The sequence below is a fragment of the Pinus tabuliformis genome, chromosome 5_2 (genome assembly GCF_031772625.1).
Source record: "Pinus tabuliformis cultivar Carrire ecotype Pingquan chromosome 5_2, CPIR1, whole genome shotgun sequence".
In the NCBI taxonomy this organism is placed as follows: domain Eukaryota; kingdom Viridiplantae; phylum Streptophyta; class Pinopsida; order Pinales; family Pinaceae; genus Pinus; species Pinus tabuliformis.
Window position 1 is genome coordinate 255,971,948 of NC_142306.1, and position 144,179 is coordinate 256,116,126.

The window sequence follows — 144,179 nt, forward strand, 5'->3', positions numbered from 1 at the left end:
TGAGTCAATTTCTTGGTTACTCTAGTTTTGTAAATAAGTCAGAGTCTTGTGCTGTTTATCAAAATGATGACTCCATAGGCCAATGGATTAAGAGGCACTATCTAGCTCCTCCAGAGATCTGCTCTTCTTGGCACCTCCAAGGAGTTACCATCCCCCATTGGAGCCAATGTTAGAGTCGGTCTGGTCAGCCCTCCGTTAGAGATCAAAGCTCTTTGTGAATTTCAATTTTAGGTGTCTGGCTCCATCCACTCAACTGCATTTCGCTAGGGACATGCCATGATCTAATAGAGATAGTCATGCTGGTCATTTTCTCTCATCTCTGGCCCCTGCTGGTTCAGGCCTTGGTCCATAATCACTGAAGTTCATCATAGTCAAGGTCTGGTCATATTACAAGACAAAGTCATTTTTATGGTTGGGTCTAGGAAATCATTAATGTGGTCCTTGAAAAACATGTCCAGAACAAGCCATGCAGGCCAGAGGCAGACCTTATATAGCTAGTTCAAGAAGCTTCATCATCACCGAAAGGGACATCGACTCTTCTTCAAAAGTCTGTTTTGAAGAAAAGTCAAACAAGGTCAATTATGACAAAATTTTCCAAAAATTAACAGTTGACATTTTCAGATGCAGTCATGGATTTCAAAGCCAGATGCCCCAGTCACCACAAAGAAATGCCGAAAATTTTATCATGAGAGCCAAAATTTCAAAGAAAAGGGGAAAAAGCAGAGTGTTTTAAAGTCAATAAAAAGTGCAAAACATAAACATTATAAAGTGGGTTTTCAAAGAGGAAAAAATTAAACCCAACTCTCTAAAAGCCTATATATATTTGTTTTAACCCAAGACTAATTCATTGTGTTATGAAAAAGCTTGAGAGAGGCATTGTTGAAGAAAAGAAAGCTAAGGAGGAGGAATTCGAGTAACGAGGGCAGATTTCTAGGTGGCGCGGCGCACACACCAGGGCGCGTGATGCACACGGAGGGCGCGACGCATCGGTAGCAAACCCACAGTGGAAAATTGACAAGGGCACGATGCACTCAGGGCGTGTAGCACACCATGCTTGGCGCGTGACGCACAGGGCTAGGGAGCTCAAAAACACTTGGAAATCTGTTCTATATCCCGGTTGAAGGCTAGCAAGCAAGAGGTAGGATCTAATGAAACCCCTTCTCTGTAAATTTGGTCAATGGTTGGTGTTACTAAGATGTTGAAGGGTATCTGAAGCACGCTTGACCATCCATGAAAATACTCATCAAAGCAAAAGACAAATGGGGTTGCAAACTCGAAGACACCACCAAGGTTCTGTTTCCCCTCCCCCTTGTCCCCTCACTCCTTGTCATAGTCACCTCCATTCCACCTCATCTCCTAAAGAAACCACCCTAAATCACCCTAAAACCCTCTCCCCTATTTTTCCAAGAAAATGAGTGGCATTTGAAAGCGCGTGGCGCACACACAAGGTGGCGTGGCGCACTCAGGGCGCGTGGCACACACACAAGGTGGCGTGGCGCAATCAGGGCATGCAGCGCACTGGGAGCCCGGCCGCAGTGTTAACAATGCACTAGTGCGGCACATACCCAGCGCGCGGCGCACTGGGAAAAACGCGCGGTGCATAGGCCTGTGAGCCTAAAAAAGCACCGAAGTCACCCAAATTTTTGTAATTGGCTCTCATCATTGAAAAAGTGGCCCTAGATCTTTTAATCATTGATCCTTAACTCAAGGAAAAATATATTTTGGTGGCCATGAAATCAAAGGAAAATTTTTATTAAGAAAACACAAAATTGACACAAAGAGGGACAAAGAGCTATGGTTTTGCTATAGTAACATGATAACTAGATATGCTCTTATCCTATCTCTATATGCTAAATTCTCCTGGAGCAAGTTTTCCTAATAGTTACCCTAGCTACATTGTAAACATATCCCTTTGTCCCCTTTACTCCTATAGCTCAAATGTGCTTAACCCTACCCCATTAAAACCATACCCCAAACACTCCCAAATCCCTGATAAATTTCTCCTTTAAAACTCCTATTCCCCTTTTCATCATTCCCCTCGTAACACTCCCCTGTTTTATTGTCCCCTTGGTAACAGATTTTCAAAGCATTCATTAGTGTCATTGGATTCAAAGGGCAGCATTAAACTCAAGGTACAAGCAGCAGTGATGACATCAGAAAATTCATCAGATTATGAGGGGGATACACACAATGACACATCTTCAGGAGAGAGGGCCGATAGGAGACATCACCAGAGTGGCAGACATCTCAGGGATGAGCCCAACACCCTCACAGAGCTACAGGCATGCCCACTTGCCATGTCTTGTTTCAGCACTTGGCATGTTATGAATTTTTCCAAAGGGTGGAAAATGTGAGAGTACATCATGAGTTGGCCCACCTTTTCGCACTTCATCTACAGGGAGGCCAATCTATCCTGGCTGGGGTCACTTTCACCTTGACACTGGAGGCTATATCAGTGGAAACAGGGATACCTAACGTTGGGGAGCAGTGGCATAAGAAAAAGAAGGTGGAGAGGCATCACTATGAGCCCTACATCAAGAACAGTTGTTTGAGCCAACTCACCAGAGTTTTTCCATTCAGGTTTTTGAGGGAGGAGTATGCCCCACTCATGAGGTTGATCATGAAATATTTCAGTTGGGAGGGGAGGTTTTCCCACCTTTATGCCTATCACATCCGCCTACTCATGCACTTCACCAGGGTGAGGATGATGATCCTCCCATTTTTCATCTGCAACAACAATGAGAAGATGAAAAACTTCATGCAACACAAGACCCCACGACAGCAGCTAAAGAGTGTCTATCATTTTGCTCTCATCTGGATTTTAGTGGACCATCAGTTGGGATTGTAGGGTATTGCTTGGGAAGACTTCATCTCCCGTGATTTCTTCAGCACCCCACCGTTGATATCAGAGGTAGAGCATGAGATAGGAGGTCCATCACATCAGGCTGAGCATGAGCTGGGAGGTCCTTCATATCAGTTTGAGCCTGAGATGGGTAGTCCTTCACATCAGTTTGAGAGTCATGAGATTGCCACCACGCCAATTTTCATCACATATCAGAGAGGCTATCCTAAAGGCACCAGACCATCGTTTGTAGCAGCAAAGCGAGTGTTATCTCCACCCGGGGTGGAATGGACCTCGCTTCCGACATCAGCACCCCAGGAGTAGGGTAAGGGTGAGGATTCAGTGTAGGAGGAAGGGCCATCAGGTGAGCAAGAGACTGAGTTTGTTCTCCTCCAGGATGATGAGACCGATGCGGAACCCACCAATGAGGAGCTTATAGGGATCATCAAGGAGCAGAAATTAGAGATTGAAGACTTGACTATTGATCTAAAAAGGGCCAACTAGAACATGAACTACCTAGAGTGGAGAAACAAATAGCTTGAGGACTAACAGACGATCATGGAGCTGCAGAACATCCATGAGCGGCGCCAAGCTGCTCAAAGAAGAAGGGTTCCGCTCACCTCTTTGTAGCAAGAAATCAATGAAGACCGGGAGTCCAACCTTAAGAGGGTCAAAATGCATTTGGATAGGTTGTTGGACAAATCAAACAGGGAGGAAGACATGCTGAGATGCTTGACTCATCACTAACAGGCCCGCAACATGAGTTCCAAGGCGAGAATCAGGAGCCTAACGACAAAATTGAGCAAAGCGAGAAAAGAGGAAAAGGAGCAAGATCAGCTTCGAATCTTGGCTAAGGCTTTGTTAGCACAACAAAGCACTTCATAGGGAACCTCCAGCCAAAATTCCAAAAAAATTGGGCAAATTTTGGTCACATGAAAAATTGTTGGGCACAAAACAGGAAATTCCTCCCTGTGCACCACGCCACTGGCGCGACGCTAAAATTCTAGCACTCCAATCAAGGAATGGCTTGTATATTTGGATTCAACATTGAAAAATACGCCTACTAGTGTCAGGGCCATAAATTTTGACAATTTTTCGCTCTCCTAAAGGTCAAAAAACACACAAAAATAGCCTCTCTGCCACTTTTTGGACACACAGAAAGCAGCCTTGGGAGAATGAATTTTTGGAGGGGAAAATGAGCTTCAAATTCAGAAATTCCAGTTGGGTTGGAAAGTAGATAGGCCGGGATTTCCAACAAGCCCACTTGGGCACATTTTGGACAGCTACAAGTGCCAAAAAATAGGCTCCAAAGTAGCGCAACGCACAGGGAATTTGGCGTGGCGCATAGGGGAAAAAACTGCCAAATTGCTCCTGTTTCACGAAATTTCGGGTCGCGACTTCTCCAAGTGGGCCCAGTAATTTACTCTTCAGTTTTTTGGCACCAAGGGCACCTTTTAAAGAATTTTCTCTCTAGGTGGGCATCTATCTAAGTGGCAAAAGAATGCAAAGGGTCACCCCAGCCAAATGTCATGCTTGAGAGCACTACACCTGTAGCTGATGGTTGGCTCTCCATCTCCTTTTCGAAATGATTTGAGTAACTTCCCAACCCCTGGGCATTCCAACTCTTCTCTACACTTTCTATATATTGTAAGCAGTTTATTTGAAAAGGGTTGGCTGGCTTGTAACTTCTGGGAGACTGTGGGAAAGAAACTCTATTTCTGCACTGTGTATTTTTGACAGAGAGTTTAATGAAAGGCAGTGGCTCTATTTCATGAGATTCTTGTGGTTGTGAGTGTAGAAAATGTGTTCTTATGTTCCATATGTATATTGATATGTTTCATAATTCATTTCATGTTTCATTTCAGTGAAATTTTCTAAGTGAGATTAGGTAGAATTCAATTTATATTACTTTGCCTGTGGGAAAATTTCATGTGCAATGTTATTCTTCTGTTCAAAAGGATTCATGTGACCATGCCCTTTTCACTATCTTCGGCAATATTTCCATTCCGCGTCACCTTAAATTGAAATTTTTGCGCTTCCCGCCTACCTTGCCTCATGGAATAATCTGTGCCTTCATTGTCAATTCTCTGCTCTTTGCTAAGTGTCAGTCCCATATACATCGCAGAAACTCGGTCACTTCATAAAATATTTTCTAAAATCCTTTTTCACTTACGAGCCTAAGGTAAATATTGCATTGCAAGCTATCTCAGACCATTTTGCCTATCCATTCGCTGAGTGTGACTCGGAGAGAGCCCTCTCCTGCTCTAGTAGGGCTAGCTACCAGACTGAGCATGGTTTGTGGTTACCCTAATTTTTTCCTTCCTTTAGCCTAAGGTAGACTTAGGTGCTAACAGAAGGCATTCATGTTAGCAAGAAAAATGGAAAGCAAATTTATGGCAACTAGGAAGCATACCACTCACAACTATAGAGATGGAATTGTTTTTGCCCCTAGTCTTCCACAACCTATAAGGTTGACACCACAACAATTGGAAGAAAAAAGAGCAAAAGGACTTTGTTATAGTTGTGATAGCAAATACACTAAAGGTCATAAGTGTGCTGAGAAGAAATTATTCTACATAGATTGTGAAGAGGAAGAAGAAAAGGAGCAAGAAAGGTCAAAAGAAGAGGATATACTCCAGGAACAAAGCCTAGATAAAGAATAAATGAATCTGACCATATCTTGTAGTGTATTGGCTGGAATTACCACTCCTCAAACCATCAAGATAGAAGGAAAAATCAAGAAGAAAAAGGTAATTGTGTTTATTGATTCAGGAAGTACCCACAATTTTATTCATTGTAGGATAGCAAAAGAATTGAATTGCTTCCTATATCCAGCACCAAAGTGTCAATTGATGGATGAAAATGAAGGAACGATAAATTTCTCTAGAAAGTGCCATATTATCAAGCTATCCATGGGAGAATATGTATTGACTAGCCCAATGCTTTCCATTCCAATGGGAGGTGCGGATGTTGTAATAGGAGTCCAATAGCTACAATAGCTTTTAATTTTCAAAAAAATTTCATGAAATTTTTTGTGGAAGCAAAGGAAGTTGAATTAAGGGGTATTGTACGGAAGCAAAGAAAAATAATCAGCTCTAACGGCATGGAAAAGCTTCTAAAAAAGGAACAAAGAGGTGTAATTACACAATTATGTTCGCTAGATGTTTCCACATCGGAATCATCTATTTCTCCATATCTCCAAAGGTCTTGGACAATCATTCCAAGGTATTTGAGACTCCCAAAGGTCTCCCAACTATTCATGATCATGATCATGCTATTCATTTGATTCGAGGAAGTGTTCCTCCAAACATCAGGCCGTATAGATATCCCTATGCCCAAAAGAGTGAAATTGAACATATGGTTGCAAAAATTATAGAGGCTGGTATAATTCAACCTAGTCAAAGTTCTTTCTCTGCTCCAGTAGTATTGGTGCACAAGAAGGATGGATCATGGCGCATGTGTCTGGATTATAGGGAGCTCAACAAGCTCACTATTAAAGATAAGTTTCCCATTCCTATAATTGATGAATTAATGAATGAATTGCATGGATCAATTTACTTCACCAAGTTGGATCTTTGTTCAGGATATCATCAAATCAGAATGAAGACTGAAGACATTCCGAAAACAACATTTAGAACTCATGAGGGTCATTATGAATTTTTGGTCATGCCTTTTGGCCTTACTAATGCACCTTCTACATTTCAAGGGTTGATGAATTCCATTTTCAAACCCTTCCTTAGAAAATTTGTGTTAGTATTTTTTGATGATATACTAATCTACAACAAGTATTGGAAGGATCATGTTGAACATGTTGGCAGGGTGCTACAACTATTGGAGGAGAAATAATTATATGCAAAAAGACCCAAATGTTTCTTTTGAGTACAAGAGGTGGAATATCTGGGTCATATTGTATCTCATGAAGGAGTTAAGGTAGACCCTAGCAAAATTAAAGCCATTAAGGAATGGAAAATCCCCACATCCATAAAGCATCTGCGAGGATTTCTCAGGTTGACAGGGTATTAACACAAGTTTATTAAGAATTATGGGAGAATAGAAGCACCTCTAACAACATTATTGAAGAAAGATGCATTTTCATGGACTCCAGAAGTAACAAAGGCCTTCGAACATCTTAAAGAGGCAATGTGCCAAGCACCAGTCTTAGCTACACCGGACTTCACAAAAACCTTTATTATGGAATGTGATGCTTCAGGAAATGGAATTGGTGTGGTTTTAATGCAATATGAAAGACCCATTGCTTTTGAAAGTCGTACAATCAAGGGAAAGTTTTTACACAAAGCTATCTATGAGAAGGAAATGTTGGCAATATTACATGCACTTAAGAAATGGTGACCCTACCTAATGGGAAGACACTTCAAGGTAAAAACAGATCATGATAGCCTTAAATACTTTTTATAACAAAGATTATCCTTTGAATAGCAACAAAATTGGGTCACAAAGATGTTGGGTTATGATTTTGAAATCATCTACAAACAAGGGAAGCAAAATGTGGGGGCAGATGCACTCTCAAGAAAGGATGAGGATGTGGAAGCATTGTTGTGCACCATTTCTATTATCCAACTAGATTGAATAAACGAAGCAAGGGATTAATGGAAGAATGATGAAGAGGTGTGGGCACTTATTTGAAAGTTACAACAAGATTCCAGTACATCTGATACATTTAGCTGGAAAAATGATTCATTATGGTACAAAGATCGCTTATACCTCTGTAAGAATTCCCAACTCAAACGAAAGATTCTTATGGAATTTCACACTTCTCCCTTAGGAGGGCACTCAGGATTTTTAAAAACTTACCACAAGGTTAAGAAGGAATTTTTTTGGGATGGCCTTATATCAGATATTCAAATTTTTGTGGCGGAATGTTTTGTTTGCCAAAAAAATAAAGTTGAAACAGTTAAGACCCCGGGTCTATTACAAACTTTATCCATTCCAAGCTAATGTTGGGAGGAGGTTTCAATGGATTTTATCATAGTTTTACCCATGTCTGAGGGAAAGAGTGTCATCATGGTGGTAGTTGACTGACTTACCAACTATGCACACTTTTGTGCATTATCACATCCATTTAAACCCAGTACAGTTTCTACTACATTTATGGAAACAATTCAAAAGCTACATGGAAACCTAAAGATTATTGTAAGTGACAGAGATCCCATTTTCACTGGAAATTTTTGGACATAATTATTTTCTTGTCTTGGTACTCAGTTAAATCATAGCTCATCTTATCATCATCAATCTGATGGGCAAACTGAGATAGTAAACAAATGTTTGGAAGGATATCTTCATTGTTTTTTATCTAATAAACAGACACAATGGGTCAAATGGTTGCCTCTGGCTGAATGGAGGTATAACACTTCCTTCCATACAGCAACAAAAATGACCCCATTTATGGCACTTTATGGATATCAACCACAATCCATCACATCATATTTAAGAGAAAATTCTAAGGTTCAAGCAGTGGAACATCACATCGAACATCAACAACAAGTCCTCCAACTCTTAAAGGATAACCTCGTGTTGGCACAGAATAGAACGAAACAACAGGCAAATCAACATCGTAGAGAAAGAAGCTTTGATGTAGGTGATTGGGTATTCCTATGGCTACAACCATATAAACAAATGTCCCTTAAGCAATCTAAGAAGGATAATAAATTATCACCAATGTATTATGGTGTTGTTGGGAAAAGTGTCTACTCAGAACGCCCCTATCCCACTAAGGTGTGATAGTGCCTTAGCAACAAACAAGGAAAACTACTTTCGTATTCTTCTTTATGAATTGTAAACGAAGAGGAATATGATGAACCAACCTGTGTCTTTCGCTAGTCCTTTTATCTAGTCTCTCTTCTCTTTGACAGCTTCCAGCTACCTGCTCCCTTACTTGCCCAGCTTCAGCAAGTTCCTGCAAGATCACAGAAGAGGAAAACTACACAAAGACAAAGATTTACATTCATAAATAGCTTAGGATCAGATTTAAGCTAAACATGCAAATATAACAAAACATCATTGATACACAAGCATGTAGGAGAAACTCAAATAGTTTTACTGATATAACAAGAAGATTCAGGAGGAGATACAACCAAGTGAGTCCCGATCCAGCATCTACCTCCCAGCAAAGGAATCCCTTATTCACCTCCAACAAAGCATAAATCACCCAATGCACTAATCTCAATCTCAAAATAAACAACAATTCTCTGCAAAGTACAAAATTCTAGCCTCCTGGATCTCTGCGATGAGGGATCCATATATAGATGTATGCAAAGAGGATGAGTCAGCTTATGATTTGACTTGTGGCTTCTCTCTGTCAGTTCTTGCTTCCACTTGGAGACTGAGAGCCGCTTACTCATCCTTGGTCAAACTCAGTGAGGCAAGTGTCATTGGGGAAGATTCTGGAAGCTTCCATTGTTTGTCCACCTCCCGGAATGACACTACCATTTGTCATTTCCCGCTCAGTGCACCCTGGTAGTGCATTTAGGTGCATTGCAATGCACCTAGCTAGTGTACTAGGGTGCTATACAACGCAGGTAGCTAGTGGAGCAGCTGAAATGATCTTGATTTGACTGATTCTGAGTAGTTTCTGGTGGAGAACTTCTGGGAGAAGCTGTAATTGGTTGACCTTGTTCCTTTAGGGGCAGGAACAACACTTTTAGGGACTTAGGATCCCTTGGTTTATGGACATTTCATGCTTAGAGCTGTAAGGCACAAAAATGTCTATAACAGTTTCCCCCTAAAGTATGAGGCCATTTATTGGGTGAAATGCTTTATTAGGAGGATCCAAAGTTCTTTCAGTGCTGGGAGGAGACCTGTAATAAGATACAATACAATACATTATCTTCATACTATTTTCATGATCTAGCGAAGGCGGGCATTCCCATGCTCAGCTTTATAAATTCATTTTTATGTACATAGGATAGACAATCGTCTGATGGTATACTGATGATTCTGATGAAGTCATCATCCTTTTGGTAGGATGATTATCTGTGCTGCAATGCTATACATGTCAATGTTTTTATTTTTTCTGAATATATATCGCAGCCCGGATGGATGAAACTAGATCCGGGGTCTTCAATCTCGTCCGATCTTCACTCGAAGTACAAGTCGATCCAAGTGAGAAATGTTTTGAAGTCGAACATGGAAAGACATCGCTTGATTACCAGTCGATGATGTAAACTGTTAACAAGCGCGAGAGCAATCACCGATAAGGATGATGACCCTCAAGGTACCGCAGTACAATTCACGTGGTGTGAATAAAGGACTTGGCGTCGAACACCATGCAAAATCTTTCGGTCGAAGGTCATTGATGTATACCCGTCGCCGAAAGTGAGAAACTTGCCATTAAGGCATGCAAGCTTCAAAGTACTGAATGGGGTGTTCCTAGATCAACTTCTCGGATAATGAGCTGATGTCGACAAGAAGTGATCCATCAAAGGATGGCCTTGATGAATCCCACATCAATGACACGGAACGGAGAAAATGATTTTGATGGAGGTGAAAACGATCTGATGATATATGGTTCAGGATGGCGGTCATGAAGGAATGAAGTATAATGTATGGTAGTGGATGGAACACGGGTGACTTCTCTGGATGACTTCTCTTGAACATGTCGGCGACACTTATGTGATGGATTGGTAGCATTTACCCCAAATGTGGATGGTATGGCGTGACCATGGTGATGTGACCGGTGAATGAAACAACCCAACCCGACTCAGGCACGGAGTGGAAGTGTCATGTTCAAGAGCGACTTGCTACCAATAAAGATTCTTTGAGTTTCTTCCCAATTTTTCCCCAGTCATTGCTGACCAGTACCTCATTATTTTTGTCAAGCTTGAGGAGGATAACATATGCTTGTTCTATAATTTGCCCTTCGGGCAAACCCATCGCTATGTTTTAACAAGCCTAGCGATAGTGAAACTCGTTCTCGTCTAAAGACAAGTTTGTCGCTATTAATGTTTTTAACGAGTTTAACGACAAAGATAACTCGGTACTTTTCATTTTTAGAGAGCCTGAAAAGGTACGTAAAGTTAACTCCGGAATTCCTTTTTCGTCATCTAAACCCTTAAGTCCGAAAAAGTATAAAACAATACAGAAGGGATGAATTTTCGATAGTTTTAACGAGCCGAACAACACAAGCGCTCGATCTTTTTGTGCAATAATCCCTCAGGTCTGAAAAGATTAAAATCTAGAGGAGCGATAGCACTTCCGGTCGCTTTACCGAGCTGGAAGGCCAAAACTCGGCAATCTTTTCATGTTTTACGAGTCAGATGAAAAGAGCTTAAAGAAGACTCATCTTTTGAGGAACGAGTGATAAAATGGGTAGCAGCTGATTCCAGGTAAGGGTTGGAATTTTCCAAGCACGGCAGTGTCACAAGGATGGCTGGTGAAATCACTCTTCGCAACTGTTCCTCAAAATGGGTAAACAATCAAATGGAGGCGAATGATCGGCCAATGAAAAGTGGAGGTGACGGTGCAAACACGACCAAGGCTTTAATGGGTGATAATGCTACATTCACGGTGGTTATTTACTGGAGGATAGTTCATTTTTTCAACGAGCTTAAACACGGATTGAAACACTTGCTCGTCTTATGTTTATTTTTTAACGAGCTTGAACTATGTGCTAAAACTGCTCGATGCGGGTTTATTTTTTAACGAGCTTGAACCCTGCAGCAACACTGCTCGTGATAAGTTTGTATGCCCCTAGCATAATAACACAAATCGAGGTGCATGCCCCCAAGCTTCATTGCATTCAACTTGGTGGTTGGAATGAAGGTTTACCTTTGAGATTTGGAAAGGGGATTGTTTCATTTTTTAATGAGGTTGACACAGTAAAAGAACCATCCTCATGACTCCTTGTTTCATTTTTTAACGAGGTTGACACGAGATAAGAACCGTCCTCGGAGTCCAAATCCATTAGATATATAAGATTTCATATTCCACTGTGGCCACTTCCGCCAGATTATTCAGAGGCAGTAGGGAAAAAGTACCCATTAAGGCAGGGTCTTTTAGGAGACCTACTCCGATATTTTGGAGCGAATGATTGCTTCCATGGATCATTGGAATGCTTCTAGTAACTTGAGAACCATTGGGGAGGAAGTTTTGCTGATCGACGATTGTAATCCCTCCTTGAAAGGGAAATGTAATCTTTTTGAAATAGGTCGACACAACAGCTGCCATGGCATATATCCATGGTCTTCCTAGTAGGATGTTGTAATCAAGATTCTCATCGATGACTTCAACATCTATTTCTACTGTTTTTCCCCCTAGTTCAACTTTCAAGTTATTTAGGATACCATATGGGGTATATGTCCTTCCGTCGAATGCTTTTAATGTTGTCAAGGACCGCAACAAGGTTGGAGATCCTAGAGTTTTCCAGAAACTCATCGACATAATACATGTAGATGCCCCCTCATCAATAATTGTTCGATGAACAGTTTTGTTGAGGGCTTTCACTTGAGCAAGGAAAGCTAGTTGAGCTGGTAACTGAGGATCGTATCCTTTGTTGTCGAAGGATACAAGATTGGAATCCTTAGGATCTATCCCATCAATGGCTGATAACAAAGGCTGCCTTTGGGATGGGAAATTTTGTAGTACTTCAAGAGTCGACATAGTGGACGGCGATTGGGCCAGGTCCTCTATTATATTATAATTCTGTGCTATTTTTGCACGAGGATTAAATGTCGATTTGTGCACTACTCCCTTTGGCCACTTTATCATTTGTTCAGGAATGATGGGTGGCACAACTTTGGTCAAAGTTGTTGTCGAACTACTAGGTTGTTCATTAGCCTTGTTATTCGACGCCTATGGATTCCCGTAATCTTTATTCCTTGCCAAAGCATCATTTTGCTACTTTGAGATAGACAACATAAGCACTTGGGATCGGGAAGCATTTTGATTAGCAACCAGCTTGGTTCCCGGGCTTAGAAACGGATCAGTCAATACTGCTGAGGTTTTTGAACTCTTAAAGAGTTTCTTAACTTCAGCTATATGCAGACAATCTCTCGTCCAATGATCCTCATCGCATATATGACACCCCGCAGGGGGTTTCCTTTTTCTCCCTTTCTTTTTCTTCTTGCCCCCTGGTTGCTTCAGTTCTTTGCCCTTGTCGGTCGACACGACATTTACTTCTGAGGCAAGAAGTTCCTCATTTGCATTTTGACTGGAAATCTTACGAGCCTTTTTAGATGTAGCCTTTGTCGATTTCATGTCTGTCACGCCAATTACGCCATCGATGGTATGAGAGTCATTGTTTGATTTAGGAGGAGGGGGAACTGAGAATTCCGTTCTAGGGGCGTCAGGTATTTTATCGTAGAGCATGCCGGACTGAGTGTAAATCAAGTCCAAATATTGTGCACGAGCGATAACTTGGTCTTCCGTGACAACTCCCCCTTTTGCCACATCTTCCGTGATGGAAGGCAGTAATGACTTAATAAACCATTAAGCTAAAATCTGATCGGGAACATACGTTTTCACCATCCTACGACGACGTCGCCATTCATGTATATGATCAGATATGTGAGTGGCCATCGTTTGTTTGAAGTTGGTAAGAAGTTCAGTTCCCGTTTCGTATCGGTAACTGAAAATGGGTTAAAAAAGGTGTGGCTAAGGTACTGAAGTTGTTGAATGAAGCTCTAGGCAATTCGATATACCATTTTGCTGCCAGACCAATTAACGTCCTCTGAAAAAGGTGAAGCCTAATTGAATCATCATTTAGGGTGTTTGATGAACACCACAGATGAAATGTCATCACATGATTCGACGGGTCTTCACCCAGATTTACATTAAATTTAGGAATATCAGACGAAAGTTTATGCAGAATCGCTGGCCACCAAGGGGCATAAGAAATTGGATCATTCATCAGCCGATTTAGATCTGGTAATTCTAGAGTTGCTACAAAGGGCAACTGTTGACTCAGGTTAGGCGAAGCATACCCAGGATAAGATGGAATCACCTGAGCAATGGGTCTTTGCATACCAGTATAATGTATTTGATGCTGGCAGCTTTGACAAGGTTGATGGGCATAACCATTATAGTATGGTTGTTGATAACCGCTTTGGAAATGCAGTTGCCCATTACTTACAAAGACTTGTTGCTTAGGTCCTTGATATGATTGCTGGAATTGCGGTTGTTGAGATTGAACCAGCCCCGGTTGTTGGACCATTTGTTGTTGTTCAATACTTAATGATTGACCAAGATGAGGAGTCACAGTACTTGTTTGAGCTTGAGTCGCTCCAGATAAGGGGGCACTAACCTGAGGTTGTGATTGAGTTGTTGAGACAAGAGGCTGTTGTATTTCAACCTAAGAAACTTGGGGTTGACATACAACAGGTAGCGCTTGTACTTGCGATGAAGTCACCATAGCAGGTATAGTGGGAATATTCGACACAGGGTGGACTGGTTGCATTGAATATACAACCCTTGGTTGTTGAGGTAGTATTGGTACCCAACCACTGGATGTAATTCCAGTTTGACCTGAACTTTGTTCTAAACTCTCATATGGCTGTTCTCTGGGAGGGAACAATGAAAAGGTATACTACCCTCCATATGGTGGCAATCCAGTACTTAAAGGGTAGATTGGCCTTTGAAGACACATTGGATCAATTTGTTGAGTTTCAACATAAGAAATACCAGATGATAATCCGGATGAAGAAATAGGAAATAACCATGTCGTCGAAGCAGTCCCTGATGGGACTCCGACTTGTTGTGAGCTAGTCGGGATAGATGGTATGCCGGCGAACATTGTCGGAATGATAGCAGGGAGTTGTGCCGTCGCTGTGTCGGAAGACACAGTCCTAGATGTTGACGGTTGTTCAGACATTTGTATTCTATCCAAAAGATTACCTAGCAATTCTACAGGAACTTCCGCTGGTGGTAGACTAACTTCTAATGTCGAAGGAAATAGAGTGATCCCGACTCCAAAATGCGTTGGAGTACTTGCTTGAGGATCTTCTATAATTTCTTCTATTGCAATCAGACTAGCTGGAAGGGGAAGACCGTCAGGTCTGTAAAATATTTCTGGTGCCGAAGAGGCAGCGACAGATGTTTGAAGAGTAAGACTCTCTAAACCGGTTATGGATGGAACTGGTTCAGTAACAGAAGTGTTTGTTCTCAAACTAGGATCAGTACCACTGTCCTTCTGCGGCTGTTGAACTTCTTCTGTTGAGGCAGGGATTCCAGAAATGTTTGGAGTAACTGGAGTCTCTAATGTCGTTGGAACACTTGTTCTAACTTTGATAGGAGACTTGGATCCAGTTAAATGAGTTCGCTTTGTCCGTACTGGTTTCGCTTCCGGAGACAAAGACGGTTGACTCGTAAGCCTATGCGAACGACGGGGTTTCAATTGACTTTCTTCCACGACTGCGGATTACTCGATCAACTAAAATAAAAGGGAAAGTATGTTTCCGTATTAAATGAATTTTAGATGCTTTTGACACAACTTGTTTTTTCAGTTTTAAAGAGTCGAGAAAAAACAAAAGATGACTCTAGTCTCCTTCGATTTTTAATGAGCCTGAAGTGACAAGTGCTCAGATGGACCTTTTCCATTAAGGAGTCTGAAAAGGAAAGAAAGGGACTGCTCTGGAGATCTAGGTAGAGGGTGTACCAAACCAATCACAAAACTGCAGAATACGTTTTACGGTACGACAGTCAATCTTCCCGAATGTTGTGTTCGGTGCATTGCGATCAGTAGGGCGGCTGACACGGCTTCCTATGGATAAAAGTTTTTAAGCCTATAGGGGTCTCCCAATATATACTCGATGGTACGTGGGAGCACAAGTCTGTACTAGCACTTATCGTTTCACAGTGGAGGAATCACCCAACCATCAGTGAGGACAAGTGTTACCAGGCTTTACGACGCCAGAACACGTCTCTAGCCTAGACCTCTATGTTGTGCGTTAAGTTCCAAAGCGTTGTTAGATTCATTCAATTTATTTTAAGTTGATATTTCTTAGAAGTTTTCCTTTTTGGATCACCACGAGATGTAGATGTAATTCCTAAATGCAATCTAAAGATGATAAGCAAGCTTTTATCTCTTTTCAACAATGAAAATCCTAGCTACAAGGGGAAAAGAAAGACACAATCTTTTCTCAAAGAGCAAAGAGCACACTGTAAATGCACTTTTCCTAAATCAAGCCATACAAACTATCAATATGCCAATGCACATATGCATGTATTTTTTTTCACTTTCTTAATATTGATGCCTAAAAAGAAAGTTAATGTACAAATCTAAATTTGCTTTCAAGTGAAAAACACAAACAAGCTTCTTTTCGAAATCAAAAAGGTAGAGAAGATTACAACACTTTATGATTTTGAAATAAACACTCGTTTCGACACTAGAAAGTGACAAATTCGAACCAAAGGTAAAAGTAAAAGTATAATCAACTGTCAACAGCAAACAAACTTTCTCCTAAGATCAAAATCGACACTTACGACAGATCTAAATCCAAGGACGACAATATGACTATTTTACTCTTTCAATGGAAAACTGTAAATGATGTAACAAACACACAAAGAACATATACAGTCTTTTTGTACAAAGGAGGTGGAATTAAGGCAAAGAAAAGGATTTTTCAGACAGGTACACACACTGATAACAGGCTGCAAAAATCAGAGACAAAACTGGACAAAGTGAAGCAAAGAACCTCAGTTGCACAGGGCAAAGGCTGATTAGCGCACCTGTTGCACAGAGAAACTGAATTGCAGCGGAGGTAGCCCTCTTGGGACCTGCGTTGAAATGTAGAACCTCTTCACAGAGCCTGCGCTGGGGTAGAAACGAGACTTCTTTCCGGGTTCTAGGTCATGGTTTGCAGTTTAATCTATGGTTTTTAGCTGAGTAAAAGCAATCAGTACGGTACAATCAGAGGGATGATTTAAAGGAGGACTAAGAGCTATCAAAAAGGGTAATCAGATCATTTGCGAATCAGCTGTTCAAATCATAAACAAATCCAATGAATGGATTGAAGTAGCAGGTGTCTACTTTGCATTTGATAATGGCAAATGCAGTTCGGTTGCTACTTCTGTGTTTATGAAACAAACAACAAGAGAAACACAAACAAACTAACTAGACACGCTCCCTAGTGGAGTCGCCATTTTGTTGTTGGGAAAAGTGTCTACTCAGAACGCCCCTATCCCACTAAGGTGTGATAGTGGCTTAGCAACAAACAAGGAAAACTACTTTCATATTCTTCTTTATGAATTGTAAACGAAGAGGAATAGGATGAACCAACCTGTGTCTTTCACTAGTCCTTTGATCCAGTCTCTCTTCTCTTTGAAAGCTTCCAGCTACCTGCTCCCTTACTTGCCCAGCTTCACCAAGTTCCTGCAAGATCACAGAAGAGGAAAACTACACAAAGACAAAGATTTACATTCATAAATAGCTTAGGATCAGATTTAAGCTAAACATGCAAATATAACAAAACATCATTGATACACAAGCATGTAGGAGAAACTCAAATAGTTTTATTGATATAACAAGAAGATCCAGGAGGAGATACAACCAAGTGAGTCCCGATCCAGCATCTACCTCCCAGCAAAGGAATCCCTTCTTCACCTCCAACAAAGCATAAATCACCCAATGCACTAATCTCAATCTCAAAACCAACAGCAATTCTCTGTAAAGTACAAAATTCCAGCCTCCTGGATCTCTGGGATGAGGGATCCATATATAGATGTATGTAAAGAGGATGAGTCAGCTTATGATTTGACTTGTGGCTTCTCTCTGTCAGTTCTTGCTTCCACTTGGAGACTGAGAGCCTCTTACTCATCCTTGGTCGAACTCAGTGAGGCAAGTGCCATTGGGGAAGATTCTGGAAGCTTCCATTGCCTGTCCACCTCGCGGAATGACATTGCCATTTGTCATTTCCCACTCAGCGCACCCTGGTAGTGCATTTAGGTGTGTTTCAATGCACCTAGCTAGTGTACTGGGGTGCTATGCAACGCAGGTAGCTAGTGGAGCAGCTGAAATGATCTTGATTTGGCTGATTCTGAGTAGTTTCTGGTGGAGAACTTCTGGGAGAAGCTGTAATTGGTTGACCTTGTTCCTTTAGGGGCAGGAACAACACTTTTAGGGACTTAGGATCCCTTGGTTTATGGACATTTCATGCTTAGAGCTGTAAGGCACAAAAATGTCTATAACATATGGTCCGTACAAGGTGTTGCAAAAGATTGGTACTATGACATACAAATTGGAGCTTCCTGCAGCTTCTTGAGTGCACCCAGTTTTCCATGTTTCCTGTTTAAAGAAGGTTATAGGTTACAAGCTCCCAGTTCAAACAATATTGCCAAAACTTGATGAGGAAAGAAAAATTATATTGGAACCAGAAGCAGTCAAAGAAACAAGAACTCGACAACTATGAAATCAATCAATTTCGGAGTATCTCAGCAAGTGGAAGAACTTATGCGTTGAGGATTCCACATGGGAGGATGGGAATTTTATACAGAAGCATCCAGAACTATTCAAGCGTTGAGGACAACACTTTTTTGAAGGAGAGGGGCATGTTAGGTCCCTATAACCCTAGTGATTGCCCCATTACTATTGTAGTTGTATCCTCTATAATATTGTTGTGCCCCTATTGTCCCCATATTTTTATTACTGTGCCCCATAAAATCCCTCTATTGTTATTTTTGTGGCTATAAATTATTATTGTTAGGTCGGTTGGGTTATATTGTGACTCCTTAGACTCCTATATATATAAAGGAGGTTTTATCATTTGAATCATCCAAGAATTGTTCATTCATGTAACGTAAAGGAGGTTGCCCCCTCGAAGAGGCTGAATTCTAAGGCGTTGATCTATCATTTCTATCTTTTGTGAGCTGGCTTCATAACCAACCCTTAAGAAGTGGCATTTCATACACCACAAATAAAATTTAAAAACTATTTTTCTTCATTATTATCATATATGATGAAATTTACAGTGACTTGGTTAATCGTATATAATAGCAAATCATACATAATTCTATATGAAACCTAAAAAGGGAAATTAAAATAAATTTGTAGGGTCTCCTTAAGAAACTTTTAAAATACTTTACAAATTCATAGTACAGACTCTAAGTCATTTGGGGCTAATATAACCCACAAATATATAAGTAGAATAACATTACAAAACCCTTCATGGAAGATGAAGAAGAGGCAATGACAGAACATTGAAGCATGAGCCAAGTTGTAACAAGAAAAACCCTAGTTCATTTGCTACGAATATGAAAACCCTCCACCCTCGAAAAACCTTACTTGCAATGGAAGTAAATTCAAAAAAGGGCATAGAGAATTTCATCATAATCCTCATGAGGAAAGAATCATAAAAGATATGTTTAACTAAACTAAATAACAAATATTTTTCGTAGATTATTGTCAAATGATATTCAAAACCTATGCATTATGTACAACAAAATACAACGATCAGTATATGAATTTCAAGGAATAAGTTACTTAAGTAGTAGAAACCAGATGGAAAGAAACCCTTTGTTACCTACTAACTGAAAGGCACACCAGGGGATGAAAAACTATACGGAATGGTCACACCTTAGCACAATACCCCTCCTAAATGTACAACAAGAACATTCGTAGTTGGTACACTAAAAACAAAATATTAAAAATTGAGTTACCTATTGCCTCTGTGGCGACAACCAACACGGCTCTACCAATTCAGGATTAGGGTTTGAAGATGGTAGCAGAGCTTGAGCCCGATGGAATGAGGGTTGCAAATTTGCTAGAGAGTCACAAGGGGCTGTGGGATAGTTATCGCAAAGTAACTCTCAACACATACAAATCGTTAGATCTTGCCCTAGAATTCCAATGGTGGATCAAAGGAAATTTCTCACCATCGAGTAATGCTAAATAATCTCAGAAAAATCTAGATCTTGGTCTTGAGCTAGATTAATGTGGAAAAATAAACTAAGGGTTAGCAAATTTTTATATGTGAAGTCATGCGTAAGATTAATACGTAATAAACACAATGACTATAACAAATAAATTATGGTCAATCCAAAACCAAATGCACATTGGTTGAAACATCAATGTTTTGAGATAAAGAATCTAATAAACATAATTCAACCACCAAATATTAACCAATATATATAGTTCCATAAAGTCTATGTAGTAAGAAATATAAGGAATTAACATTATTATGATGGTTAAAATAAGATAATTTTTAGGGTGAACAAATTTTACAAGTCTTATCACAATTGAAGGGTTAAGCATTGTGCCATATTTGAGGGCAACAATAATAAACTATGTTTTGTTCCATAGTACAGAAGAACTGGAAATATGACAACTCCACCTATAGGACCAATTTTTTACCCTTACCTAAATCAAATCTTGGAAGATGGGTATCAAAAAAATATCTGTGTCATAAATCCAAGGTAGTAAGAAGTGAAGAAACATGTCATCAATACCAAAAAAAAATTGTTACAAAATTGAATTATTGTTGGGGAACCCTTAATTATAATAACTGATAGGTTGGGTATCTAGGAGAGAAGATAGATGTATGGATCACCTAAGTATTAACACATCTTAATTAGTAAATATAGGGAAAATTTTAGGCACAAAATTTCAGAATTAGACTATTTTTTGTACATTTTCTAAAAAGAAATATTCACGAATTTGGTTCGCCTATTTTTTACATATATATGATTAAGTGGATGATATTCACCAAAACTTTAACAATTTTAATAGTAAATTACATCTTTTTAATTGAATATTTTCCTACATTCTATACTTATGATTTTTCAAACCAAAAGAGTTGCCTTCAATACTATATATAGGAAAAATATTAAATCCTTAAAAAATGATGTGAGTAAATCATATTTTGTAATTGTGGGATAGTGAATAAAGTAATATTTATGACAGTGAGGAAGAATATGGGTAAATAAAGGAGACATACGTGTGTAAATCAAGTAAAATATCAAGCCTCATACGGTTAAACAATTATGAAATGACTATGTTAAGAGAGAAGGTGGGTTGTTGCATATAAAATCACCCTGAAAAGTTTAAATTTATCTACATGGTGATTACTTATTTCTAGTTGCAAAAATCTTTCGTTAAATTACAAAAATTATGTTTTGACACATAAATTATAAGATTAATAATTATAAAGATGTTTTAAATTAAACATTTAATATGGATTGTTGAAGAAGATGACATGTACAAAAAGGGCTAAAGATCCTATTCGTAATAAGACTTAAATGTACGTTAGATATAGTTGGGATGTAATCATCTTACTGGAATAAACCATCTCATCCTATATATATTGGATGTTAACCAAGAACCTAACTGAGAGAGTGAATGCGAAAAGACTTTGTAGTAAAAATATTTTTTTAAACCGTAACAAAAGAGTAATCTTACTTGTGTATGGGAAGAAAGATAGAAAAGGGAATATTAGATAAGTATCAAAATAATATGTTTCCTGTTGGTAGTGTTCAAAACTAACCATTCAATGGAAGTTGTTAATGTTGAAACTATTGTGCAACCTATAATTTTTGTCTAACTAGTTGTAAAATGTTTTGATTTGAAAAACTTCTGACAAGACACTGTCGACATGAGGAATTCTTGAGTTGGTTGGCTAGTGGAATCCCAATTGAAGCATGTGTGCTCAGATTGAGAACCCCATACTAAGCTTGGTTGGGATAAGATATCCTTTGGGATTGAATTTTGCAGGTCACTATTTTGAACTATCCTCAATGTGAAGTTGACACAGGGGGAGACTCAGTGGTGTGATAGGACTCATAGGTTGAGTGGAGCACCCTTCCCCCTGTGAATTTGTGTCTAATTGGAAAATAAAGAAGAAGAAGAAGAAGAAGAAGAAGAAGAAAGAGACTAGAGAAACATTATGAAATACTCACAATAAGAGGCACATTAGAAGATATTGGAAACCCTGTAATACATAAGCTCAAAATATATGGTGTATTGAGGAAGTCATTTGGATATATTAATGATAACTTTCACCAAATATTGAATGGGGATATAGAACACTTATGATTACAAAATGTATGAGTTAACTCGAATTATCTTGAGCGATTGGTGGGAATGGTTGGAATCCTTTGAACCAAATTAGGATTTAGAAATTAATATGGTGAAAACCGACATTGACGACAAAAAAAAAAAAACATAACTTAGGTATAAATAAGACTAATACAATAATAATCAGCTAGTACAAATCAGTTAAATTTCACGACTGATGAAAACAAACTGTTAAGCGAATTAATAAAATTTTGACTGAAAAGCCTCTTCATGGAAGGAGTCACAAAAATAATGGTCACAACAATGGAATAAATGGCACAAAAGTTAAATAATTGAGATTTTTTTCTTGTTTAAAACTAGCGGATTGGAGGCAAGAAGTGATAAACTATCATAATAACTTGCGATGGAAGGAGACTAGTCTAGGTAATAATGAAGTGGACAATGTATTTGAGATTTTTTTAAGTTAAAAGAAACACAATAATAGTATTTAGGTCACTCCAAGACACCGAATAAACATGGAAGCACTTTGAATAGTGTTGCTAACACCTAAAACATATCAACTTTATACTAAATTTTGTAAGTATTAAGTGAGGATAGTTAGAGTCAATTATAGAATAAGGAGATTTTATAAGAAGGAAATACAATGGCCCAAAATATAGAAAATGCATCTAGATGGTTTTTGAAATTCCTTTACTGGATAGACACACGACACTCAATATTTTTGTGAGTTGTAGACTCATCATCTCAAATCATGGAATGACTCACCAATTGGTCTAATTTATAACCACTCACAATTGGAAAGGTTGAGTCTGATTGAAACAAAATGATTGGTGACTTTTGATTTATTGAAATGATTGTTAATTGTAATCTTGATATCTAATGATTTGATATGAAGTGCAATAACAAGATAACGAATAATGAATGGATGCTGGGCTCTATGAGCAATCTAGCAAAGCTGTGAAAGAAAAAGAAGAAAATATATATATATATATATATATATATATATATATATATATATATATATCTGTGTGTGTGTGTGTGTGTGTGTGTGTGTAAAGATTAAATTATACAAATGCCAACTACAGGGGAAATTTTTTAACTTGGTCATTATTGGTCTCATGCTTTTCTTTAAGTTTTGGAAAATATCATAAGAAGAAAAGGGCAACATAAGAAAATATGTATATGTATATGTATATGTATATATTTTTTAGGTACATAGGACAATGAACACGTATATTAAATAATTATAATAATATGTTGTCTTAACATGGATTGAAGAATGGATAGTAGGTGCAGGTAGAATGTGGTCAGAAACGGTGAGTAATCGAGTAAGGTAACCAAGTAAAATGTGACACATGCTTTTACGGAAATTAAAGTTGTGGTAAAGAGAACATTGGTATCATATTGGCATAAGCATACCTATGCTTGTTGTTAGGTGATATGCTGACATGGAAGGTGTAGTGTGCCACTAGTCAATGTTATTCTAGATAAGTATCTTCAGGAAAACCATCCAAAAAATACCTTGAAAATAGTTCATAATCAAGTAAATGACATATTTACTTTCAACCATAATTTAATCAAGTATTTTAATAAAAATAAATATGGATAAGATGTAAATAAATATACTTAGTAGGAGTTACTTTCCAAAATTATTTATGTTTATAAAATTGTAAATGTGTAGACTTACTAGTGGTTACCATCCTCCAAAATTTGCCTATTGACCACTATTAATTTAGCGTTGACCAATGAAGTTTATAATTTTTTATGCAATTTGTCCTGAAGAACAATTTCTAACTTGAGTGGCATGTACTCATTTTTCTTACAAAACTTGTTAAAATACCAATTTGCATTATCTAAATTGTAGTTTTCAATATACTAGCATAGCCACATTAATAAAGTGGTGAATACATGCAAAGGTCATTTTCCACCTTTCATGTTTTTATTGGTTAAATTAGTTTTAAAAGGTGGAAGATGAAGCCAAACCACATATAGCAACCATTATTATTGTAGTTGTGCTTTTATGGTGGTCACTGTGTGAGACACCATCATATAATGGCTAACAATGATTGACATTATTTGATTATGGTTAAAAAATGTTGAAAAGGATTGAAGAAATTGACAATGATTGAGGAGAGTTGACCATAATTACTATTACTTAAATATTAAATATTATAAAAATTATATTAAATACAAAAATAAAGTTATACAATATTTTTATAATATATATAATTTTCTTATACAAAATAACTTAATAATATAAAACTATTGTTGCCATTATGCCTAATTTGTTGTCCTTAATGAAATCCTACTTGATAAATATGTTAACATTTTGATAACAGAGTTTTTATGTAGAATGATACAGATGCTATAGGTGATATGGACAAAGGAATGTTAGTTCAAAGGCAGATGGATGGTAAAGGTAAAGTTTGAGAAAGTACAAGCAGGTCCTAAGAAGCAAAGTCGTGTACATACGTAGGTATTCTGAAGAAAATCCACGCACAAAATTTGCACCCTGGTAATCTCAATACCAGCGGTATTTACCATGGTATTGGACCATAGTAATGGTAGCGAAACAATTATTTGATCCCGTCAAAGAATACTAATGACATTACCAATGGATTTTCCTAAGTTATCGACTAAAGCTAAATATATATAAGGAGATGGAGATCAAGGTGTTATGTGTGCAAGTTATGGTTTATTCATGTGTAATATGATCTAAAATAGGAATGAACTAGGAAGTAAGAAGATGGCTCAAATTTGAAAGATCTGAAAATATAGTGAATACTAATGAATACACTTGCTTGATATGTTTATGATTGTGGCTAGCAATGATAGATATGTGGTGATAATGAAACTCTGATATGAATGTCTGACAGTGAAATTTGCACAGTATGTGGTGTGGTTGCGGTGAAAGTGTGTTTCAATAATTTCATATCTATATGAAAGTTTGTTGTTGTATAGACACATACATACATGAGTCTCATTCCATATAGCCGTGTATAAATTATGTGAATTTATTCTATATGTTGAGATTTCTATGTTGGTGTTATGCATGGTGGTCACATACATACGTTAATATGCCTCATGGAAGTTATGTGCATATACTAAGGTTATGAAGTATGGCTTTTTGATGACATTTGATCAGTTATGTTTTTTTTGTTGTTGTTTGTCGATGATGTCTCTATCATGATAATTTTTTTTTGATAATATTGGTTGGGTTGAATTGGTTATGGAATGGAATGTTGATTAGTGATGATGCTACAGTATGTTGATTTGTACTTGGTTCAATGATCTGTGATCGATTCAGTACATGATCGAGTGGTTATTTCATTATTACAGTGATTCAGAGTTAGTTGTCAATGATCTGAGATCTGTATCTAGGTATGATACAGAGGAAGCGTGTATATACACGGGTGTATTTTAGAACAATAGCGTATGAATTTTAATGTATGTTTGGCCATGGTTTGCATGAACAACACTGTGTTTTTGTGATGATGAGAAGTGTATGGTTTATTTTATTAATGGTTGCTATGATTTCATTGCTTATATATCTGTTATGGATTTTTTTGTTGTTGTAATAGTTGGATGAGGTTCAGTGATTGGATTGTTGATGTTTTAGTGATTTAGTTGGTTTTGTTATTAATGATTAGATTCGTTATTCAATTTGGTATTGGGCTTAATGATGGAAGTGGTTGCATTCTAAAAATATGATGAAAGTTGGCCTATAGGTTTTATGTTTTGAGTCATGTAGGTCTAGTATGAAAAACTGTGAAATGTGTTCCATAAGCGGTGTTGATGGTTGGAGCCTTCAGTGAGGGATTCAGAGTTTCCTTCTAGTGGTAGCTCGCAAATTTGCATAGGGGGTAGGTCCTCCCTTCCACTAGAATCTAGTAAATGAGATCAGGGGGTTGTACCTCCCTTCTAGTGGGTGCTGGAGAAAATTATTATATTTAGGTGTGTTAGTTTTAATGGTTGAATATTATGACTTTTTTGGTTCACTACTCGTAAATATTGTAATAATCACTCGATATTCTTTCTAAATCAGTATATATATATATATATATATATATATATATATATATATATATATATATATATATATATATATATAGTAGCATAATTCAATTAGTACACAAAAAGTCATTTTGTGGGAATTTTCCACTCATTTTTGCTAAAATTCAACAGATATTTTTTAGAATCATATTTTTTTTTTTAATTCTATAGAGTTTGAGAGCCATTATGGTTTCCCAGTGACCTGAATTCATTTATACATTCAAAATTGCATTTTAAACAACAAGGAATTACATTTTTTTCCCAAAATGTATCCCCCAAATCGAGGTGAAAAAATCCATTTAATCGATTAGTTAGAATGCACCCTAAATAATAACAATTAATAAATTCTACCTAAAATTATAAAAGTAATTTAAATAATTATTAAAAGGCGTAGTCTAGCTTATACAAAATGACTTTTTGGTTAGAATCTAATAGTATAATTTCTAGTGGGATTGTGATTTCTTGTTGTTTAAAATATACACCATGAAAAACCCATGAGGCACTGAATATTTGAAAATTTAACAACTTAAAATTATCGTTTTCAAAAATATATATTGGATTTTGAACAAAATTGCCCATAAAAGATGCTCAAAAAAGTGTCGTTTTGTCTATCACTTAGATATCATGATATTAGTCCCTGCCAAAGCAAGACATAGGACTCTAGTATTTGATTTGTCTATTGATAACTATTAGTTTACAATGGAGAGATGAAACTTATAATGTTTAACTTTGAAAGATAAATATTTATTTCTTAATGTTATTAAAAAAACTAATGTTCAAACATTTGATTGAACCATAACTTGAATGTCTTGTTGTAGTGTTTGCACAATATAATGCCACGTGGATAATTACTTAGTTTAACTAATAGACAAAATGGTTTTTTGGCTGGAATCGAGTTCTAATAGCCCCTAGTTGATTTTCTATGTAAATAAAATAAGACCAAGGTCAAGTGACACATATTCCAAGTTGAATGTTGGGAAAAACATTATAGGGAGAATCACTTGTGGATTAATAATGGCTATGGGAATTAACAAAGGAATTGGTAAGGCAAAGAGGCAATAACTGGAATTTTAATTAGAAAATAAGAGAAAAGTAAGGTGAAGATACACAAAATTAAATGCAAGGGAAATTAGAAGAAAAATTAAGGGAAATGAAGAAAGTAGAGACCTCAATAATAAAACAGCATCAGAGGACCAGTTCACAGTTTTTGTCAGTCTAGCTTTTGTTAGTTCAGTTTTTGGATCTCTCATTCTCTCATACTCTTGCACACTTAGATCATTCTTAGAGAATGCTTGGAGCACTCTAACATTCACCTGAATTTGGAGAAAGAAAGCAAAGGAAAGGTAGGAAACACAAGGATATTTTTGAATCACAAGCTACAACTGGATTGATTTGCAGGTAGGAGGTTCCATGTGTGATTTCCTTGCTGATTTTTGGATGCATGGTATATGCATGTAATTCATTAGTTGTGTGTTGTCATTAGCATAGATATTTTCCTAGATTGATAATTGTTCCATTGTTTCCATGCCATTCCCTAGATAGTCATGGTGTTGTGGGTTTCCCACTTGCTTTTTCTGATTGGTTCTTAGGTTCCTTATGGTTGTGGGTTGGAAAAAATGTTCTATAAGCCCTTGAACAATTTGGGTTGAACTACTAGTTCTTAGAGCCATAGGTTGGGACAAATGGTTTGAAGCCCTTGGTGGGTTGAGTTACTAGTCCTTGGAGTCATAACTGGAACAAACACTATGGAGCCATGCGAAGCTATGGGTTGAGTTATTAGTTCTTAGAGCCCTAGATAGCTTCGGTAGAGACCGATCTGGTTGATGTTAGTGATTTCTGAACCGTGCAGGTGGAATCACCATGGTTGAGGATTGAGGTGGAATCATTGAGGGTTGAGGTTTGGATTATAGCGCGAGGATGATTAGCTGAAAGAGAGATTTGGATCAACCTAATCCATGGTCCCATGGTACATGAAATTCATTGACTTGGTTGGCATTTTTATATGTTAATAAGAGTTATTTTTCCTATGGTGATATATGAGCACTTGTATGAGTTATCATGTTGACATTATGACTGATTTGCCATTATTTTTATTTGGTTATTTTCTAGTTATATGTTAGTTATATGATGTATTCTATATATGGATCTTGACATGTTTTGATCAGTTATTGAATGGTTGATGAATGCATTGGCTAACATGTGTTATTATAGCCATCTAGAGAGGGATTGGAACCTGCTTTCTGATTCTCAGATGAAAGACGTAATTTTATGATCAGATATGAATTCATGACCTATAGCTCACAATTTTATCATATGTTTGACGAAATGTTTGATGTTGATCAAGCATGTCTGGGTCAAGTTCTTTCTTGAGTTTGAATGGTTATCATTTTTATTCTCTCTTTTATGATTCTGGAAAGTTATAGGAAGTTATGGGTAGTGTTTTGGAGGCTAGCCTGGAAAGGTGGCTCAGATCTCAGGATCCCTGGCACCGAGCTAGAGTATTTAGGTCATAACTACATGGAATCCATATTGTGCATATGGTTTGGGCCTCATAACCATAAATTTTTCCTCATTGTGCATGCAGTTTGGGTGTTAGGTCAATGAAAAAGGGTTGTAGCTCAGGGAGTGATAACCTCAAGCAGTTGTTCAACTCTTGAGTGATCTGTAGTCCTTGTAGGATTTCAGTAAGAGTTTGGTTTATATGCCCCACTTCCTTAACTGAAAATTCGAGGGCGAGTCATGTCATGAAAACACTTGTCACATGTTTACCCTAGCGAGCATGTAAATTTGGTTAAATGTGGGTGTAGCAGTCACAGGGTGGTATCAGAGCGAGGTTTCAACAATGGACCTAGAGGTAGATGAGATTGTTATGAATGCATGTCAATCATATGTAAGCATTGCAGTGGCTGTGGTTGTCATGCATGTAGTTGGTGTTATAGTTTGTGTTATCATGCATGATATCGTAAGTTGATAAATTGATGTCACTAGCTATATATATATATATATATATATATATATATATATATATATCGTGTTAATCAAGATTGATTTGTGTAGATGAGATATCCTCCCCTAAGATACAATGAGGTATGATTTTGATTATGTCTATGTTTGGTTTTTCTATCATGGTATGTTTGCAGGAAGAAGAAGGTCAGATATGACAAGCATAATTGTGGACTACATATCATGTGGCTCTCCTTACTGATTAACTAAGAAACTAGGAGATTAGTACTCTCATGATTTAACAGATACACTTAGAATTATGAACGAAGAAATAAGAAGTTGCAAGGAAGATAATGAAAGGATAATTGAGCCATAGGAAAGACTTTCAAGAGCTCAGGAAAAACATGCAAAGGTCAATGATCCTTCAGAGCTTATTATATTTTTAGAGATAGGCATAGCCAATAATATTTCATGAATAGGAGGAAAGGACTAATGGGGCATATGGCAGTAGGTCTTAATTAGGATATAGGTTGGACAAGGATGAAAAAGTTAGAGGTGGGAGATGGTTGGATACACCTGACGGGAGAGGCAATGTTTATGGAGTTTATTCTGGTTCTAGCTTAGAGAGACATCATGGTAATCACTGCAATCATCTTTATAGGAGGAGTGAGAAGCAGTACTTGGTAGATGAGTTCAAGAAGGCCAAACTTCCTACTTTTGATGGAAATGTGAAGAAACTCAAAGGTGCATAACAACGGTTGCTTGGGATGAAGAATTATTTTGAATTGCGTGATTATAAAGATAATATGAAAGCCGTGATAGTTTTTTCAGTCTCAAGGGAAGATCATATATCTGGTGGGAAGATGTGAAGCATTTCAAAGGCATCAAACTAGAAGAGTGGATTTTGCATGAGTTTAAAAGACTCTTTCGAAAGAAGTACTTGTGTAAGAGATATTATGATGGAAAGGGAAAGGAGTTATATGAGTTGAAGATGGTATCTATTATAGATGAATTGCATAAAACTATGTTTCTGGAGATGTTTAGGTGTGTTCGATATCTTGAGGATGATAACAAAAAGGTCCAAAGTTTCATTAGTGGACTATCATTAGCATTTAAATATCAGATTGAGTATGATGAACCCTGGTCATTGGAAGAAGTCATCGAGAAATTGAAGCATTTTTATGAGAATTCTAAGAGTAATTTTTAGCCTAAATGAGATTGGAAATGTAATGAGAAGAATAAAGGAAAGTGGGTTAAGAAGTGAGGAAGACCTCAGGATGCATGTGATAAGGAGAACGTAGAACATTATAAGACGTTCGATGTAGTTGAAAGAGGACATGGATTTCAGTATTAGAAGTAGAACAAGGGTGATGGTAGGAATCCTTTGTAGGGTTGGACTTGTGGAGGACAACATTGCATGAGATATTGTTCACAGCATCAGGGTGGCAGACCTCATATTTATAGTGCTAAGGAGGAACATACAATTGGGGATGTTCGTAAGAGTATTCCTCATATCTATGCAACAATTGATATTAGGAAGGTGGACCATAAATCATCCATTACTGAGATAGAAGGTAAGTTATGTGATCAAGTTGTTTCCATTTTGATTGATCCTAGATCTAATTATATTTATGTTAGTCCTATCTTGGTGAAAAAGTGTGGCTTCAATAAAGAAGTGCATGTAGAGTCTTGTTTGTTGCACTTGGCTATAGGGACCAAGAAAAGAGTGGTGAGATCTTCTGCATTCTAGTTGAATGGTATGCCTACATCAACACATCTAAATGTGCTTCCTTTGAGATCATACAACATGATTTTGGGCATGAATTGGTTGTTTATTCACAAGACTAAGGTACATTGCTATGACTAGGCTATTGTGTGCCTAGATGATGATGGAGAGGAGAATATTGCAAGGGAAGAAGAATCCTACATCAGTAAGAATGGTTACAACCATGAAATATAAGCGTCATTGTCGTGAAAGATGTGTATTATTTGCAGTTCATATTTCTAGTTAAAAAGGGAAGGATGTTGAGGATGATGAAGTCTTGAAGAGATATCATGTTTTGCAGTAGTTTTAGGAAGTGTTTCCAGTGGATATTTCATGTTTTTCGCCTCATAGGGAAGAGTGCTTTTCTATTGAGTTGATTTTGGAAGAAACACCAACATCTAAGGCACCATATAGGATGAGTACTCCAGAGTTGATGAAAATGAACTTGCAACTTAAGGAAATTATTGATAAGGGATATATAAGGCCAAGTGTATCACCTTGGGATGCACCAATATTGTTTGTAAAGAAGAAAGATGGTACTCTCATATTGTGCATTGATTACAGGAAGTTGAAGAAGGTGACTATCAAGAATAGGTATCCATTACCACATATTGATGACTTGTCTCATCAGTTGAAGGGAGAAATAATGTTCTCAAAGATTGACTTGAGATCAGGATATCATCAGGTTTGCATCAAAGAAGAATACATTTATAAGACTGCATTTTTTCCTTGGTATGGGAATTATGAGTTTTTTGTGGTTCCTTTTTGTCTTACTAATGCTCCAGCTACTTTCATGTGTTTGAAAAGCAATGAATTACATCCTTATTTGGAAACATTTGTGATAATATTCATTGATGACATATTGATATATTCTAAAAATGAGGAAGAGTATGTAGAACACCTAGCAGCAGTGTTAAGATTGTTAAGAGAGCATGAGTTGTATTCCAAGCTCAACAAATGCAGTTTATTTCAGACTCAGATTCACTACTTGGGACATGTTGTTTCCAAGAATGGTATAGTAGTGGACTTGGAAAATATTAAAACTATCATAGAGTGGCCAACTCCTAGGAATGTGGAGGAGGTCAAATCATTCATTGGACAAACGAGTTATTATAAGAGCTTCATCAAGGACTTCTCATGGATTTCCTTTCTTATAACATCTTTGTAGAGAAAACTGAATAAGTTTTAATGGATAAAGGAGTGTGCAACTATTTTTGAGCAGTTAAAGCATTTTCTTACAAATGCTCCATTCTTGAAGATTGCAAATCTCAATAAGGAGTTCATGGTATATATAGATGCTTGCAAGGAAGAACTTGGTGGATTCTTGATACAGGAAGGATAGGTGGTATGCTATGAGTCAAGGAAGTTGAATGAGCATGAGAAGAACTATGTGACTCGTGATCTCAAGTTGGCATCTATCTCTCATGCTTTTGAGATATGGAGACATTATCTTCTTAGAAAGATGTTTACTTTGATAAGTGATTATAGTGGATTGAGGCACTTGTTTAAACAACATAATATGAATCATAGGAAAGCTAGATGGTTGGCTACTCTCGTGATTTTGACTTTGAGATCAAGTACATCAAGTGCATGAAGAACAAGGTTGCAGATGCTATTAGTAGAAGAGTGCAGGTGAATCACATTGCATAATTGAGTTCATATGGGATAGATTTATAGGAGTGGATATTGCATGTAGGGTATTAGAATGACAGGTATCAGTAGTTGAAACATAAAATTACAATAGCAAGGTGAAGGTGCTAGGGATGAGGAGTATCACTTCATGACATATTTGTTGGTTAAGTTCAGGAACACGATTTATGTGCCAGATAACAGTGAGCTCAAGAATCTTATCTTAAGGGAGTTTCATGTCAAGTTGTATTTAGGCTACCTGGGATATCAGAAGACTTTCACAAAAATTAAGAAGTTCTATCACTGGCCAAATCTAAAGAAAGAAGTGGTTGAGTTTGTTGCTAGATGTCTTAACTATTAGCAGGTAAAAGTAGAGAGTAAGCACCCAACTTGTTTATTGTAGCCTATTCCCATTCTAGAATGGAAATAGGGGTCCATTTCCATGGACTTCATTACATTTTTCTGAGGATATCGAAGCAGCATGATTATATCATGGTTATGGTTGACATGTTGAGTAAGGTAACTCACTTCATTACAGTTAAGTCTACTAATTCAACTTGTGAGGTAGCTCAGATCTCCATCACGTAGATAGTGATATTGCATGGTGTTCCTGAGTAGATCATATCATATAGAGATGCCAAGTTCACTTTCAGGTTTTGGAAGTATAGGCTTGGGGACAAAGTTATATTTCATCAAATTTTATCATCCTTAGACAGATGAACATATAGAGAGGGTTAACAGGATCCTTGAGGATATGTTGAGGATCATGTATCTCTTGCATTAACAGAGGAAGTGGGAGGAGTATCTTCCACTGCTAGAGTTTTCATATAAAAATGGGTATCAAGAATCCTTAAATTTGAGTCCATTTGAGGCTCTCTATGGGTGGATTTGTAATACTCCTATCAGCTTGAGTGATTTAGTGAATAGGGTACTGATTGGACTAGATATGTTGGTTGAGATGGAGTAGGAAATGAAATTTATGAAAAGGAATTTGGAGGAAGCATAGGAAAGGTAAAAGATTTATTCGTATCAGCATAGTGAATTCAAGGCATTTCAAGTTGGAGAACATGTGTACTTGCGCATCAAGCCCAAGAGGAGCTCCTTGAGGACTGGGTCATGTGCCAAGCTAGCGCTTTAGAATTGTGGTCCATTTGAGACCCTTGAGAGGATTGGACTAGTGGCCTACCGACTTGAACTGCCGCCAATAGCAAAATTCCATGATGTTTTCCATGTTTCATTTCTTGAGAGATATGTGCAGGATGTTGATCATGTGTTTAATTGGTTTGTATTACAAGTGGAACTAGAGGGAGAATTCCAGCTAGAGCCACAATGCATATTGAAACAGAAACTATTCATACTCTAAAATAGATCAATCAAGCAAGTTAAAGTGTAGTGGAAGAACTTTGGGCCCGATGAAGCTACATGGGAGATGGTTGATCGAACATGGGCTATGTATCCTTCCTTATTTACTGGTTAAGCAGATGTGTTTGGTATATGTGTTTTTTTTTATGTTTATATATACATATGTGTATTGTAGATACTACAAAGAGTTGTGTTATAAAGTTCCATGGGTAGCATGTTTTTCTAGTTATAATTGTCATTGAACACTGAGGATGGTGTTCCCCCAAGGAGGAGGGGTTTGTAACATCCACTGGTTGATTTTCTATGTAAATAAAATAAGACCAAGGTCATGGGACACGTATTCCAAGCTAAATGTTAGGAAAAACATTATAGTGTTCATCACTCATGGATTAATAACGTGTTGGGTTGTGTTATATTATTTCCACGACTAGCCCACCTAGTTAACCAGGGGTTTAGAGGGGGGGCGGAGCCCCCCCTTCGTTGAGTCGACTGCATAGCACGAGGGTCACAGGGGGTTTGAAGGGGGTGGTTAGCCCCCCTCTACGAGAACCGTGGAAGCACCCCGGGGAAATTTTTTTTGGACCCTATGTTAGGTTGGGTGAACCTACATATGGTTTTGTGCATGGTTTTTACACATGGTTTTGGACGCGATGGTCTTCAGTCCATGGTATTGGATGCTTTGGCATGTATAAATATTTATTGTAAAATTGAAAGGAACATAATGAAAATTCAATTTGGTAGTCCCGGTTTTGGGATCCAGGGGAAAATATTTGTGTATATGTGTTTTATGAGTTATGCTCTCACATTGCTTATTTTTTGTTGTTAGAATTTGTATGCAGGTAATTTATGTACGAGGTTAAAACCTACATTTGGTATCAGAGTTGTTTTTGCTTTAAAGGGATGCCTTTGTTGTTGAAGGGTTTCTCTCGGGCCTATGGTAGACACTGTTTAGTGGGACATCTATGAGATCGATTCTAGTGGTGAAAGATGATGGCGAGCAATGGAAAGATAAAGATCTAGAAATTTAATGGTCAGAGTTTTGAGTTATGGAAACTCAAGATGGAGGATTTATTGTGGATAAATATTAGTGTATCATGGTAGATCTGGGTACTGAACCAACGAGAGTTTCTGACGAAGAATGGAAGAAGTTGGATCGGAAGGAAAAGAGCACAATACGATTGTGTGTCTCAAATTCAGTATTGTTGAATGTATCAGGGGAAGCTATGACTAAGGCTTTATGGGACAAGTTAGGGACTTTGTACCAATCTAAGTCTCTGGTGAATTAACTGTTCCTACGGAAAAAGTTATATAACCTGAGGATGAAATATGGAGACTCGGTGACAGAGCATCTGAATGCATTTAATACTATGGTAAGTTAGTTATTATCTATTGATATTAAAATTTCAAATGAAGATAAGTGCATTCATTTGTTGTGTTCTCTACCAAATTCGTGGGATAGTCTGGTTATTACAATAGATAGCAATGCAATTGCCTTGTAGTTTGATGAAATAGTGTCATCCTTGATGACGGAGGAGATGAGACAAAAAAATATGGAGAGCCACAATGGTGATCCTTTGTCTGTACTAGGACGGTCCCAGAACAGAAACAAAAATAAGTCATCGAGTGGGAGATCTAAATCTAGAGGGAAATCTAAATCTCCATGAAAACCTGTAAAGGTGGTGTGATGGAAATGAAGAAACGAAGGGCACTGCAAAAGGGACTATAAATCTAAATCTCTTGACAAAGGAAAGGGATCTAATGATGCTCCTTCTGTAGAGGCAAAAACGACCTCAAATGAAGGTGGGGATGTCTACTTGGCTTCTTCGAGTACACATGTAGATCATGAGGCATGGTTGATTGAATTAGGTGCATCCTTTCACTTCACTCCCCATAGAGAGTGGTTTTGCGAGTATGAGAAATATGATGGTGGTGATGTCTTCTTGGCGGATGACAGGAAGGTTATAATCCTTCATTGTGGAAAATTAAAGTTGAAGTTGTAAGGTGGAAGGGTTAGAACACTTCCGGGTGTTCTGCATATTCCTACATTGGATAGAAATCTGATTTTCGTAAGCAAGGTGGATGATGTAAGTGAAAAAACAGTGTTTGAGAAGGATACCTACAAGATGGTTTGGGGAGAACTCCTATTGATCTAGGGAGTTCGGATTGGGACTCTATACAACCTACAATGTAGCACTATTATTGATGGGTGCAACAGTTCAATGGTCCCTTAAAGTGAAGAAGAAAATCTAGTGGTCTGTGGAGATAAGACCATGTTGTGGCATTGAAGACTTGAACATATTGGAGAGAAGGGATGTCAAATGCTCATGGTAAAGGTATGGTAGAAGGTATGAGTAATAACTCTCTAGATTTTAATTTCTATGAAAATTGTGTATATGGGAAGCAAAATCGGGTGAGTTTCCCCTCTGGTGGTAAGAGGGTGAAACAGATATTAGAGCTTGTGCACAATGATGTGTTTGGACTTGTGAAGGTTCCATCACTGGGTAATTTTGTGTACTATGTATCATTTATAGATGACTTCTCAAGGAATACATGGATATATTTCCTTAAGAAGAAATTTCAATTCTTTCATAGGTTTAAAGAATTTAAGGCTCTGGTGGAAAGCCAAATAGAGAAGAAGATAAGGGTGTTAAGGACATATAACAGTACAAAGTTTTGCAGTAAGGAATTTGAAGTAGCACGGCAGAAGACTACTCCATACACACCTGAGAAAAATGGAGTTGCAGAAAGAATGAACAAGACATTGATGGAAAGGGCAAGAAGCATGCTAAGTGGGGCCGGGTTAGGATAGGAATTTTGGGCAGAGGCAGTGGAGATAACATGTTACCTAGTCAACAAATCACCTTCATCATCGTTGGAGGATAAGACTGCATAAGAGGTATGGACTGGTAAGAAACCCTCTCTTTCACATATGAGGGTATTTGGATGTGATTCATATGTACATGTTCCAAAGGAGAAAAGAACCAAGTTGGATAGTAAATATGAAAAGTGCATCTTTATTGGGTATAACAATGGCTTAAAGGGTTATAAGCTTTGGAACCCATTAACAAGGAAGGTTGTGTACAACCGAGATGTGGTGTCCAAAGAGGTGAAAGATGTTATTAAACATGAAGTCCAACCAAAGGAACCTGAGAAGATAGAGTTTGAGCTTATGGAGGAAGAGTCGGACTCTACAGTAGAGGAGGAATCAGAAGATGAAGAGCAACAACCTCTGGGTGTGAGAAGAACAGTTCGAGAAAGAAGGCAACCAGAAAGCTATAGTCCATCTGCTTTTTATTCAAAATTTTATTTATATGTTAGTGATGATGATCCAAAAACTATGAAGGAAGGAGTAGATTCAGAGGGTGACAAACTTTGGAAAGAGGACATGGTTGATGAAATGGCATCTTTGCACAAAAATGAGGCTTGGGATTTGGTGGAGTTGCCGACTGGAAGGAAATCCATTGGAAAAAAGTGGGTGTTCAAGAAGAAGACAAATGCAGAAGGAAAGGTGGAGAAATACAAAGCTCGGTTGGTAGCAAAAGGTTATTCCCAGGTGCCACGAATTGATTTTGGTAATATTTTTTCTCCTGTTTCCAGGGTAGATTCTATTAGATTACTTTTATCTGTTTCTGCTACTTTTGATATTGAGGTAGAACACATGGATGTGAAGACAACATTTCTTCATGGGGATCTGGAAGAGGAGATCTACATGAAGAAACCTGAAGGTTTTTTGGTGAAGGGTAAGAAAGAACTAGTATGCAAGTTAAATAAGTCTCTGTATGGATTAAAATAGTGACCAAGGATGTGGTATCAGAAATTTGATACATTTATACGGGGACTTGGCTTCACGAGAAGCAAAGCAGATCACTGTGTGTCTTTTAAATTGACTGGTGACTATGTTATTTATCTGGTATTGTATGTGGATGATATGTTGTTGGTTGGAAATGAAAAAGAAATTATTTGGGATTTGAAGACCCAATTGTCCTCCAAATTCGACATGAAAGATCTTGGTGCTACAAACTATATTTTGGGCATGGAAATTAAAAGAGATTGGGCAAAGAGGAAACTCTAGTTAAACCAGAGGAAGTATGTCGAGGCAATACTGTAAAGGTTTAATATGCAGGATAGTAAATCAGTGAAGGTTCCTATTCTTGTAGGTGTAAAGTTATCTGTTGAATAGTGTCCCAAGACACAAGAAGAGGAAGAGGACATGTCACGTGTTCCATATGCAAGTGTAGTCGGTAGCCTGATGTATGCAATGGTTTGTACTAGACTAGACATTGCACATGTAATGGGAGTATTGATTAGGTTTATGTCAAAACCAGGGAAGGAGCACTAGACAACAATGAAGCAGGTTTTCAAATATTTGCGTGGCACTAGTGATTATGGTTTGTGCTACCAATGAAGACTAGGATTGGACGAAGTGTTGGATATTCATGGCTTTGTTCATGTAGACTAGGCTAAATATCTCGATTAGAGAAGATCTACAAGTGGGTATGTGTTTAACCTATTTGGAGGTGTAGTCAGTTGGATGAGTAAGAAACAATCTATAGTGGCACTATCAACTATAGAGGCAGAATACATGGTAGCCACTCATGCAAGCAAGGAATCAGTTTGGTTGCAGAGATTGTGTTCAAGTATGGGGTTAGTACAGGGAGCTATAAGAATAGATTGTGAAGCCAAAGTGCAATTTTCTTGGCAAAGAACCCTGCTTACCATTCAAAGACAAAGCACATTGATGTTTAGTATCACTTTGTGAGGGGTATGATAGAAGACAAAAAGGTGTTGCTGGTAAAGGTGGACACTTTGAAGAATACTGCAGGTGCATTGAAAAAATATGTAAGCTCTGAGAATTTCTATTGCTGTAGAGAAATAATGGGCCTTTCATGGCTGGATAAATGACTAAGCTCTCTTGTGGAAAAAAAACAACAAGTGGGAAAATGATGGGTTGTGTTATATTCTTTCCACGACTAGCCCACCTAGTTAAGCGGGGGGTTAGATGGGGGGCAGAGCCCCCCTTCATTGCGCTGACTACGCTGCGGGGGACTCACAAGGGGTTTGAGGGGGGCGGTTAGCCCCACTCTACGAGGTTCAGGGTAGCACCCAGTGGAAATTTTTTTTTTCGACCCTATATTAGGTTAGGCAGTCCTACCTATCATTTTTTGCATGGTTTTCGGACATGGTTTTGGACATGATGGTTTTTGGTCCATGGTATTGGATGCTTTGACATGTATAAGTATGTATTGTAACACTGAAAGGAACATAATGAAAAATCAATCTAGTAGTCTCATTTTTGGGATCCAGGGGAAAATCTCTACGTATATGTGTTTTATGTGTTATGTTATCGCATTGTTTATTTTCTGTTGTTAGAATTCATATGCGGGTATTTTTTGTATGGGATTAAAACCTACATAATGGCTATGGAACTTGGAAAAGGAATTGGTAAAGGAAAAGAGGCAATAATTGGAATTTTAATTATGAAAATAATGGAAAATAGGAGAAAAGGAAGGCGAAGAGACACATATTTGCATGCAAGGGAAATTAGAGGAAAAATGAAGAAAATAGAAGCCTCAGAAATAAAAAGGAATTAGAGGATAAGTTCAAATATTTTTCTAGTCTAGCTTCGGTCAGTTTAGGTTTTGGCTCTCTCATTTCACTCTCTCATTCTCTCATACTCTCGCACACTTAGAGAATGCTTGGAGCACTATAGCATTCACTTGGATAAGGAGAAAGAAAGCGAAGGAAATAAGGGAAACACAAGGAGATTATTGGATCAGTGGCTATAGCTAGATTTCTTTGTAGGTAACAGGTCTAATGTGTGATTTCCTTTTTGATTTTTGGATGCATGGTATGTGCATGTGATTCATTGGTTATGTGATATCAATGGCATGGATATTTTCCTAGATTGACAGTAGTTTCAGTCTTTGCTTAACATTTTTTGGATATTCATGGTGTTGTGGGTTTCCCAATTGTTTTTTTATTCTTGTTGAGGTTACCTATCGCTATGGGTTGGAACAAATGCTCTGGAATCCCTAGAACAATTTGGGTTGAGTTACTAGTTCCTAGATTCATAGGTTGAGACAAATGCTCTGGATCCCTTGGTGGGTTGGGTTACTAGTCCTTGGAGCGATGGCTGGAACAAACGCTTTCGAGCCCTAGGAGGTTGTGGGTTGAGTTACTAGTTCCTAGAGCCTAGATAACTTGGGTAGAGAGTGATTTGGTTGATGTTTGTGATTTTCAGACCATAGAGGTAGAATCATAGTGGTTGAGGCTTGAGGTGGTTTAGCTTCTAGAAACCTTGGTTTGGTTTTGTTTTTGGACTAACCCATGAGATCCCACATTCATGGTTGGAATATGGTGTGGGGGTGATTGGATGATCCAAATTGGATCCATAGAAAGGCTATCGAGAACCATGACTGAATCAGGTCGAACAAATCTCTAAAGAAATCTAAAATAGTATCAAAACCACCCTAAACCAGTGGCAATGGCAGCCGACGTGGAATGAAGAGGACCTCGGTCAAAGCACGTTGATTGAGGCCCGCGGAGACCATGCAGGAGGCCAAAGTAGCCCCTGGGAGCTCCAGAATGGGAAAAGGATGAGGTTTTTGATGCACGACTAGGCGAACAGGGCCCTGAAGGGGAAGACCAAGCACTCGGTCACATCGAGAGCTAGGAAGCCATGGGAAGAAAAAATGAAAAATGCTAAAGTACAAAGGTGGGACCCGTTCACTAGAAAACCTGTGGTATTGATCGGATCACCCATGAACGGTAAGAGGTTTTGGACATGAGCAGAGTGATTCCATACACCGATTGATGCGTAGAAGGTGGAGGTGAGAGAAAACTGCCATTTATCGTGCGCTATCGGTCGAGCAAGTCAACCGCGTGAAACGTGCATATAGCATCAGATCTGGAGGGCTCAGATCGGACAGCTCAGATTGCACCCGATGGAAAGAAGCAGAATTGACAGGGAATTAAGCTGCGTTTGAAGAGATTTGAAATCCATTTGAATGCCATGGTGGAGGAAGAACTCATCCACGACATAACTGAGGAATTGAACCGACGAAGCATGCTGGTGCCATTTAGAGGAGGACAAGTTGCCAACCCCTGAGTGTTCATGATGACGCTGAACACAGGGAACTCCAAGTGCAGCTACAGAAGGCGAGTCGACACGTGGAAGAGGAACTGAATAGGCATAGGGATCAGATGGCTAAAAGCCATGAACGGAGATAGTTGAATCAGGTTGGAGTTGGAGTCAGAGTTGAGAAGGGTCCAACTGACCAAGAGAGACAGTGAACAATGAACCCCAAGAGGATGACTAAACATATAGAACAGTAAAGCCAAGCATAAGAGACAGAGGGCCGAGCTAACCATAGGCGGCGTCGGGCACCAGAGAGCTTGAAGATTAGATCCTTCCCATAGAGGAGTCTGTCCGGACTGAGCATCACATTTGGCTCTTTCCACTGTAGACCAAAAGGTCATAGAGCTGGTAGGAAGAAGAAGAGTCTATGCACTCCAAGTGGCTTGGGGAATCCAAGAACCACCCTGCCAACCAAAATCTGCTTCAGGAGAACTCATATTGAGTCCCTGTATTGTAATTTATCTTCTTGAAGACACAATAAAACAACACCACCACTGAAAGCTGGATCAGAGACGTAGCCCTGTAAAATAGGATGAACTCCTTATTAAAATTGTTTGTATCTTTGTGTTGCTTAATGTATTTCTCTGCTGTCTTTCCATTTTATTGTCTGTGTATTGGCAATCTGATTGATCCGTTGTTTCAGTAACATAGAACACACACCAGCACATGAGTCTGTAATACCTTATTTTAATAAATCTTTAACTGATGTCACTCATAGAGTGAATATCAGATCAGGTGGTATCAGAGCTCAAGGTTGTAAGGTTAGACAAGCTTGTGTTGATATAGCTGTGAATGCTCACAAGATCAAAGCTCAAATTAGGAGAAGGAGAGTTGGTGGAAACTAATCCTAAAATGGGAGAGTCTATCCTCAAAAGACCATGTCAGAAGAAGGTTCTATGGGGCCAGACCATCAATTCGTAGAGAGTTTCCTAGCTATAAAGTCTATGGTTGAAGAAATGTACAGAGACTATATAAAGCAAAAGGTGGAAGATGCATCAGGATCTGAGCAAGAGAAAGAAGAAGGTGAGTCTCACTTCCATGACAACTCCAAAGGAAAGGGGAAAGAGGAACACTTTCTCACACTTCCTAATAGCCCTGTACATAATAAGAAAGCATATTTGATTAAGTTAGATGTTAAATTTGACTTGCCTATATATGATGGAGAGCTAAATGCTGAAAAATTGGACAATTGGATTAGACAAATTAATGTGTATTGTAGGGTACAGAACATAAACTCAGAAAAGAGTAAGATTCAACTGGCAAGCCTACGCCTAGGAGGCACTACCTTGGTTTAGTGGGAAGGTAGAACCCAAGCTGACATGAAACGACATGGCAAGGCCATCTCTGTCTGGAGTGAATTTGCTGCTAAAATCAAAAAGCAGTTCTATCCATTGGCCTACATGCAGCAACCCATGATGAGTTGGCAAACTCTTCGGCAGTTGAGAGGGAAAAGTGTGCAAGGGTATACTCAAGATTTCAGAAAGAGAGCATTGATTTTGGGTATCTCATTAGGCTCACCAGAGACTCTTTTGAAGTACATTGGTGTTCTACACAGCTACATGAGGCATACCATCCTCATGTTTAATCCCACTAGCATAGATGAGGTATCTGTACAAGCTACTCATCTAGAGGCTAGAGGAAAGAATGGCAATCCAAAAGTTGGGGGATCATCCCAACTCTCTGTAAGCAAGAGCAAGGAGAAAGAAAAATAGAAATGGAAGACAAGGAAAGCTAACACTACACAGAAAGCCAAAGCTTCATGCACTCACTGTAAAAAGGAGGGGCATGATGATGAGCATTGTTGGATTCTGTTGGAAAAAATACTGAGAGGGGGGGGGGGGTGAATTAGTATTATCAAGTTAAATAATTTTTCATTTCCATACTCAGATTCATATATGCTACTTCCGTGAAGGGAACCTGCGTGTGCACGCAACTATGTCTAATGCAACTAGCGTATATCCAGTAAACTTATGATTCAGTTAATCCATTAAATGTTGATCTTTAGTTAGTGCATTAGATTCTTTATTAACCATATGAATAGTCAACAGGTGCAGAAAAATAGAACAGATCATCACACACAAGGAGCACACATGAACACCATGATGTAAGGTGGAAACCCAATGTGGGTGAAAACCACCTGCTGCAAGTCCTCTCTATCTTCTTTTTATAAGAAACTTCTTTTTACAATATTTCTGTACTGGTACAGTCTTATACCAGTACACAGGCTTCTACCTGTAGAAGACTACAACCTTCTCTCATTCTCCAGCTTCTCCTAGAAGGGAGCTACAACCCCCTTATCTCTTGTACTAGCCGATCCTTTTACTAGTATGTAGGTTCTAGCCTATTGAATGCTCCAACCTTCACTCGCTTTCCAGCTGCTACTGGAAGGGAGCTACAACCCCTTTAGCTCTTGTACTAGTTGATGTACTAGTACGTAGGTGTCGACCTAGAGAAGGCTACAAACTTCTCTTTCTTCCTCCAAGTACCACGTTTCATAAATTTTCAGAATGGATACTCCTGAAGCACAACACCATAATCTGAAAGGCCACACTTCATCCAATTTTCATACTGGACCCATCAATATCATCGAAGCACAAAATCAATCAACACTAGCATCATCAATCTCTAAATCACCCAATACTGAATCACTAAAACCTAGTCAACAAAATGCAATCACCAGAACACAGAACAGAACACAGAATTCTGCAACAATATTCAAAACCAACTGTATCATCAGAAATCATGCATATGCTACTTGGAAGAGCCGAACCAGCGTGTATACGCAACTTCACCAAAGTGAACCAACGTATATGTCAACAGTTACTTACTGATAACTTCGCTACACTTCCTGACTTCAGACATACCCAGATGATTACTTATACAAGGATAATACATATGTTAGCAACCAGATCTAGTCCATCAGATCACATAAATATGATTCATTATGATCCTGATCCATTATAGATCTCATCCATCAACACTGAAGCTAAACACAATCAACCAAACTAAATATGCAGAATACTGACACCAGTAAATAGTCACCAGAACTCAGACTTTGCATCAACAACCAGAATCACGTGTAACTTCAAACATCATAGTCTATATGGTATACGCTACTTAGATGTATATAACTTGTGTATGTATGTGCTTTTATCAAAGTCAACCAGTGTATACATCTATAGATATTCATTCATGAGTTGCAGCTATTTCAAACTTAACTTATACCCAGATTAAAACATTACATGCATCAATATACAGATCTAGACTTATCAAGATCAAACCGTATAGAGGTGATTAATTCCAAGCCATTAGATCTCGATCTATCCTTAGATCTTGTTCTCCATCAATTGCTGAGATTCCTCCTTAGCTCAGACCAAGCAAAGCATCATGAACCCATAACCTGCATACTGGATCTCATACTTCATCAAATATTCAAGATTTTCTGAATTGCATTTGCCTAATGATCTAATTCTCCTTTTATAGTCTTAGGCCTTACTCAATACCATGGTCCAAAACCATTTAGAACCAATATTAGGGACCCAATACCTAGGTTCAACACTTCGGACACAATACCAAGGTCCAAAACCATAGGTCTAAATACCACGGACCCAAAAAAAAAATTCCCACATGTATGCGCTTTTCCTTGTATGAAAGTGCGTGCATACGCATACACGACTTTTGATCAACAATCTTGCATGTATACTCACCTTTTTATATAGTGAACATGCATATATACTTTTCTTTCTTCATTCTTTGTAGTTTGATCATCAATTCTTTGCTACTGACCTGTTGTACTATGATCTGTCATCTGTGTGGGTTGCCATCAAGGGCAACACTTGTGTCATAATGCCAACAATCTCCCCCTTTGGACTTGATGGCAAAGCTAACTTGCCATACTCAGAACTGTCATCTTAATGAGTTGTCATTGTTCATTACATCTGAATTGATTCCTTTGAGTTTCCCTGCATCCCATGTGTTCTATCACATCTGATCTCTCTTCTGTAGATTCATTTAGTTATGTATAAGTGAGATGTTCTGCTACAAGTGGGCTGTAATCAAGTACAACACATGCATCATATTGCCAATAATCTCCCCCTTTGGACTTGATGGCAACAACCATACCAAGTCACTCTCCCCCTTTGACATCAAGGGCAAAGGGCAGACCAAGATATTCTATTCCTTGATATACATTCTGATGTCCATACTCCCCTTGAGTACCTGCTTAAATCTCTGATTGAGCTCCCCCTTTGTATATGCCAAGTTGTACCAATCTGTCCATGCTCCCTCTGAGTACATCCTGAAATCTTTGCTCTGCTAAAGGGTGTTGTTCATGCTCTGCCTAACTGTAAGCAAGGTCTGCAAAAAGATGTTCTACAAGAAGAACATGACTCTATCATAAATTACCTTCCTATCACCAAAGACTCATACATACATCCATCTCCCAACGAAATGGGGATATATAAATATTGACTCATCCACCCAACCAAGTGGGGATACACTAGATACCAATTGTTTATACATTACTGAAATATTACATAATCCTTCCCATGCATAGTGGGGGCACAAATTACATCATATGACCAAAAGAGATTCATCAAATGACTACAATAGATAGATACAACCTATTACATCATGAGTCCTGATATGACCTTTACATGACATTTATAACAAAGACCAAATATCTAAATAAGACCATCACAATGTATGATCTGTTGCATAAGCATCTGTCAACAACATCTAGACCGGCGACAAAATCATTCACATTATATCATATGTGAAAAACACCATAGCCGTCTTATCAAGATCTGCATGATCCAAGTATCATCACTTTGGGAACATCTGCATCAATCGACATATGTAAGTATCAACCTATCATCATATAGGTAAGAACTCATCATCATCATGTCTCCAACAATGCAACTTTGAGTAATCATTCATGTATCTAGCACTATGTATCCTGAGCTCAAGATCATTTTTCAAGACTTCTTGATATCATCAACAACATCAATCCTCATCCACATGAGCGCCAAGAACTAGAGGAATCCTGCATCATAACTGTATTATATGGTCTTTATGCATATGGTGACAACAGCATATGAGTGACTCATCATCAAGTAATGAAGATGTGTATTCAATCTTTGCACTTCTCCTTATCCTTACAAAGATCACCATGTAAGCACCATATATGCATCATCAGAGAATCAACCACAAATCTGATCTGAACATCAACTATGTAACCCCAAGCATCATCTGATATTTTTTCATGGATAACTCATAACAATGTCATACCAATATATATCATTTAGCCATATAAGCATCATTACCAAGGACTACTAACCATAATGCCAACAATGCATTATTAAAAGCATATTCTCCCCCTAAACCTGTGCCATCTGTTCACTGTCAGATCTGATCATGCATATAAAAGCAAGAAGTATCAAGGCATCATCATCATTAATTTAGGATCAAAACACTTTAAAACATATTACAAGTGTCAAGACATTTTCACACATCATCAGCAGATTGTAACCATTATCAAACAGAGGAAATAATGGATTGAATCATATCAGACCCCTTTTCTAAGCCTATCCCTACTGCCTTTCCTTAAACTAACATATACGCGACTGTGCAGTAACCAACTTGTGTATATACGCGACTTCCCTTTATGAAACTTGCGTATGAGATTTAGGACACTAAAGTTTTACACTTTTAGCTCCCTCTGAGTCTGTTATGTCTATATATTGTGCTGTGCCACATCTTTCTGAATGTACTTCCTTCTTCTTCCATATCTTCAAGTGTGATGATGTTTTCTCCTTTTGGTATGGTGCCCATACTTTGTGTCTACAATCCTTAGCTATATGTCCAAGCTTGTTACGTGCATAACATCTCACATGTTTCATATTCCTTCTGTAGCAATCAGCAACTCTATGACCAAACATATTGCAAGAAAAGAAATATCCCTTAAAGTACCTGGAACGTGATGATGTTTCTGTGTGATGATCTTGAACCATTCTACTTCTGCATCTGGCTGCAACATGTCCAAGATTATGACATACATAACATTCAACATTATTCATCTGAGGAGTAAAAGATTTTCTTTGAAGAATTTCTTTCCTTGGTTGTTGATGGGATTGACCTCTCATCTCCTTGTTGAGTATTTCAGATTGTGAATTAGAGTTCCTTCTCTTATTTTGTGAACTAGATTCACCTTCAATAGATTCATGAAAACCAAGACCAGTTTTGATAGTAGGAGACATTTGACTACTAAGAATATCATCCAAGATCTTAGTACTATCTTGAAATCGTAAGAGCTTATCCTTTTCTTCTAAGTTATCTTTGAGAATATTTACCTCAAACTGAAGCTGCTTTTCCTTTTCACGATACTGCTTCTTCATTTTTTCTTCAGCTTTTCTTCCTTCTTCCAACTGCTGTCTTAATTCAAGAACTTCGTTTTCTTGTTTTTCAAGATCTTGGAGTAGTTCTTTATTCTACTTATTTGATTCTTCAAGATCTTCTTTTAGTGAGGATCGTAGCTTCAAGAATTTCATGGTAACTGGATCTTTCTCTGAGTTTCTTGATTGTTGTGCTCCTTTCATTTACTTCACTTCTTAATGATGTCACTTCATCTTGCAACTTTTGACATTGATATTCCTTTTCATTGAATAGCTTCCTTACCTTGTTTCCTTCCTCTAGTTGAGCTTTTAGTTTGGTAGCTTCTTCTTTAGAGATACATTCCCTTTTGTGCAATAGATCTTGTTGATCTATAATTTTGTCTGTAAGCCTTTTAAATTTTTCCTCTATTTGATATCTTTCTTTCTCACCCATAAGAACAAATTCAGTTGATTCGTTATCACTTCCATCATCTTCAAATGGATAGATAAATGTATCACCAGAGGATAACAAATTCATACCTAATAGTTCTTTTGCTTGTTCATCTTCATTCTGAAGTGATTCTGAATCTAAAGTACTTCTTCCACATATTCCCCAATCGATTCTCCCATTGTCATAGCTCTTCTGAGATGTCTTTTTCTTCTTAGGCACTTTCTTCTTAAGCTTCTTTCCCATTGTTCTATGGATTTCCTTAAAGCGATCATGCTTCTACCAAAGGACCTACTCTGATACCAATAGTTGGAAATAATACTGAGAGGGGGTGGGTGAATCAGTATTATCAAGTCAAACAATTTTTCATTTCCATACTCAGATTCATATACGCTACTTCAGTGAAGGGAACCTGTGTGTACACGCAACTGTGTCTAATGAAACTAGCGTATATCCAGTAAACTTATGATTCAGTTAATCCATTAAATGTCGATCTTTGGTTAGTGCATCATAACTTTTATTAACCATATGAATAGTAAACAGGTGCAGTAAAACAGAATAGATCATCACACACAAGGAGCACACATGAACACCATGATGTAAGGTGGAAACCCAATGTGTGTGAAAACCACCTGCTGCAAGTCGTCCCTATCTTCTTTTTAATAAGAAAACTTTTTTTAGAATATTTCTATACTAGTGCAGTCTTATACCAGTACACAGGCTTCTACATGCAGAAGGCTACAACCTTCTCTCATTCTGCAACTTCTCCTAGAAGGGAGCTACAACCCCCTTAGCTCTTGTAATAGCTGATCATTTTACTAGTACGTAGGTGATGGCCTACTGAATGCTCCAACCTTCACTCGTTTCCCAGCTACTACTGGAAGGGAGCTACAACCCCCTTAGCTCTTGTACTAGCTGATGTATTAGTACATAGGTGCCGAACTACAAAAGGCTACAACCTTCTCTTTCTTCCTCTGGGTAACACGTTTCATAAATTTTCAGACTAGATACTCTTGAAACACAACACCATAATCTGAAAGGCCACGCTTCATCCATTTTTGATACTGGACCCATCAATATCATTGAAGCACAAAATCAATCAACATTAGCATCATCAATCTCTGAATCACTAAAACCCAGTAAACAAACTGCAATCACCGGAACACAGAGCAGAACACAGAACTCTGCAACAATATTTAGAACCAACTGCGTCATCAGAAATCATGCATACGCTACTTGGAAGAGCCGAACTAGCGTGTATACGCAACTTGACCAAAGTGAACAAGTGTATATGTCAACAATTACTTACTGATAACTTCGCTGCACTTCTTGACTTCAGACATACCCATATGATTACTTATACAAGGATAATACATATGTTAGCAACCAGATCTAGTCCATCAGATCACATAAAGATGAGTCATTATGATCCTGATCCATTTTAGATCTCATCCATCAACACTGAAGCTAAACACAATCAACCAAACTGAATATGCAGAATATTAACACCAATAAATAGTCACCAAAACTCAGACTTTACATCAACAACCAGAACCACCTGTAACTTCAAACATCATAGTTTATATTGTATAGGCTACTTAGATGTATATAACCTACATATGTACGCGCTTTTATCAAAGTCAACCATTGTATACATCTGTAGATATTCATTCATGAGTTCCATCTATTTCAAACTTAAGTTATACCCAGATCAGAACATTACATGCCTCAGTATATAGATCTAGACTTAACGAGATCAAACTGTATAGAGATGATTCATTCCAAGACATTAGATCCCAATCTATCCTTATATCTTGTTCTCCATAAACCGCTGAGATTCCTCCTTAGCTCAGATCAATAAAAGCATCATGAACCCATACCCTGCATACTGGATCTCATACTTCATCAGATATTCAAGATTTTCTAAATTGCACTTGCCTAATGGTCTTCTTCTCCTTTTATAGTTTAAGGCCTTACTCAATACCATGGTCCAAAACCATTTAGAACCAATACTAGGGACCCAATACCTAGGTTAAACACTTTTGACACAATACCAAGGTCCAAAAACATAGGTCTAAATACCATGGACCCAAAAATAAGCTTTCCCACATGTACACGCTTTTCCATGTATGAAAGTGCATGCATACGCATACGCGACTTTTAATCAGCAATCCCACGTGTATATGCGCCTTTGTATATAGTGAACCTACGTATATACTTTTCTTTTTTCATTATTTATAGTATGATCATCAATTCTTGGCTACTGACCTACTGTACTATGATCTATCATCTGTGTGGGCTACCATCAAGGACAACACTTGTATCATAATGCTAACAATCTACCCCTTTGGACTTGATGGAAAAGCTAACTTGCCATACTGAGAACTATCATCTTAATGAGTTGTCATTGTTCATTACATCTAAACTAATTCATTTGAGTTGCCCTGCATCCCATCTATTCTATCACATCTAATTTCTCTTCTGTAGATTCATCTAGTTATGTATAAGAGAGATGTTCTGCTACAAGTGGGTTGCCATCAAGTACAACACATGCATCATAATGCCAACAATATCCCCCTTTGGACTTGATGGCAACAACCATGTCAAATTACTCTCCCCCTTTGACATCAATGGCAAAGGGTGGACCAAGAAATTCTCTTCCTTGATATACATTTCATTGTCCATACTCCCCCTAAGTACCTACTGAAATCTCTGATTGAGCTCCCCCTTTGTATATGCCAATTTGTACCAATTTGTCCATGCTCACTCTGAGTACATGCTAAAATCTCTACTCTGCTAAAGAGTGTTGTTCATGCTCCCCCTGACTGTAAGCAAGGTCTCCAAAAAGATGTTCTACAAGAAGAACATGACTCTATCATAAATGACCTTCCTATCACCAAAGACTCATACATACATCCATCTCCCAACCAAGTGGGGATATACCAATATTGACTCATCCACCCAACTAGGTGGGGATACACCACATAACAATTGTTTATACATGACTGAAATATTACATCATCCTTCCCATGCATAGTGGGGGTACAAATTACATCATATGACCAAAAGGGATTCATCAAATGACTACAATAGATAGAGACAACCTATTACATCATGAATCTTTTTATGACCTTTACATGACATTTATAACAGAGACCAAATATCTAAATAAGACCATCACAATGTATGATCTGCTCCATAAGCATCTGTCAACAACATTTAGACCAGCAACAAAATCATTCATATTCTATCATATGTGAAAAACACCATAGTCGTCTTATCAAGATCTACATGATCCAAGTATCATCACTTTGGGAACATCTGCATCAGTCGACATATGTAAGTATCAACCTATCATCATATAGGTAAGAACTCATCATCATCATGTCTCCAACAATGCAACTTTGAGTAATCATTCATGTATCCAGCACTATGTATCTTGAGCTCAAGATCATTTGTCAAAACTTCTTGATATCATCAACAACAACAATCCTCATCCACATGACCACCAAGAACTATAGGAATCCTGCATCATAACTGTATTATATGATCTTTATGCATATGATGACAACATCATATGAGTGACTCATCATCAAGTAATGAAGATGTGTATTCAATCTTTTTACTTCTCCTTATCCTTACGAAGATCACCATGTAAACACCATATATGCATCATCAGAGAATCAACCACAAATCTGATCTGAACATCAACTATGTAACCCCAAGAATCGTATGAGATTTTGTCATGGATAACTCATAGCCATATCATAGCAAGATATATCATTTAGCCATATAAGCATCATTACCAAGGACTACTAACCATAATGCCAACAATGCATTATTAAAAGTATATGCTCCCCCTGAACCTGTGCCATCCATTCACTGTCAGATCTAATCATGCATATATCAGCAAGAAGTATCAAGGCATCATCATCATTAATTTAGGATCAAAACACTTTAAAACATCTTACAATTGTCAAGACATTTCCACACATCATCATCATATTGTAACCATTATCAAATAGAGCAAATAATCAACTGAATCATATCATACCCTTTTTCTGAGCTCGTCCCTACTACTTTTACTTAAACTAACATATACGTGACTGTGCAGTAACTACCTTGCATATATATGTGACTTCCCCTTATGAAACTTGCGTATGAGATTTAGGACACTGAAGTTTTACACTTTCAGCTCCCTCTCAGTCTGTTATGTTTGTATTTTGTGCTATGCCACATCTTTGTGACTGTACTTCCTTCTTCTTCCATATCTTTAAGTGTGATGATGTTTTCTCCACTTGGTATGGTGCCCATACTTTGTTCTTGCAATCCTTAGCTATATGTCCAAGCTTGTTACATGCATAATATCTCACATGTTTCATATTCCATTTGTAGGAATCAACAAATCTATGACCAAACATATTGCAAGAAAAACAATATCCCTTAAAGTACCTGGAACGTGATGGTCTTTCTGTGTGATGGTCCTGAACCATTCTACTTCTGCATCTGGCTGCAACATGTCCAAGATTATGGCATACATAACATTCAACATTATTCATTTGAGGAGTAAAATATTTTCTTTCAAGAATTTCTTTCCTTGGTTGTTGATGGGATTGACCTCTCATCTCCTTGTTGAGTATTTCAGATTGTGCATTAGAGTTCCTTGTCTTATTTTGTGAATTAGATTCACCTTCAACATATTCATGAAAGCCAAGACAAGTTTTGATAGCAGGAGACCTTTGACTACTAAGAATATCATCCAAGATCTTAGTATTATCTTGAAATCGTAAGAGCTTATCCTTTTCTTATAAGTTATCTTTTAGAATCTTTACCTAAACCTGAAGTTGCTCTTCCTTTTCACGATACTGCTTCTTCAATTTTTCTTCAACTTTTCTTCCTTCTTCCAACTGGTGTCTTAATTCAAGAATTTTTTTTTCTTGTTTTTTAAGAGCTTGGAGTAGTTCTTTATTCTACTTATTTGATTCTTCAAGATCTTCTTTTAGTGAGAGGATCGTAGCTTGAAGACTTTCATAGTAACTGGATCTTTCTCTAAGTTTCTTCATTGTTGTGCTCCTTTCATTTACTTCACTTCTTAATGATGTCACTTCATCCTGTAACTTTTGACATTGATATTCCTTTTCCTTGAATAGCTTCCTTACCTTGTTTCCTTCCTCTAGTTGAGCTTTTAGTTTGGTAACTTCTTCTTTTGAGATACATTCCCTTTTGTGAAATAGATCTTGTTCATCTATAATTTTGTCTATAAGCCTTTTAAATTCTGCCTCTATTTGATATCTTTCTTCCTCACCCATAAGAGAAAATTTAGTTGATTCGCTATCACTATCATCATCTTCAAATGGATAGATAAATGTATCACCAGAGGATAACAAATTCATACCTCATAGTTCTTTTGCTTGTTCATCTTCATTCTGAAGTGATTCTGAATCTGAAGTGCTTCTTCCACATATTCCCCAATCGATTCTCCCACTATCATAGCTCTTCTAAGATGTATTCTTCTTCTTAGGCACTTTCTTCATAAGCTTCTTTTCCATTGTTCTACGGATCTCCTCCAATTGATCAAGCTTCTACCAAAGGACCTGCTTTGATACCGATTTATGGAAATAATACTGAGAGGGGGGGTTGAATTAGTATTATCTAGTCAAACAATTTTTCATTTCCATACTCAGATTCATAAACTCTACTTCAGTGAAGGGAACCTGCGTGTACACGCAACTATGTCTAATGCAACTAGCGTATATCCAGTAAACTTATGATTCAGTTAATCCATTAAATGTTGATCTTTGTTTAGTGCATCATAACTTTTATTAACCATATGAACAGTAAACAGGTGCAGTAACACAGAACAGATCATCACACACAAGGAGCACACATGAAAACCATGATGTAAGGTGGAAACCCAATGTGTGTGAAAACCACCTGCTGCAAGTCATCTCTACCTTCTTTTTAAAAAGAAACCTTTTTTTACAATATTTCTATACCAGTGCAGTCTTATACCAGTACACAGGCTTCTACCTGTAGAAGGCTACAACCTTCTCTCGTTCTCCAGCTTCTCCTGGAAGGGAGCTACAACCCCCTTATCTCTTGTACTAGCTGATCTTTTTACTAGTACGTAGGTGCCAGCCTACTGAATTCTCCAACCTTCACTCGTTTTCCAACTGCTACTGGAAGGGAGCTACAACCCCCTTAGCTCTTGTACTAGCTGATGTACTAATACATAGGTGCTGACCTACATAAGGCTACAACCTTCTCTTTCTTCCTCCAGGTACCATGTTTCATAAATTTCCAGACTAGATACTCCTGAAGCACAACACCATAATCTGAAAGGAAACACTTCATCCAATTTTCATACTGGACCCATAAATATCATTGAAGCACAAAATCAATCAACACTAGCATCATCAATCTCTGAATTACCCAATACTGAATCACTGAAACCTAGTCAACAAACTGCAATCACCAGAACACAGAACTCTGCAACAATATTCAGAACCAACTATATAATTAGAAATCATGCATATGCTACTTGGAAGAGCTGAACCAACGTGTATAGGCAACTTCACTAAAGTGAACCAGTGTATATGTCAACAATTACTTACTGCTAACTTCGTTGCGCTTCATGACTTTAGACATACCCAGATAATTACATATACAAGGATAATACATATGTTAGCAACCAGATCTTGTCCATCAGATCACATAAGGATAAGTCATTATGATCGTGATCCATTATAGATCTCATCCATCAACACTAAAGCTAAACACAATCAACCAAACTGAATATTCATAATAATGACACCAGTAAACAATCACCAGAACTCAGACTTTGCATCAACAACCAGAACCATCTGTAACTTCAAACATCATAGTGTATATGGTATACGCTACCTAGATGTATATAACCTACTTATGTACATTCTTTTATCAAAGCCAACCAGCGTATACATCTGTAGATATTCATTCATGAGTTCTAGTTATTTCAATCTTAAGCTATACCCATATTAGAACATTACATGCATCGGTATACAGATCTAGACTTAACAAGATCAAACCATATAGAGATGATTCATTCCAAGCCATCAGATCCCTATCTATCCTTAGATCTTGTTCTCCATCAACCACTGAGATTCCTCCTTAGCTCAGATTAAACAAAGCATCATGAACCCATAACCTGCATACTGGATCTCATACTTCATCAGATATTCAAGATTTTCTGAATTGCTTTTGGCTAACGATCTTCTTCTCCTTTTATAGTCTTATGCCTTACTCAATACCATGGTCCAAAACCATTTAGAACCAATACTAGGGACCCAATACCTAGGTTCAACACTTCGGACACAATACCAAGGTCCAAAACCATAGGTCTAAATACCATGGCCCCAAAAATAAGCTTTCTCACATGTATGCGCTTTTCCATGTATGAAAGTGCATGCATATGCATACGTGACTTTTGATCAGCAATCCTGCATGTATACGCAGCTTTGTATATAGTGAACCTGCATATATACTTTTCGTCATTCTTTGTAGTCTGATCATCAATTCTTTGATACTGACCTACTGTACTATGATCTTTCATCTGTGTGGGTTGCCATCAAGGAAAACACTTGTATCATAATGCCAACAATCTCTCCCTTTGGACTTGATGGAAAAGCTAACTTGCCATACTGAGAACTGTCATCTTAATGAGTTGTCATTGTTCATTACATCTGAGCTAAGTCCTTTGAGCTGCCCTGCATCCCATGTGTTTTGTCACATCTATTCTCTCTTCTGTTGATTCATCTAGTTATGTATAAGTGAGATGTTCTGCTACAAGTGGGTTGCCATCAAGTACAACACATGCATCATAATACCAACAGATTCTGCATCCAGAGCTGAGACCTAAGAAGTCTGAGGGAAAGAAGAAGAAGACAGCTGTAGCTATTCAGGGAGATTTGGGGCCAGACTCGGGAGATGAAACAACTATAACAACCACATGTATAAAAGGTAATAATTCTGAAGCATCTACTAGTAATTCTGCTCAGTCTATTATTGATGAAGAGAATGGGAGAAAAAGACATGAGCTTTTCCATATTTGAGTTATTTCCAAAAATCAAAAGATTGATACTTTGTTTGATAGTGGCTCACAAGCAAATTTGATTTCTAAATAAATTGCAAAGAAATTGGGATTAGCAACTACACCTCACAAGAAACCATACCCATTAGGATGTTTGAATGATAAAGCACAACTACAAGTGACTAGACAGTGCAAACTCAAGTTTTCTTTCGGATCAGCATTTGTAGATGAGGTTGAGCTAGACATAATTCCTTTGGATATATGTGGAATTGTCTTAGGAAGTCCTTACTTGTATGATAGAAAGGCTATTTTCTGTAGAGCTGAGAACAAGTATCTACTAGATAAAGATGGAATCAAATAATTTGTAAGAGCTCATAAGCTCAAGAATAATTATACTCTCATAAACTCAGGACAGATGAAAAGAATTATTAATTCATGCAAACAATTCTTACTGATGGTTGTAAAGGAAAAGAAACTCGATAAAACCAATTTATTTGAGGGCTGTAATGTTGAATAGCAAGCTAATATAGAAAAGGTTGTTTCAGAGTATGATGTCTTGTTTCAAGAACCTAAAGGTTTGCCACCCAAAAATGGAATAGTACATGATATTATTTTGCAGCAAGATGTTCCATTGCCTAACATTGCGATGTACAGGTTGTCTACTTTAGAGAATGCTGAAATCAAGAAGCAGGTGCAGGAGTTGCTCAAGATAGTCTTCATCAGGCCTAGCACATAACCATGTGGGTCACCAATCGTTTTGGTGAGAAAGAAAGATGGCTCGTGGAGAATTTGCATAGATTACTGAGCACTGAATAAGATAACAATAAAAAATCATTATCCCCTTCCTCGCATAGATGATCTTATAGATCAATTAAAGGAAGCTGTTTACTTCACCAAGTTGGGTTTGCATATTGGATACCATCATGTTAGAGTTGCAGAGCAAGATGCATGGAAGACTACTTTCAAAACAAAGCAGGGATTGTACGAATGGCTGGTTATGCCTTTTGGCTTAACTAATGCTTCTGCTACTTTCATGAGATTAATGAATGATGTACTCAGACCTTTTCTTGATGATTTTGTTATTGTGTATCTTGATGACATTTTGATTTTTAGTAAAATGTGGGAAGAACATTTAAAGCATGTTAAGTAGACATTAGATGTTTTGAAAAGAGAAAAACTTTATGTTAAACTCTCAAAATGTGAATTTGGTAAAAAATCTATAAACTACTTGGGTCATATAGTAGGGGGAGGTGAATTGAAAATAGATCCCTCTAAAGTGGCAGTCATTGTGAATTGGCCTAAACCCAAGCTTGCTACAGAAGTGGGAAGCTTCCTAGGAGCAGCACAATATTGGTGGAAGCTCATCTCAAACTTCTCCTCGATTGCAGCTCCCTTACATGCTTTAACAAGATTGAATAAGGTGTTTCAGTGGGGAGGCAAACATCAGAAAGCCTTCGACACCTTGAAAGAGAAAATAAGTACAACACCTATACTAGCACTGCCAGATTTACAAAGACCATTTGAGATCCAAACTGATTCCAATGACTATGCCATGGGAGAAGTGTTGACACAGTGCGACAAACCCATATGTTATCATTCTAAGACTTTTAATCCTACAGTAGTTAACTATCCTACATATGATAAAGAATTGTATGCATTAATTCAGAGTGTGAAAAAGTGGAAACATTACTTAATGGGCAAAGAGATAGTAATACATACTAATCACTAGCCACTTCAATATCTACACTCCCAAACTAAGTTGCAACAATCAAGACACTACAAATGGATGGGCTTTCTGCAACAGTTTCACTTAGTCATCAGATATAAAAATGGCATACATAACAAGGTTGCAGACATGTTATCTAGACCCATTATAAATGCATCTACCATACTTAAGCATAATTCTGTGCTACATGAAAGCTACATAGAAAAATATGCTCAAGATATGGATTTTAAATATGTATATGCAACTTTGAGTCCAGGCAAAAGAGTAGAAGAATTGGGCTATCATATAAAGGACCAACTCTTATACCATTTTGGGAAACTCTACATTCCACAAACTGAGAGGATAAAGATAATTAGGGAAGAACATACTTCTTTGATATCAGGTCACTTTGGACTAAGAAAAATAGTTGCACAGCTGCAAAGATTCTGCTATTGGCCGAAAATGAATGAGGCAGTTTCTAGATATGTAAGGGGGTGTGCCATGTGAGCTAAAAGGAAGCCCATCAATAGAAAACTATGCTTGTACACTCCATTGCCAGTTCCTTCTCACCCTTGGGAAAGTGTTTCCATGGATTTTGTTGGAGGACTACCTAAATCTAGGAAAGGACATGACTATCTATATGTTGTTGTGGATAGGTTCAGAAAAATGTGTATCTTGATACCTTGTAGTAAATAGATCATGGTTGAATAGACTGAATTTTTTTTCTTTGAACATGTATGGGTTAATTTTGGATTACCCACTTCCATTGTATCTGATCGAGACGCCCGATTTGTGGGGAGGTTTTGGTCTAGTCTGTGGGAATTGATGGACACCAAGTTAAGGAAAATCACAGCTTTTCATCCACAAACAGATGGCCAGACAGAAGTAGTAAACAAGACTGTGATCCAGATATTGAGAGGTTATTGTAGTAAACATCCTAAGCTTTGGGATGAACACTTGTGTTATGTGCAGCATGCTTACAACAGAGCCAAACACTCTTCTACATAGAGATCTCCTTTTGAGACTTGCATTGGTTTCACACCAAGGTCTGCTTTGGATTTTGTCTTTAGTAAAGATACCATGGTTGATGGAAACAGTGATGTGGACAAGGCAACTAGGTTCATTGAATAGATCTAAGAGATCCACCAGGTGGTACAGGAACAACTAGAAAAGAGCTAGGCCAAGTACAAGGCTAGGTATGATAGGCATCGGATGGTGCATAGTTTTCAAGTTGGAGACCAAGTCTGGCTGTATATCAGCAAGGACAAGATGCAAGGTGAAGGTAAAAAGCTAAAGCCTATTAGGTATGGACCTTTTAGAATACTTGAGAAGATTGGTGAAAATGCTTTTCGCCTTGTTCTACTAGCTTACATGCACATCTACTCAGTTGTAAATGCTGATTGCTTGAGATTGTTTGAACCTTCAATGATTGAGGACCCTAACGAGCAAAGTCAATTGCCTTCTATTGATGACCTGCTACTTGAATACCTCAATGAGTTGTAGGAAGACATAGTGTTGGATAGGAAGGTGAGGATAATGCGCAGGGGAGAAGTTGAGTACCTCAGAATCGGGCTCAAAGGTTCAAAGCCGAGCAATGCAAAGTGGATTGAGATTGGACAAGTGAAGAAACAGTATCCTCACTTAGTCGATGCTTGAAAACCAAATTTTGGTAGCCCAAAAGCTTTTCTAGTGGGGAGGCCGTGATCCGAATTGGATCCATATAAATACTATTGAGAACCATGATTGAATCAGGTCAAACAAATCTCTAAAGAAATCCAAAATAGTATCAAAAGCACCCTGAACCAGTGGCAATGGCAGCTGATGTGGAACGACGAGGACCTCGGTCAAAGCGCGCTGACCGAGGCCCATGGATACCATGCAGGAGGCCAAAGTAGCTCCTGGGAGCCCCAAAATGGGAAAAGGACAAGGTTTTTAATGTAATTGAGCATCGCTAGGTAAACAGGGCCCTGAAGGGGAAGCCCAAGCACTCGATCACATCGGGAGCCAGGAAGTCACGGGCGAAAAAAATGAAAAATGCTAACGTATGAAGGCGAGATCCACGCACTAGAAAAATGGTGGGCGCCATTGAACCGTAAGAGGTTTTGGACAGGAGCAGAGTGATTCCATACACTGATCGATGCGTGGCAGGTAGAGGTGAGAGAAAATCACCGTTGATCGTGTGGTATCGGTCGAGAAAGTCAACCACGCGAAACGTGTGTATGGCATCAGATTTAGAGGGCCCAGATCGGATAGCTGAGATTGCACCCAATGGAAAGAAGCAGAATCGACAGGGAATTAAGCCGCGTTTGAAGAGATTTGAAATCCGTTTGACCACCACTGCGAAGGAAGAACGCATCCACGGTGTAACTGAAGAAACGAACCGACGAAGCATGCTGGCGCCATTTAGAGGAGGACAAGTGGCCACACCCTGAGCGTTCATGATGACGTCGAGCAAAGGGAACTCTAAGTGCAGCTGCAGAAGGCGATTCGACAGGTGGAATGGGAACCGAACAAGCTTAGGGAATAGATGGCTTAAAGCCATGAATGGAGATAGTCGAATCAGGTTGGAGTTGGAGTTAGAGTTGCGAAGAGTCCAAGCGACCAAGAGAGACAGTGAACAGTGAACCTTGAGAGGAGGACTAAACACAGAGAATAGTAAATCCAGGCAAAAGAGACAGAGGGCCGAGCTGACCATAGGTAGCGTCGAGCACCAGAGAGATTGAAGATTTGAGCTTTCCCATAGAGGAATCTATCTGGAATAAGTGTCACATTTGGCTCTTTCCACTATAGACCAAAAGGTCACAGAGCTGGTAGGAAGAAGAAGAGTCTGTGTACTCCAAGTGGCTTGGGGAATCGAGGAGCCACCCTGCCAAGCAAAATCTGCTTTAGGAGAACTCATATTGAGTCCCTGTATTGTAATTTCTCTACTTGAAGACACAATAAAACAAGGCCACCACTAAAAGCTGGACCAGAGACGTAGCCCTAGAGAATAGGGTGAACTCCTTATTAAAATTGTTTATGTCTTTGTGTTTCTTACTGTATTTCTCTACTGTGTTTCCATTTTATTGTATGTGTATTGGCAATCTGATCTATCCGTTGTTTCAATAACACATAACACACACCAGCACATGAGTCTGTAATACCTTATTTTAATAAATCGTTAACTAATGTCACTCATAGGGTGAATATCAGATAATTAGATGAAAGAGAGATTTGGTTCGACCCAATCTATGGTCTGGTGGTATGTGGAAGTACTTGACTTGGTTGGAACTTTCATATTTTAATAAGAGTTATTTTTTCCTATGGTGATCTATGAGCACTTGTACTGGTTATCATGTTGACATTATGAATGATTTTTCGTGATTTCTATTTTGGTTATTTTCTATTTATGTGCTAGTTATATAATGTATTCTATCTATTTCTCTTGACATCTTTTGATCAGTTATTAAATGGTTGATGAATGCATCGGATAAATAGTGTTGTTGCACCCAACTAGAGAGGGTTGAAGCCTTCTTAGTGACTCTTAAATGAAAGTTTGAAGTTTATGATCATATATGCATTCATGACTTGTAGATCACATGTTTACCATATGTTTGACGAAATGTCTAATGTGTATTAGGATTTTGTAGGTCAATTTATTGCTTGAGTTTGAATGGTTAGCATTGTTATCATATCTTTTATGATTCTAGAAAGTTATAGGCAGTAGTTTGGATGCTAGCCTGGAAAGGTGGCTCAGATCTTGGGACCGATAGCTCTGAACTGGAGGATTTAGGTCATAACCACATGGAAGCCTTGTTTTGCATGCATTTGGGGTGTTAGGTAACTAAAAAAGGGTTCCAACATAGGGGTTGATCACCTGGAGCGGTTATTCAACTCTTGAGTGATTTATATTCCCCATAAGATGTTAGTAAGTTATTAGTTTGTAGGCCCCACTTTCTTAATTGGAACTTAGAAGTTGGGTCATCTGTTAGTGACACTCATCTCATGTTTACCCGGACGAGCTTGTGAATTTGGGTAAATGTGGGAGGAGTGGTCACACCAACAATATAATTGTTAGTAAGATTGTTATTTTTTATTATTTAAATGCACTTTTGAATGCATAAATGGATTGTACACCCTAAAAAATCTCTTAGGCACTTCATTTTGTAGATTAAACAACTTAAATTTATGAATTTTAAAAATATCTACCAAATTTTGGGCAAACTTTACAAGAAAATGTTTTTGAAAAATGACCATTTCATCCATTAGTTATACTACTACATGTGTGAATAACTTTCTTGCATATTCTATTTCATATTTTATGGATATGGTTGTAATATTCATGCATTATTTTCATATATTTATGTGGTGATGTTTTCTTTTTAAGGTTTGCATGAAAACGATCCAAAAATAAAATCCTTGAAAATAGTTCATAATCAAGTAAATAACATATTTACTATTAGTTAATTTTCACCATAATTTAATCAAATATTTGCCTAAAACGTAAGGATAAGATGTAAATAAATACTAGTAGAGCTATAAAAAGGGTTTCTTTCACCTCTAATTACCTCACATTAATATGTCAATCCAGGAGCGTTTTTTTATTTCAAAGAGTGACTTAGTCTGAGGCTATCACTTGTCAGAGTAACGCTAGTAGTACAACGTCTAACAAAAATACAAGAGTAAATGGATGCTTGTCTATAACTAAGTTACTTCAAATGAATAAATCATACACTCTAAGACTAGGCAACTTATCATTCAAGGGTTCGACAGCAATAGCCCATCCCTTTGGAAACTGATGGAAAGGAAATTAGAGCATGGACCACGGGTCTGGTAGCTAGACAGTAAATGCCAAGCCTCACTACAGCCAGAGATCATCTATCACACCAAAACAACAAATGTGAGTAAATTAAACGGTAGGTAGAAAAATGGAACAACAAATAAGAAATCGAACAGCAAATCTGGAATGGAACAACGATGCTAAAATGGAATAGCAATTCTGAAATGGAACAGCAATCGAACAACTAAATCTCGCGAGTAGTCATCAAGCTTTATCCTACTAACTCAAATGCACTCATTGTAATCAAACAATAATCTTCCATTCTCCAGGAAAATCAAGCAGCACACACTAATGGAACAACATTAATTACTAATAAGTTATGGAACAGCGTTTGGAAATCATACACACACACAACACACTTGAAGAGTAATCTGATCTAGCATCAACCGTCATTAACAGGAATACAACTGCATTTCAAAATGGAACAACATTACTCCTAAACACAATCTTTCAGATAAATTCCATAACACGAATATACAACATAATAGCTCTGTAAAAAAATAATAACATTGTTCAGTCAAGACTAATAATATTCAATCAACTCTGAAAGGATTAGTGATATAATGCAGAGTCAATACAACAGTTCTTTTCTGTAAAAACCTTAATGAATGAATCTTAATAGAGCATATGATGTAACTTAATAAGCATATCAGATTACCAAATAATGACGATAAGCAAACCACACTGAAATCAAATTGTAGTGATACAGAAGCAAGTGTCCTCCATGGCCGGGCCCTTAGCCTCCAAGGGTACACCGCTTTAGGTTAATCCAGATGCAGAGATAAGATAATCACCAAGTTTATATTAATGCATAAAACAAAAAGTACAACGAGCCAAGTTCAACGAGACTCGATGATCAAAGTTCGATGTTTAACAGAAAGCTACATAAAAGCATAATCCCCCAAAGCTAATAGTGCCATCCCTTTATATAAGGGTGACAGCGGAGATGTCTAAGTGATAAGATAAATAAAGCAGCGATTTTGCCAAATTGTTAATCCTTAATCACTTCTTTTCTTCTCCGCCGAGCTGGTGTCTTCTCCTCCTTTTCCGGACCGGTTTGCTTCAACCTGCTTAGCCTCGTTTGCACTCAGTCCTTCATCAAAGGGACAACAGTTACCCTGTTCTTGTCTTTTCCTTTGGAACAAAAGCTCCTCGTTTTTACCCCTACCTACACAAGAGAATGACAATTATCAGCGGTTAAGTCTTGCATACTAATCCCACATATTTTGTTATAATTATTTATTGTTTTCCACGTTCATGATGCAAAAAGGTTCACAAGTTCCACTGAAAAGAAATTGAAATGATCATTAAAAACATACATTTTTAGTACTTCACACACCCCCCTACTTACCCTGTTTCATGCCCTCATGAAAACGTTGTAGTTGACATGCAAAGCAGTGAGAGAATAGGCTGGAGAAGGAATCTCATGCGGAGGCCTACAACCATGGTGAGTAACTAGGTAGTCAAAGAACTGGCCTGTTTGACCCTCATGCATCTCATATAGGGCTTGATATCCGGGTGCAGGGTGCCAAATAATTGGACTGCAGAATCTATATCCTAACCAGGATGGCCCTGCCCTCAAAATTCTTTCGCCATAGAGGTTCAAACGGTTGGCAGATAATTGAAAATTCTCATACTTAAATGGCTCGCTGAGCTGGATGTTTGGATTAGAGATTCGGTACCAAAATTTGGCTGCATCAATGGTGAGGTCTCTGATAGAAGGAAAATATTCTAAACTTTGTCGAATGAGTGCCTCGTGCATGGGTCCTAACGTTTCAATGAAAACCGGAGTTCTCATGAGGTTTCTATGTGCTTTCCACAACTGTAATGGGTCCCTAGGCTTAGCCCTTACCCACAAGTCTAGGCCATTTTCCTGCCTATGGAAAGTATTATAGGCTTTGAGCCATTTAATCTGATTAACTCCGAATGAGATGAATGCTTGCAATTGGATGTCTCCAACAAAAGGGCTAGGGTTCAGTTCAGTCTCCTGATCTAGCACGAGGTTATGCAAATAGAATTCACACAACAATCTCTGGACCTTCACCCCATAATGTTTACAAGAGTCTATAAAGTCATTGACAGTGTTAATTTGTATAAGTGTGCCTACTTTAAAAGCTTTTATTTTTAATTGTAAGTACCGTTCCAGTAAAAACAGAGCATAGTTTTTGGCAGGGGCCCTACATGCTAAAACATCATTGTATAAATAACACAAGGTATCCATCTGCTTGATAACAGTATCTAGCCTACGAGTTACCTTTGCAACTTTCTCTTGTTCCTTTCGCCACCCTTCAAAGGCCTGGCTTTCGGATTGATTGACGTTCCTTAGTTGTTGTTGTAGTCCTTCATACTTCTCGCGAGGGATCGTTTGCTCTCTAAGCCTTTCTGCTTCTTACTGAGCCTGTTTCAATCCCTTACGCAAGGTCACTGTCTTTGGATCTCTTCTCCATGCAGTAGTGGAGGCCGGGAGTTTTACCTGAACTTTCTTATTGCGTTGTTTCGAGTTTAGAACCCTTATCACCCCTGAGGGTGGTGCCTCCGTCTGAATTTTCTTGTTGTCCGTTTATTTTTTAACACGAATATCAGCTTACTGCTATTCCTTTTCAAATGGAACAACAGTCTATTCCTCATCATCATTTGGAACAACAGCTGGATCTTTAGCAGGGTTTTGAACATCAGGGCGATTTTTGTTCCTCCGCCTTTTTATCTTGGGGATTTTTACTGCAGTGGTCATCTTTTTCTTCCCTGCGGTCTTCCTTACCCTCTGCCTCGCTTTCAGGATCCTGATCTGCTGGTGGAGCTGGGCTATTATGCTCAATAATATTCGTTGTTCCTTTTGTAATTCCCTAATTTCCAGTGTTTTATTAGAAGGAACAACATGCTTTCTGCTGCGTTTTGGGCCATGACTAGTCCCTGGATATTTCTCCTAGGGTGCTTCTTCGCTGTTCTGTTCTGGTTGTTCTGGGGTAGGAACCCTAACTGGTTCTGTCACTTCTTGGGCGACTTCTTTTTCTATTCCTACTTCCTCTGAAATTTCCTCTGGTTCCTTGGGAACAGATTGTTCCCATTCAGTGTCTCTTATCTCCTCTTCTTCATGAATAGACATATTTCCTTCTTCTACCTCTTCTGCATGTGGTTTTTCAGATGCATCTTCTTCCTGGGATTTTCCGTGGAGGTTTGATGGAGTGGAAGGTTGGCCATACTCACCCATATTGGGCAAGACTGTGGCCAATTTATCTTCTCCCATTGGGTCCTGTGGTGGGCTACCTACCTGTTGTCCCATTTCCTCCTCCTGCTTGGATTGTCTAGCTTCTGCCTCAGAATGCTCAGCTTCTGTTTCAGAATGGTCAGCTTCTTCCTCATTTTCCTCTTCGGATTGCTCGGCCTCCTCGGCCTCTCCTTTCTTTTCTCCTTTAGCTTGTTCCTCTTCTACTTCTGGCCGTGAGGATTGTTCATCCTCAATTTCCACTTGCTGGCTGGTGCTTTCCTGGAGCTTTTCCAGCCTTTCTCTTATCTGAGCTAACCAGACTGATTTTCTGCGTTTCTCTGGCTGTTCGGGTGTACTGGTGTCATGCTTACGTTTTGTTGATTTCTGGCGTGTTTCTGGTCGTTCAGATGTGCTCACAACATGTTTTTGTTTTACTAATTCTCTGCGTTTCTCCGAACGTTCTGGTGTGCTTATAGTATGTTTACGTTTTGGGGATGGTGTTGTCGCCCTCCCCTCAATTATTGCAATTAGCTCTTCCCAGCTGCTTTGCTGCTGAGTGAGGCTATGACTAACTATTAATCGAATTAACCCATGGTGGCTGACAACTGACTCTACATGATGTGCCCTTTTTAGGCTTCGTGCAACGTCATGAAGTAATGAATTCAAAAGTGCAGGCAGATTTACAGAGCATTTCTTCTTTAGAACAGCTAAGAGTTTAAGATGTCATGGTCTTAACACGTCTTTTCTCCCCTCGCAAGTGATGTAGCTTTGCACGGTTCTTGCTAATTCTGCCCAGGGCTCTCCTAGCATTGCTGGCAGAACTCCCTTCCCCTTCATCGTCAAGCTCTGGCCTTCGTCCTGGAAGATTTCCATGATCTTCTGTAATCCTTCCTTCTTTAGTGTCCATACAGGTTCGGTGACTGGTAGTCCCGAGAATTCTGTGATTATATCATCGGTGACCACTATCTGCTTCCATCTTATTATGGAGTGATCCTCCTGCAGATTCTGCAGGAATTCAATCTCCATTGTTTCATTAGACTCCTGCAAGCAACTGAGATAAGTCAGCCACCCTGCTCTTTCCAGGATCTCCCGGGTAGCAGTGAAGACTGTCAACTCTTAAGGTTCCCTTCGAATTTCCCTTCCTCCCATGGTTTCACTGTGGATTCTCGATGGAACAGCAACTGCTTTCTGTTTGAAACATAGAGAGGGTAATAATTGCAAGATTTTGAAAAACACAGAGTATGCAAGAGAAATGGCTTATGAACAGCAACTTGTGTAAAAAATAGAAATATCATGTCGTTAAGTTGTGCCATACCCTAGTACACTATCTTTCCCGAATAGTGAGCTGACACATAACCGAGGGAATAATGAGGTTAACCTCCCCCCCCCACAATGTGATAGGTTGTCCCAACTGTCAAAGAAAGGAGCAGCACCCGATCTGCAACCAAGTCATAAAGGAACAACGTATGAAAATATGCCATGTTTAGAAAAACAACGAATTACCAAAATCGAGGCATAAAGTTGGATCACGTATTATGTAAGAGGTTGCTGTGATATGATGCGAGGTTGGGGGATAGGACGTCTGTCGTACTTGCGAAATCTCAAGTGGTCATTGTCACCTCCTTTGCCATGATTGGTGGTAATAAATGTTCATGCGATATATAGGTCGGGAAATAATGTATGATTAGTGCCTAGGTTATAAGAAACAAAAGAGTATTAGTATCTTACCTATTGGTGTAATCAATGTCACTTCAATACCATTAACAGTGCTCTGCTACCGACACCTTTCCATAACCTTGGCAGAGTTGTTTATTTCACCCTTGGAACCATGATCCTTTATGTTCATATTAAGGAATATAATGTCAAAGTGTAGGCCATTATGCTGTCTTGGTAACTAGTTAGCCATAATGCCATTCACGAGGAGGGAGCGAAGAGTGGGCAGGTCGACTCGTGATGAAACCTCCTGTTCCAAGGTTTGTTTATTTGATATACCTTTTGGACCATATCCCTGGTGTGGTGGCCATAGTCGAAATGCCACTTCACTTCCATCCTCATGATCATGGTAGGCTGGCTCTTGATGAGACCCCCTATCCTACATTTGACAACTTATAATTCATCTTTTTACTTTCTTCTTTTTCATAAAGCACTTTTCCTTACTTATACACAAAGGGTGGTTCAACACTCCTTAAGAGTAGGAATGGTGGAAGAAGTCTTATCATCTCAATAGGAAGACATAAACCCTTTTCTCTTATTCCTAAACAATAATCAAAGAGGATTAAAGATAATGTCATGATAAAGATAACCAATCAAGGAAAAATTAGTAAGACAATGACAACAAAAGATGATGGATAAGTATGTCCTTCCTTTTTTCCTCTTACCGATACAGAGCCTTATAAAGATAGCGATTTATAATTTTCTGATTTCAGTATGTTGTGATTTTGTGTTCATTTCATAAGTGCATAGCTGTATCTAAAAGAGTTTGAAAGAACAGGAGCAAGAAGCATCCTCAATTTAGATTAGCAAAAGGGATAAGCTATTTCACAAGGAGAGAAAAAGTATGCTAGAAGTGTTCCTTTTAGGAAGAGGAACAAAAGAGGAGCATAGGTCTCAAAAGTGAAAATGTCATTCCTTTTGAAAAAGGGACATCAGAACACACCAATGCCATTCCTTTTGAAAAAGGAACAGCAGCCATGAAAAATGTTGTTCCTTTGAAAAGGGAACAGCAAAAGACGCAAAAGTGTCGTTCCTTTGAAAAAGGAACAGCATAAATCAAAAATATGCTGCGCCTTTGGAAAAGGGACAGAAAACACACCGTAGTGCCATTCCTTTTGAAAAAGGAATAACAAAAATCAAAATGTTGTTCCTTTTATAAAAGGAACAACAAAACAAGCAAATGTCGTTCCTTTGAAAAAGGAACAACAAAAATCAAGAGTGTTGTTCCTTTTGAAAAGGAACAGTAGAAAAATCAAGAATGTTGTTCCTTTTGAAAAGGAACAGCAGAAAAATCAAGAATGTTGTTCCTTTTGAAAAGGAACAGTAGAAAAATTAAGAATTTTGTTCCTTTTGAAAAGGAACAGCAGAAAAATCAAGAATGTTGTTCCTTTTGAAAAGGAACAGCAAAAAAATCAAGAATGTTGTTCCTTTTGAAAAGGAACAACAGAAAAATCAAGAATGCTGCTCCTTTTGAAAAGGAATAGCAGAAAAATCAAGAATGTTGTTCCTTTCGAAAAGCAACAACATAAACACGCAAATGCCATTCTTTTAGAAATGGAACGGCAAAAATCGAAATCTTTGAGAGAAAATTACAAGAACACATTTAGTTCAAGCATATGTACACGAACGACTTGAAGAAAAGAACTTATGTACAAATTGTAAAAAGAAATGAATTCCTTAATGAATTACAGGTGAGGAAGAATTCTCTTCCTCTCCTAAAATTTCCATATCAGTGTCTCAGCATAGCTGCTAGCAGAAGGATTCCCGAGTGAGTGGTTTACGATAGAGACAAACTCGGTGGCCATTTACTTTGAAGGCATATCCAGAACCGTCAGTGGTGATTAAAGTGAGGGTGCCATTGTCATGTACCTTCTGGATTTCGTATGGTCCCAACCAACGAGTCTGGAGTTTCCCAGGGGAGTCCTGAAACCGAGAGTCGTACAACATAGCCCAGTCTCCCTCGTGGAAGACTTTGTTTTTGATGAGTGCATCATGCCATTTAGCTCGCTGCTGTTGAATCAGTGTTGTATTTTGTAGTGCAGAGAGCCTAATTTCGTCCAATTCATTGATCTGTTGTAGTCAATTAATCTGTGCCTCGCTTAGATCTATGCCAACTTCCTGCGTTGTTCGTAATGTTTGGATTTCAAATTCTATAGGAAAAATGAGTTGTTTTCCAAACACTAATTGATAAGGTGAGTAACCAGTGGTGCTTCTCCATGTTGTTCTATAGGTCTAGAGTGCTTCAGGTAGTCGGGTAGCCCAATCACGCCTATGTGATGCAATGGCTTTCGTTAGGATTGATTCTATTACCTTATTGCTTCTTTCTACTTGTCCATTCGCCTGTGGGTGATATGGAGTAGTGATTTTATGTTGGACATGATAATTATTAAGTGTTGCAGCTAATCTATTCCCAGCAAATTGCGGTCCTCCGTCTGTAATTATTTCCCTTGGAAGGCCATAACGTACAAATAGATGGAACGGGAACTGTATGACAGAGTCCTCTATGGCTCTTGGAAATGCTTCTGCTTCAACCCATTTGGTGACATATTCTGTTGCCACCAAGATAGATGTTTTCTGATTTGATGAGGGGTTGATGGGTCCAACGAAATCAAGAGCCCATCGCTCAAATGGTTCGATGACTAACTGTGGTTTTAGAGGCATCTCGTCAGCTTGACCAGGACGTCCTGCTCGCTGGCAACTGTCACAGGCTTGGACAAATTTATTTGCATCTCTAAAAATCGTGGGCCAATAATATCATGTCTGTAATACTTTATGTTCAGTTCTACGCTCAGCGAAGTGTCCTCCACATGGTCCACATGACAGGCTTTTACGATGTCAAATATTTCATCTTCTCGAACACATCTCCTGATATGCATGTCTGCCCCTGTGTGAAACAAATATCCCCCAATCTAGGAGAATCGAGTACTCTTCTAAACAATCTGTTTTCGTTCATTAGGGGTTAGGTGTTTTGGTAGTTTACCTACTACAAGGTAATTGGCAACATCAGCATACCAGGGTGTTTGAACGGAAACAACAAACAGATGTTCGTCCGGAAATTGATCTTCGACCGCTGCTGCATCAATTGGCTTTGGCATTCTTGAGAGAAAAACAGCTACAGGGTTTTCTTTGCCAGGCCGATCCTTGATTGTGATATCGAATTCCTGCAATAAAATCAACCATCTAGTTATTATGGCATTTGTGACAGGCTTATTTGCTAAATATTTTATGGCAGAATGATCTGTATACAAGATAACAGGATAGCCTGTAATATAATGTCTAAACTTATTGACATCATGTATTACAGCTAGGAATTCTTTTTCAATAACAGTGTAATTTAATTCAGCAGGGGATAAATTTTTGTTGATGTAATAGATAGCGTATGGTTTTTTATCCTCTTCCTGCCCAAGGACTGCGCCAATGGTTGTATCTGAGGCATCAGATGATATTTGAAATGGAAAATCCCAGTTTGGTCCTAGAAGGATTAGGGTTGTGGCTATGAGCTTCTTTAAATCCTTGAAAGCACGTTCACATTTTTCTGTCCAAAGAAAATCAACGTTACCAGTTAGTGCATATAAAGGTGTAGCAATGTGTGAATAATGTTCTATAAATTGTCTATAATAACCAGAAAATCCAAGAAAGCTGCGTACCTCTGTTTGAGTAGTAGGAGTGGGAATAAGCAAAAGTATTTGGATTTTGGCCGGGTCTACCTGAATGCCGGCTGCTGAAACATAGTGTCCTAGGATAAGTCCTTCAGTCATCATCATGTAACATTTTTCGTGGATTAAGCAAAGTCTGGTAGCTATGCAGCGTTGTAGGACTTTTTCTCAGGTGTCTAGTCCCAGATCAAAATCATCTCCATATGGTGTAAAGTAATCCATATATACTTCAAGTCCATCATTTATTAAATCTGCAAAAATGCTAAGGATAGCCCTTTGGAATGTGGCAGGAGCATTACATAGGCCAAAAGGTAGAACTCGGTGGGCAAATGTTCCCCAAGGACAGGTAAAAGTAGTTTCATCCTGGTCTTCAGGGGAAATTTGAATCTGATTGTATCCACTGAAGCCATCCAGGAAAGAAAAGAATTTCTTTCCTGCCAAAGTATCTAGCACTTGGTTTATGAATGGGAGAGGAAAGTGGTCTTTTTGTGTTGCTTTATTGAGTTCCCTGTAATCCACACAAATTCTCCATTTCCCGTTCTTTTTTGGTACCACCACAAGCAGAGAGACCCATTTACTGTCAGAAATAGAATAAATAAAATTGACATCTAAAAGTTTCTGAAGTTCAGCTTTTACCACATCCTTTAGATGAGGATTAAGTCTTCTTTGTGGTTGATGAACAGGTCTAGCATATTTTTCTATATAAATGTGGTGTGTACACAATTGTGGATAGATTCCTTTCATATGAGGGTAATCCCATGCAAATGCTTCCTGATATTTTCTTAACAGATGGATGAGCTTCGTTTCTTGTTCAAGTGTGAGGTTGGCATTGATATTTAAAGTTTTTCCCGGTTCAATTTCCACAATTTTACTATTTGCGACAGAAGTAACAAGTATTGTTTGATCATGTGTATCTTTCAGAGGATCTTCTTCTAATTCATTATCAAATGCTGCTTCTATCATGTGACATTGTGTGTAGGATCCGGATTCAGTTTGACTAATGAAGTTGTTAATGGCATCATCTTCTGTTTGATCTTTAAAATCAAGTGCCTCTTGTATAGTCAACGAAGATCTAATGTTGTCAGTAAGGTATGATACAGGGTGCTTGTTAGTTTTAATTATTGTGACACTTGGCTGTGCTGGAGGGTATAGAACTAAATTCTTGATATTAGGTCCTTTGGTTATGGTCATGTTTCCTTGCCGGCAACCAATGTAAGCATCAGCAGTGGCAAGCCAAGGTCTCCCTAGGATTAGAGGGTGTCATTCAAGTCGGGTTTTTGGATTAATTATCAGGAAATCGGTTGGATATTCCTAGGAATCTACAGAGACCATGACATCATGTAGAGTACCCTCTAGTCTAACCACAGATCGATCAGCCAATTCTAACAAAGTAGAGGTGGGTTCTACAGATGTAATGCTGAGCTTTTGACAGGTAGTGGTTGTTAAAATATTGATTGCAGCTCCTAGATCAGCTAAGGCATTAGACAGGGTCTGGCAATAAATTTGAACAGTTACAATTGGATTTCTTGGGTCTTCATATTTAATGGGTGTCTCTTTCCCAGATAATAAATCAGATAAAGTACCGACTACTTGGACTCTTGGGTTAGTTGTTATATTCCTCCTTGGTTTCTTTATGCACAATTCTTTGATAGTTTTTGCGTATATAGGAATGTCTTGAATGGCTTGGAGGAATGGGATTTTTATGTACAGTTTTTGTAATTCTCCCAGAATTTTGAAGGCAAGATATTGCAAAGGTCGAGGTATGACTAATCGTTCTGGGAATGGAGGAGAGGATGCGGTTGCTTGATTATGAGTCTGCTGCTTATTTACATCCTCTTGTTGCAACTGATGTTCTCTTGATAACTGATGTTCAATATGAACTGTTTTAACTCCCTCGGTTTCAATAATACGTCCAGATCGTAACTGAAGATCGTTACACTCCCTCAGGTCGGGTCTTATTTCTGGTGATTCTGTGATTTGAAGAGATTGGACCGGTCTGTTATTTGGATTGGGGTTGGGTTGGGCTGCGAGTTGCGGTCTCAGATTAGACTGGGGATTTTGTTGTAAAGCTAGCAGAGTAGGTTGAGGGAGCAGAATAGTTCCTACTGGCTAGTGCATCGGTATTTGCCAGTTGGTCTACCAGGGTGAAATTTGTGAAGTAGCAGGAGTCCATTGTGGAGGATATGGGCTATTTTGCCAATATGGTGGAGTGTAAGGGAAATTCGGCCAACCAGATTGGCTTGCCTGATTCAACCACGAGTTTGAAGAAGGAAACGACGATGGTGACCAATTTGAAAATGGGGGTTGGGACTGACTTTGTCACATACTATATTGTTGGGCATTATATTGTGGAGGCTGAAAAGAAGAAGTTGGGTCTAGAAACATACCAGATTGTCTCGGCTGCCACTGGCAGCGCTGGTTGATCAAGTACACCGATTTTGGTTCTTCCTCTGCTTCCTTATATACTGCTTTTAATCCAAGAAGTGAGGGGCAGCTTTCCGTAAGATGATATTTTGTACAGATGGCACATGTTTGGACTGTATCCAGTGGACACTCCTTGTGACTATGCTTTTTCCTGCATCGGGAATAGAAGATTGCCAAATTCTGTTCTGCCTCCATCTGCTTCTGTTTGGCCTGCATAATATCAAGTTGTGTAGTTAGTGTCCCTAGAATATCAGTTTTAAAATATTCTAATAAATTTCCAATCTCTACACATGTTACTCCTTCTGTTGATATTTTGTTGTCTCTTGCAAACCAATCATATTCTGCCGGTTTTACTCTTGTGCTGCCTCTTGAACTCCTAATACATAAATAAATGATGTCATCAAAATTCTCTTGATAAATATCCCCTTTTCCCATGATGTTTAATGTTTCAATCCACTGTTCCTTCATGCCCCTTATCAATGCAGTTTTTAACACATTATCAGGTAAAGGTAGTGATGCATAAGGAGATCTTTTTAAATAGTATTGTAAATGTTCCACATACTCTTCTAATTTTTCATTCGGTTTGGCTGTCATGTGGAATATTTTGTCTTTCAATTCTCTAGACCTACAATAATCCTGATATTTTTTTAAGAAGGATTCTTTCATTTGATCCCAATTGTTGATGGCCCCACCACCTAGTTCCATAAACCATCTTAAAGCAGCCCCTTTTAATGTAGAGGGGAATAATTTCAATTTCTAAGGATCGGTGGTGTAATCATATCCGCTGCACAACACATCGAATTCGAATAAAAATGCATCTGGATCTTCTGATGTGAAACCGTGAAATGTAGGGATATGTTGAAGAGGGATAGATTTCATGGGCGCATTTGCTGCAGAATCCACTATAGGATATTGTAATGTAGAGGTTTGAGTGTTTGGCTGGTTCTGAGCCATAGGATCGAGTATATGCCAATAACCTTCTGGGATATCTAGGAGGGTATTCCTAGGTTGAGAGGGAACGGTTTTGGCAGGGATAGTTTTAATGGCACTTCCTTTATCTGGGATAAGGGGAATACCTGATGTCTGAGGAGATTCGACTCCTTCAACAATGATATTCGTAGTGCTCCCCTTAGCTGGGCTGTTTGATGGCTAATCTGTTCCAATGGGAGATTTTTGTTCCTCTGTTTCCCCTGTTTATCCTTCTCCTTCACAAAAGTTGCTGAAATTCCCTTCTTGCAATAGTTCTGCAGTAGAATTTTCAATTTCTTGAAAGTCCTGCTATTCAGTTTGACTGTGCACCTCAGCAAAGGCTACAGATGGTGATCCTGTGGCCTGAAGGGAACTAGTAGGTTGTTTAGAAATTATTTTCCTGGGGCCTACTGATGGCTAAGATTCTGTTTTCTTATAGATTTCGTCTATGAAGGTTGTTTAGCCAAGGGTCACTGGCCCCTTAGCTTTTTTGGGTTTGGATGGAAGCTTAATATTCTTTTCTGGTTATTTCTTCTTAGTCATGCACTCAAATGAACTACTAAGTTCTATTCAAACAAAGCAACAACAAATCTGTTAGGAAAGCGGACAGTGGAGCAGGGCTCTTACATGCTCCACACACAGGTTCTTACCTTCCATTTTTAAGATACAAATCTTCCCTAGCAGGTTCGTACACTACTTTGAAAAAGACAAATGGCTACACTCTTTCCCCGGCAACGACGCCAAAATGTAGATCTATAAAAGGGGTCTCTTTCACATCTAATTACCTCACATTAATATGTCAATCCGGGAGCATTTTGTTATTTCAAAGAGTGACTCAGTCTGAGGCTATCACTTGTCAGAGTAATGCTAGTAGTACAACGTCTAACAAAAATACAAGAGTAAACGGATGCTTGTCTATAACTAAGTTACTTCAAATGAATAAATCACACACTCTAAAACTAGGCAACTTATCAGTCAAGGGTTCGAGAGAAATAGCGCATCCCTTTGGAAACTAATGGAAAGGAAATTAGAGCATGGACCACGGGTCTGGGAGCCAGACAGTAAATGCCAAGGCTCACTACAGCCACAGATCGTCTCTCACACCAAAACAAAAAGTGCGAGTAAATGAAATGGCAGGTAGAAAAATGGAATAGAAAATAAGAAATCGAACAGAAAATCTGGAATGGAACAACAATGCTAAAATGGAACAACAATTTTGAAATGTAACAAAAATCGAACAACTAAATCTTGTGAGCAGTAATCAAGCTTTATCCTACTAACTCAAATGCACTCGTTGTAATCAAACAGCAATCTTCCATTCTCCAGGCAAATCAAGAAGCACACACTAATGGAACAACATTAATTACTAATAAGTTATGGAACAGGGTTTGGAAATCATACACACACACAACACACTTGAAGCGTAATTTGATCTAGCATCAACCGTCATTAACAGGAATACAACTGCATTTCAAAATGGAACAGCATTACTCCTGAACACAATCTTTCAGATAAATTCCATAACACGAATATACAGCATAAGAGCTCTGTAACAAAATAATAACAATGTTCAGTCAAGACTAATAATATTCAATCAACTCTGAAAGGATTAGTGATATAATGCAGAGTCAATACAACAGTTCTTGTCTGTAAAAACCTTAATGAGCGAATCTCAACAGAGCATATGATGTAACTTATAAAGCATATCAGATTACCAAATAATGACGATAAGAAAACCACGCAGAAATCAAATTGTAGTGATACAGAAGCAAGTGTCCTCCGGGGCCGGGCCCTTAGCCTCCAAGGGTACACCGCTTTAAGTTAATCTAGACGCAAAGATAAGATAATCACCAAGTTTATATTAATGCATAAAACAAAAAGTACAACGAGCCAAGTTCAACGAGACTCGATGATCAAAGTTCAATCTTTAACAAAAAGTTACATAAAAGCACAATCCCCCAAAGCTAACAGTGTCGTCCCTTTATATAAGGGTGATGGTGGAGATGTCTAAGTAATAAGATAAATAAAGCAGTGATCCCTCAGGATCAAAGATCCTGAGGGATTCGCCAAACTGTTAATCCTTAATCACTTCTTTTCTTCTCCGCCGAGCTGGTGTCTTCTCCTCCTTTTCCGGACCGGTTTGCTTCAACCTGCTTAGCCTCGTTTGCTCTTGGTCCTTCGTCAAAGGGACAACAGTTACCCTGTTCTTGTCTTTTTCTTTGGAACAGAAGCTCCTCATTTTTACCACTTCCTGCACAGGAGAATGACAACTATACATAGTTAAGTCTTGCATACTAATCCCACATATTTTGCTATGACTCTTTATGGTTTTCCACGTTCATGATGCAAAAAGGTTCACAAGTTCCACTGAAAAGCCATTGAAATGATCATAAAAAACATACCATTTTAGTACTCCACAATACTTACAAAGAGTTACTTCCTACCATTATATATCTTTTACTTAGCACTTATGTAGGAGTAAAACTATAAATGTATAGACTTACTAGTAGTTACTACCTACCAAAATTTTCATATTGACAACTATTAATTTAGCATTTACCAATGTAGATTATAATTTTTTATGCAAATTTTCCCAAAGCATATATTCCAACATGAGTGACGGGGACCAAGTTATCCTACAATACTTATTAAATATGAATTTGTATTATCTAAATTGTAGTCTTAAATATACTAGAATAACCATATTAAATGAGTCACCACATTAAATAAGTGGTGGATATATCCATCCTTCTTTTTTCACCTTTCACATTTTGATTGACCAAATTAGATTTAAATGTTAGAAAATGAAAACAATCTGCCTTTCACACATTGATTCGCTACACTAGTTTTGAAAGGTGGAAAATGAAGCCAATCCATGTTTAGTCACTATTAATGTGGTTGTGCTAGTAACAAGGTTCTACAAGATAGATTATAGACCATGGCTAAGTATGGCTAACATCATTTTTCTATGCTGAAAAAAGGTTAATGAAAGTAGAGTATGGTTAAAGATAATTGAAGATATTAACCATACTCGAAGACAATTTACCATAATTATTATTATTTAAATAGTATAAAAATTATATTAAATAATAAAAATAAAGTTATAATTTGTTTATAATATCTTTTTTTGTTTTTTAATAGAATATTCCACTATATAATTTATTAAGGATATAACGATTAAAATTTTAATAATACCTAAAATAAAATATTAATATAAATTATAAGAAATTATTATTTATTTAATATATATTTTTTTAAACAATTTTTATATTTTATTTTATTTTATTTATCAATTATTTAAATGTTAAATTTAAATTTTAAAAAATTATCAAAATTGCTTGTGGTGGTATATTGTAGATGGTGACAAAGTGTTTTGTTAAGACACTTTGTATTATAAAGGTTATGGGTTCGAGACTTCATGGGAAAAAATCGAGTTATGCTGAGGGTTGTTGTGGTTGTGGCCAAGTACCATCCCTAGGTAATTTTGATGGCTTGGATATCCATGACCCACAACGGTTGAGGCTGAGTACCATTCCTAGGTAATTTTCATGGATTAGATATTCCTGAGTCACAAATACTCAAAGTTAAAACTATGTGAATATCAAAGCTTACATAATCTAGCAAAAAAAATATGAATGAACCATCAAAATTAACTGCCTACTTTATTTAAATTTCCAACATTCTAAACCAAGTCTATTATTTTAAATTCTGGTTATGAAGCAATAATTATCTTCTAACCCATATTAATTTTGGATTATTTATCTTTCCAATTACTTAAAACTAAGTCAAACCAATTCATTTCATTCTTGTTCCATTTTTTCAAAGATGAACCAAATCCTACACAGATGCTTGAGTTTAAGAGTGATGTGAATCTAGCACTATTAACGTGAACAAAGCTATTTAGATTCATTCATTTCTATGGAAAAATCTAAATCATTTGATGAGGTATTTAAATCCAAAATCCATTAAATAGTGAGATAGAGAAGAGATCACACTACTGCAATTATAACTCGGTGTTACCATTTATGAGTTGTTTCTTTCTCAAAAATGGTTTTGTTGGTCTCACCACAGGCACCCATTTTGGAAAGCACCTCTACTTGGATGGCGATATTGACCACTTGCAAGTTGAAATAACTATACTTGGATGGCCATCTTAATCCAAAATCCGTTAAATAGTGAGATAGAGAAGAGAGCACACTATTGCAATTATAATTTGGGGTTACCATTTCCGAGTTGTTTCTTTCTCGCAAATGGTTTTGTTGGTCTCACTATAGGCACTCATTTGGGACAACTCCTCTACTTGGATGGCCATGTTAATCGCTTGCAGGTCTGAAGAAGGAATTACTATTACGGACTCTAGAGTTGGTTAGCTAGTGGAGTCCATCTGAAGCTTGAATGCTCATATTGTAAACGCTTGGCTAACTTTGGTTGGGGTCAGATAGCCCTTGGGAAACCAGTCTAGTACTAGTTACTGTTATGAACAATTCTCGGGGTGAAGTAGGTTCAAAATAAATTTAATTGAAAATTATGATGGGAAATAATGCTAGATATACTCACACCCAGGTAGTTGAACAATTATGGGAAAAGTGGTTATCCACCCAAGCTCCTCCTTGGAAATAGAACTTCCAAAAGGAAATCCAAGAGGGAAAGGAAGAACCTGAGGCAAAAAGGGGAGTAGAAGAGACTATGGAAGTTTGACAAAGCATTACTATTAACGGGCTCTAGAGTTGGTTTTCCAATGGAGTCCATATGAAGCTTGAATGCACAGACTGTAAACCCTTGGCTAAGTCTGGTTTGGATCAAATAGCCCTTGGGAAACGAATCTAGTACTAGTTACTCTTATGAAATACTCTGGGGGTGAATTAGGCTCAGGGAAGGATGTAGTATTAAAGATTGGTATCATTGGTTGGGTGGAGCATTGTATTCCCAGGGATTGTGTGGTTCACTGAGTGAGAAACAATTATATATAAGTATTCAATCAATACATTTATGTTTCTTTTTCCTTTTTTCTGTTTTAAAATTGTGATAAGATGTGCTAAGCAGTTGTGTAGGTTGGGGATCAAAGTTCGGAATGTTAATTCTCATAAGGGAACAAATGGAATGGAATGATTAATGCTCTATAGATGATGAAATAATTAAAGAAAGTTAACATGCTCTGATAAGGGTTTGGGTTAGTTTAAGGCTTAGTCGCTAAAGAAACAACTGTGAAATAGTCGTTCTTCCTAGAGCACAATATAGAAAGTCATAAATCTAATAGGGTGCATAAGGGTAGTTCGAAGACTAGCTAGTAAAATTGTGTAAATTATTGTTAGGAAAAAGAATACATATGATTCAAAAGAAGGGATAGGGTTACCTTTCCGACCAAGTTAGGTTACCAACAATCAGAAAAAAGTCCTTGAATCCTCTAAAAATAAGGAACATTAAGTTTACAAGAACCCAAAAAATTACAGTAGTTAAATATAAGAGACTGATGAACCCTTTGTGCACTCAGATACAATAGGTAAACCATTAATAACAAGTTATAATAATGAGACTACAAATCGAATTAAATATGAACATGAAGGAAAGTAAAGAGCTAATAGCTATTAAGTGAACAATTGTTGTCACATTGCTTCCAATACATAACCATTGCAATAACCCAAAAAAATAATATTTGCGAGCAATTAAAAAAATGATAATAATAACTAAGGTGAAGCCCAAAATATCATATGTAAATAAATAGATTTCAAGCTTAGGAATTACAATGCTCGGGTAAGAGAAAAAATTAATTTTACTAAATGCATACTCTTTCATAATATACATGAATGAAATTCCAAGCTATGAGAATAAAACCCCAAGTTAAAGAAATTCAAAGAAAAAAATATAGGCTGAAACCAGCGTCCATAATAAAAGAAATATTTAGAACAATGGCCAATAAGAAACCGAATTCCTAACAATCAATGAACACAATCATAATTCCATAGTAGATGGAAGACCTGCGAATGCAAATTCTCGAAACAACTGAAGGATTTTTCTTCATTAAATAGAAATAAAAATATTACACATGTTTTAATTGATAGTAGTAAATAACCTTCTACATTAAGTACTAGATGGAGAGTCAAAATACCTTTGAATAATATTCTTACAAAAATTTTACTGTCATAGGAAGATAAGTCAACAAAATAATAATCTCATGCCCAACTACAAAGAAAACATGACTTGTGGCCCTTCTATTGTCCCTAAAAACCCAGAAGAGAAACCCTTGAGTTGATAAGGCATAGAGTCAAATCACCTGGAATAAGAAGAAGGAACTCGTAAGGGTGCCATGTCGAATAGTTGAACTACATTAACAGGACAAGAAAAAAAAAAGGTGTTTGTGCAACCACAAAACCCCTACTTGTAAAAGAAATTCCAAGTAACATATATAAAGATTCATGGTAGAATGGAACAATTAGGTAAGGTTGCAAAAAGAAAAGTACGAGAATTATTGAACTCAAAAGGGGTTGGTATTACTTGGTGCCAACTCCTCACTAAGGAAGGAAACCTTTTTCGTAAAATAAATAATAGATAGAATTAAAACATATTTTGGAATTTTGTAGGAAAAATCGCATGTAAAGGTGAGGAATTTACCTGAAACCCGTGTTGTAGATCCCAACTTGTCTACATCATTTATTTCACTGGTGGAGTGGTAGCCATCGGCTATGGTATCAGAAAGAATCATGCTAGTAAGAAACTAAAATAAGAATATAAATGATAATTGTGTTATACTACTCATAATGACTATAACCAGGAAAAGAAAGACCTTCACTTACGCAAATAATGGCTATGGACAGGAGAAATCCCAATTCACCAGGGTTTGTTGCAGAGTCGTAGTAAACGAGTAGAATGACCAACCATCACTGAGGCGGAAGGAGGTTTGGTTAACCTTAACTTCCTTGCTGCAATCTAAACTGTTAGATTAAACCCTAAGTAAATCAATGGCATGCATGGAGAAGAAGTGTTTATAAGGACGAGATGATCTGACAAACCATATGGAAGGTCGAGAGATTTCCATTACAGTCATATTACAAACATGGCTAGCAATAAAAACCTATGTTAAGTCCTTGAACATATAATCACATTAACCATGGTATAATGAAGATCATACACATAATGTCATCAACGTATTAAGTTATGAGACTAGGGTACCATGATAACATTGTAACCATATTCCAAATCATACCCAAACAATTAAGATTATTATAAGATATAAGTAATGCAATGGAAGCCTTTATGGAAAACAAAATAATGTATAATACTAAGTAATTAAAAGAAAGAAAGTACTTAGTGATTTTTAGGTATTTCACAGGTGGTATCAGAGCCAAGGTCAAATATTGTCATCTGATTGGGCAGCTAGGAGAACAACATAATTTGTTCATGTTTATAGAGAGGAAGCATGATGAGGAGATAAATTGGAAACACACCAACCATCAAACTGTCAATAGGTGCAGGGTCAATGCCATTCACTAAAGCTAAACCATAGATGTGGGTTTAGCGAGGGGAAGAAACTTGAAATACAAATGTTGCATTATTTGAAACAATTCAACAATTAAAAAATAAGATGGAAAGATTGAGCGTTGATAATGAAATGTTGATGCAAGAACAAAAAAGGATCATGAAAAGTATTTCAAGTTGACAAACCATAAACCTCCCATCCCAAGCCTTGATCATGGAAACAATGTTGGGGCAACCCAGAATCTGAAGGTGATCAAGAATATAATGAGGTGAAATTTGGAAATGTGTCTCCTCACAAAGGACCTAACAGATAAAAAACTTAATTACAGGGAGAATTTAAGAAAATTAAATCTCCTATGTTCGATGGTGAGATGGAAGAGGCCACTAAAGCCTAGTTGATTAATATGAACAAATATTTTCATATTTATGAGTATGATAACACAATGAAGGCTCATTTGGAAATTTATAAACTATAAGGCAAAGACACCTTATGGTGGGAAGAGGTTAAAATAGTACAACGTATTAATGAATGAGAGGTGACATGGGAAAACTTCCAGGGCCATTTCAAAGACATATACCTAACAAAATGATTGTATGTCAAGAAAGCAAAGGAGTTCCACGATGTTAAGCTAGGATAACTTTCCATGGATGAGTTTATAAAAAAATTTACATATTTATTGAGATATGTTCCTTACACACGAGAGGAAAAAGAAAAATTACAATGATTTATCAACAGTCTTCCTCCATTTATGAAGTAATGGTTAGAATTTGACAACCCCAAAATGATAGATGAATCTAGTTGAAAGGCCCAAATATGCTACCAATACATAAAGCAAAAGGGGGATAATAACATAAGGTGGACAGGTAAGAAAGGGTAAAAAAATTCGCAGACTGCTAAGGGTATAAAGCCTACACATTTCAAGGGTCCATACAAAAACCAGCAAATTAAAAATTCAGGGAGATTGCAACAAAAGTGTAAGCTACAAAGTGAATCAAATCCTACATAACAACTAAATAAAACTAAATTTGACCAAGCAAGAAAACCTTTGTTAGAGTGTTGGGGATGTGGAGGACCTCATTATGACAAAGAATTGTCCTTATCGAAAGGGAATAGACTAGGTAGCACATATTCGAGAGGCATCCATAGTGGGGGAGGTAGCAAGCCATTTGCAAAGATCAATGTGGCATTAGAAGATCACCAAGCAGAATACCAACCAACTATGTTTGATTTTGAAGGTAAGGTCTTTAACCAAGCCATGTTTATTTTAATTGACCCCAGAGCCAGTATGAGTAATGTAAGTCCTAAAATTATAGAAAAGTGTCATTCACAAGTCACAAAGTTCAAAAACCCATGGTTGGTGCATTTTTCCATAGGGGCAAAGAGGAGGGTGACAACTAAAGTCGATAATTTTCATGTTATCTTGGCAGATGATCCAATATCAACAAATTTGAATGTGTTATGGGGCCATATGACATTTTAATTGGCATGGATTGGCTGGAGAAATATTGGTCTCTCATAAACTATAGGGATAAAAAATATAGTTTCCTTAATTTAGGAGTTAATAAGGAAGTTTAGGTAATTAAGAGACCTTTCAAATGAAGGCCCATTACAACCTCATAATTGGAAAAGAGCCTTAGAGAAGGTTGTCAAATCTATGTTGTCCAGGGGGGGTACACTAATTCTAAGGAGAATACTATGACACAAGAAAAATTACCCATTGTGCAAGACTTCATTGATGTTTTCCATGAAGAAATCCACATATTTCCTCCTAAGAGAGACATTTATTTTACTATTGAATTAATTCCATGAGCTACTCTAGTATCTAAGGCACCATACCACATGAGTATCCCTGAGCTAACTGAATTAAAAATGAAGTTGTAAGAACTACTGGATAAAAATATATTCGCCCAAGTGTGGCACCTTGGGGAGTCCCGTAATTTTTGTTAGGAATAAGGATAGTACCTTACTATCCTTATGACTATAAATTTATTATAGAGAGTTAAATAAACTAAATGTTAAGAATCAATACCTGCTACCGAGGATCAATGATCTATTTGATCAAGTAAAGGGTGATACCATATTCTCAAAAATTAACCTACACTCTCGATATAATCAAATCAAAATAAAGGAGGAGGATATGCATAAGAAAACTTTAAAAACTTGCTATGGGAATTATGAGTTTGCAGTTTTAAGCTTCAGACTCACTAATGGCCCAACAATGTTTTTGTGCCTTTTGAATAGTATATCTCATCAATACCTTGATAAATTTGTATTGATTTTCATTGATGATATTATTATCTACACAAAGAATTAGAAGAGCATAAGTGGCATTTACAGATAGTAAGTGTGAATTTTACAATGACCAAATTCAATACTTGGTACATGTCATAACTTAGGAAGGGATAACAATAGATCCAGAAAAGATCAAGACTATAATGGAGTGGCATGTTCCGAACAACATAGCTGATATTAGATATTTTGTGGCATTATTTGGTTATTATCAACATTTTATTGAAGTATTTTCAAGGGTGGCCTATCCCATTACTTATCTATAGAAAAAGGGAAAAAAAAATCGTGGATAGTTGAATGTCAAAGCAACTTTGACTAGCTGAAACATTTACTTACCGCATCTCCCATTTTAAGGATTGTTGATCGAGAGAAGGAATTTATGGTCTATAGAGATGCTAGTAAGGAAGGAGTTGGAGGAGTTCTGATGCAAGAGGGAAGAGTTGATGCCTATAATTATAAAAAAATAAAAGAGAATGAGCAGAAATATTTGGCTTAGGATTTGGAGCTGATAGTAGTGGTTCATGCTTTGAAAGTATGACAACACTATTTACTCGAAAATAAATTTATATTAATGACAGATGACAGTAGTTTAACCAACTATTTTAAACAACCCACATTAAATGCACAACAAGCATGATGGGATGAATTTTTGAGTGAATTTTACTTTGACATTAATCATATAAAAGGAAAAAAAGAACTGAGTAGCGGATGCCTTAAGCACAAAACTTAATTTTTTGTATGAAATCCCATTCAACAAAGTTAAAAATGATTTTATAACAAAAATTAAAGATGTTGGTATAAGGGGCCCTCATACCAATTTCTATGACAGAAAGAAAAATTACAAAACAACAATGAAAGACAGTTGGGATAGGATATTAATGAAGACAATGTGTTAATTTAGAAAGGCAGACTTTATATCCTAAATCAGCAAGATTTAAAATAGTTAATCCTAAGTGAATATAATAAATTACCTTATGTTGCTCATCATGGATATCAAAAATTACTTACTTCTCTAAGGAAGAAAACTATTTTGGCTTGACATGAACAAACAAGTAGCGTAATATTTGACCAATTGCTTGGAATGTCAACTAGTAAAGGATGAACACCAACAACTAGATAGGTTGCTTCACCCATTGCCCATTCCTGAATGGAAATGGGAGATTGTTACACTTGAGATTATTACTATTTTACCTAAATCTAGGAGGTAGAACAATTTCGTAATGGTGGTAGTAGACAAATTAAGTAAGGCAACAAATTTTATACTAGTGCAATCTAGTTATAAAACGGTTCAAATTGCTAACATTGTTATGAGAGAAAATTTTAGATTGCATGGTATGTCGAAAGTGGTAATATCACATAGGGATATGAAATTCACATTTGGCTTTTGGAAAGCCTTATTCACGGGATTGGGTACATAGATACAATTCATTACTTATTATCATCCTCAAACAGATGGAGAAATTGAATGAGTGAACCATGTTCTAAAGGATATGTTAAGAATGTATGTGATGCAACATGGAGGATATGTTAAGAGTGTATGTGGTGCAACAACCGAATAAATGGGAAGATTACCTTTAGTAACAGTTACCATACCTCCTTAAAAATGAGTCCATTTGAGCTACTATATGGACATAAGTGTAGAACACATACTAATTGGAATAACCCCAAAGATAAACTAATGTTGGTTTCAGATAAGTTGAAAGAAGTGGAGGGTACTGTGAAAAAACTAAGGATGAATCTAAAGAATACACTAGGCAGAAAGAAAGCTTACACTGATAAAAAGTGAAGTTATTGAGAATTTCAAGTTGGGGATCACATGTATGCATGAGTAAAACATAAAAGAAGCACTTTACACTAGGGGAGTCATTCCAAGTTGGCTCCCCGATTTTGTGATCCATTCCAGATTCTGACATGAATTAGGCATGTGGTGTATCAACTAGCTTTGCCTAGTCACACATGTGTACATAATGCCTTTCATGTTTCATTATTGAAAAAGTATATATATGACCCCAAACATATTATTTATTAGCAGGATATACAAGTAGAACAGTTCATGGGACAATTGTATGTATGTATGTTATAAATTTGTTCATGTATAAAAACTAATGGTAACTCATTGGATGCAATTGTAGGTCAAACTAGATGATGAGTTCCTGGTCGAGCCCTTATGTATACTTGATCGAAGAGAAGTAATGTTGCGGAATCGAGTTATGACCAAGGTTAAAGTGTAGTGGTGGCACTTTAGCCCAGAGGAGGTTACCAGGGAGGACAAAAAATATATGAAGGAATCATATCCCATCCTATTCTATTATCTTGGAAAACACCATGACGATGTGTCACTCAAGGGGGCGAGATGTAGTTCCCCATGGTAAAGTTAGTAAATATTGGTTTACTGCAGTTAAAAGACATTGTTTTACTTTGTCAGCCACGAGGAAGTCCAAAATAATATTTCACATAGACATATATTTTTATTTATTATTTACTAATTTCATAATGTTTATGTGATGACCATGAAATCATAACTGGAAATAATGAGCTAGAGATTCTCACAACTTGGTAGTCGAACATTTATCGGAAAGGTGGTTTCCTTCCCAAGATCATTCTTGGAAATAAAATTTCCAAAAATAAAGCCAAGACAGTACGAAAGAACTTGAGGCGGAAGGGGAGGAGAAGTGACTGTAGAATTATAAGAATGCATTACTGTTAACAAAATCTAGAGCTGCTTGGATGATGGAGTCCATCTGAAGCTTGAATTCTCAGATTGTAAACCCTTGGCTATGTCTGGTTGGGATCACATAGCCCTTGGAAAAACAATCCAATACTGGTTACTATTCTGAACTACTCTAGGGGTAAAGTAGGCTCGAGGGGAGATGCAGTGTTAATGACTAGTCTCATTGGTTGGGTGGAGCATTATATTCCTCGTGATTGTCTGATTCACTGAGTGAGAAAAAATAAAAATAAGGATCCAATCAATACATTTATGCTTATTTTTCCTTTTCCATGTTTCAAAATTATGATAAGATGTGCTAATCAATTGTGTCAGTTGTGGTTCAAAGTTAGAAATACTAAGTCTTGTAAGGGAACAAATGGAATGGAATGATTACTGCTCTATAGATGATGAAATAATAAAATAAATTTAACATGATCTGATAATGAAAATAATCCAAGTTCTAATAATGAAACTACAAATCGAATTAAAGATGAACATGAAGGAAAGTAAAGAGCTAATAGGTATTAACTAAACTACTATAGTTACATTGCTTTCGATACACAACCATTGTAATAACCCGAAAAAACAATATTTCCGAGCAATTAAAGAAATGATAACAATAACTAAGGCGAAGCCCAAAATATCATATCTAAATAAACAAACTTCAAGCTAAGGAATTACATATCTTGGGTAAGAGAAAAAATTGATTCTATCGAATGCATACTCTCCAATCATATATAGGAATGAAATTCCAAGTTACGAGAATCAAACCCCAAGTTAAACAATTTAAAAAAAAAATACATGCTGAAACCAACATCCATACTAAAATAAATATTTATAACAATGTCCAATGAGAAACCAAATTCCTAACAATAATTGAATACATTTAGAAATCCGTAGTAGATGGCCAACTTGTCAATTCAAATTCTGGAAAATACTGCATGGTTTTTTCTTCATTAAATAGAATTAAATATTTTATACATGTTTTAATCAATAGTAATAAATAACCTTATACATTGAATTATTTGATGGAGGGAGTCAAAAGCCCTCTGAATAATATGCTTACAACCATTTACTATCATTTGCAAATAAGTAAACATAATAATAATATCGCCCCCAACTACAAAGAAAACATGACTTGAGCTCCTTGTACTATCCCAAAAAACAAAGAAGAAAACTCATTAAGCTGATAAGGCACAGAGTCAAAGCACCCAGAATAAGAACAATGACCTCGTAACGATGACATGTTGAATAGTTGAACTATGATAACAAAACAAGAAAAAGAAAAGGGTTTGGTGTAGCCATAGAACCCCAACTTGTAAAAGAAATTCCATGTACCATATATAAACGTTCATGCTAGAATGGAACAATAAGGTAAGGTTGCTAAAAGAAAAGTATGAGAATTATCGAACTCAAAAGGGGTTCATATTACCTAGTGCCAACTCGCTACTGAGAGAGGAAACCTATAGTGTAAAAGCAATAATAGAGAGAATTAGAACCTGTTTTGAAATTTTGTAGGAAAAATCACATGAAAATGTAAGGAATTTACTTGGAACCCACATTATAGAGCTCAACTTGTCTACATTGTTTCTTCCATTGGTGGAGTCATAGCCATCGGTTACGATATCAGAAGAGCACTAGTAAGCAACTAGAATACAAAGAGAAATGAGAATTGTGCTATACTCCGGGTAATGACTGATAACCATGAAAATAAAGACCTTCACTTATGCGGATAATGGCTATAGACATGAGAAACCCCAATTCACAATGGTTCATTGTAGAGTCACACAGCAAAATAGGCAAAATGACCAACCGTCGGTGAGGCAGAAGGAGGCTTGGTTACCCTTAACCACCTTACTGAATTCGGAATCGTTAGATTAAACCCTAAGGAAATCAATGCATGCACAGAGAGCAAGTGTCTGTACGAATGAGCAAATCTGACAAGCCATCTGGAAGGTCGATAGACTTCCATTAGGGTCAAATTACAAAAATGGCTAGCAATAAAAACCTATGTTAATTCTGTTAGAGCCTAGATTTGTCTCAGGCTGAAAAGACAAGGTTCTAGGTCCACATCAAACCACGCTCAGCCTCGTAGCTAGCCCAATGAGGACAGGAGAGGGATCTCTCTAGGTCAATCTCAGTGTAATATACTCAATGGGGATGGAGATGATTGATTTAGCAATTGATTTTAGGCTAGGTATTAAGTGCAAAGGATTTGATTTGAGTTTTTTAAGGTTTTGTTGAAAAGATGGGAAAGGAAAATTTGGGCTCGAGAATGAGGCACAGTTTTTGCAGAGGTCTGATTGGGGCAAGGAAGGTGATCGTTTTGATGCTTTAAAGTGAGTGAGATGGATAGAACAGGTTGGTGAGGAGCTAAGGAGAGCAAGAGAGTCTCAAGAATTCTCCTTAAATAGATGAAAACATGAAAACTTAAACAAATTCAAAGGGAGAGCATAACAATTATGGATTCTACCTTAATCACTAATTTGTTCAAATTCAGAAGAAGAAGCTTCAAAATGATACACATAACACTAGATAAACTTACAATTACTCAAAGAAGCACACCATCAAAGCATAAAGCCACATGGATCCCAAACAGTGCTGCAAAACCCTGGTCTTTCCTTAGCCAAAAATGAAAAAGTGAATGTACAATAGAGTGCGAAACTTTTCCCAAGAGTACAACCCTGAAAGTGACTTAGAAATTACATAATATAGACAAGCCAACCTATTCCATTGCCTCTAGGGGTCGAGCTCATCCTTCTAGGAGCTATTTCAACCAATTCTAAACAAAGCACTAAAATCTAGGCAGTCAGAACAACAGATCTTATTGCCCTGATGATGGACTCACCTAGCTAGTCTGAAACGCCGGTTTCATAAATTGCTCACAGGTTTTCCATTAACAAAAACATTGCCTCTATAACGTAGGAAATTGATTCATTCATTAAATTTTCACCTTTTAGAGGATGAATCTTCTAGAAAAAGTAACTAAGTGCCAAAATTACATCATGTTTACTCAATTACATCAAGATAAGTCAAAAATAAAATCACAAAGCAAAACTAGTCAAACTGGCCAAATTTCAGAGCTGGAAGGTGAAAACTAGGCAAAAAACCTCTGTGCGACGCGCCAATTTTTGTATGCATCGTGCCACTTTGGAGCTGATTTTGAGGCACTTTCTGAAGTCCAAATTGAACCCAATTGTGCTTGTTAGAAATCTCTACCTGTCTACTTTCCAACCCAAGTAGAATTTCTCAATTTGGTGCCCATTGTCCCCTCCAAAACTTCAATATCCCAAGACTGCTTCCTGTGTGTCAAAATAGGGGCATAGAGGTCATTTTTAGGGTGTTTTTGAACTCCTCTCAAAACTTACCCAAACTTCTTGGCCATGCACCAACAATCATAATTTTTCATGAAAAATCCAAAACTAAAAACTTTTTTTCTTTTGGAGCCTCCTATCGTAAGCACACGCCACGTGGCATGGCGCAGAGGGAGAAAAGCCCTGTTTTTTTGCACACAAAATTTACAAAAATACCAAAAATTCCCCATATTTCTTGAAATTTGGGCTGGAGTTTACTTATCAAGTGTTATGCTGAGCTAAAGAGGCCTTGGCCAATATCTAAAGACGATCGAGCTCCCTTTGCCGATTTTGCTTCCTTATGTCCTTCCACAATTTCGCCTTCAATTTCCTGATTCGAGCCTTGCACACCTTGTATCGTGCCATATAGTGGAAAGCCATGTGTCTTAGTAGTGCATGGTCCTTGTGAGCCTTGTCCAACCGCCTCTCTAGGTGCATGTTAACTCTCTCGAGATTGGCCTCCCGATCCTCATTAATCTCTTGCTCCAATGACGTAAGCTCAACTCTTCTCCTTTGTGCAGTTTGGCGATGCTCACGAATGTTTTGTAGCTCCATGATTGCCTGCTAATCTTCAAGCTGTTTGTTTCTCTGCTCCAAGTATTTCATGGTCCACTTAGCCCTCTCCAAGTCAAGGGATAAGGCTTCGATCTCTGTTTTCTGCTCTTGGATGATCTCTCTAATTTTGGTGCTTTGTGGACTTGTATTTGTATCTATATCATGAAGGAGAATGAAGTCGGTCTCTCGTTCACCTGATGGCTCACCTGAAGGCCCCTCATCCTACATTGGCCTCTTGCATTTTTCTTGTACGTGTGATGCTGATGGAGGAAGTGAGGCCCCTTCCACCCTGGGTGGAGATAACACTCGCTTTGACGCTGCAAACAAATGTCTGGTGCCTCTCTGTTATGTAATGAAAACCGGCACACTAGCAGTCTCATGGCACTCATACTGATGAGAAGGTTCACCCTCATGCTTAACCTCTGATACTCCTCGTGAAGCTCTGAATAAGTCACGAGAGATGAAATCATCCCAAGTGATGCCCTGCAATCCAAGCTGATGAAGCACCAAAATCTTAATAAGAGGAAAATGATAGACACTGTTAAGTTGCTGCTGAAGGGTTTTACATTGTATAAAGGTGGTCATCCTCTCTATATTCCGGCAAATAAAATACAGAATGTTCATCATCCGTACCCTGGTGAAATGCATGAGAAACCTTATGTGATAAGCATAAAGACGAGAGAACCATCCCTCACAGCTGAAATATTTCATAATCAATCTCATTAGTGGAGCATATTCATCTTTCAGATACCGAAATGGGAACACTCTCTTGAGCTGCCTCAAGAAACAGGTTTTAATGTATGGCTCATAATGCTACTGGTCAATCTTCTGTTTCTTGTGCCATGGTTCACTAATATTCGGTATACCAGTTTCTAATGAGACAGATTCTGGTGTAAGTGTGAAGGTGACACCAGCCAAGATAGCTTGTTCTCTGTGCAAGTGAAACACAAAAAGATGCACTAACTCATGATGAAATTGGACACTAGCCACCTTTTGACAAAACTCATAGCATGACTGATGTTGAAAACACTGCATAGCAAGGGGGCAGGCCTCCAATTCTGTAAGGGTGGTCGGTTCTTCCCTAACATGTCTGCCACTTTTGTGAGGCCTCTGGGGTGCCTGTTCTTCCAAGGGAGAGTCACTTTGGGTTTCCACCTCATAGTCCGATGAATGCTCAGATGCCATGACTGCAGGACAAAATACCTTGAAGACAAGATGCTGTTGTATATAACTGTACTTGGACTGCTCTTTTTGATGTAAAAAACTACTGTGTTGTGATTCTGCCACCAAGGGGAAAAACAAATGTAACCAGGGAATGTTAGGAAGGGGAAAACAGTAGGGGATTAGGGAATATTGAAATAAATTTAATTAGGGAGAGGAGGGGGATTTTATATATGGGAATAAGGTTTAGGGTTTGGGATTAGTTGTATAGGGTTGAGGAGATTTTTAGAAGGGCTAGGGTTTTGGGTTTTTGGGATTTAAATGTAATGTAGGATTGATCAGCTTAGTGGGGGGGTGTTATAGACATTTTTGTGCCTTACAACTCTAAGCATGAAATGTCCATAAACCAAGGGATCCTAAGTCCCTAAAAGTGTTGTTCTGACCCCTAGAGGAACAAGGTCAACAAATTACAGCTTCTTCCAGAAGTTCTCCACCAGAAACTGCTCAGAATCAGTCAAATCATGATCATTTCAGCTGCTCCACTAGCTAGGTGCATTGCAACACACCTAAATGCACTACCAGGGTGCGTTGAGCGGGAAATGAAAAATGGCAGTGTCATTCCGCGAGGTGGACAGACAATGGAAGCTTCCAGAATCTTCCCCAATGACACTTGCCTCACTGAGTTCGACCAAGGATGAGTAAGAGGCTCTCAGTCTCCAAGTGGAAGCAAGAACTGACGGAGAGAAGCCACTATTCAGATCATAAGTTGACTCATCGTCTTTGCATACATCTATATATGGATCCCTCATCCCAGAGATCCAGAGGCTGGAATTTTGTACATTGCAGAGAATTGTTGTTGGTTTTGAGATACATATCAGAGTATTGGGTGATTTATGCTTTGTTGGAGGTGAAGAGGGGATTCCTTTGCTGGGAGGTTGATGTTGGATCAGGAATCATCTGTTGTAACTCCTCCTGGACCTTCTTGTTATATCAATAAAACTATTTGAGTTTCTCCTACATGCTTTTATACCATTGATGTTTGTTATAGTTGCATGTTTAGCTTAAATATGATCCTAAGCTATTTATGAATATAAATCCATGTCTTTGTGTAGTTTTCTTCTTCTGTGATCTTACAGGAACTTGGTGAAGCTGGGCAAGTAAGGGAGGAGGCAGCTGGAAGTTGTCAAAGAGGAGAGAGATTGGATCAAAAGGACTAGCGCAAGACACAGGTTGGTTCATCCCATTCCTCTTCGTTTATAGTTCATAAATAAGAATACGAAAGTAGTTTTCCTTGTTTGTTTCTAAGGTCACTGTCACACCTTAGTGGGATAGGGTCGTTCTGAGTAGACACTTTTCCCGTTAATAAAATGGCGACTCCACTGGGGAGCGTGTCTAGTTAGTTTGTTTGTGTTTCTCTTGTTGTTTGTTTCATAAACTTAGGAGTATCAATCGAACTGCATTTTCCATTAACAAATGCAAAGTAGACATCTGCTACTTCAATCTATTCACTGGATCTGTTTATGATCTTAGCAGCTGATTCACAACTGAACTGATTGCCCTTTGTGATAGCTCTTAGACCTCCTTTAAATCTACCCTCTGATTGTGCATTATTGATTGCTTTTACTTGGCCAAAAACCATATATTAAACTGCAAACAGTGACCCAGAACCCAGATAGAATTGTCGTTTCTGCCCCAGCGCAGGCTCTGTGAAGTGATTCTGCATTTCAACGCAATTCCCAAGAAGGCTACCTGCGCTGCAATCTAGTTTCTCTGTGTAACAGGTGCGCTCATCAGCCTAGCCTTGTGCAGCTGAGGTTCTTTGCTTCATTTTTTTCAGTTTTGTCTCTGATTTTTGCAGCCTGTGATCAGTGTATGTGCCTGTTTAAAAACCCCTTTTCTTTGCCTTAATTCCACCTCCTTTGTACAAAAAGACTGTAGATGTTGTTGTGTGTTTGTGGCATCATTTACAGTTTTCCGTTGAAAAAGTAGAATAGTCATACTGTCGTCCTTTGATTTAGATCTGTCGTAACTGTCAATTTTGATATTAGGAGAAAGTTTATTTGCTGTTGACAGTCGATTATGCTTTTACTTTTGCCTTTGGTTTGAATTTATGACTTTCTAGTGTCGAAACGAGTATTTATTTCAAAATCATAAAGTGTCATAATCATCTCTACCTTTTGATTTCGAAAAGAAGCTTGTTTGTGTTTGTCACTTGAAAGCAAATTCAGATTTGTACATCAACTTTCTTTTTAGGCATCAATATTAAGAAACTGAAAACAAATACATGCACATGTGCATTTGCATATTGACAGTCTGTTTGGCTTGATTTAGGAAAAGTGCATTTACAGTGTGCTATTTGCTCTTTGAGAAAATATTGTGTCTTTATTTCCCCTTGTAGCTAGGATTTTCATTGCTGAAAAGAGATAAAAGTTTGCTTATCATCTTTAGATTGCATTTTAGGAATTACATCCACATCTCGTGGTGAACCCAAAAGGAAAACTTCATAAGAAAGATCAACTTAAAATAAATTGAATGAATCTAACAACGCTTTGGAACTTAACGCACAACATTTAGAGGTCTAGGCTAGAGACGTATTCCGGCGTCATAAAGCCTGGTAACTGTTGTCCTCACTGATGGTTGGGTGATTCCTCCACTTTGAGACCATAAGTGCCAGTACAGACTTGTGCTCCCACGTACCGTCGAGTATATATTGGGAGACCACTATAGGCTTAAAACCTTTTATCCATAGGAAGCCGTGTCGACCGCCCTACTGATCGCAATGCACCGAACACAGCATTCGGGAAGATTGACTGTCGTACCGTAAAAAGTATTCTGCAGTTTTGCGATAGGTTTGGTACTCCCTCTACCTAGATCTCCAGAGAAATCCCTTTCGTTCCTTTTCAGACTCCTTAACGGAAAAGGTCCATCTGAGCACTTGTCACTTCAGGCTCATTAAAAATCGAAGGAGACTAGAGTCATCTTTTGTTTTTTCTCGACTCTTAAAAACTGAAAAAACAAGTTGTGTCAAAGCGTCTAAAATTTATTTTAATTGGAATAACATCAATGTTCCCTTGTTGGTCTTATAAGTTAGTCTCCCTTCATCGCAAGTTCTTGTAGAATCGCTAGGAAATCTTTTGGATAAACTAGATATGTCTGAATAGCCATCAACATCCAGGACTGTGTCATCTGACACAGCAGCAACTAAGTCTCGTGATGCTACTCCAACGATGTTCACCGGTATACCATCTGTCGCGACAAGTTATCAACAACAAGCCAGACTCCAATCAGGGACTGCTTTGACGACATGGTTAGTTCCTATTTCTTCATCCAGATTATCATCTGGTATTTCTTATGTTGAAACTCAACAAATTGATCCAATGTGTCTTCAAAGGCCAATCTACCCTTTAAGTACTGGATTGCCACCATATGGAGGGTAGTATTCCTTTTCATTGTTCCCTCCCAGAGAACAACCATATGGGAGTTTACAACAAAGTTCAGGTCAAACTGGAATTACATCCAGTGGTTGGGTACCAATACTGCCTCAACAACCAAGGGTTGTATATTCAATGCAACCAGTCCACCCTATGTCGGATATTCCCACTATACCTACTATGGTGACTGCATCGCAAGTACAAGCGCTACCTGTTGTATGTCAACCCCAAGTTTCTCAGGTTGCAATACAACAGCCTCTTGTCTCAACAACTCAATCACAACCTTAGGTTAGTGACTCCTTATCTGGAGCGACTCAGGCTCAAACAAGTACTATGACTCCTCATCTTGGTCAATCATCCAGTATTGGACAACAACAAATGGTCCAACAACCAGGGCTGGTTCAATCTCAACAACCGCAATTCCAGCAATCATATCAAGGAACTGAGAAACAAGTCTTTGTAAGTAATGGGCAAATGCATTTCCAAAGCGGTTATCAACAACCATACTATAATGGTTATGCCCATCAACCTTGTCAAAGCTGCCAGCATCAAATACATTATGCTGGTATGCAAAGACCCACTGCTCAGGCGATTCCAACTTATCCTGGGTATGCTTCTCCTAACCTGAATCAACAGTTTCCCTTTGTAGCAACTCTAGAATTACCAGATCTAAACCGGCTGACAAATGATCCAATTGCTTATGCCCCTTGGTGGCCAGCGATTCCGCATAAACTTCCGTCAGATATTCCTAAATTTAATGGAAATCCGGGTGAAGACCCGTCGAATCATGTGATGACATTTCATCTATGGTGTTCATCAAACACCCTAAACGATGATTCGATTAGGGTTCGCGTTTTCCAGAGGACGTTAACTGGTTCGGCAGCAAAATGGTATATTGAATTACCTAGAGCTTCGTTTGACAACTTTAGTACCCTAGCCACAACCTTTTTAACCCATTTTCAATTACCAATAATGTACGAAATGGGAACAGAACTCCTTACCAACTTCAAACAAACGACGGCCACTCACATATCTGATCATATACATGAGTGGCGACGTTGTCGTAGAATGGTAAAAACGTATGTTCCCGATCAGCTTTTAGCTGAATGGTTTATCAAGTCATTACTACCTTCCATCACGGAAGATGTCGCAAAAGGGGGAGTCGTCACAAAAGAGCAAGTTATCGCTCGTGCGCAATATTTGGACTTGATTTACACTCAGTCCGGCGCACTCTACGATAAAATACCTGATGCCCCTAGACCAGAATTCTCAGTTCCTCCTCCTCCTAAATCAAACAATGACTCTCATGCCGGCAATGGTGTGATTGGCGCAACAGACACGAAATCAACAAAGGCTACGTCTAAAAAGGCCCGTACAATTTCTAGTCACAATGCAAATGAGAAACTTCTTGCCTCGGAAGTAAATGTCGTGTCGACCGACAAGGGCAAACAACTGAAGCAACCAGGGGGCAAGAAGAAAAAGAAAGGGAGAAAAAAGAAGCAAGATGAGTCATCTCCTGGAAAACCTTCTGCAAACCCTTATGGGCAAAGGAAACCCCCTGCGGGGTGTCATATATGCGATGAGGATCATTGGACGAGAGATTGTCCACATATAGCTGAAGTTAAGAAACTCTTTAAGAGTTCAAAAACCTCAGCGGTATTGACTGATCCGTTTCCAAACCCGGGAACCAAACTGGTAGCTAATCAAAATGCTTCCCGATCCCAAGTGATTATGTTGTCTATCTCAAAGCAGCAAAATTATGCTTTGACAAGGAATAAAGATTACGGAAATCCACAGCCGTCGAATAACAAGGCTAATGAACAACCTAGTAGTTCGACAACAAATTTGACCGAAGTTGTGCCACCCATCATTCCTGAACCAATGATAAAGTCACCAAAAGGAGTAGTACACAAATCGACATTTAATCCTCGTGCAAAAATAGCACAGAATTATAATATAATAGAGGACCTGGCCCAATCGCTGTCCGCTATGTCGACACTTGAGGTACCGCAAAATTACCTCTCCCAAGAGCAAGCTTCATTATCAACAATAGATGGGATTGACCCAATGGATTTCAATCTTGTGGCCTTTGATCATAAAGGATATGACCCTCAGTTACCAGCTCAACTAGCTTTCCTTATTCAAGTGAAAGTCCTCAACAAAACTGTTCATCGAACAATTTTTGATGAGGGGGCATCCACATGTATTATGTCGATGAGTTGCTGGAAAAATTTAGGGTCACCATCCTTGTCGCGATCGTCAACAATGTTAAAAGCATTTGATGGATGATCATACACTCCATATGGGATTTTAAGTAACTTGCAGGTTGAACTGGGGGGTAAAACAGTAGAAATTGATGTTGAAGTAATCGTCGGAAACCTCGATTACAACATCCTACTGGGAAGACCCTGGATATATTGCATGGCTATAGTTGTGTCGACCTACTTCAGAAAGATTTCATTTCCCTTCCAAGGAGGAATTACAATCGTCGACCAACAAACATTTCTCCCCAACAGTTCACAAGTTACGGGAAGCATTCCAATGATCCATGGAAGCAATCATTCGCTCCAAAATATCGGAGTAGGTCTCCTAAAAGACCATGCCTTAATGGGAACTTTTTCCCTACTGCCTCCAAGTAATCTGGCGGAAGTGGCCACAGTGGAATATGAAATCTTCTATATCTAATGGATTTGGATTCCAAGGATGGTTCTTATCTGTGTCAACCTCATTAAAAAATGAAATAAATCCCCTTTCCAAATCTCAAAGGTAAACCTTCATTCCAACCACTGAGTTGAATGCAATGAAGCTTGGGGGGCATGCACCTCGATTTGCGTTATTATACTGGGGGCATGCAAACTTATCATGAGCAGTAGGGTTCAAGCTCATTAAAAAATAAACCCACCATGAGCAGGGTTACCGCAGGGTTCAAGCTCGTTAAAAAATAAACCCGCATCGAGCAGTTTTAGCGCATAATTCGAGCTCGCTAAAAAAAAAACATAAGATATGAGCAAATGTTTCCACCTGTGTTTAAGCTCGTTTAAAAATGAACTATTCCCCGGTAAATAACCACCGTGAATGTAACATTTCAGCCATTAAAACCTTGGTCGTGTTTGCACCGTCACCTCCACTTTTCCATTGGTCGATCATTCACCTCCATTTGATTGTTTACCCATTTTGAGGAACAACTACGAAGAGTGATTTCACTAGCCATCCTTGTGACACTGTCGTGATTGGAAAATTCCAACCCTTACCTGGAATGAGCTGCTACCCATTTTATCACTCGTTCCTCAAAAGACGAGTCTTATTTAAGCTCTTTTCAACTGACTCATAAAATATGAAAAGATTGCCGAGTTTTGGCCTTCCAGCTCGTTAAAGCGACCAGAAGTGCTATCCCTCCTCTAGATTTTAATCTTTTTGGACCTGAGGGATTATTGCACAAAACGATCGAGCGCTTGCTTTGTTCGGCTTGTTAAAACTATCGAAAATTCATATGTTCTGTATTGTTTTATACTTTTTCGGACTTAAGGGATTAGATGACGAAAAAGGAATTTTGGAGTTACCTTTATGTACCTTTTCAGACTCTCTAAAAATGAAAAGGACCGAGTTATCTTTGTCGTTAAACTCGTTAAAAAAATTAATAGCGACAAACTTGTCTTTAGACGAGAATGAGTTTCACTATCGCTAGGCTCGTTAAAACATAGCGATGGGTTTGCCCGAAGGGCAAATTATAGAACAAGCATATGTTATCCTCCTCAAGCTTGACAAAAATAAAGAGGTACTGGTCAGCAATGACTGGGTAAAAATTGGGAAGAAACTCAAAGAATCTTTATTGGTAGCAAGTCGCTCTTGAACATGACACTTCCACTCCGTGCCCGAGTCGGGTTGGGTTGTTTCATTCACCGGTCACATCACCATGGTCTCGCCATACCATCCACATTTGGGGTTAATGCTACCAATCCATCACGTAAGTGTCGCCGACATGTTCAAGAGAAGTCATCCAGAGAAGTCACCCGTGTCCCATCCACTACCATACATTATACTTCATTCTTTCATGACCGCCATCCTGAACCATATATCATCAGATTGTTTTCACCTCCATCAAAATCATTTGCTCTGTTCCGTGTCATTGATGTGGGATTCATTAAGGCCCTCCTTTGACGGGTCACTTCTTGTCGACATCAGCTCATTATCCAAGAAGTTGATATAGGAACACACCCTTCAGTACTTTGAAGCTTGCATGCCTCAATGGCAAGTTTCTCACTTCCGGCGACAGGTATACATCAATGACCTTCGACTGAAAGATTTTGCGTGGTGTTCGACACCAAGTCCTTTATTCACACCACGTGAATTGTACTACAGTACCTTGAGGGTCATCATCATTATCGGTGATTCCTCTCGCGCTTGTTAACATTTTACATCATTTACTGGTAATCAAGCGATGTCTTTCCATGTTCGACTTCAGAACATTTCTCACATGGATCGACTTGTACTTCAAGTGAAGATCGGACGAGATTGAAGACCCCAGATCTAGTTTCATCCATCCGGGCTGCGATATATATCCAGGAAAATAAAGACATGGAAATGTACAGCATTGCAGCACAGATAATCATCCTACCAAAAGGATGATGGCTCTATCAGAATCATCAGTCTACCATCAGACGATTGTCTGTCCTATGTACATGAAAATGAATTTATAAAGTTGAACATGGGAATGCCCACCTCAGCTAGATCATGAAAATAGTATGAAAATAATGTATTGTATTGTATCTTATTACAGGTCTCCTCCGAGCATTGAAAGAACTTCGGATCCTCCTAATAAAGCATTTCACCCGATAAATGGCCTCATACTTTAGGGGGCAACTGTTATAGACATTTTTGTGCCTTATAGCTCTAAGCATGAAATGTCCATAAACCAAGGGATCCTAAGTCCCTAAAAGTGTTGTTCCGACCCCTAGAGGAACAAGGTCAACAAATTACACCTTCTCCCAGAAGTTCTCCACCAGAAACTGCTCAGAATCAGTCAAATCAAGATCATTTCAGCTGCTCCACTAGCTAGGTGCGTTGCAACGCACCTAAATGCACTACCAGGGTGCGTTGAGCTAGAAATGAAAAATGGCAGTGTCATTCCGCGAGGTGGACAGACAATGGAAGCTTCTAGAATCTTCCCCAATGACACTTGCCTCACTAAGTTCGACCAAGGATGAGTAAGAGGCTCTCAGTCTCCAAGTGGAAACAAGAACTTACAGAGAGAAGCCACTAGTCAGATCATAAGCTGACTCATCCTCTTTGCATACATCTATATATGGATCCCTCATCCCAGAGATCCAGAGGCTGGAATTTTGTACATTGCAGAGAATTGTTGTTGGTTTTGAGATAGTTATCAGAGTATTGGGTGATTTATGCTTTGTTGGAGGTGAAGAAGGGATTCCTTTGCTGGGAGGTTGATGCTGGATCAGGAATCATCGGTTGTAACTCCTCCTGGACCTTCTTGTTATATCAATAAAACTATTTGAGTTTCTCCTACATGCTTGTATACCATTGATGTTTGTTATAGTTGCATGTTTAGCTTAAATCTGATCCTAAGCTATTTATGAATATAAATCCATGTCTTTGTGTAGTTTTCTTCTTCTGTGATCTTACAGGAACTTGGTGAAGCTGGGCAAGTAAGGGAGCAGGTAGCTGGAAGTTGTCAAAGAGAAGAGAGATTGGATCAAAAGGACTAGCGCAAGACACAGGTTGGTTCATCCCATTCCTCTTCGTTTAAAGTTCATAAAGAAGAATACGAAAGTAGTTTTCCTTGTGTGTTTCTAAGGTCACTGTCACACCTTAATGGGATAGGGTCGTTCTGAGTAGACACTTTTCCCGTTAACAGGGGTGGTAGGAAATGAGGAAACAAGGGACAAAATGGGGAAAAAGGAGAATCCTTGGTGACAAATCAAAGACTAAAAAACCTACAGCAAACTTCCTTTGAAGGAACTTTAGAGGGAGGATTTGGATTTTTGTTTTGACCGCTACCACCCATAAACCACCAAAACTTATCACAAAATTTGAAGCAATGTCAAAATAGCAGCCCTACCTGACAAATTCACGCAAGGATTGAGCAGTTTGGTGAAGTTTGAAACAATTTCGAGCTTTGAACTGTGTACGTCGCGCCAAAAACCCAGTGCGCCGCACGCTCTTTGTGCACCGCACCCGTTCAAATTAACACTGGGCAGAAACTCCCAGTGCGCCAGGTGCTTCTAGTGCGCCGCACCACCTGTTATGTGCGCTCCGCTGGTTGGTTGCAAACTCTTTCATCCCAAAACACGCACAACTCACCCAAATTATTTTTCAAATCTTTCTCTTCGACCTTGGCATGCAAAAATGACTTTGATCTTCATAGAGAAAGCTTATAAAGACATTGCTTTGATTTTTGGTTCTTCAAAACCCAATTTTGTAATGTTATGAATTTGGCACTTTTTGACAATTAATAGAATTTTGACTTTTGTTTCCTCCTTTATTTTTGGTTGAAATGATGATTTTTTTGGCAATTTTTTGCAGGAATAGCTGACATGGGATGTGGCAAAGGAGACCAGGGCTGCGCCTGAAGAATTCAAGAACTGAAAATTTTGGAAAATTATTACAAAAAACAAAATGTCGACTTGTCTTCAAAACAGAGTTTTGAAGAAAAGTCATAATCCATCTATATGACGATAAAAATCTTTGAAATAACAACTTATCAAGAACCTCCCTCTAGCCTGTTGGCTTTATTAGACCTTGTCGAAGACACAGCTTGACTAACCCTAGACCTAATGACTAAAATGATTGTAATGACCTAGAAACTACAACAGGACTACGAATGACCTTTAAGATTTAATTTTGATGGACAAACACCAGCAGTGCAAAGCATGAGGGAGATGAATAAAAAAAGCCCTTTTGTCAGATTTATGGCATGCTCCTAACAAATGCAACTAATCAAGAGAGATGGGACACCTAAACATGAAATGAAAAAAGAGTTTTGATCTCTAACGGAGGAATGACCAGACCGACTCTAACATTGGCTCCAATGGGGATGGTAGCGCCTTGGAGGTGCCAAGAATGGCAGATCTCTGGAAGAGCTAGATAGTGCCTCCATCCATTGGGTTATGGAGTCATTATTTTGATAAACAATACAAGATGTTGAATCAATTTATTTCACTGAAACTTAACTCAAAAGGACTCGATAATAACACTAAAATGATTTAAAAATTGACTCGAAAAATTGAACTCAAAACTGAAATCTTTCTTCAGAATTCTAGCTTTCACTTTGGGCCCTAGACTGAAGAAAAGATCACAGCACACACTTGTAGAAAAACTGAAATAAAATGGCATTTACAATGACAATGATGACAGCAGAAATAACTCAGAAAAGGTACCGCTTGAGCATCCGACCATTGACCGGCCCTCTTGGACAATCTTCCCCATTCATCTCCTTCAAAAGAAGGGCATTCTAACCCCGATATGCTGCAATCTTAAAAGGACCTTTCTAGCTATTGTTAAACTTATCGTGCTTGCCCTTTTCCTAATTCCTTCCATCCCACTTTAACACCACATCATCCAATCGAAATGTGTCCGCATTTTCTTTTCTGTCATATATCTTTTTAATTCTCTCCTGCAACCTGAATGTGTTTTGAAAAACATCCTCCCATGTCTGCTGCAAGTGGATCATTTGATTTAGTCTTCTCTGCATTGGATCCTCTTCGCTACTAGCCTCTTGAAGAAGTTTGACTACCGGAGCTACAAGAGAGGTAGGGAACACTGTATCAACTCCATAAACGAACTCAAAGGGGGACATACCAATGGATTTCTTTTGACTCACATGATCTGCCCAAAGTACATGGACCAGCTTCTTATGCCAGCTTTTATTGTTTATTTCCAGCATCTTCTTAATGATATTAACCAAGGATTTGTTAGAAGACTCCGCTAATCCATTGCCTTGTGGATGATAGGAGGTTGAGTGTCCCAAAGTAATATGATATTTACTACAAAACTCAACCATCCGCTTCAACTTGAAAGCTGATGCGTTATCAGTGATTAACTTATTCGGGCAACCAAAACGAGATAAAATATTATTCTCAAGGAATGAAATTATTACCGCATCTGTAGCTTGCCTAGTGGGAATTGCTTCGATCCACTTCATGAAGTAATATTTCGCTGTGAGGATCCATCTATGCTGACCTAAAGAAGAAGGATGAATTTCACTAATGAAATCCAACCCCCACTGCTGAAAAGGGGCACTCGCCTCAATGGGCTTGAGCAACAAAGGCTATAATTTCTGTTTCCCTTAAAAAATCTGGTAGTTATGACAGCTCTTAATAGTCTTGAACACATCAGCAAACAATGTCGGCCAATACTATCCCGTCGTCAGAATTTTGTTTGCCATCATTTTTCGAAAAGGGTGACCGCCACAATCTCCTTTATGGAAATCCTCCATATTACAAACATTCTTAAGAAGGACAGCCAAGTGTCGTGGATAGAAGAGGCTATAAAATCTTTCAATTTAGTAAAATTGCCTCTTTCTTCAGCTCCGGTTCTAATCAGCTCGGATTATACTCAGGATTTTATATTATTTTCATTTGCTTCGGAACATACTATGGCAGCTGTGCTAATGCAGAAAAAAGATGAACATGAGAGACCCATTGCTTTCTTCAGCCGGACTATAAGGGATGCTGCTTTGAAATACAACATTATCGAGAAGCAAGCCCTTGCACTTGTAAAAGAACTGAAAGATTTCCGTGTGTACATTCTGCATTCCCATTTTTTAGCTTATGTTGAGTGTCCCAAAGTAATATGATATTTACTGCAAAACTAACCATCCGCTTCGACTTGAAAGCTGCTGCGTTGTCAGTGATTAACTTATTCGGGCACCCAAAATGAGACAAAATATTATTCTCAAGCAATGAAATTATTACCGCATCCGTAGCTTGTCTAGTGGGAATTGCTTCGATCCACTTCGTGAAGTAATATGTCACTGTGAGGATCCATCTATGCTGACCTGAAGAAGAAGGATGAATTTCACCAATGAAATCCAACCCGCACTGCTGAAAAGGGGCACTCACCTCAATGGGCTTAAGCGGGAAAGGCTGTAATTTCTGTTTCCCTTCAAAAATCTGGTAGTTATGATAGCGCTTAATAGTCTTTAGCACATCAACAAACCATGTCGGCCAATAGTATCCTGCCCTCCGAATTTTGTTTTTCGTCGTTTTCCAAAAAGGGTGACCGCCACAATCTCCTTTATGGAAATCCTCCATGACTTGCTTCGCTTCTTCTTCCACCAAACAATTTTAAAAAATGCCACGAGGATCTTTCCAATAAAGTGCAGAATTCAAAATACAAAACTTAGCAGCCTTTAACTTAAGAGTTCTAGCTTTGTTTCTAGCCAACCAGGCGGCGCAGACAAATTCTGAAGTACATATATGATATCTGAATACCATGGAGAAAGAAAAAACATTTCTGATACCTGAAGTGACGAACTTTCCTCATTTTCATCGAACATGGCAGCGATCAGATTTATTTCTAGGACGTGCAGATTTGATTTAGCCATCGACTTTGCCAATCCCTAACCTTTAACAAGCTTTCTGGGCCTTATCTTCACATCATATTCCAGCAAAGTTGCTATCCACTTGCCACGTCTTCCTTCAGGATCAGTCTGGACCAAAACATCTTTGACAGCAACGTTAGGAACATAAGCTAAAATATGGGAATGCAGAATGTACACACGGAAATATTTCAGTGCTTTTACAAGTGCAAGGGCTTGCTTCTCGATAATGTTGTATTTCAAAGCAACATCCATTATAGTCCGGCTAAAGATAGCAATGGGTCTCTCATGTTCATCTTCTTTCTGCATTAACACAGTTGCCATAGTATGTTCCAAAGCAAATGAAAATAATATAAAATCCTAAGTATAATCTGGGCTGATTGGAACTGGAGCTGAAGAAAGAGCCAATTTTACTAAATTGATAGATTTTATAGCCTCTTCCGTCCACGACACTTGGCTTTCCTTCTTAAGCATGTTTGTAATCTCCCTAAGATGTTCAGCAAGATTAGGAACAAAGCGGCACAAAAAATTCATCTTACCATTAAACGATTGAATCTCCTTCTTATTCCGGGGTAGGTCAATTTGTTGAATTTATTCCACACGTGCTGGATCAATACAGATGCCATCTTTTGAGATAATGTGCCCAAGTAGTTTGCCTTCATCCATGACAAACAAGCTCTTCTTAGGATTCAATGACACACCATATTTTCTGCACTTTTCAAAGACAATTTTAAAATGATACAAGTGTTCTTCATCTGATTTGGAAAACGCGGCCAAATCATCAAGGTACACAACCAAGAAGACATCCTTCTCATTTGCAAAAGCCAAGTCCATTACCTGCTGAAAAGTGGCACCTGTGTTCTTCAAACCGAAAGGCATTTTTGCATAATGAAAGGTTCCCCACGGAGTGGTGAATGTTGTTTTGTCTTGGTCATCTTCATGGACTAAAATTTGGCTATATCTGGAATAACCATCGAGTAGTGACATGCGAGATGCTCCAACTAATCACTGAAGTATTTGATCCATTTTTGGTAGCGGATAATTATCCTTCAATGGAACTTTGTTGAGATTTTGAAAATCAATGCATAAACAAATCTCACCGGTCTTCTTTCGCACGGGCACCAAATTAGATATCCAATCAGAAAAACGGATGGGAATAATGATTCCTGATTTGTACAACCTGCTTATCTCCTTCTCAATTAATGGCAGCAATTTTGGATTAAGCCTTCTTAACTTTTGTCTGAAAGGTTTTTTATTAGGCTTAATAGGAATAGTGTGTTGAATTATATTTGTATCGTATGTCTTCAAATCAGAATAGTCCCAAGCAAACACATCGGTAAAACATGACAACAAACTAATATATTTGGCCTTTACCTTTGGTGGCAATGTTTTGGACACCTTTACCATCTTCGAATGCTCGGTTGTTCCAATATTCACGTCTTCAACTCCCTTCTCTGTTGGCTGCAATGTTGGTTTGTGGGTTTCGTCATCATGATCAAAGAGTTATTCTAAAGGTATCAAGCCTTTTGGAATCACATTATCCTTGAGCTGCAACACTTCCATTTGATTGATTTTCACATCATCTTTACCATCATCATGATGTACATCAATTGCGGTATCTTTGAATTTACCTTTGTTTTGCAGAAAATCATTAATCTCCTCATCATCTTGGAAAACTTGCCAATATCTTTGATTGTTCGGGACAACCAGACGATGCTTCACATGGATTTAAAATTTATTGCTTGAGTTCATAGGAATCTTCAAATTACTTGCTGCCTTAGCAAGCGCATCAACAATACTATTTTGAATAAGAGGCACACACGTCAAAGTGTAATCTAAAAATAGCTTCAAAATGTCTAGAACAACATTCTGGTATGCCCGCATCCGAGGATGCTTTTCTTGATATTCGCCTTTAACTTTCTTAATCACCAATTCGGAGTCGCCATATACAAGAATCCTCTTAGCATTCAGCTTTCTTAGGATCTTTAGGCCAGCAATCAAAGCCTCATACTCAGCTTCGTTATTTGAGCAATCAAAAGCAAGTTTATAAGAACATACCCGCACATTACTCGGCACTTTGTTTGAAGCGGAAAAATGACTACGTACCCAAATTCCAATTCCAGCACCATCATTTCCCACTGCGCCATTGAAATCCATGGTCCACAAGCCATCTTCCTCTTCTTCTAAGTGCTGAAACTCTTTTTCCTATATTTTTTCTGCTTGCTGTCCATCATCTTTTTCGGATAGTTGAATGGAATTTCCATGTTCTTGTCCTTCTCTCTTCAAAACTTCTCTGAAATTCTCTGCTATTTCTGAAATATCATCTGTTACAACTAACTTACTATCAATATCATTGAAACTATCTAAATATAAAACAAAAGACTCTAGATCTATATGTACATAATTAATCAGATGATTAATTGGTTTCTCCTTTCTTGTAATCATGTATTTCATTTTATGTTCACGATACAATTTTCTCATTTGGCCAAACACTGGGATCGTTGCATAGGAGAAATAAAGCTGCATAGATCCTTTGATCTTTGCTCCCCAAGACCTTGAAAGAAGCATACCAATTCGGGGAGGAATGTCTGCCACAACAACATCCATCAAAATATTCTTAGCCGGAATCTGATCCAAACTAACCACCAAGTCTTTAATAAGCCCAATACATCTCACCCTGCTGGAATCGAATGAATAGAGATCATGGTACTTCCTTGTGATGTCCAAACCCAACTTCTCCATGATAGCTTTTGGCATAAGATTGTGGGAGGTGCCGGAATCAAACATAGCATTGTGTAACACAAACTCACGCACTCTCAAACTGATATAAAAAGGAGGCACATCACTGTCTAGAGACTCACCATTCAATGCTGGTCCAAAAATCAGCTCAGGTTTATCATCTTCCACACTCACCATATCAGACATTGGATCAAAATTCAAAATCTTGGAAACCTGACCTCTATAACTGTTGTTCTTCATCAGCTCTGTCAAGGGAATAGAAACCTTCAATTTAGAAATTTTATTTTTAAAACTAAAAGTGGAAGTCTTCTCTACCTATTTGGCTGGAACCTCTTTCTTCTCAACTTTATCTTTTGGTACAATGTGCTGATTGACTCGTTCATTTGCTGATGGAGATTTATTAGGCATAGGATCATCAACTTCTTTTCCTTTAGTTGGTGCAACCGGTGGCTCTGATCCAGATTTAAGCAGGAACGCAACAAATTACAGAGATAACCATATACACAAAGATGCAGCGGAAATAATACTTCATTTCATTAATGAAAAATACTGACATATGCTTACAAACAGAAATGGCAATAAACTAGCTAGGGCGATGGTAGCTTATCTCTGAGAAGAGATGTGATGGCTACATGCCTCTGAACTGTTCTGAACTGTATTACAATGAGGCTCGAAGGCCTATTTATTGTTGAGAAACAATGGAAAACCCTTCACATACCGAAACCTAACCCTAGAAGATGAAACGCCAAATTGTGGGCCCCGTTTGGGTAAATTGGTACATCAATTTCCCGGGGTCGTAACTTTGGCATACGATCTCCGTTTGACGCGTACGATAGCTCGTTAGAAAGATCTATCCGAGTACTACCACTTTGGGAGGCAACATAGGGTTCAATTGCCCCAGAATTCCAAAAAAACGTCGTTTAGGGCCTCAAAACGGCTCCGGAAGTTCAGGACCCGAAAAACTGCTAAAAATAGTAAACTGTGCTACAATTAAGGAAACTGAAAATGCTGAGAAAGACAATGGTGGGGGTCCAGGTGGACCTGGCAGGTGGCCACCAATATCCACCTGGATCATTCCTCCCCCCTTAGGAAGCAATGGTCCCCATTGCGTTGAGCTCCTCCATGAGATGAGGAAACCTCTGCTGAACTTGTTCCCTGGTGAGCCACTTGCCCTGCTGAAGGAGTTGGCCTGCTTTGACAACTCGATACAGTTGGATATGCTGTTGGCGAGTGTTCTTGATCTGTGTGTCCATGATCCGATCAGTTGCAGCTTGTTCCATGCAATCTGCATTTAATTCTGTGGGTTTGAGCTGTTCTGCAATGTCGGATGTGTCTAGCAATGGTGGAAAGTATGGCCGAAGGTGGTCCACATTGAACACTGGGTGCAGGCCAAGGAATGGGGGAATGCTGAGCTCAAATGCATTGTCTCCCATAGCCTTAGTAATGGTGTAAGGACCATATCGAAGTGGTCTCAATTTCCGATAGGCTCCAGTAAGGCGTTCCTTTTGCAAATGCAACCAGACTTTGTCGCCCACCTGAAACTTGTGTGGCACCCGGTGTTGATCATGTCGCTGCTTGTACTTGGCATTTGATTTCTCAAGAATGTCATGGACCTGCTGGCGAATATGTTGGATGCGCTCAATGAAGTTGGTGGCCTTATCTGTTTCGGACTGGACATGAGCTGAATTCATGTGAGTAGCTGCAAGTGGCATGGCCACATCAATGGGGCATAGTGGCTGGAATCCTAAACCCACCTGAAAAGGGCTATGGCCAGTGGAGCTGTGAAGAGCTCGGTTGTAGCTGTGCTGAACATAGGGGAGGCTCTCGTCCCATGTGCGTGGATGCTTTGAGTTATACATGCGCAGAATGTGCACAATCATCCTGTTGACAACCTCTGTCTGGCCATCAGTTTGAGGATGGAAGGCTGTGGACTTCGTGAGTTTGGTGTCCAGCATTGACCAGAGACTGGACCAAAATGTGCTGAGAAACCGACTGTCCCGATCTGAGATGATAGACTGTGGGATCCCAAAGTGCACCCACACTCGTTCAAAGAAGAGTTTAGCAGTGGCTTCTGCTGTGATATTCTTCTTGTAGGCCATCATAATGGCCATCTTTGAGAACCTGTCGACGACCACAAAAACACAGTCATTTCCATGCTTAGTGGAAGGAAGGCCTGACATGTAATCCATGGAGATGGATTCCCAAGGTCGACTAGGGGTAGGCAACGGGGTATAGAGGCCTTGCTTCTTAATGGTCGGTTTGGCAATGGCACAGGCAGTACATGATCGGATGTACTTCCCAACATCCTGTCGAAGATTCGGCCAATAGAAATAGTTTTGTAGTACTGCCACTGTTTTCTCGACCCCGAAATGCCCAGCAGCCCGACTGTAGTGTGCTTCCCAAATCATCTTGGCACGCTCTCTTGAAGGAACACAAAGGTGACCGAGGTGGCATAATAGGGCATCCTGGAGGTGAAAATCTGCAACCTGCCGACCCTCCAAGAGTGTCTGGTATGTGTGGCCGAATTCTGGGTCGCTTTTGTAGAGAAGTGGCCAATCAGAAGTCTCGTGCCCGCAAGAGTTGAGCACGGTGGTTAGCGCCATGATCGGTGGTCGACTGAGGCAATCTGCAACATTATTGGTGCTGCCCTTTTTATACTTGATATTCAAGTGAAACTGTTGCAGGTATGTAGACCACTTCTGATGGCGATCATTCTGCAATTTCCCTTGGGTCTGTATGAACTGCAGAGGTCGGTGGTCTGTGTGGATGACCGTTTCCTTCCCCAAAATGTAATGCTTCCATTGTCGGCAGGCCTGTACAATGGAATACATCTCTTTATCATAAGTGGGGTACTTCCGGACTGTGTCTGAAAGTGTTTCACTGTGATATGCCACTGGATGTCCATGTTGAGTAAGGACTGCCCCAATAGCATAGTCAGAGGCATCTGTCTCGACCTCAAATGGTTGTTGTAAATCTGGTAACGCGAGCACTGGTGCCGTGCAGAGGCGATCCTTCAACTCACTGAATGCCTTCTGTTGAGATTCAGACCAAAAGAATTTTACTTTCGCCCCGCCCTTGGTGACTTGACTCAAGGGCCAAGAAATATGAGAAAATCCCAACACAAACCTGCGGTAGAAGTTGGCAAGACCTAGAAAGCTGCGGAGCTCTGTTAGAGTGGTTGGAGAGGGCCAATCCCGAATGACTTGGACCTTGGCTGGATCGACATGCACCCCCTGTTCATCAATGATGTATCCCAGATACTGGACCTCGGTCATGCCAAAAGTGCATTTCTCCAAATTGGCACATAGCTTGTGTTGCCGCAGTGTTTGGAGAACCTGTCGGATGTGGTGGAGGTGCTCTTCCCAACTCTGGCTGAAGATCAGAATGTCATCCAAGTATACTACTACAAAGGAGTTGGTGAATGGCCGCAAGATGTCATCCATTAGCCTCATAAAGGTTGCAGGAGCATTCGTCAATCCGAAAGGCATGACCAGCCATTCGAAGAGGCCCTCCTTGGATTTGAAGGCAGTCTTCCACACATCTGAGGGTTCAATTGGTACCTGGTGATATCCTGACTTCAGATCGATCTTGCTGAAATATTTCGCCCCCTTTAGTTGGTCTAGGAGGTCATCAATCCGCGGGATCGGGTACCTATTACAGACAGTGATCTTGTTCAGCGCCCGATAGTCAATACAAAGTCTCCACGTCCCATCCTTCTTCTGTACCAACACTATCGGGCTCCCACAGGGCGAAGAACTCGGACGGATGTGACCTTTATGTAGGAGCTCCTGAATCTGCCTCTTGATTTCATTGTTCTCCAGAACGGAGCGCCGATAAATTGGTCCATTGGGTAGCGGCGCACCTGGGGTCAGATCAATGGAGTGCTTGACTTGACAGTGTAGAGGAACCCCTGCCGGGGAGGTGAAGATGTCTTTGTACTCCTCCACAATCTTGTCCATTTGTAGCTGCCGTGCAGAGGGACCTCGTTTGGAGGCCGCGACCACTGTCTTCTTCTTCCCTTGAGGGTGTATCATCAGGAAAACAAATTTCCTGGTTTTGGAAATGATCTTACTGCATTGTTTTGCAGTAATCAAAGAGATGGCGGCAGGTGGTGGTACCTCTGGTATCCTGAACAACTTATTTCCCAATGTAATAATAACAGCCCGGGGCCTTGATTCATACACAGCATGTCGCTTCCACAAGTATGGTTGTCCTAGTAATACATCACAAACTTCAAGGGGAGAAATGTCACACAATACCTCATCCGTGAAGGGCTTGATGTTGTATGGAAGGCGACACTGCTGGCTCACGCGAAGATCTCGCCCTTGGTAAAGCCACCCAATGGTGTATGGTTGTGGATGTGCTGTGGTCGGTAAGCCCAACCGCTTCACGACCTCTGCCGAAATGAGGTTCTTTTGACTCCCGCTATCAACAATGAACTGTATCGGGGAGCCCTTGACCCACATCTGGGAGTGGAAGAGACGCTCCTCCTCCTCTGGATCTTCGGGTTCATTTTTCTGGATCTTTGCGGTAGCAACAGTGGCGCTGGGATCCGCATCAATGATTTTCTTCCCTTTTTCATACCCCTTATCGGGTTCTGACTCAGAGTCGGAACATGCATCTGATTCTGAAACCTTTAGCTCAGCCACCAGTGACTGTTTGGCCCGACACTCACTTGTGTTGTGAGTGGAGCTCTTATGGAACTCGCACCATTTTCCAGTGTCCTTTCTCGGCTTCGCGGCGTTGCTCTTTGCTTGCAGCTTCAGCTGGTTGTCTTGGGTTGTCCCGCCTTGGCTTTGTCCTTTGTTCTATGGTTTAGGGGCACCTTTCCCCTGCTTTGGATTCGCAGATCCAAAGTCTCGCTTCTTTTGTTTAAACTTCTGCTCGACTTTGACGGCATACCGGTATGCTGCGCCGAGCGAGGGGATGTTTAGGAACTGTATTTCTTCCTGGATGTACTTGTGCAGGAAGCCACGGTATTTGAGTATCAAATGTTGCTCTGAATCCTTGATACCCAACTTTGTGCGAAGGGTATGGAAAAGATTGGTGAACTCCGGCACATCTTGGTCCCTTCCTTGCCGCAGCGTGGTCCACTTTATGTATTCATCCTCATAGCTTCCGACAGGGTAGTACTGCTCCTTGATGGCATCCCGGAACGAATCCCAGGTGGGTGCGGCTGAAAATAGTGAGCCAGTACTTTCATCCTTCTGCTCGCAGTAGGTTTCCCACCAGTCCTTGACGTGGGGGGCTGCTTTGAGAAGAGCAAAAAAAATCTTTTCCCGACTCGAAAATTCATGAACAGAAAAATAACCCTCTAGCAGATTTAACCATTTATCTACGGCATCGGCGTCTATCTGACCCTCGAATATGGGGATTTCAAAATTAACTTGTACCTTAAAGGGTGTGGCGTTTCCAGAGGAGCTGCTGGAAGCCGATGCACCGCTTCTGGGTAGCCGTTGAAGGATCTGCGCAAAGCTGTCCATCATCGCGCTCCGTTGTCGCTCGAGCGCTTCTTCGAGCAAGATTTTGATGGGATCTCCTGCCCCCTCGTCTTTCTTCTCGTCCGCCATGGGAGGCCGTCGGGATTTGCGAGGCTGGTCTTCCAAAGGTTCAACCAGTTCAAGCCCTAACTCCTTATATCCCGACCTTGTTGGGGACATGCAAAGAAAAACAGAGAAAAAGCAGACCGCTCTGATACCATTGATCCAGATTTAAGCAGGAACGCAACAAATTAAAGAGATAACCATATACACAAAGATGTAGCGGAAATAATACTTCATTTCATTAATGAAAAATACTGACATATGCTTACAAACAGAAATGGAAATAAACTAGCTAGGGCGATGGTAGCTTATCTCTGAGAAGAGATGTGATGGCTACATGCCTCTGAACTGTTCTGAACTATATTACAATGAGGCTCGAAGGCCTATTTATTGTTGAGAAACAATGGAAAACCCTTCACATACCGAAACCTAACCCTAGAAGATGAAACGCCAAATTGTGGGCCCCGTTTGGGTAAATTGGTACATCAATTTCCCGGGGTCGTAACTTTGGCATACGATCTTCGTTTGACGCGTACGATAGCTCGTTAGAAAGATCTATCCGAGTACTACCACTTTGGGAGGCAACATAGGGCTCGGTCCCCCTAGAATTCCAAAAAAACGTCGTTTAGGGCCTCAAAACGGCTCCGGAAGTTCAGGACCCGAAAAACTGCTAAAAATAGTAAACTGTGCTACAATTAAGGAAACTGAAAATGCTGAGAAAGACAATGGTGGGGGTCCAGGTGGACCTGGCAGGTGGCCACCAATATCCACCTGGATCAAGCTCATTCTTAGATGCTGGACCTTCCCTTCTCTTTTTGATTGGATTGATTGTTGTGGGGAAAAGTATCCGACTCGGAATGACCCTATCCCTACTCTAAGGGCGATAGTTCCTTAGCAACAACTGAAAGTAAAGCTTTGATATTTTCCTTTATGAAAGTACAGAGAAGGAAGAAAAGATTGACCAACCGATATCCTTCGCTTTTGTCGATCTTGTCTTCTCTCTTCGTCCCTTGCTCCCAGCTCCTTGTTCCCTTGCCGGCCCAGCTACACAAAGATCCTGCACAAACAAGAGAGGGAAACTACAAGAAACATGTACTCATAACTGATGCATGGATTAGAGTGAATCAGATATACAAGTAAATACAATACATCAATGCAATACAAGTATATAGGAGAACATTCAAAGCTTTATTGATAGAAGTAAAAGGTTCTGAGAAGGTTACAACCATCAATGGCTCCAATCCAGCAGCACCTCCCCAGCAGCAAGAAATCTCCTCTTCACCTCTATAAAAGCAATCACCCAATAGCTCTAACTGTAAACCAACAGCACTTCCTTGCTTTGCACAAAATTCCAGCCTCCTTAGACCTCATAGAAGAGCTCTATATATAGGAGATTTGGAGAAAGGATGAGTCAGCTTGAGACTGACCTAAAGCTGCCTTGTGTCCTCTCCCTCTTCAGTTAAACTTCAGTTCTTGAGTCCACTTGGAGAATCTTGCTTCCACTTGGAGATCAAGACCTTCTTACTCATCACAGGGCGAATCCTTTGAACCAAGTGTCAGTTTGGAAGCTTCCTGGGCAGTTGACACCTTGCAGAATGACTGTGCCACTTGGCCAATCTCGCCCAGCGCAGGTAGCCTTCATTGGAGTTGACTTTCAGCGCAGGTACAAGGAGGAGCAGTTGACATTCAGCGTAGTTGCTCAGTGGAGCAGTTGACATGATCCAAAAATAGCCTGTTTTTGAGTGCTTTCAGGTGGAGAACTGATGGGAAGTGCTGTGGTTTGCTGACCTTGTTCTTCTAGGGGTAAGAACAACATGTTTAGGGACTGAGGATCCCTGTAATTATTGACATTTCATGCTCCATGCTGCGAGGCACAAAAATGTCTATAACAGTTGCCCCCTAAAGTATGAGGTCGTTTATCGGGTGAAATGCTTTATCTAGAGGGTCCGAAGTTCATTCCAGTGCTGAGGAGGCGCCCTGTAATACAATACAATACAATACATTATTTTTCATTTTGTTTTCATGATCTAGCTGAGGCGGGCATTCCCATGCTCAGCTTTATAAATACATTTTGGTACATAGAACAGACGATCGTCTGATGGTAGACTGATAATTCTCTGCTGAAATTATCATCCTTTGAATAGGATGATCATCTGCTGCAATGATGTACATGACAAATGCTTTTATATTTCCTGAATATATATCGCAGCCCGGATGGATGAAACTAGATCCGGGGTCTTCAAACTCGTTCGATCTTCACTCTAAGTACAAGTCGATCCATGTGAGAATTGTGCTGAAGTCGAACATGGAAAGACATCGCTTGATTACCGGTCAATGATGAAAATCGTTAACAAGCGCGAGAGGAATCACCGATAATGATAATGACCCTCAAGGTACTGCAGTACAATTCACGTGGCGTGAATAAAGGACTTGGCGTCGAACGCCACGCAAAATCTTCTGGTCGAAGGTCATTGATGTATACCTGTCACCGGAAGTGAGAAACTTGCCATTGAGGCATGCAAGCTTCAAAGTACTGATGGGGGTGTTCCTAGATCAACTTCTTGGATAATGAGCTGAAGTCGACAAGAAGCGATCCGTCAAAGGAGGGCCTTAATGAATCCCACATCAATGACACGGAACGGAGCTAATGATTTTAGTGGAGGTGAAAACAAACTGTGACATATGATTCAGGGTGGTGATCATGAATGGATGAAGGATAATGTATGGCAGTGGATGGGACACGGTTGACACTTTCAGAATGACCTCTCTTGAACATATAACGACACTGATGCGATGGATCGGTAGCATTACCCCAAATGTGGATGGTTTGGCGAAGACCATGGTGATGAGACCGGTGAATGAAACAACCCAACCCGATGTGGAACGGAGGAAAAGTGTCATGTTCGAGAGTGACTTGCTACCATTAAACTTTGATGTTCTCCCAATTTTTCCCCAGTCATTTCTGACCAGTACCTCTTTATTTTTGTCAAGCTTGAGGAGGATAACATATGCTTGTTCTATAACCTGCCCTTCGGGCAAGCCCATCGCTATGATTTAATGAGCTTAGCGATAGGGAAACTCGTTCTCGTCTAAAGACAAGTTTGTCGCTATTTAATCATTTTAACGAGTCTAACGACAAGGAAAACTCGGTCCTTTTCATTTTTAGAGAGTCTGAAAAGGTACAGAAAGTTAACTCCATAATTCCTTTTTCGTCATCTAATCCCTTAAGTCCCAAAAAGTATAAAACAATACAGAAGGGATGGGTGTTCGGTACTTTTAACAAGCCGAACAAGACAAGCGCTCGATCTTTTTGTGCAATAATCCCTCCGGTCCAAAAAGATTAAAATTTAGAGGAGGGATAGCTCTTCCGGTCGTTTAACGAGCTGGAAGGCCAAAACTCGGCAAACTTTTCATATTTTACGAGTCAGTGAAAAGAGCTCAAAGAAGACTCGTCTTTTGAGGAACGAGTGATAAACAGGGATAGCAACTGATTCCAGGTACAGGTTGGAATTTTCCAATCACGGCAGTGTCACAAGGATGGCTAGGTGAAATCACTCTTCGCAGCTGTTTCTCAAAAGAGGTAAACACACAAATGGAGGTGAATGATCGGCCAAATGAAAAGTGGAGGTGACGGTGCACAAACACGACCAAGGCTTTTATGGCTGATGAATTTACGATCTCAAAAGGTTATTTACCGGTTCATTTTTTCTGAATGAGCTTGAACTCTAAAGGAAAGCCTGCTCATAAACTTATGTTTATTTTTTAACGAGCATGAACTATGCGCTAAAACTGCTCGGATCTTGCATTTATTTTTTAACGAGCATGAACTATGTGCTAAAACTGCTCGATATACCAGTCATGGAATAAGAACGCCTCCTGTGAGATAGCTATTTTTTAAGGAGCTTTATCTCACGAAGCTATGCTCCAATATTGGCAAGTTTTTACCTTTGCCCCACAGACTTTCTTCATGTAAGGTCGGAATCGGCTAATCCTACGAGTTTAAAGGGTTAGACCTACAGGTTTAAAGGGAGGACCTAAAAATTTAAAAAATAAATAGTCGTCCCTCGCTCACATTCCAAAAGTTTGCATGCCCCCAGGTATAAAGTATAATTTCGAGATACCGCCATCTCTTACTTATTATCCGAAGAGGGTTCTATTCGCTGCCGCAAATCAATCTCTTTCTTCGGCGATGTCTATCATTGGGTTACTCAAAGATGGTTACCCTCTGTCACAACAATAGAATCTCCTTCTTTGGAGGCTGCCCCTACTTATCCTTCAAAACATTTGTTTTAATGGGTGAGGCTTGCTTTTCCCCAAAGATGGTTACTACTTGTTGCAATAAGGGAATTCCTACTCGGGTATTGCCCACCTCTTTAGACAAAGGGAGCGACCGCTTCGCTCACATAACTTTGACAAAAGAATTTTATCCTAGAACAACCCTCCTTTCCACTGCCGGACGGGGTACGGACTAGTCCATTCTTCTGCGGAAATTCTACCTTATACCCGGGGTTTCTTCTGCCCGAAGCAGACCAGGGTGCATGCCCCCTGGGTCCTAGTCTTTCTTTCCGAATCACTCGCACTCATCGGGAAGGAGGACTGGGGGTGGAGGCGAATCTTGAGTGAACAGACCATTTAGGAATGGTATTTGACTATTTGCGATGCGAGATCCCGGAAACGAAAGTTGGTCTACGAGCTTGACCACCCTTCCTTCGTGTGGAAAACACATTACTCTAAAGAGTGAGGAGACTATCGCTCCCATGCAATAAATATAGTCGCGTCCAAGGAGTAGGTTATAATCCAAGGGTCCTTGGACAACCAACACGTTCATATTGACGGTCTTCCCTTTCAATGTAATAGGCACATTGGGGAGGATTCCTAATGGTCGACTGGTTCCTTTATCAAAACCTGAGAGATTTCTTAACTCAGGTAAAAGCGCCGGGGAACCCAGTGCTTTCCAAGCAACAGAGGAAAGGATACTCACAGACGCCCCTTCATCAATGATAGTACCAGCCATAATCATTCTATAGATCTGGACAATGATCCTGAATGGTATACTGGCTGGTAACCGGGGTTTGCCTAGTTGATTCCAATCAAAGGATACAACCAGGTTGCTTGGTGGTGGGACCGAATATACGGCCGGGTATGACCCTGATGATGTTCCTTCCTGCGATAAAGGAATGGGCGCATTGCCCTGACGCTCATCAGAGTCGGTGCTAATGAAAAGAACCTGGATGGTGTCATCCTTATTCTCTTCAGTGAGGGTGTCGCATGAAGATGACTCTTCGGCGACGGTGTCATTTGAAGATGGATCTTCAATGACAGAGTCATTGGACGATGAAACCTCTAAAGGAAGAACTGGGTCAACTGCCGTATCAACCTTTAGACTCTCGTCTGGTTTGGATTCAGTAGGTTCATTCTCAATGACCGACACTTCAGCTGACCACTTGGGCGGGTCAGCTGGATTTTCAACTATCAAGGGATTAGGCGCGAGTTTTTGGTATCCAAGAGGAAGTCGTAACGGTGAAACCGGATGATCTTCCAAAACTCTCTTTGCCTCATCTAAGAATGGACATTTGTGGATGGCATGCTTGCCTTCACACAATACACAGGGTGATCTTGGTCTCCCTCTTCGTCCTTCACTCTCGCTAGTTGACAGACTGCAATCAACATGACTATCAGAGGTTGATGCTACCGGATTGTGCAACCTTGGGGACCAGTCCCTTAGTATCCGGGGAATACAAGGACAATCACGATGGAAGTGGGTCCCTTTGCAAATGACACATGGCGATTTAGGCCCGGTCGGTGCAGTGTGTGGGTTTTTGTCAGCTGTCTTCTGTTTGCCCCCAGTCGCCTTCGCCATAGGCTCCTTCTGCTTCTTTTCTTTCTTCTTCTTTTCCTTCTTCTCCTCGGGAGGCTGACTTTTGCTAGCTCTACCTCGTGAAGATGAAGGATCAGAGGAAGTATTGTAAGAAGTGGAAGGCTGGTGGGTAGTTCTAGACTGTTCTGACTGTTGATTCGACTGCTCAGGATTAGTGGCGATCTAGACTACATTAGTTGAAAAGAGCCATACAGGTAGGCCAATTGTCAATCCTGGAAGTGACAATGTCGCCATATGAGGCGCACCAACATCTCCCCAAGAGGAGAAGGGATTTGGACTTCCGCCAAGGTTGCCTCCTTGGTTGGTGGGCTCCATACTTTTCAACTGAAAGATCAACGTGGGAATAACAGGTGATTTTGTTCCGCTTAAAATAAATTTTATTAACGACGCTTTTAGACACAAACTTGCTTTTTCATGTTTTAAGAGTCGAGAAAAAGCTAAAGATGACTCTAGTCGCCTTCGATGTATTAACGAGCCCGAAGTGACAAATGCTCGGTTGGACTTTTTCAGTTATAGAGTTTGAAAAAGGCCAAAAGAAACTGCTCTGGAGATCTAGGCAGAGGGTGTACCAAACCTTTCGCGAAACCACAGAATACGTTTTACGGTACGGGTGGTCGATCTTCGTGAATGCTGTGTTCACTGCATCGCGATCAGTAGGGCGGCCGACACGGCTTCCTAAGGATAAAGGATGATTGCCTATAGGGGTCTCCCAATATATACTCGACGGTACGTGGGAGCACAAGTCCGTATTAGTGCCACCGACTCTCAGGAGGAATCACCCACCTTCGTAGAGATCGACAGTCACTATGTTTAACGACGCCGGAACACGTCTCTACCTAGACCTCTAGATGTTTGCGTTATGTTACAAAGCGTTGTTATGTAAATTGGATTTATTTTAATGTTGATCTTGCTTAGCAGTTTGCCTTTAAGGATCACCACGAGATGTATATATACAACTTCCTAAATGCAATCTAAGATGAGAAGCAAAACTTTTCAATCTTTCAACTTTGAAAACCTTAATCTACTGAAGGAAAAGAAAGAGATCAACTTTTCTCACAGATCATAGAACACACACTAAATGCACTTTTTCCTAAATCAACAAACTGTCAATAATGCACATGCACAATGCAGATATTTCTTTTCTTTATCCTTAATGTTGATGTAAGACAAAAAGGAAACTGTTGTATAACTTTGAATCTAATTTCAAGCAAAAATAAACAAGCTTGTCCAAAATCAAAAGACACCTTAAGATCGACTTGTTTAGACACTGGAAATGTATAGATTCAAACCATAAAATGAAAAACAAACAAACTCAAACAGCCATGAACAGTAATAAAACTAGCTCTCAAGATCACAAAGACACTTTTACAGTTCAGGATCTAAGAGGCCACAGCTATACTAGTTTGCTTTTCACAATGGGAAACTGTAACTGAAGCAAGAAATACTGAAAGAACAATCACAGTTTCATCACACAACTGAGGCGGAATAATGTCAAGGAAAGTTGGTTTACAGCAAGTACAAATGACAAGCAATCAGCAGCAAAACAACAGTGAAAACAGGGCTAAGACACAGTGGGAAACCTCAGGAAGACATAGCCTAACTGGATCAGCGCAGGCTCTGGTCTGTCAAATTGACTCTCAGCGCAGTTCCTGAAGGGAGTACCTGCGCTGAAATGCAGACTGCTTGTGGACAGCCTGCACTGAGACACGAGAGTTGCGTTTACAAGGATTTCCGGGTCATAAAAAGCTCAAAAATTCACTGTTTTTGCTGAAATAAAAAGCTATAGGTCAAGTACAAGCTAAGGGATGATCAAGAGGATGAAAATCTATCACAAAGAGCACAAGAGTCTTTTGTAGATCAGCTCTTCAAATCATGAATCTGCTCAGAAAATGAGCAAGAGTAGCAGCCCCTCTACTTCGCTTTTGATATAGTCAAAAGCTTTTCGATTTGGTACTCTTTTGTTCAGGAAATGAATAGCAAAGATACTACAAACACAAATCAAACGGATACGCTCCCCAGTGGAGTCGCCAGTTTGTTGTGGGGAAAAGTATCCGACTCGGAATGACCCTATCCCTACTCTAAGGGCGATAGTTTCTTAGCAACAACTGAAAGTAAAGCTTTGATATTTTCCTTTATGAAAGTACAGAGAAGGAAGAAAAGATTGACCAACCGATATCCTTCACTTTTGTCGATCTTGTCTTCTCTCTTCGTCCCTTGCTCCCAGCTCCTTGTTCCCTTGCCGGCCCAGCTACACAAAGATCCTGCACAAACAAGAGAGGAAAACTACAAGAAACATGTACTCATAACTGATGCATGGATTAGAGTGAATCAGATATACAAGTAAATACAATACATCAATGCAATACAAGTATATAGGAGAACATTCAAAGCTTTATTGATAGAAGTAAAAGGTTCTGAGAAGGTTACAACCATCAATGGCTCCAATCCAGCAGCACCTCCCCAGCAGCAAGAAATCTCCTCTTCACCTCTATAAAAGCAATCACCCAATAGCTCTAACTGTAAACCAACAGCACTTCCTTGCTTTGCACAAAATTCCAGCCTCCTTAGACCTCATAGAAGAGCTCTATATATAGGAGATTTGGAGAAAGGATGAGTCAGCTTGAGACTGACCTAAAGCTGCCTTGTGTCCTCTCCCTCTTCTGTTAAACTTCAGTTCTTGAGTCCACTTGGAGAATCTTGCTTCCACTTGGAGATCAAGACCTTCTTACTCATCATAGGGCGAATCCTTTGAACCAAGTGTCAGTTTGGAAGCTTCCGGGGCAGTTGACACCTTGCAGAATGACTGTGCCACTTGGCCAATCTCGCCCAGCGCAGGTAGCCTTCACTGGAGTTGACTTTCAGCGCAGGTACAAGGAGGAGCAGTTGACATTCAGCGCAGTGGCTCAGTGGAGCAGCTGACATGATCCAAAAATAGCCTGTTTTTGAGTGTTTTCAGGTGTAGAACTGATGGGAAGTGCTGTGGTTTGCTGACCTTGTTCTTCTAGGGGTAAGAACAACATGTTTAGGGACTGAGGATCCCTGTAATTATTGACATTTCATGCTCCATGCTGCGAGGCACAAAAATGTCTATAACATTGATGGGTACATTTCTATTTCTTAATGAATATTGACACTGCTGGGAGGACAAGGCATGCATATGCCCTCTTTGATACTCATCCGACTCCTCTTCAAGAGTTGTGTCATTTGACAAGATAAAATCTGCATCATGCTATACAGCTGAACTTTCTGCATACTCATCATCTTCAGTGATAAATGTGGGCATATTATCAGGAGTAAAGAAGTGATTTTCTTCTCCTATTACATGGTCTTCATCATCAAATTCAGGGCCAGAAAAATTATGCTGAAGAGGTGTCTTTACATGTTGTTGTTGTGATGTCGTTTCTTGTGCTCGCTGCTCACGCTATTTGATCCTGAGTTGTGGCTGCTGCTGGCCACAGAAATTGGGATTCTGAATCTGCAGTTCAGGCTTATCAAGCATCAACCTTTCAATCATCTTTTCTACCTTGCATACCACCTGATCTGAGGTAGAGGCTTCTTCTTTTATTGAGACTTTCTTCTTAGCTTTCATTCTAGCTCTCTTGTCATTCAAATTTGCCTCAACACTAACAACAATTTTCTACATTTCTTCTAAGGTAGCTGGATCTCTCTCCCTTAACTGATAAGCCATGTCCGGATCAAAACCATCCGGGAAATTAAGAAAATTTGATCTTCTAGTTGGCTTTAAATCATCTGGAATTGCATTATAAACCACATTGAATCTAATACAATAGTCTTGAACAAACTCACCAGCATTTCACTTGATCTTGGTATATTCAGAAGTGATTTGCAGTGGATCTTTCTTTACTTCCCAATGTTCCAAAAACTGTCTTTTAAGCTCTCCTAATGTAGGAACACTTCTGGCCAGCAAAGCTCTAAACCATTTTCTTACCTTGCCACTGAAAGTATGCACGAGTAACCTCATGGTCACATTTTCTTCATCGATCTCATGGAGATCAAAGAAATTCATCATTTTGTCGACATGTTGCTGAGCTGTGATACCTTGAGGCGTGCCATCAAACAAAGGAATTTTGCTTTGATAATCTGCGGGCATGTCATTCAAAACTTGAGGCAGCACGAGAGGTGCAAACCAAGCAGCCATTGCTCTTGGTGGATTTGGTCCAGGGATGTTGGAGGAGAGGATGCAACTGATGTGTGAGGCGTATGAGGCGGTGTATGCGGAGGTGAAGCAATTTTGGATGTAGAAGGAGTAGACGGAGGTGAATTTACAGTAGACTTTTGATCAACAATGTTAGGCTACGGAGGAAGGTGGGAATGAAAGGAGTCTCCGTTGGAACCCTTGAGCTAGATGGGGTTGAGACAGCTCCAAGAGTTGTAGATGCAGCTTCTAGGAAATCAATGATATTTTCAGCCTCAATGTCAATTTGGAGTTGTTGTAGAATGCAATTTTCAATAGACTTATTAGATCTTTTAATATTCAGAGTAGCAAGAAAATCCAGATTTGGGATGATAGACTCAAGAGTGTTTTCAGACTTGGTTTTAAATAATGACAATTCAAACTTTTCATCAAAATCAAGCTCTTCAAGATACTAAAACATTGTCGAGCATGAACGAGATCTAAACACGGGAGTTACAGAGCTCTCTTGGCGAACAATTCTTGAAATCATATTAGGATTCTCTTAGAAAGGAGGAGGATTTGGATCTGGATTAGCTCTGGTATATCTCTTTGAAGCCAGCGTGTTATTTTCAAGAAATCAAAGGAACAAAAACAACTTGATCAGCCTGTCAAATTCTAAACCTATCATCCAAAGCTTAGAATTCTCAGATGTAGTGGGGTAATTTACAAGTCAAGTGTCACGATTACAAGCTAGACTGGAGATTGATTGAAGCAGTGTTTATCTACTTGCGCTAATGCAAAGAAAAAGTGTTTCGAAGGCTACCTCACATAACTTCAGGCTCCTTTTGTAGCTTAGAAAAACAATGACATCAACAAGAAAACCATTTTTCCCTAGTATGATCGCCACTATGTTAGAGCCTAGATTTGTCTCAGGCTGAAAAGACAAGGTTCTAGGTCCACATCAAACCATGCTCAGCCTCGTAGCTAGCCATACGAGTACAGGAGAGGGCTCTCTTTGGGTCAATCTCAATGAAATATACTCAATGGGGTTGGAGATGACTGATTTAGCAACTGATTTTAGGCTAGGTATTAAGTGCAAAGGATTTGATTTGAGTTTTTTAGGGTTTTGTTGAAAAGATGGGAAAGGCAAATTTGGGCTCGGGGACGAGGCACAGTTTCTGCAGAGATCTGATTGGGGTAAGGAAGGCGATCATTTTTATGCTTTAAGGTGAGGAGCTAAGGAGAGCAAGAGAGTCTCAAGAATTCTCCTTAAACAGATGAAAACATGAAAATTTAAACAAATTCAAAGGCAGAGCATAAAAATGATGGATTCTACCTTAATCACTCATTTGTTCAAATTCAGCAAAAGAAGCTTGAAAATGATACATATAACACCAGATAAATTTACAATTACTCAGAGAAGCATGCCATCAAAACATAAAGCCACATGGATCCCAAACAGTGCTGCAAAACCCTGGTCTTTCCTTAGCCAAAAATGCAGAAGTGAATGTACAATAGAGTGCCAAAATTTTCCCAAGAGTCCAACCCTGAAAATGACTTAGAAATTACATAATATAGACAAGGCAACCTATTCCCTTGCCTCTAGGGGTCGAGCTCATCCTTCTAGGAGCTATTTCAACCAATTCTAAACAAAGCACTAAAATCTAGGCAGTCAAAACAACTTGCCTCTATAAGGTAGGAAATTGATTCATTCATTAAATTTTCACCTTTTAGAGGATGAATCTTCTAGAAAAAGTAACTAAGTGCCAAAATGACATCATGTTTACTCAATTACATCAAGATAAGTCAAAAATAACATCACAAAGAAAAACTAGTCGAACTGGCCGAATTTCTGAGCTGGAAGGTGAAAATTGGGCAAAAAACCTATGTGTGTCGCGCCAATTTCTGTATGCATCGCGCCACTTTGGAGCTGCTTTTGAGGCACTTTCTGAAGTCCAAATTGAGCCCAAGTGTGCTTGTTAGAAATCCCTACTTGTCTACTTTCTAACCCAAGTGGAATTTCTGAATTTGGTGCCCATTTTCCCCTCGAAAGCTTCAATCTCCCAAGACTTCTTCTTGTGTGTCAAAATAGGGGCAGAGAGGTCATTTTTAGGGTGTTTTTGACCTCCTGAGGACTCAAAACTTGCCCAAACATCTTGGCCATGCACCAAAAGTCATAATTTTTCATGAAAAATCCAAAACTATAATTTTTTTTGCTTTTGGAGCCTCCTATCGTAAGCGCATGCCATGTGGCGTGGCGCACAGGGAGAAAAACCTTGTTTTTTACAGAAAAATTTACAAAAATACCAAAAATTCTGCAAATTTCTTGAAATTTGGGTTGGAGTTTCCTTATCAAGTGTTATGTTGAGCTAAAGAGGCCTTGGTCCATATCTCAAGACGATCAAGCTCCCTTTTCCTCTTTTGCTTCCTTATGGCCTTCCTCAATTTCGCCTTCAAATTCCTGATTCAGGCCTTTCACACCTTGTTTCGTGCCATGTAGTGGAAAGCCACATGTCTCAGCAGTGCATGGTCCTTGTCGGCCTTGTCCAACAACCTCTCTAGGTGCATTTTAACTCTCTCTAGATTGGCCTCTGGATCCTCATTAATATCTTACTCCAATGACGTAAGCTCAACTCTTCTCCTTTGTGCAGCTTGGCAATGCTCACGAATGTTTTTAGCTCCGTGATTGCTTGTTGATATTCAAGTTGTTTGTTTCTCTGCTCCAAGTATTTCATGGTCCACTTAGCCCTCTCCAAGTCAAGGGATAAGGCTTTGATCTCTGTTTGCTGCTCTTGGATGATCTCTCTAAGTTTGGCGCTTTGTGGACCTATATCTGTATATGTATCATGAAGGAGAATGAAGTCGGTCTCTTGTTCACCTGATGGCTCACTTGAAGGCCCCTCATCCTGCATTGGCCTCTTGCCTTTGTCCTGTACCTGTGATGCTGATGGAGGAATCGAGGCCCCTTCCACCCCGGGTGGAGATAACACTCGCTTTGCCACTGCAAACAAATGTCTGGTGTCTCTCTGATATGTAATGAAAACTGGCACACTAGCAGTCTCATGGCGCTCATACTGATGAGAAGGTTCACCCTTATGCTTAACCTCTGATACTCCCCGTGAAGCTCTAAAGAAGTCACGAGAGATGAAATCATCCCAAGTGATGCCCTGCAATCCAAGCTGATGAACCACCAAAATCTTAATAAGAGCAAAATGATAGACACTGTTAAGTTGATGCTGAGGGGTTTTACATTGTATAAAGGTGGTCATCCTCTCTATGTTCCGGCAAATGAAATACGGAATGTTCATCATCCGTACCCTGGTGAAATGCATGAGCAACCTGAGAGAACCGTCCCTCACAGCTGAAATATTTCATAATCAATCTCATTAATGGAGCATATTCATCTTTCAGATACGAGAATGGGAACACTCCCTTGAGCTGCCTCAAGAAATTGGTTTTAATGTATGGATCATAATGCTACCGGTCAATCTTTTGTTTCTTATGCCATGGTTCACTAATATTTGGTATACCGATTGCTAATGAGACAGATTCTGGCGTAAGTGTGAAGGTGACACTAGCCAAGATAGCTTGATCTCTGTGTAAGTTCAACACAAAAAGACGAGCCAACTCATGATGAAATTGGACACTAGCCACCTTTTGACAAAACTCATAGCATGACTAATGCTGAAAACACTACATAGCAAGAGGGAAGGTCTGCAATTCTGTAAGGGTGGTCGGTTCTTCCCTAACATCTCTGCCACTTTTATGAGGCCTCCAGGGTGCCTGTTCTTCCAAGGGAGAGTCACTTTGGGTTTCCACCTCATAGTCCGATGAATGCTTAGATGCCATGACTGCTGGACAAAATACCTTGAAGACAAGATGTTGTTGTATATAATTGTACTTGGACTGCTCTTTTTGATGTAAAAAACTATTGTGTTGTGATTCTGCCACCAAGGGGAAAAACAAATGTAACCAGGGAATGTTAGGAAGGGGAAAAAGGTAGAGGATTAGGGAATATTGAAATAAATTTAATTAGGGAGAGGAAGGGGATTTTATATATGGGAATAAGGTTTAGGGTTTGGGATTAGTTGTATAGGGTTGAGGAGATTTTTATAAGGGCTAGGGTTTTGGGTTATTGGGATTTAAATGTAATGTAGGATTGATCATCTTAGTGGGGGGGCGGGGGGTAGGAAATGAGGAAACAAGGGAAAAAATGGGGAAAAAGGAGAATCCTTGGTGACAAATCAAAGATTAAAGAACCTACAACAAACTTCCATTGGAGGCACTTTAGAGGGAGGGTTTGGATTTTTGTTTTGACCACTACCACCCATAAACCACCAACACTTATCACAAAATTTGGAGCAATGTCAAAATAGCAGCCCTACCTAACAAATGCATGCAAGGAGTGAGCAGTTTGGTGAAGTTTGAATTAATTACAGGCTTTGAACTTTGTGCGTCGCGCCAAAAACCCAATGCGTCGCGCACTCTCTATGCGTCGCGCCCGTTTAAATTAACACTAGGCAGAAACTCCCAGTGCGTCGCGCGCTTCCAGTGTGCCGCGCCACCTGTTATGTGTGCCGCGCCGGTTGGTTGCAAACTCTTTCGTCCCAAAACATGCACAGCTCACCCAAATTTGTTTTGAAATGTTCCTCTTCGACCTTGGCATGCAAAAATGACTTTGATCTTCATAGCAAAAGCTTATAAATACATTGCTTTGATTTTTAGTTCTTCAAAACCCAATTTTGTAATGTTATGAATTTGGCACCTTTTGACAATTAATAGAACTTTGACTTTTTGTTTCCTCCTTGATTTTTGGTTGAAATGATGAATTTTTTGGCAATTTTTTGCAGGAATAGCTGACATGGGATGTGGCAAAGGAGATCAGGGTTGTGCCTGAAGAATTCAAGAACTGAAAATTTTGGAAAATTATTACAAAAAACAAAATGTCGACTTGCCTTCAAAACGGAGTTTTGAAGAAAAGTCATAATCCATCTATATGACGATAAAAATATTTGAAATAACAACTTATCAAGAACCACCCTCTGGCCTGCTGGCTTTATTAGACCTTGTCGAAGACACAACTTGACTAACCCTAGACCTAATGACTAAAATGACTGTAATGACCTAGAAACTGGAACGGGACTGTGAATGACTTTTAGATTTGATTTTGATGGACAGACCTGAGCCAGCAGTGCAAAGCATGAGGGGGATGAATAACAAAAGCCCTTCTGTCAGATTTATGGCATGCTCCTAAAGAAATGCAACTGATCAAGAGAGATGGGACACCTAAACATGAAATGCAAAAAGAGTTTTGATCTCTGACATAGGGATGACCAGACCGACTCTAAAAAAGTCTCAAATCATATAATCACATTAAACAAGGTATAATGAAGATCACACATAATGTCATCAACATATTAAGTTCTGAGACCGGGGTACCATGATAACATTATAACCATATCCCAAATTGCACACCAACAGTTAAGATTAGTATAAGATATGAGTAACACAATGGAAGAATTTATCGAAAGTAAAATTACTTATAATACTAACTAAGTAAAAGCTAGCCCCAAGGGTTAGCTGAGTTGGCCAAAATCAGTGCCTTGTCATCGGGAGGTCATAGGGTCCATTCTCTTCGAAGCCCTTGGGGTCAGGCCTAGCTAGTGGGCCACGACAAAAGAAAAAATAGGCAAAAAGGAAAATCTTTAGTGTTGATTAGGTATGTTATAATAAGTTAGACTCCTCCCATTAAAATTATAATTAAAACTCAAAATTCAACAATTGTTAAAATTACAATTTTCAGTATATCTATTTAAATTCATCTTAACTTCAGATTTACCAAGAGTTGAAAGGGATCAAATCTCCTTTCACACTGAAATAGGTTTGCATGTCAATTAATTTGATCCCTGTTGACACTTGGTAGATCTTGAGTTAAGATGGATCTAAATTATTTTAATCATTAATTAATTATAATTATTAATTTTTTTAGTTACAAGTATAATCTAATTCAAGCTTCTGTGATCCATAATTTAATTTGGAAACAATTTCAGAAGAAATCACATTGGTAGATTTAGGTCTACCCGTTTTGAACCAACCCGTTTATTTAGAATTACTATTTAATTTATTATTATTATTATTAATATTTATTTATATATTTAAACATTTATTTATTCCAACTTATTTTTATAATTGGATCATTATGGGATAATATCTAACTAACTTAATATTATAATATTACCTAAGTAACCTAACCATAAAAATAGAAATAATTATTAATTAATTAATTAATTATTATTAGTATTAGTATTTATTTAAAAAAAATAAAAATAAATAAAAATAAAAATGTATGAATATTGAGCTTAAATGAATTATGAATGAAATAATTAGTAATAAAAAGGATGGAAATAGTTAAGTGAAATATGAATGAAATAATTAGTAACAGAAAGGACGGAAATAATAAAATTGGTTGTAATGTGAATTTACATTACAACCAATTTAATTAGCTTCATCCTTTCTATTACTAATTATTTCATTCATATTTCATTTAAGCTCAATACTCATACATTTTTATTTTTATTTATTTATAATATTTTTATAAATAAATACTAATACTAATAGTAAATAATAATTAATAATTATTTCTATTTTTAGGGTTAGATTAGTTAGATAATATTATAATATTAGGTTAGTTAGATATTATATTACTTATTTAGTTATAAATACATAAATAGTAATTATTTCTATCTTAGGGATTAGTTTAGTTAGATATTATCTCATAATGATACAATTATAAAAATAAATTGGAATAAATAAATGTTTAAATATATAAATACATATTAATAATAATAATTAATTAATTAGTAATTCTAAATAAATTAGTATTTGGGTCTTTTTCTCATCTAGTCAAATATAGATGTTATCTAGCCGTTTTTTCCCTTAGTTGTTAGTATGTCTTGACTCCCTATTTAACTTTCTGCTATGATCTGATTTTTCATCTTGTCGTGATGATAAACCACACTGGTTGGTTCGAAACGCGTTGGCCTAAATCTACCAATATCTTTTCTTCTGAAATTGTTTCCAAATTAGTTATAAGTGATTTAATCTTAATTCTAGATCTAGAAATGCAAACCTCTTTTAAAGTGAAAAGAAATTTGATGGTCTCTGTCCTTGATAGATTTAAAATTAAGATGGATTTAAATTAAATTGATTTTCTTCTTCAAATAAAAAATATTCCACATGAATATCATTTCTCAATATTATAAATGAATACCATGGAATTATTTGTATTTTAACATTATTTCTTTATTATTGGTATTTTATTATAACCAAATCAAAAAATTTATAACATCTTTCTTATATATTTGACACCATATTGCCATTGCAACTATTTCCAAATATCTCACCATGGTTGTTGCTTTCCCGAAAATGGTTTTGTACCAAGGGGGCCCATTTTGGACAGTTCCTCTACTTGGATGGCCATGTTAATCGCATGCAAGTTGAAGTAATTTCCGCTTTATCTCTAATTGGATTGCCATTTTAATCGTAATTCCCGCCAATCTCCTTACTAAATCTATTTGAAACAATCCACAAACCAAGCGTGATTCAAAGTTTACGCTTGGTGTTTCAAGGTCATAATTTTTTTTGAAAAAATTACAAGTCCAAATAAAAACTGAATCTAAATACAAGCTATCAAATTGACAAGATAAAGGTCCACGTTAATTTCTACACAAATATCAAGAAGTAAATATTACTCTATATTTAATATTTTCTATAATTAAATTAAAATTAACCTTTTTTATATATTAATTAATTTCATATATTTTATATTATAAACGTAACTGAATGATAATTTTTAATATATTATTAAATCATAATTTCAAAATTATATAAATAATTTCATATTTTCAAAATAATTTTAATTACCCTGCAGTGATACAAAATTTAAAAGCCCAAATCAAAACGGAATCCAAATAGAAATTAACATGTGGGGTGGGATTTCAAAGTGACATAATAAATCCAAGATTAGTTTTTACACAAATATCGACTGTATTTTTTAGTCCATCTTATCATATATGTCATAATTATTTATAATTAAATAAAAATTCATATATATTTAGAATTATATAATTACTAAAATTATAATTATAACTGAAAATTTAATAGTTATTAAAATTAGTGTAGATTTATTTTAATCTGATCAAGCGGATCTAATTCCTCTAGATGGAAACCTTTCTTTTAGTAAAAAATATGAGGAAAGGTTTGCACCTAGAGATATTTTATTCCTCTTGATAGATCCGGGTTAAGATGGATCTATGTTGGTTATATAATACTATATAATATCTATATTTGTATCTATGTGTCTCTTTCTTATTATTCTCTTTCTTTATATCACCCTAAACATACACACACCCTCTCCATATCTATCTCTTGCTCCCTCCCTCTTCTTCTCTGTTTGTCTCTCTCTTCCATCCTGCTCTCCTCTCTCCCTCGCTCTCTCTTCATCGCTCCCTTGTTACTCCCTCTCTCTCTAGCTTTCTCCCTCTATAACTTTTTTCTTCTTTCCCTTTCTCTCCCCCTCGAGCTCCATCTCTCTCTCCTCTCTCGCTTTATCTCCCAACTCCCTCTGTCGCCTCCCACTTCCCCCATCCCTCTCTCTCGCCCGTCTCTCCCTATCTCTTTTCTCTCTTCCCTCCTATACTCTCTCCCTCTCTCTCTCTCTATCCATATCTCCCTTGTGACTCCCTCTCTCTCTCTCCAACTCTATCTCCATATATCTTTGTTCTTTCCTCCCTCTCTCTCCCCCTATAACTCCACATCTCTCTCTCTCCCTCCCTCATTTCTTCTCTCTCCCCCCTCCTCTCTCTCCCACCTCCCTCTCTGTGTCTCTCCTCATCACTTTCCCTCTCTCTCTCTTTCTCTCTCTCTTTACCCTCGAGATTTGTCTCTCTCTCCCTCTCCCCCTCTCTCTCCCTCCCCTTCTCTCCCCTCCACTTTGCTTTTTATCATCTCTTGGATCCTTAGTTAACATGGATCTATGTTGGTTCTTACTAATATTTGTATTATATAAATTTCACATCTTTAAAAATAAAAGTATTCTCATTTTTAATTTTATTACAACCTTAATTTAATTTCTAAGGGAATTTTTTATAAGTCCTAAGGATAGAGGGCTTAGATATATCTCAAAACTAATTATAACCATTTTCCTATTAGCTTCAATTAAAACAATATTATAAAATTAAATTAAAATAAAATAATTTTATTGTGAAATAAGTGATGGTTTTTGGGCACATGGTATTGTTAAGCCATGTTATTCTAACAAAGTCTATTTACAAGTTAATAATATCCATCCTAAAGTGGGGTTGAACATCGATGGTTAAGAATATTGTCATATTGTTATAAAATATTTTGATTGTGAAATACGATACAATTTTTTGGCATGTGGTATTGATAAACCTTGGTATTAGCTCATTTTATTGTAACAAATCTTATTCACAAGTTCATAATATCAATGACAAAGTGGGGGTGAATATCCATGATTAAGAATCATGTCATATTGTTATAAAGTATTTTTATAGGGATGAATATCCATGATTAAGAATCTTTTCATATTGTTATAAAATACTTTGATTGTGAAATAAGTTATGTTTTTTTGAGCATGTGGTATTGATAAACCATGGTATGGGACCATGATATTGTAACAAAGTCTATTTATGAGTTTTTAATATCCATGGTAAAGTGGGGATGAATATCCATGGTTGTGAATATTTTCATATTGTTATAAAATATTTTGAATGTGAAATAAGTTATGTTTTTTTGGGGCATGTGGTATTGGTAAACCATGGTATTGGTCCATGATATTGTAACAAAGCCATTTTTTTACAATATAATAATATCCACTGTAAAGTGGGCTTGAATATGGTTACGAATCTTGTCCTATTGTTATAAAAAAATTTGGTTGTGAAATAAGTTATGGTTGTTGGTCTTGGGTACTGATAAGCCATGGTATTAGCTCATGGTACTGTAACAAAACCTATTTACAAGCTAATAAAAAGATCAAAATATAACAACTTGAATTTTATTATTTTTATTACTTGAATTTTTTATTATTAATTGAGCCAACATTTAGATATTTTCACTCATCCCCGTTACTATTGAATTTTTATTTATTTATTTTTAACTAAGCCGAAATTTATAATTGTTTTCAATATATTAATTTAGATTCATTTTAACTTCGGATTTACTAAGAGTTGAAAGGGATCAAATCTCTTTTCACACTAAAAGAAGTTTGCATGTCAATTAAATTGATCCCTCTCCACTCATGGTAGATCTTGAGTTAACATAGCTAAATTATTTTAATCATTAATTATATTTATTATTTTTTAATATTTTATTTTATTTTCTTAGTTTTAGTTTTATGTAATTTGATCTCGTAAAAATCATCCTAGATACATCTAATGTATGATCCATCTTAACATCAAATGTATGAAGCACTAGAGATGCAAAACTCTTTTAAAGTAAAAAGAGATTTGATCCCTTTAGGAGCTTGGTAGATTTTGATTTAAGATGGATATAGACTAACTTAATTTTCCCCTTTAAATAAGCTATATTCCACATGAATACTATTGGTTAATATCATAGTTGAATACCATAAAGTTAATTTTATTTTAACAATATTATTTTTATTTCATTTTGATGCAGTAAAAAAAATAACTTTATTATTTGTTTTATTTTTATGCAATTTCCCAAATCAAACTAGCTCAATTATATAAATACTAAAATGAAAATTTAAAAATAAAATGAAATTTACAACTATTTTTTTTTAATTTATACAACTTAATTTTTTATTATTTTTTAACTAAGTCGAAATTTAAAATTGTATACATACTTACCTGGACGCAATTACAATTTTCAATATATTAATTTAGATTCATTTTCACTTCCGATTTACTAAGAGTAGGGAGGGATCAAATCTATTTTCACACTAAAGAAGTTTGTATGTCAATTAATTTGATCCCTCTCCACTCATGGTAGACCTTGAGTTAACATGGATCTAAATTAGTTTAATCATTCGTTATAATTATTATTTTTTTATTGTTTAATCATTCGTTATAATTATTAATTTTTTATCTCTTATTTTATTTTCTTAGTTTTAATTTCATGTAATTTGATGTCGTCAAAATCATCCTAGATCCATTTTATAAAGTGGTGGAGATGCAAACTTCTTTTAAAGTGAAAAGAGATTTGATCCCTTTAGGAGTTTGGTAGATTTAGATTTAAGATGGATATAAACTCGCTTAATTTACCTCTTTAAATAGGCTATATTCCCCATGAATATGATGGATCAATATCATAGTTGAGTACCGTAAAATTATTTTTATTTTAATAATATTACTTTTATTTTAATTTAACCATGGAAAAGATAACTTTATCAATTTTTTTATTTTTATATAATTTCACTCAATCAAATTAATCCAACTATATAAATACTAAAATCAAAATTTTAAATAAAATTAAAATTTACAACTAATTTGTTTTTTAAATTTATACAACTATTTTTTTTATCATATTAGTGGAGGAAAAACTACAAAGGGAAATAGTAATATTAACTACAAACGCCTACTTATTACATAAACCTACTTATTGCATAATTATGAACATGGTTAAAAAATCATTGACATGGTTAAACTTTAATCTAATAGAGATTGAGTGGTAAAATTTAAAAATATATCAGCTGTAAATGGAAATATTTATGATTTTTTAATCTGGATTATTTTATGGTGTATTTTTAAGGAATTGTTTTTAGTTTTATTTTTTGGACTTTGGAAAAATTTGACGTGAAATTTTGATTTGTGTTATTTAAAATAGTTTTTTGATTGTACATATGGATTCAGCACCCTGAAAAATCCCTAAGACACTTCTATTACAGGTAAGTACTCATCAAAACTTGTGATTTCAATAAAATCTTACAGAAATTACACCTAAAAAACCTACAATAAAAGCTTCCAAAAAATCGAAGTAAAGACAACTCTTATCTTTAATGCCATATCCAGAAGCTTCCACGATGTTGCATATCCACATTCATTGCTCTAATCACTCTGGGTATCGTTTTTGTTTATTAAGGCGCACACCTGGTGACTCCTGTTATCATTTTTTCTCTTTATTGAGCGTATTCCTACAATGCTTACCCACTAAATTTGCAGAATGAGCACTCGCTTTGAGATTTATGATGAAAGTCCCCACGATGACAAGAACGTGGGCACAGAAGTTGCAATGCAAGCAGTGAGCGATCAGGAGAGATTATGCACCACCAAGAGTAGTTATGGTAGCTGCAGCCACCCAACATATGTTTATCCAACTGAAGAAATGTCACCCCAATCCGCTATTTATGAAAAAAACAACGAGTCGTGGATTGCTCTCACCGATCCGCATAATCCACACGGCTTTCACCTCTTCAACAAATTTAACAAGTGGGTTTTTTTACTGAGACTGGAGGTTGGCTTATCCAGGGAGCTGCCAACCATGGAAAATTTTAGGGGCTAATGTTGGCCCAGTGGGCTAATTTTCCATGATTTTTCCAAAAAACGATTCGCCAATTTCCAATTTTTATAAAAGATGATTCGCCCAAATTTTAGAATATAAAATTATTTTACCTTAAAAATCGCCAACATTATATAGAGACCATATATAAAATCATTATAAATTTGAATAATTTTGCAAATATATCATTAAAAAATTTATAGTTTGCATATTAGGGATTAGTGAGATTTGCTAATGTTTCTAAACTTCAAGAAAATTTTCCATCCTTAAAATTTTCCTTGCTGCCGACGGTGTTATGCTTTTGGTCAGCAGTGAAGGAAAAATGGCAGCTGCAAATATCTTAACAAGACGCTTCCGGCTGCTGCTCGATACGAAGGTGAACACTCGCATTGGGCTGCAGTCTTGTTTGAAGGAAAAACTATGGGCGAGCAACTTCACAACTACTGGTGTGCAGCCGCCCATGCACATGGACATAGTTGTGGACCCTAACCCAGTTGGGAAAACATTTAAGGTGATAGTGTGGGGAGAAGTGAGAAAAAATCAGGTACATTGTCTTGTTTATACCTCCACTACGGACACATGGAGTGTTAGGCTCTGTTTATACATAGACTGTAGTTTATTAGCCTAGGCAACATGTGTGACAAGGTTCAATTGAAGAAGGAAGCATGTGAGACCTCATTGTTTCATCATGGCTTAGTCAAATTGATTGTTTTACATGAGCACTAAAAAATAGACAGGGAGTGGTACATTTTCCTGTTTATGTATGCTTCAGAAATCAAACTGGTCTCAGCCCACAGGGTTCGAGGATTTCTTCACCACTAGTAATCATCGGGAGGAAACAAGATCAAGAAGATTCGCGAAATTGAAAGCCAGAGAGCAAGTGAAGGAGCCCATGAGACCACTAGTAATTCAAGACACACCTCAACAGTCACAAAAAAGAAAGTTCAGATCAAAGAAGGTGTACCAGAGCAATCCACAGGTGAAACAATCCAAAGAAGAGTAACTAGGAGCCAACTAGCTAGAGAGAAAGGTAAGACAATGATTACTGATGGGAGCTCAGCTTCAAAAGGAAGTTTGAATGATTTTCTTCAAGCTATTGACATTGAAGAATCTCCTCTGGTCTGAGAAGATTTAATTGGAGCAGGTAAAGGCAAAACCAAAAAAGCCAAAACCTCTAAGAAACTCAAATTTGATGATAAGCCTTCTGAATTTGTTTTTAAGCCAAGAAGACCCATGAAAAGGCATTCAAAAGAGATACAAGAGGCACAACCAGAAGCAAGTGAGATAGGGGAGGTAGAAAAATTACATGAAGGACCTGTGGTTCCATCAGAAACATCATCACAACTGCAAAAAAAGGACAGAGGTAAGGCAGTTATCACTCAACAAGAGGAATGTAGTTTTGAAGAGTTGAAAAAGAAACTGAAGTTGGAAAATCTTGAAATTGCCAAACTTAGAAAAACCTCAAGGAAACATGCAATCAAGGAAGCTTATTTTAACAAAATGGAGGCTCTGTGGGAAGATAAAACAATTTCAATACTCGAAGTGGTTAGCTTTCATGCTCAATATTTCACCTGGACGATCCCTACAATAAAAGAAGCAAGATACATCAGAAAAGTCAATGCAAAATTGAGAGTTGGAAATCGAATTATGAAGAGGCAAATCGAAGATCTAAAGATACATCTGAAGCAACTTGAAGGGCATCCTCAGCTGAGAAAAACTACATAGCAAGTAAGGCTAAATCCTAAAATTTCGATGTGGATCACCTTTTGGAGTTTACTTTGAAGAATGGTATCAATTTATTCAGTTTTGAATAGCCTCATGGAATATGGAAGAGTTATTTCAAAGGAAAGAAAACTCAAGGAAGTCAAATTTTTGCATAAAACTTTTCTTTAGAAATCACACACCAGTTTCATAGCATGCTATGAAACTACCCTAGGTGATGCCTAATGCGCAGCAGTTTCATAGCGCACTACAAAATTGTTGTAGCTACACATAATGATTTTGTCAGCTAATTTTGAGAAGAAAAAGAAAATGTTTTTGAATATGGGTTTCTAAAAAGGATTACTTACAGGGCGTAAACATCAACCAAGGGAAAAACAAGGAAAGGAAAGACATCTATGAACTCCAAGCTTTATGTTATGAAAATTGTCATTATTTCGTAGCTAGAACTATTCATGATGCTTCAGGCAGCATTAAAGGAATTTTTGTCTTACCATGTGTATAGGAGCAAGGTCTACAACATATGGAGAACAAGCTAATCCAATGCATTTTATTTAATTAAGAAGAACAACAGGGATAATAAATTTCAAAGATCCTTCTGGAAGACCAAAAGCAGAAAAACAGGAAGAACCTCTTAATATCCAGGAACAGTAAAATGATAAGGCATCAAGGGTCAACAGGGAGTTTAAAGCCACCACCAAAGCCAAATTGAAGAAGGCCACTTGTTAGGGAATGAGTTTGTATTGTAATCAATGCTACTACAAACATAATGAGGAGATACACTCCTAATTATTTTAGGTCTCTAGAACTGACAGTTAACAGTCAGTTATATTAAATAGTTGGTTTTAAGTGTCAATAGGTGTCAAATTAGGAGGAATTTGAATTCCCCTCATGCTGGAGGAAGGAATATAAGTCATGTAATGAACTCTATATATGGGAGAAGATCTAATGTATCAAGGGTTGGATTTTTTTGTAAAAAAAAATCTCATATTGTGCTTTTCTGTAAGACTCTATTTTAAGTAATATAGTATTTGGCTTTACTTCTTAGGAATTAGAAGGAGTTCAATGTTCAAAATGTCTTATGGTTGTCCTCCTTTCATTATTTACATTATTATGAATGTATGATTACTTAGAATTCACTGGTTGTGCTCCAACTTCCTTCATACATTTGTACACTGTGTTTTCCTTTATGCTTCTGATTTACTCTCCATGTGTTGAATTCTAGATGCCCTGACTTCCATGTAAAGCTAACATTATTGTCATACTGAAACATGTTTGACTCCATAAGCCCAATGAATATTTTCTAATTGTGTTTCAACCACTTACACTTCTTCATTTGTTTCATAGAGTTAGCCATCTAATTCATTATCAAAATCTTTAACCGAGTGAGAGAGCCCTCTCAGATTGAGGAGGCTAAGCCTTAGCCAAAAGTTGTTTTGAAATAGTTACTCAAGGTCTACCTGATCAGCAGGCTCTCAGGATGAGGTTTTGTGATAATAGTATGTATGTCTTCGTAGACTTAGTAGTCAAATCATTGCGCGAAGGTGAGTCCCTTGTCCCACAAACAAGGGGGTCAGGGGGTCTCATACATGGTCACTTGTCCCATAAACAAGGGGATAAGGGGGTCTCATACACCAATTTGGGGTAGAGTATGTATGCCTTCGTAGACTTAGCAATCAAATCAAGGGCGGTAGGGTATGTATGCCTTCATAGACTTAGCAGTCAAATCGAGGTGGGTAGACTATGTATGCCTTCGTAGACATAACAGTTAAATCGTTGTACAAAGGTGGGTCCCTTGTCCCACAAACAAAGGGGTAAGGGGGTCTTATACACCAATTTCGGGTAGAGTATGTATGTCTTTGTAGACTTAGTAGTCAAATCGTTGTACGAAGGTGGGTCAATTGTCCCACAAACAAGGGGGTCAAGGGGTCTCATACATGGTCCCTTGTCCTGCAAACAAGGGGGTAAGGGGATCTCATACACCGAATTGGGGTAGAGTATGTATTCCTTCTTAGACTTAGTAGTCAAATTGAGGAGGGTAGAGTATGTATGCCTTCATAGACTTAGCAGTCAAATCATTGCATGAAGGTGGGTCCCTTGTCCCACAAACAAGAGGGTAAGGGGCTCTCATACACCAATTTGTGGTAGAGTATGTATGCCTTCGTAGACTTAGCAGTCAAATTGTTGTGCAAAGGTGGGTCCCTTGTCCCAAAAACAAGGTAGTAAGGGAGTCTCATACACCAATTTGGGGTAGAGTATGTATGTCTTCATAGACTTAGTAGTCAAATCGATGCACGAAGGTGGGTCTCTTGTCCCACAAAGAAGGGGGTAAGGGGGGTCTCATACACAAATTTGGTGTCTAGCTTGGTTGTGACCTTAAAATTGGATAATAAAATAATAATAATAGAAGTTGAGCCAATGAAGAGGTGTAGATAGTAGTCTCCTTCCATTTGTGAGCTCTTGGCCTAGTAATTCCAAGATTTTGTTTTTCTACAACTCTTGTGAAATTCTCTTTGTGTAGGTGGGATATTACCCCAATGGTCCTCGCTATGTGGAGTCAATATCCATTTATCACAACCTTATGTTATGCAATAATCATTGTGGGCCATCTCTACTATACGAGGAAGATCTCTCCCATATTGTCATTTGTAAGAATTTTATTTCAATATGGTCTTGGCTCATGGAAATTTTTCCTTTAGGACATGCACCTATTGTTCACCCTTCCAGTGAGGAGCTGAGAAACAAAAATAGAGGAATAGACCTTTTGTATGTGGGGGATTTTGGCTAGCCTTTAATCCAATGTAACTTGTAATAATTCATATGCATTCTTCTTAGTGTAATATGTTTTGGTAGCCAAACCCAAACCAAATTAACACTTTGTGATTCAAAGTGAAACAACATTGTCTTTTAATTAAATTGAAAAAATAAGAAAAAAAAAATTAAATCAAAATTGAATTTACTTTGAAATTAACATCTCACTTTAATAGGATACACTACTACAACAAGGGACTTTTAAGACAAAAGAAATCTTGTCTTTTCACATTTTTTTAGTTATTTTACATTAAAATTTAATATCAATTGAATTGCCTTCAATATAAAATTTAATACAAAACTTTATATTTAAGACAAACAATTTAAGATGAAAATATCTTAAGACAAAACTTTACATTTAAGACAAAAATAGTTTGACGCAAAAATATTTTAAGGCAAAATAATTTAAGGCAAAAATATTTTAAGACAAAGCTTTATATTTATGACAAAAACAATTTGAGACAAAAGTATTTTAAGACAAAGCTTTATATTTAAGACAATGGCCACTTAAGACGAAACTCATTTAAGACAATTAACAATTAAGACAAAAACATATCAATTTAAGACAAAATTGACTCTGATAGTGCGCCCTAAGTCCACTAGCTTGCAAGCTACTACTATCCTGAACCTATATTGAGGTTGTTATTTAACTTACCATTCACATTATCTTATATAAAGACAATGATTCGATGGGCTCTTCCTTTTGTGGGGGTAGCTGGCTTTGAAGAACGCGACAACTTTTGCTGGCAAGATTTCATGGACATTAATTCCATTTTGTCCCTTCGATCTCTGCAGATACAGTTAGAGACCACTTGCTTATCATTGCATTTGCCTGGTGAATCACTTTGGTGCTTACTATTGTAGAGCAGTTCATAAAATAACTAAACAGTGGACTACTTCTCTTGGTCATGTGATTAAGCCTCGAATTTGAATTTACCTTGATATGCATCCCCTTAGAATTTGGATCTAGCTTAGGGTAATCACCTGCATGAAATATTGCAATGTGGCTGGCTTACAATTCCGTGTGGAGTTGAAGTCCTTCCTTCCATTTTCAGTCATCATTAAACACAAATATATGTGTACACTTCTTATGTGTATTTCCTTGTGATGAATCTTGTTACATTGTGAATGGTGCCAGATCTTGTGTATTTGTAAATGTAAACGAATGTATGAGTTTTGACGCTTACTATATTTCATGATTAGAACGGTGTCTTGTATGCACATGAATTTTAAAGTGTGTCTAGAATATGTTATTCATTATTATGTGTGTGGTAAATGTGAAATTATGTGTTCATATTCAGTCAGTTGATTTCCAAATTTATGGGTATACTTATTTTAACCAATTATTCTGTCAAAACAGAGAATTAAGGTATCAGGAATTGGGCCATGGGTCTCCTTGGAGTTACAAGAGGGTGGGCGCACAAGAGTTGTAGTTCTGCTTTATAATCCTAGCCTAGGTTTCTTTTAGTCCATATACACTATGTTTTCAAGGTCAAGAGGAAGTGGGAGAACATGACTTTGTTGACATGCTAGCAGGTCCAAGAGCTAGTGGGCACTAGTGAAACCACACCCTAGTGGAACCATGTTGTGTGTATAGACACCAACCATAGTCCATTGTCCCCAATGATCAAATTTGAGGTAAGGGTGGGGTATATACACTCGGCCAAATGTTGTTTTATTTTTGGTGAGAAGCCTTAAGGCCAAGAGTGTGGTCTAGGTATAACTGGAAGTGTTGGGAACATTTTCAGCCACCCATAACTAAGATATTTGTACCCTACAAGACTCTAAGAGTGTAGAAATTAATATAAATTTTCTATTAGATACTGGTGTATTCGAACTGAAAACAAGAGATTACAAATTTCCTTCAATATTATGTGAAATGGAAATCACAATTTAGAAACACATGCAATGACATGAAACCATCAAAATGACATGAAAACATAATTATTATAAGGAAACCCAACAGGGAAAAAACCTTCCACGACTTTTTGTTAATCATATGAGAATGAGAAACTTGTTGGGAATCATGATTGTCGTTAGACCAAAAACCACAAATGTTAGTCAACAATCACATCGCCAGAGATAAGGATCCACGAGAGGCTGTTAATCCATGTCACGAAACACACGGGGAGAGTTGGTTTATCCTATTACCAACAATCTCCCCCACAACACGAGCCAGGCGTGTATCGAACTCGTGACCTACACTCTGATACCACTTGTTGGGAATCACGATTTCCTTTAGATCAAAACCCACAGGTATTAGTCAACGATCACATCGGCAGAGATGAGGATCCATGAGAGGTGGTTAGTCCATTTCATGAAATACACGAGGAGAATTGGTTTATCCAATGCCCAAAACTATTACAATGTCTTCCTTCAATCCTGAAGCCCACCCTGCATTTTAAACCTATTCTCTTATTCATTGTCCTACTCTGGCCAAAACTTAGTCAATTAAAGGTCCCATCTTTCTCCTATTTCCTTGCAAAATTCATGAGGAAATTACCTCCTAAATAATAGGTAAATTCAATATTTCATTGTGAAAATCCAAGTAATTGATTGTCCACCTCAATGCCCATCATGTACATTCAACTAGTATACAATTAAGAATTACAATGTGCCTTTTCCTCCACTTCAATTTGGAAATTCAAATTCCATGCATGTATGGGCTATTTTTAGTTGATAAACTAGCTTAATTAAGAGATCATTGAGTTAACAACAATTGTACTACTCAACTCTCCTTCAACTGACTTGACTAGTTTCTTGAGCTCAATTAACTGAGTCAAACTGAGAATAACTAAATTAGATTGCTAAATTTTAGCAACACTACATGCATAACTCTAATTCTAGCCAATAAATAAAATTTACTGAGTAAACAAGTAGACAAGGCCATGTCACATAAGTTAACTACCATCCAAGTCATCTCGCTGATTTGGACAATCAAATTACTAAATTTGACTAAGGAACATGTCAAATTTAGCCTTTCTTGCTACAGTTTCTAACACTTCCTCTTCGCAGGAAAGGGATTTTGTACCACCCATATCCTACACCTATGGAATTTGAATCTTCCTCTTCAAAATGTAATTTTCAATATATCTGCATCCTGCTTCTCAATTGGAATGTATTGTAGCATCATAATTCTCCTCTGCACACAATTCCGCAAGTGATGGTACATGATATCGATGTGCTTGGACCTGCCATGAAATACTGGATTTTCAAAGAGTTTGATACAACTCTGATTATCACACTAAATCATTGTCAAATCCATCTGTTGACTGAAAAAACCCACAAGTATTTTCCTCATCCATATGGCCTCACATTCTTATTTACTTGTAGCCATGTATTCATCCTCCATTGATTTGAGTGCCACATACCTCTGTTTCCTACTATACTACGAAATAGTTGCAGACCCAACATTGAAGATAACACTTGAAGTAATTTTCTTATCTGATAGATTCCCTACCTAATCTTCATTAGTGAAGCTTTGGAGCTTCACTACCTTCTTCCTCCTGTACCATACCCCATACTCAGTTATGGCTCTAAGGTACCTCAACACCTAATTTTTTCCTTCCAATAAAGCTTGGTGAGATTCACCATGGCTTGACTCAACGAATTAGCTTCATAATGCATGCCGGGAATTTTTTTCACCATATAAATCATGGATCCCACAAGTTTTCTATAGATGGTAGCATCTATTGCCTCTCCTGAAGAAGCACTCTCATTCCTCTAGTTTGTAGCTAGAGGTGTGTCCATAGGCTTGCAGGTCTCCACGTAAAATATTTGAAGTATTAAGAGTGATACTTCCCCTAACACACAAACATCTCACCATCACCCATCCATACTTCCAGCCTAAGGAACTAATTTATCAATCCCATGTCCTTCATCTCAAATTCTCTTACAAGGTCCTCCTTGCAAGACCGGATCAACTACTCATCTCCTCTAAGTATCAAGTCATCAACAAACGATACCAAGATAAGAAACTTTCCATATACCATACTGTGATAGAGGTTGGCATCTCTTCACTTTTGGTTAATCCCAGTCCACTGAGATATGTATAAGTCTGAGTGTACCATGCTCAGGGTGCTTGTTTGAGACCAAAAAGGCTCTTTTGAGTCTACACACGTCTCCTAGTCATATGTCTCAAATCCCTCTAGATTCTCTATGTAAATTTCTTTGCCAACAAAACCATCGAGAATGGTGGTCTTGACATCCATCTGGTGTAT